The sequence below is a fragment of the Taudactylus pleione genome, unplaced genomic scaffold (genome assembly GCF_031769625.1).
Source record: "Taudactylus pleione unplaced genomic scaffold, aTauple2 ptg000201l, whole genome shotgun sequence".
NCBI lineage: Eukaryota > Metazoa > Chordata > Amphibia > Anura > Myobatrachidae > Taudactylus > Taudactylus pleione.
The window spans coordinates 13950675-14094853 of record NW_028284603.1 but is presented as its reverse complement, the minus strand read 5'-3'; the positions used below and the strand labels follow the sequence as shown (position 1 = coordinate 14094853).

General features: G+C 43.8%; 1 protein-coding gene across 1 annotated transcript; it reads left to right on the top strand.

Annotated features, from left to right (window-relative positions):
• Nucleotides 1–24381: 24381 nt before the first annotated feature.
• On the top strand, nt 24382–75199 carry SOCS5 (suppressor of cytokine signaling 5). Its single transcript, XM_088477511.1, has 3 exons — nt 24382–24672; nt 44870–45108; nt 73078–75199. Exon 3 carries the CDS (start codon nt 73090–73092, stop codon nt 74695–74697), a length of 1608 nt encoding a protein of 535 aa, XP_088333637.1. The 5' UTR covers nt 24382–24672; nt 44870–45108; nt 73078–73089; the 3' UTR covers nt 74698–75199.
• Nucleotides 75200–144179: the final 68980 nt, after the last annotated feature.

Below are 144179 nucleotides of genomic sequence, written 5' to 3'. Positions count from 1 at the left end.
TGTAAATGGTAAATATCTCCTGTCATTTGTTCTTAAATATTAACAAATAATAAAATTGCGTTGCACCTTCCCTCCTGACTGGTCATTGTGTCTGCAAAAGGCGAATTCAGGCTTGCCTCTCTGTCACGGTGTGTCCTATCTGAACATGGGGAAATCGGCCTCCGAAGCAATCCGAATACACCTGAACCTGGTGCTAGTGGTGCAGCACTGTACAAACCAGTCAGTACATCACACATGCATACACACACATATTATGAGTGAGAGAAGAACTTGTTACTATCATTTGCAAGCATTTCAATGGGGTATCTTATGGGAGATCCTTACCAACTGAAATGTTAGAGACCCAAATCATCTCATCTCAAAAACTGGAAAGTATCCAGCAGACTGCAAGAATTATAGACCTACAGCTTTACTGATTGCTGATAGTAAAATGCATGTCAAACTGATCGCTAATCGCATTAGCCTTTTCATTGCCCAGCTTATATATTCTAATCGGATGGCTTTGTGTCATATAGACAGGCTAATGACACCAATACAATTTTTCAACAATTTGCAAACAAAATTACAGCTAAAGATCTAGGATAGTGTCACATGCTATGCATTGCAATGATTGAACTAAAGAGGATATTCAGATGGTAGCACTACCTGTGTTTCGTAATCTTTCAAAGAGCAGATACAAAGCTTCATAAAGCTTCAAATAATGTGGACAAAACACAAACAATTCATACTCATACTATAGTCTAATCAACAAATTAAATGGTTTGCACTTTGCACACATTTGTGACCGTACTTAACCAGTCATGTGGAGCTTTGTATCAATATTCCAATTTTAACCTTAAACTGAAGTAATGATCTCATGGGGCCAAATGTAATAGGGTAAGAGTTTAGAAAATGTGATAGTTGTATCTTCAAAATGGAAAAAAACCCATCTGGATGAGAGTTTAAATCTTGAGAGTTTTTTGAGTCTGAAAAACATGCGAGTTTGCCTGTTCTCGGACTCTATTACATTGGCCCGAGTTTAAAAGTGCGAGAAAACTCTCACATTTTCTAAACTCTCACCCTATTACATTTGGCCCATGACATCTGGATTACGTACTTTCCTGATCACAAGTCAAATGCTTATGTTAAAACCAGTTCTTCAGGTGTACTGTAGCTTCCTGGGATATGGATTAGGTTCAAGAAAGCCTCAGAGCTTGTTTTCCTGATGCCAGGAATCCTTACACCAATGCATTTTAATATGTCTTTTTCAAGGTGGCTTGCAAATGTGAATTATATAAAATCATATCTGGAATAATTTTATTGCGATTCTCTAACAACCTTTTTTAGTACCCAAACCCCCTGACCTCTTTCCATCTGTCCTCTCCCAGGTGTCCAGCGATGATCTGAGCCTGCGAATAATCCCTGGCATAGTTATTGCTTGCTTGGAAAAGGTGTGTGTCCTCGCCTCACCTGTTGCTAGTCATGTGAGTGCGGCCTTATGGCCCTGTCTGCCTGCATGCCGGCCGAGCAGCTAGGCTTTCAGGCAGCCTGCCTGGCCCATCTGGCCATCGGCCCTTCTGGCATTTGCCAGGAGAGCCAGATGGCTAGCCTGGCCTTGCAGGTATCTAACTGCTTTTCAGCTGTATCCTACCACTACTTTCTCAAGCTCAGTATGTCTAAAACCAATCTCATTGTATTCCCCTCTTCCAGGATCTTCTTACCTCCCCACTTCTCTCTATCTATTGACAGTACCACCCTCTCCTCTGTCCCTCAAGTCCACTGTCTGGGTGTAATACTTGACTCCTCCCTCTCCATAACTTCCCAGATTCAGTCTCACAATCTTGCTGCTTCCACCTTAGCAATATCTCTAGAATCAGACCCTTTCTCATCATGGATACCACTAAAACTGTCATATATGCACATATCATTGCCCACCAAGGCTACTGCCACCTCCTTCTCTTTAGCCTGCCTTTCACTAAACTATCCCCACTGTAATCTATTCTTAATGCTGTTGCTAATCTCACTAAACTCTCCAGCCGCTCTACCTTGGGATCTCTCCTATAAACACTTCCTCCCATCCTCTCTGCTCCTCTACAGAACACCACATCCTCTCACACCAGCATCCAAGACCTCCTGTGCTTCTCCTCTACTCTGGAACTCACTCTTACCCCTATCAGACTTTCTACCAGCCTAAGACTCATGTCTTCATAAAAACTTATCTGCCCTCCTCATGGCTCACTACTTATTTTATCTAGCCACCCAATTCACTGTAAGTCCTTTCCAGCAGTGCCTTATTCCATCATTTTCTTCTCCTAGCACTATTTATGTTCCCAGTGATCCATTTTTTCTCCTACCATTGTCTACCCTTTCCCCACTGGTGCCTTGATCCTGTCTAACCACCCACTTGTGGGTATAGGCTTATTGTGTGTTGTTTTCTTTCTTACTCCTCCCAGTGACCCATCAGTGCTTGCATCTACCAGCCATAGTGAATCACTACACCTCACCCTCTATCTCCCCTCCCCTATCCCTTCATCTTGCCTTTGGTTGTATCCTTTTGTTTATAGTTATCCTATGTATTTATGTAAACTGTATTTCTTCTTATTATACAACAATGCAAAATACTTTTTTGATGGTGACGCTGTTTTAATCTTCTATACCCCCGAGTTCCAAGGTGCAAATATATCCATATGAATCTAATAAAGACAAGAAAGAACCACAATATAGTGTTGTTGAAGGACAATATGTAATCTTATCTGAATGTCTTTGTGATATCCCAGAGTTCTGAGCCATGCTGAATTACAATCAATGATATCCATGAAATGTAAACAAATGACATCTAAAAATATCTCAATTAAAATAGAGCCAGAGTCATACTACGGAAATTCTTCCTACGTGTTCTGTCTTATACAAATACTAACTTCCTTAGGGGGATACATTTGTATTTATGTTTAAATACATACATTTTATAAAAGTTTTAGAAAACATTTTGAATTGTCACCAAAGCTAATAAAAGTAACAAAGTTAAGGTCACAAAAGATGGTAAGATGGTAGAAGTCTCAAGGGCTTATTTATGAAGGCTTGAAAAATGTCTGCTTTCAATTCTGTTCACTTCTTAACACACCTACCTCATTTTGTCTATTTAATAAATGTTAAAAAAAAATTCAGCATCCTCAATGAAATCATAAAAATTTCTCAGCCAAATTCTACATTGAGAAATTTTTTTGACTCCTCCAAGCATGAGAGCGTAAATCATGGGAAAAGGGAAAAGCAGCAGACAACAAAAATAAGGAAGCAGCCATTTTCAATAAAAACAAATGAAAAATAAAAAAATATATACTTATACAAGAACAAATATAACAAAAGTATATTATAAAAAATTTTTACAAAAAATGAATGGCACCTTAATGGATATTATTTTTTCATTTTACTCTGAAAATTTCCTCATTGGCTTTACTTATACCTCTTACCCCAATGCGCCAATGATAGCAATTTTCTTATTCCCATATAAAAAGCTAGCTGAGAAAATCTATTGAGGACCATAAACTTTATATCCAATGATTGGTGCATGAAGCCGGACAAGCAAATGTAGTCAAACAAAGCTGTTGGCATGACAACCTTTTTGCATTTCTTGTGGCAAGCTCTCAAACTTTGTATACCAAACTTTGTTTGGTTTGCTGATGAGCCAACACCACAAACTCCAGTACTGGAAAGTTTACATTCCAAACATTCTGTATAGGTCTCAATTATAGGATAAGTATACTGTTCAGTTTAATTCTAAACACAACTGGCTGAATGAGGAAATTATTCATACAGTCAGACAAAGGGCAAGCAAAAGCCTGTTACATCTGTCTCAGACCAGTCATAATGTCAGCACAGAAGTGAGAAGGAATCTTGTTAAAGATCATTGTCTGGACTAGTACTGGTTGGTAAAGGAATTTTTCTCCAGTTTTCGGAAGCTAATCTAGGTTGTGTGTGACTAATTTATTAAGGCTGGTATTTTATTTCCTATAAATTTGATTATTTTCCCCACATATTGCTGCAATAAGAAATTAATTATTGGTGATATACAGTATATCAATATTTTAATGCAAGGACATAGGCTCTGATAGGAGTCAAAAAAGTAAAGTTATTGCTTACGTCATTACTGTACTGCCAGGCTCGGTCTTGGCAGAGCTACTGCGCATGTGCAGCCAAACACGTCACGAGCGTGCAGCACCTATAGGCTACAATGTCTAATGCCATCAAAAGATAGTGTTAGCTATGGGAGGCAAATTCCAAAAAGTTTTGCTTTCCGTAGCTTAATACATTTGCCCAAATCACAGTCCGCATATAATTCTATGGGGAGTGCTGTGGCGATAGAAAATAGAAGGACCGCAGCAAATATCTCTGTGAATCCTCAGAAAACTATAGTTTTCGGAGTATTTTCTACAATAATGGCTTGATAGATCAGACCCTTAAAGTATTAGCAACTGTATCACCACAAAACAGCAAGAAGAGCGGTTGGTCTATGTAAAAGGTACTTACAGTACAGTAAATATGTGCTGTAGTGTCTTCAACCATTGTCTACTCCAATTTAATGAATAGATCTTTATCATAAACAATGACTGAAACAGCAACAAAAGATAGGTGTGAAACGCCTCAGTATGACACAGCCTTTAGATGTCCAACTCGTTGAGCAGGTTTAGTAGATATGTATTCAAAATAAAATGAGTGGAAAAAGATAGTGAGCACTTCTGTAATCACATGCACTGCAGGACTGAGTAGTGAAAGCCAAATGCAGACGCACCTCCCTTTCCCCTCCCATCACAGCTCTCACTGGCACCACTCTAAAGCTGGGTACCACTATACAATGTATTGTACAATGTACCGCTCCAACGTGAATGGGAACAATATATCGTACACTTCGTATACTGTGTACGATCGATCTGTTGGCGGATGGGAAGATGCAATGACATGGGTCTCTGGGCATAACCTGCACCCATTTAGAATACTTATCTCTCCGTCAGGAGCGTATATATAACCGGGAACATGGTTGCAAAATCAAGCATGTTTACTATTACTTTATATTGCAGCTCAAACAACTGGATACATTTTTAATTATATATATGCTGTGTTACATTTTATCTACTGCCGATTTGTAGGCTTGTTGCAAAATGTTTTTTTTTTATACAAGCACCATATTAAACACTCTATATTCATTTAATAACACCTACCAACTTGCGCAGTCCAGTTGTTTTTCATGTTATGGTTTTCTCTCTTTATTTCCAGAGCAGATACTGGCTTTATTGGACTTGCTGCAGTATAAGTCTACTATATAAAGATTAACTTGTTGAAGCGCCAGGATTTTTCAGCTACCAAGAACTGAGTCGCTATTATCTCTTTTAGCTTGTTGTATAACCAGGTATATTTTTTTGTTCTGTCAGTATGTTTTATTATATGTTACCTTTATACATTTTAGGAAAAGTGTTCCAGCCCCACTGTGGTCTTTCCCTTTCTTTGTATGTATTGTTGTATTTCTGATTATTGCTGAGTATATTGGATCGTGCACAATACATTATTTGTCATATATGGCTTTCTTGGCTATATTAGTCTTGGGGGTAAATTTACTAAGAATCGAGAGAGGTCGGGATGACCATCTCGGGTGATTTAGTGATTTTTTTCCTGCTATCAAATTTACTAAAGGTAAAGTCGGGTAAGTTAGAGAGAGATTTCTCTCATCTCACTCGTAAAACTCGGGTGAGATAGCAATCTCAAATCAAATCATCATCGGGCCAAATCGGAAGTATTTTTCATCTAAAACATACATCTCTCAAATGTACCAAGAATCGGGATGACAAGCTCGGGTGAGATAGGAGCAAACTCTGTCAAAATCACTTTTCAAACTCTCAACCCCCTGAACTGTGAGATGGTCAGAAACATGCCCAAATCATTGTGATTTGTGCATGTTTCTTTCTGTAAATGGTTAAAATAGGGTTAATTTGTTAAAAAAAATTACGTGAGGTCCTCCCCCCCAAAAGACTAGCCTGTCCTGGTTCTTAATTTACAGGGAAAAAAATGTGTAGGGTTCCACAGTAAATTACGAACCAGCAATAGGCAACAGGGACAGAGCTGGTTTTAAATATACGGAGAAAAAAAATGACGTGAGGTTCCCCCGTATATTTAAAACCAGCCCTGGACCCTTTCTAACGGGGGACTTATGCCACAGCCAGGGGTGCCCTTTCACCGGGCCCCCCAGCCGCAGCATCAGCCCTGACCATTAGTCAGCCCAGGCCAGGGTTCCCTGGGGAGTTGGGGACCCCCCCAATAAAGGGGTCACCCTCTCCAGGGCACCCCTGGCCTAGATTGATAGCCGGGGGCTATCCCCGCCACCCCTGGGTGGTGGGTGGCAGGTTGATAGTGTTAGGTGTAGTGTAAAAATTAGAATTTTCATCATTGTCTTTACAGTGGAACTACAGGTCCCAGCAAGCCTCCCCCGCATGTTGGTACTTAAGGGCCCACTGGTACCTATAGTTCACCTGTAAAAAATGGTTAATAAAACACACAACACACCGTGAAAATAAAGCTTTATTGCATCCATAAACACACTTACACATACTCACCTGTTTCCAGATGTTCATATCCCATTATCAACGTAAAGTATCCCAACGAATTACCTGTAAAAAAAGATCCAATGCTCACCTTTATGTCCCCCGATGTTCTCCGCAGAAATCCAATATGGGCTTCGGATACAGTGTAACGACATGCTTCTGCATGCTGTTACACTGCGCTAATGTCAGCTCATGGGAAAGAGTTGACTTCAGTCCCAGGCCGCCAGCCAATCAGCAGCGGCTGACATTAGCGGCTGCTCATTGGCTGGGACCCACGTGTAGGAGCCACTCATTGGCTAAGCCCATTGGCTAAGCGAGATAAATCACTTTGAAAATCGAGACCATCTCGAATCTTAGAAAATTTACCCTTTGGTGTAAGTATGTTTGTGTGCCTCTGACAAGTAAATTAGATTCACTGGCGCAGAGACGGGATGTAGTCATATTACCGGCGGCCGGGATGCCGACTTTGGAAGCCCGACCCGGGACTAAAGATAGGCATCGCAATCTTCATGTATCAGGATGTCGCTGATGGGATTTGAAACGTCGGCTAGTCAGCCGCCGGTATTTCATACACAACATGCAGAGACTGGCGTGTTGGAAACATGTTCTATGTAAAACCCTGCAGAGTATGCTACTGTTTTATAAATAAAGTATGTGGCGTAATGAAGGAGAAATACTTTGTATATAGTATCTATCAATCAAATGGAAAGAAGTAACAAATGCAATGGGAAGCAGTTGAATTACTGGAGTGCAGGATGCCGGCGTTCAGAATGGCGCCACCGGAATCCCAACACCAGTCAGAAACCCGGCGCCAGCTTCCTGATCGCTGGCATCACGAAGGTAAGTAGTGGGTTTAGGGGGAGGGCTAGGGTTAGGCATTAGGGGGAGAGTTAGAGTTAGGCACTAGGGGGGAGGGTTATGGATAAACACTATGGGGGAGGGTTAGGTTTAGGCACTAGGGTGGGAGGTTAGGTTTAGGGTGCAGGGAGGGAGGGTTAGGATACTTACCCAACAGGTGTTGGTATCTTAACCCTGTTAGGATACCGGCGTCGGGAATCTGACCGCCGGGAATCCGAGCGCTGGCATCCTGTACCCAACCCAAATGCAACAAGCACAAGAATCCCAATATGGGTGATGCCTCACAATTGGGTACATCTTCCAAATAGAAAAACATACAAGTGGAAAGAGTGCAGTAGGGCTGGGGTATGGCTATGTATGGCTATAAATCACATAACACTATTTTGTAAAATGTGTAAATTTACTACTGTTTATAATAAACAAAATCACAAACCAAAAACACACACAGACAAAAAAAAATGAAATAAATATAATTAACAGTCATTTGTATAGTGCACTCATATTCTGCAGCGCTTTACAGAGAAATTATATCACAAGTATTAATAATCTCCAAGTGGATAAATAGATATCCATTATGTTAATTTTCCATAAAGAAAATGGCTTCTTCATTGGTTGGTGTATAGAGGTTAAAAGTAACGAAGGTTCATATATACAGTAGATATCTGTCTTTTAAGAGCAGAGTCCTTTTTATTTTACCTCAATCACTTGACCACAGCTTAATGTTGAATCGGGGGCATTATTTGCAGTCCCCAGGGCTATAATATCAATATTTTGCTACGTTGGCTTCAAATACTGTAATAAAATCAGATGGAAAGTCTCATTGAATCCAGTCAATTGTAGTAATTACAATTCAGCAGATTTTGCCCACCTGCTCCCATCCAAGCAGTGATAACACCTCTGGCTGCAGTGTTGATATTATGTAGCGCTGGTTACAGGAGGTAATATTGTGCCATATGAGGGGGAAGTTTCACCAGCTTTACTTGGTATCTGCACCTATACAGCGTGTTCCCGGCTATCACCCATAGGTACACGCTGCCTCCATGAGGTGCTTGGCTGGGAAATGGTATTAATATTTCTTGTTTAGGCGGTTATTTTTTGGGGTGCAGCCGATGGAGCAATTCAATTGTTGTTTCTTTTGGGCGTGATAGCCGCTGGCACTGGCATTTCTGCTCCTCAGGAGGGTGCGAGCAAAAATGTGTGATAAAGCCATTGTTATGGCGCCCAAACAGCAGCTTGGGCACCCTAACCAGCACATTAGACGGGTTTAACCATGTAACACAGCTAAAATCACTCTAATTGGGCGTGAAGATCGCAATAATTAATGAGCAACCAAAACAATTGAATTGCAACACTGGACATCCATTAATTAGCGCCGCCTTCAAAAGAATTGATTCACCCCCACTGACTCCAACCAGTACTGGGCTGGGAAATGGTAATAACACTTTACTGTCTGTACTCCTGTCTATCACCCGCACACTCACACTGACTCCAACCAGTACTGGGCTGGGAAATGGTAATAACACTTTACTGTCTGTACTCCTGTCTATCACCCGCACACTCACACTGACTCCAACCAGTACTGGGCTGGGAAATGGTAATAACACTTTACTGTCTGTACTCCTGTCTATCACCCGCACACTCACACTGACTCCAACCAGTACTGGGCTGGGAAATGGTAATAACACTTTACTGTCTGTACTCCTGTCTATCACCCGCACACTCACACTGACTCCAACCAGAACTGGGCTGGGAAATGGTAATAACACTTTACTGTCTGTACTCCTGTCTATCACCCGCACACTCACACTGACTCCAACCAGTACTGGGCTGGGAAATGGTAATAACACTTTACTGTCTGTACTCCTGTCTATCACCCGCACACTCACACTGACTCCAACCAGTACTGGGCTGGGAAATGGTAATAACACTTTACTGTCTGTACTCCTGTCTATCACCCGAACACTCACACTGACTCCAACCAGTACTGGGCTGGGAAATGGTAATAACACTTTACTGTCTGTACTCCTGTCTATCACCCGCACACTCACACTGACTCCAACCAGTACTGGGCTGGGAAATGGTAATAACACTTTACTGTCTGTACTCCTGTCTATCACCCGCACATTCACACTGACTCCAACCAGTACTGGGCTGGGAAATGGTAATAACACTTTACTGTCTGTACTCCTGTCTATCACCCGCACACTCACACTGACTCCAACCAGTACTGGGCTGGGAAATGGTAATAACACTTTACTGTCTGTACTCCTGTCTATCACCCGCACACTCACACTGACTCCAACCAGTACTGGGCTGGGAAATGGTAATAACACTTTACTGTCTGTACTCCTGTCTATCACCCGCACACTCACACTGACTCCAACCAGTACTGGGCTGGGAAATGGTAATAACACTTTACTGTCTGTACTCCTGTCTATCACCCGCACACTCACACTGACTCCAACCAGTACTGGGCTGGGAAATGGTAATAACACTTTACTGTCTGTACTCCTGTCTATCACCCGCACACTCACACTGACTCCAACCAGTACTGGGCTGGGAAATGGTAATAACACTTTACTGTCTGTACTCCTGTCTATCACCCGCACACTCACACTGACTCCAACCAGTACTGGGCTGGGAAATGGTAATAACACTTTACTGTCTGTACTCCTGTCTATCACCCGCACACTCACACTGACTCCAACCAGTACTGGGCTGGGAAATGGTAATAACACTTTACTGTCTGTACTCCTGTCTATCACCCGCACATTCACACTGACTCCAACCAGTACTGGGCTGGGAAATGGTAATAACACTTTACTGTCTGTACTCCTGTCTATCACCCGCACACTCACACTGACTCCAACCAGTACTGGGCTGGGAAATGGTAATAACACTTTACTGTCTGTACTCCTGTCTATCACCCGCACACTCACACTGACTCCAACCAGTACTGGGCTGGGAAATGGTAATAACACTTTACTGTCTGTACTCCTGTCTATCACCCGCACACTCACACTGACTCCAACCAGTACTGGGCTGGGAAATGGTAATAACACTTTACTGTCTGTACTCCTGTCTATCACCCGCACATTCACACTGACTCCAACCAGTACTGGGCTGGGAAATGGTAATAACACTTTACTGTCTGTACTCCTGTCTATCACCCGCACACTCACACTGACTCCAACCGTACTGGGCTGGGAAATGGTAATAACACTTTACTGTCTGTACTCCTGTCTATCACCCGCACACTCACACTGACTCCAACCAGTACTGGGCTGGGAAATGGTAATAACACTTTACTGTCTGTACTCCTGTCTATCACCCGCACACTCACACTGACTCCAACCAGTACTGGGCTGGGAAATGGTAATAACACTTTACTGTCTGTACTCCTGTCTATCACCCGCACATTCACACTGACTCCAACCAGTACTGGGCTGGGAAATGGTAATAACACTTTACTGTCTGTACTCCTGTCTATCACCCGCACACTCACACTGACTCCAACCAGTACTGGGCTGGGAAATGGTAATAACACTTTACTGTCTGTACTCCTATCACTCGCACACTCACACTGACTCCAACCAGTGCTGGGCTGGGAAATGGTAATAACACTTTAGTGTCTGTACTCCTGTCTATCACCCGCACACTCACACTGACTCCAACCAGTACTGGGCTGGGAAATGGTAATAACACTTTACTGTCTGTACTCCTATCACTCGCACACTCCCACTGACTCCAACCAGTACTGGGCTGGGAAATGGTAATAACACTTTACTGTCTGTACACCTGTCTATCACCCGCCCACTCACACTGACTCCAATCAGTGCTGGGCTGGGAAATGGTAGTAACACTTTACTGTCTGTACTCCTGTCTATCACCCGCACACTCACACTGACTCCAACCAGTGCTGGGCTGGGAAATGGTAATAACACTTTACTGTCTGTACTCCTGTCTATCACCCGCACACTCACACTGACTCCAACCAGTACTGGGCTGGGAAATGGTAATCACACTTTACTGTCTGTACTCCTATCACCCGCACACTCACACTGACTCCAACCAGTACTGGGCTGGGAAATGGTAATAACACTTTACTGTCTGTACTCCTGTCTATCACTCGCACACTCACACTGACTCCAACCAGTGCTGGGCTGGGAAATGGTAATAACACTTTACTGTCTGTACTCCTGTCTATCACCCGCACACTCACACTGACTCCAACCAGTACTGGGCTGGGAAATGGTAATAACACTTTACTGTCTGTACTCCTATCACTCACACACTCACACTGACTCCAACCAGTGCTGGGCTGGGAAATGGTAATAACACTTTACTGTCTGTACTCCTGTCTATCACCCGCACACTCACACTGACTCCAACCAGTACTGGGCTGGGAAATGGTAATAACACTTTACTGTCTGTACACCTGTCTATCACCCGCCCACTCACACTGACTCCAATCAGTGCTGGGCTGGGAAATGGTAATAACACTTTACTGTCTGTACTCCTGTCTATCACCCGCACACTCACACTGACTCCAACCAGTGCTGGGCTGGGAAATGGTAATAACACTTTACTGTCTGTACTCCTATCACTCGCACACTCACACTGACTCCAACCAGTGCAGGGCTGGGAAATGGTAATAACACTTTACTGTCTGTACTCTTGTCTATCACCCGCACACTCACACTGACTCCAACCAGTACTGGGCTGGGAAATGGTGATCACACTTTACTGTCTGTACTCCTGTCTATCACCTGCACACTCATACTGACTCCAACCAGTACTGGGCTGGGAAATGGTAATAACACTTTACTGTCTGTACTCCTCTCTATCACTCGCACACTCACACTGACTCCAACCAGTACTGGGCTGGGAAATGTTAATAACACTTTACTGTCTGTACTCTTGTCTATCACCCGCACACTCACACTGACTCCAACCAGTACTGGGCTGGGAAATGGTAATAACACTTTACTGTCTGTACTCCTATCTATCACCCGCACACTCACACTGACTCCAACCAGCACTGGGCTGGGAAATGGTAATCACACTTTACTGTCTGTACTTCTATCACTCGCACACTCACACTGACTCCAACCAGTACTGGTCTGGGAAATGGTAATAACACTTTACTGTCTGTACTCCTGCCTATCACCCGCACACTCACACTGACTCCAACCAGCACTGGGCTGGGAAATGGTAATAACACTTTACTGTCTGTACTCCTGTCTATCACCCGCACACTCACACTGACTCCAACCAGTGCTGGGCTGGGAAATGGTAATAACACTTTACTGTCTGTACTCCTGTCTATCACCCGCACACTCACACTGACTCCAACCAGCACTGGGCTGGGAAATGGTAATAATACTTTGCTGTCTGTACTCCTGTCTATCACCCGCCCACTCACACGGACTCCAATCAGTGCTGGGCTGGGAAATGGTAATAACACTTTACTGTCTGTACACCTGTCTATCACTCGCACACTCACACTGACTCCAACCAGTACTGGACTGGGAAAAGGTAATAACACTTTACTGTCTGTACTGCTGTCTATCACCCGCACACTCCCACTGACTCCAACCAGTGCTGGGCTGGGAAATGGTAATAACACTTTACTGTCTGTACTCCTATCAATCGCACACTCACACTGACTCCAACCAGTACTGGGCTGGGAAATGGTAATAACACTTTACTGTCTGTACTCCTGTCTATCACCCGCACACTCACACTGACTCCAACCAGTACTGGGCTGGGAAATGGTAATAGCACTTTACTGTCTGAACTCCTATCAATCGCACACTCACACTGACTCCAACCAGTACTGGGCTGGGAAATGGTAATAACACCTTACTGTCTGTACTCCTGCCTATCACCCGCACACTCACACTGACTCCAACCAGCACTGGGATGGGAAATGGTAATAACACTTTACTGTCTGTACTCCTGTCTATCACCCGCACACTCACACTGACTCCAACCAGTGCTGGGCTGGGAAATGGTAATAACACTTTACTGTCTATCACCCGCACACTCACACTGACTCCAACCAGCACTGGGCTGGGAAATGGTAATAATACTTTACTGTCTGTACTCCTGTCTATCACCCGCCCACTCACACGGACTCCAATCAGTGCTGGGCTGGGAAATGGTAATAACACTTTACTGTCTGTACACCTGTCTATCACTCGCACACTCACACTGACTCCAACCAGTACTGCACTGGGAAATGGTAATAACACTTTACTGTCTGTACTTTTGTCTATCACTCGCACACTCACACTGACTCTAACCAGTACTGGGCTGTGAAATGGTAATAACACTTTACTGTCTGTACTCCTGTCTATCACTCACACACTCACACTGACTCCAACCAGTACTGGGCTGGGAAATGGTAATAACACTGTACTGTCTGTACTCCTGTCACTCACACACTCACACTGACTCCAACCAGTACTGGGATGGGAAATGGTAATAACACTTTACTGTCTGTACTCCTGTCTATCACCCGCACACTCACACTGACTCCAACCAGTACTGGGCTGGGAAATGGTAATAACACTTTACTGTCTGTACTCCTATCAATCGCACACTCACACTGACTCCAACCAGTACTGGGCTGGGAAATGGTAATAACACTTTACTGTCTGTACTGCTGTCTATCACCCGCACACTCCCACTGACTCCAACCAGTGCTGGGCTGGGAAATGGTAATAACACTTTACTGTCTGTACTCCTATCAATCGCACACTCACACTGACTCCAACCAGTACTGGGCTGGGAAATGGTAATAACACTTTACTGTCTGTACTCCTGTCTATCACCCGCACACTCACACTGACTCCAACCAGTACTGGGCTGGGAAATGGTAATAACACTTTACTGTCTGTACTCCTATCAATCGCACACTCACACTGACTCCAACCAGTACTGGGCTGGGAAATGGTAATAACACTTTACTGTCTGTACTCCTGCCTATCACCCGCACACTCACACTGACTCCAACCAGCACTGGGCTGGGAAATGGTAATAACACTTTACTGTCTGTACTCCTGTCTATCACCCGCACACTCACACTGACTCCAACCAGTGCTGGGCTGGGAAATGGAAATAACACTTTACTGTCTGTACTCCTGTCTATCACCCGCACACTCACACTGACTCCAACCAGCACTGGGCTGGGAAATGGTAATAATACTTTACTGTCTGTACTCCTGTCTATCACCCGCCCACTCACACGGACTCCAATCAGTGCTGGGCTGGGAAATGGTAATAACACTTTACTGTCTGTACACCTGTCTATCACTCGCACACTCACACGGACTCCAACCAGTACTGGACTGGGAAATGGTAATAACACTTTACTGTCTGAACTCTTGTCTATCACTCGCACACTCACACTGACTCTAACCAGTACTGGGCTGGGAAATGGTAATAACACTGTACTGTCTGTACTCCTGTCACTCACACACTCACACTGACTCCAACCAGTACTGGGCTGGGAAATGGTAATATCACTTTACTGTCTGTACTCCTGTCTATCACCCGCACACTCACACTGACTCCAACCAGTGCTGGGCTGGGAAATGTAAATAACACTTTACTGTCTGTACTCCTGTCTATCACCCGCACACTCACACTGACTCCAACCAGCACTGGGCTGGGAAATGGTAATAACACTTTACTGTCTGTACTCCTGTCTATCACCTGCACACTCACACTGGCTCCAACCAGCACTGGGCTGGGAAATGGTAATAACACTTTACTGTCTGTACTCCAGTCTATCACCTGCACACTCACACTGACTCCAACCAGTGCTGGGGTGGGAAATGGTAATAACACTTTACTGTCTGTACTCCTGTCTATCACCTGCACACTCACACTGACTCCAACCAGCGCTGGGCTGGGAAATGGTAATAACACTTTACTGTCTGTACTCCTGTCTATCACCTGCACACTCACACTGACTCCAACCAGTGCTGGGGTGGGAAATAGTAATAACACTTTACTGTCTGTACTCCTGTCTATCACCTGCACACTCACACTGACTCCAACCAGTGCTGGGCTGGGAAATGGTAATAACACTTTACTGTCTGTACTCCTGTCTATCACCCGCACACTCACACTGACTCCAACCAGCACTGGGCTGGGAAATGGTAATAACACTTTACTGTCTGTACTCCTGTCTATCACCCGCACACTCACACTGACTCCAACCAGCACTGGGCTGGGAAATGGTAATAACACTTTACTGTCTGTACTCCTGTCTATCACCCGCACACTCACACTGACTCCAACCAGCACTGAGCTGGGAAATGGTAATAACACTTTACTGTCTGTACTCCTGTCTATCACCTGCACACTCACACTGACTCCAACCAGCACTGGGCTGGGAAATGGTAATAACACTTTACTGTCTGTACTCCTGTCTATCACCCGCACACTCACTCCAACCAGCACTGGGCTGGGAAATGGTAATAACACTTTACTGTCTGTACTCCTGTCTATCACCTGCACACTCACTCTGACTCCAACCAGCACTGGGCTGGGAAATGGTAATAACACTTTACTGTCTGTACTCCTGTCTATCACCTGCACACTCACACTGACTCCAACCAGCACTGGGCTGGGAAATGGTAATAACACTTTACTGTCTGTACTCCTGTCTATCACCCGCACACTCACACTGACTCCAACCAGTGCTGGGCTGGGAAATGGTAATAACACTTTACTGTCTGTACTCCTGTCTATCACCCGCACACTCACACTGACTCCAACCAGCACTGGGCTGGGAAATGGTAATAACACTTTACTGTCTGTACTCCTGTCTATCACCCGCCCATTCACACGGCCCAGCCCGCCACTGCATTATGGATCGCAGTTACGATTACGCACGCAGTTCTGCTGCAAAAATATGCTAATGTTTGCAACCGCTCAGTTAGCAAGGAGACGCCCACTACCGCTTTCTCACATCCGTAAGACCTCGCAGTCCTGCGTATACAGTGGTAACATCGTGTAACATCAGCCCCTCACGCACAATTACAGCAGATCTAATCTGTCTCAGAAATTGCAAGTCTCGTCGCACACAGCAGGGAGTACTCAAGCTTTGTATGCGGTCGCAGTGGCTAATTTATGCATGCCCATGTAACAGTGTTCAAATGGACAGATGTTTCTCCGACCACTCCCACGTCACCACCCCAAAACGCTGACGTCCCTTCACTCAATGTGCGATGGCTTTCTATCTGCATGCATGATCGCAAGGCAATCGCAATGCTAAACTGCTCACGCGGCACTGCGATGCATACACAGTACGCACTATTTGACCCGGAAGTAATTACCTTCCATGGTATAAAAGGGAGCTCTCTGTCACTTCTGTCACACTGCCTTGAGGAAGAGACTGGGTCTCAAAGCGCGTAGGTGGCGTGTGACAGAAGCCTAGGACTGGGGATGTGGAGAGGACACATGGGATTTGCAGAGTAATGTATTACACTGTTCTTTATATTGTTTTCTCTTCCCATGTGGTATGAAAATTATCTTTCATTATATACCTGATTGGGAGAAATTGCAAGTCCAATGTTCTATATTTAAGGAAAGTATATCTCCTCTATGACATATGTTCTGTTTTGTGTGTTATAGTGCACCTGTGTGGTCTATTCCTTATTTGTACTTGATTGAATTTAGGTTATTGGGTGTAACCTTAAGAACACTTGGGTGCTGCTGTTGTCTATAGTTGCACACGTATTTTCCAGAGTCGCCATGTTATTTGTCACCTAGGGGTACATTTACTAAAGTGAGAGTTTTTAGAAGTGGGGATGTTGCCCATAGCAACCAATCAGATTCCAGCTATTATCTTCTAGAAGGTGCTGGTTAAATATTAAGTAGAATCTGATTGGTTGCCATGGGCAACATCTCCACTTCTAAAAATGATCACCTTAGTAAATGTACCCCCAACTCTCTTAAAACGCCCCTGCCAATAACTATAATTATTAACTACCTGTGTTTGTACATACATTTTTTTCAGGGCCTTATTCAGAATAACCTAGTGAAGATATGTTTTGTTTGCCAAACAAATAAAAGCAGAAGCATCATTACACAATAATGAATAGAATCAATGCAATCTATTTTATTCTCTTATATTTTGTTCACCACGTTGATTGTCACGTGTCCTTCAAGTGCCTAGGTAACTCTTCTTCTAGCATCTAAACAAAGGGTTGAATTTGTAGCTGATGACTGGTAGAATGACATTCCCATACAGTATGTCTTGAAAAGGTTTTCTGCATTATGCAGCAGATCTAATTGTATGATAACTCATGTATCTTGTTAAAGTCTGTAGTCAGATTTCAGCCACACACCAATTAGCCTGATGTGTCATAATCACCTGCTCAGCAAATGCTATCAGTCAATGAGCAGCACATATACTGAAAAATATACTTTTAGATGGCACATTCTAATATGAATGGTGAAAGAAATGCACAACAATGTTTAAAGTGTGCATGTATTAAATCATTTCTCAGCCAATGGGGTCAATCCTATTAGCTGCGATGATCTCGCCAGTGCGAGTCATCGCGGCAGTGGGCGCACTTTACAGCAGCCCGGTCTCGCCTGATATTGCTTGCAGCCCCATAGGGCTCCGAGCAAAATGATGCGAATCCGAGCTTGGGTTGGGTAGTGAAGGGTGCGAGATGCAGTGCCATTGCCGGCATTTAAATGCCATTGCAACGGCACATCGCACCCAGGCTCGCCAAGAGCCTATTCACCGGATGCGTGGCCATGGTCCTTAGGTTAAAAAAATGTTTTGCAGCGCTGCGTACTGGCGAGGGGGGCGCAGTGAGCCCCCTCAGCCTGGCGCATAACCAATGGGGGGCGCGATCAGCTTGATCACTCCCCCCACAGGCATAGGAGACTGCTGTGGCTGCTTCTTAGCAGCTGCGAGCAGTCTCCAGGGCAGCCCAGCACACAGCAGTGTGTGCTGGGCTGCTGTGATGTAAGGGGGGGAGAGCGGTGCCGGGCCCCTCCAGCAAGCCTGTTCCCGGTTAATTAGTACAGGTTGAGTCTCCGATATCCATCCAAATGCTTGGGACCAGGGGTATTTTGGATAATGGAATATTCCGTATTTTGGAATACTTGCACATCATAATGAAATATCTTGGGAATGGGACTCCAATATACACACATAATTCATTTATGTGTTATATACACCTTATACACACAGCCTGCAGGTAGTTTTATACAATATTTTCAATAATTTTGTGACTCAAGTTTGTGTACAGAAATGAAATTCAGTTATGTTTCATATACACCTTATACACACAGCCTGAAGGTAATTTTATACAATATTTGTGATCATTTGTGCCTTAGACAAAGTTTGTGTACATTGAACCAATAAAAATCAAAGGTTTCATTATCTCAGTCAAGCCAAAAAAATTCCATATTTCAGAATATTTCGTATTTTGGAATATTTGGATATGGGAGACTCAACCTGTACCCGCTCCCCCCCTCTCAGCGCCCCTGATCACACCCTTAGCATCTAATACACAATAACGGGAGTTTGAGGCTGAGATTTTCTGTCTTGGCTAACTGATCGGATAATCAATCACCCGATTATTGGCAAATCGGCTCAAAAATTGTATAGTGTGTACCCAGCTTATCAGTCCAGGTTTAAAGAATATCCAAGCTTAAGCACAGGTGGCTTAGTTAGTATCTCAATTAATTTGATTTAATCATCTGCGCCCAAGTATGGATACCCTTAAAACCTGGACTGTTAGGGTGCCTTCAGGACCGAGTTTAAGAACCACTGATATAGACCTATCTGTAATACAACATAAGTAATAAGGGGCGTGTGACCGCTTCCCCAATGGCAGCCTTGAGAGTGGGTCACCCCATTCCACCTTGCGGGTATCCTGGAGAGGCACTTTGCTCTGCACTGCCAACATGCCATTACTGTATTCTTATTAATGCAGAGTAAATAATATTGCTGTTTTATCCAGATAGTGTTCTATATAGCCTATAGAAAAATACATATTTTAAATTAAATTATCTGAAATACATTGTGCAAGTATTATTATTTGGTAAAGCTGAAGAAATATCCCATTGGTGTTAATGATCATTTTATTACTAGGTGGCGCTGTTCTGTAGCCAGATATTATCATGTTTTGCAGACGTTATATAATTTTGTACTAGTATTAATAAAGGAAAATACACAATGGAAAACTTCATATATTGAAATAAATAATTTTTTCTTTTGAAAACTATAAATAAAACAGTAAGAATTTTCTGGGACCAAAAATAGAGAAGCAAATGAACGTTCCATTACTAATAATACTTTTTTTACGCCATATAAAAATACATTACATCAACAGAGCACATTTGACTGTTTCATGGTTTTCAAATCATAAAACTGAGAGCAGGAACCAAGTACAGGACCAGATTTGCTACCTCAACTGTTATCTGAAAGTATCTCTCTTCTATTCTGGATTGTAAAGATCTCTCCATTTGTGTCAGTCCTTTGATTAAGTTCTGTTTTGTCTTAGTGTTGCACATACTTTCCTGCTTGTTCATTGCACGGGTTTATGCAGTGGCTATGCAATGAAGGTGAGAAAGGGTTGGGAGAGTGATAGATGTGTGTGTGTGTATATATATATATATATATATATATATATATATATAGCGCAATAGAACAGGTGCGGCATTCAGGGCTATGCACAGTAATGAAACTACAACACTGCAAGTGGTTGCTTACAACATTTTATTCACTTTATGCCGAAAATAATAAAGTGATTGAAACTTGCGGTGTTGTAGTTTCATTACTGTGCACAGCGCTGAGTGCCGTACCTGTTCTATTGCTATTACCCTTTCTGTGAAAGCACCGGGCGCAGCTATTTACGTACATGAGTACCGGACCAGTTGGATTCTTTATTTATATATATATATATATATATATATATATATATAGGTATATATATATATTATAGACAAACAATACTTGGAGGGCACAATACTGTCTGAATATTTTTGCTCAGTTTTTTTAGTATAACTGTCCAATATTGTCCTTTTAGATAGAACTCTTCTCTTTAATAGAAACTTCAATACAGTTGATAGTAGATTCCATAGGTTCCAAAATTAGCTTTTTAAAAAAAAAACACTCACCAAAAAAGAACACCCAAGAAATGGCCCAATGGCCTACTATTAGGTATGGTAGATAATAAATTTATTAAAACAATTTTCTGTCAAATTGACATAAAAAGATTTATACATAAAATTGCTTACACAGTTAGTTTTCCATTGGTTATATCAGTGGAAGATGACATTAATTGTCCTGCTGTTTCCCCTTATAGGGTGAAATTTCAAGGCAGATTTCTCCCTTCTGACCAATGAATTTAAGAATCTCAACCCAACACATCCGTTAGGACTTCATCAGGGGTGTACACATCAAAATTGTATGTGATCCAATAGAAAGCTGCCGAAATCTTGTCCCTAAGGAGGACCAAAATTGTATATGATCCAACAGACAGCTGGCGAAATGTTATCCCTAAGAAGGACTATTCAACTGAGGACAATTCTCAAACTGTGATGCACTCTAATCCCAGGATCACGTTGTATATGTAGATACTCGCTGGACCGGCACTCTGCTGTACAAAAACAATGATGCTCCTGTGCCATCTGCAACTGGTGTATAGAAAAGCGGAGAATCAGCGGCACTCGGAGACTAGTAAGCAAGTTTTAATGTGATCCTTCACATAGCACCAACGTTTCGGGGCTCGCACGCCCCTTTGTCAAGATATCTACCTTGACAAAAGGGCGTGCGAGCCCCGAAACGTTGGTGCTATGTGAAGGATCACATTAAAACTTGCTTACTAGTCTCCAAGTGCCGCTGATTCTCCGCTTTTTTATATATATATATATATATATATACATATATATATATATATATATATATACATATACTAGTATGCCTGTGGCAAACATTTCACCAATTTGAGCCCAGACCATACATACAGAAAATGCTTTGCTAGATAATGGCTACAGCATATGTTAATATGACGGAATCGGGTAATAAAGGGTGTGTGATACATAACCGGCTAAGCCATGCCCTTTTATGTTTTTTTTGGGATTTTTATATTGTAACATTTCGCCAATTTGTAAGTGCGATGATATATTTGGCCACAAACTCTGAAGCTAAATGAACCGTTTCCAGGGGGTATTGCAAGCTGAGCCCCTATAGATGAAAATGATAATGCACGGTTACTCCGCCTTACCGTCTCCCAGCCTCCTGCCAATCAGCAGCTGCCAGCAGCTCTCGTGGAAAGCAAAGAGGCATTGCTTTTGAGGCGCAAACCCGGTGCTGATTGGCTGGGAGTTGCAAGCTTAGAATTGACTTGTTGATATTTTTGGCCATGGACTAGATGCAAATGATAATACACTGTTACTCCGCCTCACCGTCTGCCAGCATCCTGCCAATCAGCAGTTCTGTTGATACTTATTCACCGATTCGTCCAAGAGACGTGAAAATGTCTTTAAAGATGCCCCCAACCCCTCTGTCTCGTGGGCTTCCTGGTTTTGCTCTTGTAATTCTACCTAAAGGGGTAGCTTTGGTAGTAGAGTTGTCATCTGAGTTCACAACATAGAAGTCGCTGTTCGATAAAGTGTTATCCCTCCGTGCTCTAGTTTGTTTCCTATCTCTCACCTATTGTATTGTCTGTTCTTTTGATAATTAGGTTCCGAGCCATTAACCCAACGATACACCCAAAATTCTTCATAGTCCACTTGAACCGTAGATAATTTTCTCTTTTTGAAGTTTTGTAGTTCTTGGCGGTACTGGTTACACGGCATTTCCAACTTTTTTGATCGTTCTTATCATCCACCACTGTTTTACATTGGATCATGTTAATATTAATCTTATCTCTGGTGTTTTGCCTGCCTCCTCAATCAAAAGGAGCGTATGGTCCAGACTGCATTTATTGAGCTCTGAAACCCATGTTTTACAGAATTGCGCATTATTGCGGCCTATGGTGAGACTATTTCGAATTCGAAATCCACGCGGTATTAATTTAGTCCGATAGTAATCGGATAATGATGAGCCATGTAGTAAAAAGTCTATTTCTTTCTTTTTTAATCGCAATAATAGATGGTACAATTCTTCTGCCGATTGTTATATATATATATATATATATATATATATATATATATGGTTGTGTATATATAATTATCGGTATAGCTTAACAATCATCCTTTCAACTGATTGAGATTGTAATTTCGTCTTTAGTGAGGGTATTTACAAATTACTGGCAGTCTGTTGGGGTTGTCTTCAACTCCATCAACCCGACAAGGTTATGGGAATTGAAAAGTAAAAGTGGCATGTACATAAAAATAAAGAAAAAAATACAAACAAAAAGACTACTTTTTGCAAACTGTAATATTAAAGGGTATTTAATGCCTGTGTTAGGATTTTTTGCCCTACATCCAGCAATGGTACGTTGGGCCTGATTCAGAGATGGACGATATTACACAGCCGCAGGGAAGCTGCTGTGCAATACCGTCCAACTATGCAGCAGGTGTCTGTAGGAAATAGACATCTCCTCCAAGCATCTGAGATCCGAGTGCAGCCCGTAGAGCAGGGGTGGGGAACCTTTTTGCTGCCGAGGGACATTTTGATATATATAACATTATTCGCGGGCCCGATGCAGGCGACTCCTCCTCTGTGTGATGTCACACGTGGCGGGGCCATAATCTCCGGTGATTACAGCAATGTCCGGAGCATCCTGAGGATGCTCTGGGGAGCTGTAAGGGCAGAGGTGACCATCTGAAGTGTCCTAAGGACACTCCAGGTGGCACTGCTGCATAGATTCTGCCTGCAGGGTCCCATTCTAGGCATCCTGCTAGCCAGATGAGGCTAGCAGAAAAAAGATCAGAGGGCCAGGCCAAATGATTCCACAGGCCTTATACGGCCCCCGGGCCTGAGGTCCCCCATCCCTGTCATAGAGACATTGCCTGAGATCATCGCGACCTATTGACCAGGTTGGTCTACACATGAAGAGGTTCTTCTTCATATGAGGTTCTTTGGAATCCATAAGAAGACTTCTACAGTACAAGATACGTTCTGACTACACTGTGGGGATCTTGTAAAGGCCGACACAACCTTAGACTTGCATTTAATTTGTCTATTTTGTATCTAGCCCTCAACCTTGTGGCCCTCCTCATTTAGATAGTTAACTTCAGCAAAATGTTATCTCCTGTAATAATACCCCGTAAGGTCAAGGATGCAGATCTCATTTGGGGTTGAGCTTACACGAATAAGGGTAATCATGGTGTTTTTCCCAAAATTGGCAGCTTTGGGCAGACCAGCTTCTTATATTGTCCTGATTTGATATGTCTAGGTGTTGGTAGATTATATGCTGTAACATTATTATTAACAATAATAAAAAAATACTATTATTATCATCAAAAGTAACTTGTAGTAACGCAGCAGGGATGTCATGGCCCATGTTTATTAAAGTATGGTTAGCATAGTATCATTATGATTGTTCCTGTCATTTGTCCTGTCTCTAATCTAGTTTATATCCCTACAGGAATACTGACACTGTATGGGGATCAAGAACTGGGATATGTATCTGTATGGCACCCAGTGTGACATGTTGCCCGGGTGCCAGGCTGGCTACAGGGACACTATATCCACCATGGAGGTCTCACACACATGACGGTCACGGGCCCACACGAATGCTACCGGGTTATTATAACTTCATCCTCTCTACCAAACTTAGCGCTGGTCCTGCCCTTATTGCGCGTAGTTGGCAGCCAACAGCGCTTCCATTGGGTAATATCCGCAACCCGAGCCACGCTGTCTTGCTCACCTAGTGACGTGATTGGCTGAAGCGCCCGTGCTGGCTTGTGATTGGCGGGGAGCTGCTGTCTGTCAGAGCTTTCTACTCTCGTCCCCTTCGTTATTCTACGTCGCGGTCAGGCAGGGGGATGCTCTGCCGCTGCCGCCTCTCTAGTGACCGCGGAGGAGCTGCCGCCGCCAGCCGTGACTACTCCGGTAGTCAGATCGCGAATTGGTGTGAGGTTGCTGGATGCGTCCAGGCCTCAGACTAACCTCGAGGTAGTGGTGAATCAGGAGCCTCATTTCACTGCCGAGGGCGGAGGAGGAGTGTAACTGGAGGCCGGGGTCCGGGCCGAGCAGAGTTCCGGGGATATGTGTGTCTCGGCTGGGAGAGTGACAGGATCTATTACACCCAGGGTGAGTAAGGACTGTAGCACGCCACCATTGTCCTGTATTACATATAGTGTTGCATTCTAACTTGTCTCCACCTCCGCACGGGGCATCCTCACATCCCTGTGTGCCACTCACCACTGGGCAGCCCTGTGTGCCACACTCCTTCGGGCAGCCCTGTGTGCCACACTCCGGCTTCCTCATATCCGTGAATGCATACACAGCATGGGGCATCCCCTCGTCCCTGTGTGCTACTCGCCATCAGGCTTTCCCAAATTCCGGTGCAGTGCCAAATAGCATCGGGCATCCCCGTGTGAAATGACTTGTCTCCAGCTCTGCACGGGGCATCCTCACATCCCTGTGTGCCAGGCGCCACCGGGCAGCCCTGTGTGCCAGGCGCCACCGGGCAGCCCTGTGTGCCAGGCGCCACCGGGCAGCCCTGTGTGCATCCTCATATCCATGAGTGCACACACAGCATGGGGGATCCCCTCGTCCCTGTGTGCTACTCTCCATCGGGCTTTCCCAAATTCCGGTGCAGTGCCAAATGGCACTGGGCATCCCTGTGTGAAATGAAGCCGGCAATCGCTGTGTGCCAAATGGCACCTGGCATCCCCGTGTGCCAGACACCTCTGAGCATCCTGATTCCCCAGGATACCCGTGTGCCTCACGCCACTGGGCATGTTTATAACTCGGCAAGTATATAGTGCAGATCCATCCTTGGATACATGTACAGTGCACCTAGTGTACAGTCCTGACACTGGGCATATGTACCATGAACTTACTGTGCAGTCACTATGCTGGAAACATGTATCTTTTTGTCCCAATTCCCATATTACTAGATAATTCTGTATTGAATGCAATCTCCCACAGTACATAATGTCTTGCATACAGAAGTCACCATGCACAGATCACTCAAATCGCTCAATATATTTTTTATTACACCTAACCTTACTATAGTATGGAGCTCTCTACTAGATCTCTCCGTGTACTGAGTCCCTACATCACTGGATACATATGTAGTGTGCTAGTCCTCTTCCTGTACAGAGCCTCCTCATCACTGTATACATATGTAGTGTACTAGTCCTCTCCCTGTACTGAGCCTCCTCATCACTGTATACTGCATTGTACTAATCCCCTCTTCACTAGTCCTCATCCTGTACTGAGCCTCCTCATCACTGTATACTGTAGTGTACTAGTCCTCTCCCTGTACTGAGCCTCCTCATCACTGGATACATATGTAGTGTACTACTCCTCTGCCTGTACTGAGCCCCCTCATCACTGGATACATATGTAGTGTACTAATCCTCTCCCTGTACCGAGCCCCCTCATCACTGGATACATATGTAGTGTACTACTCCTCTGCCTGTACTGAGCCCCCTCATCACTGGATACATATGTAGTGTACTAGTCCTCTTCCTGTACTGAGCCTCCTCATCACTGGATACATATGTAGTGTACAGAGCCTCTTCATCACTGTGCATCCGGAAAGTATTCACAGCGCTTCACTTTTTCCACAGTTTGTTACGTTACAGCCTTATTCCAAAATGGAATAAATTCATTTTTGTCCTCAAAATTCTACACACAATACCCCATAATGACAACGTGTTCAAAGTTTTTTTTGAGATTTTTGCAAATTTCGTAGAAAGAAACAACTAAGAAATCACATGTACATAAGAATTCACAGCCTTTGCTCAATACTTTGTTGATGCACCTTTGGCAGCAATTACAGCCTCAAATCTTTTTGAATATGATGCCACAAGCTTGGCACACCTATCTTGGGGCAGTTTCGCCCCTACCTCTTTGCAGCACTTCTCAAGCTCCATCAGGTTGGATGGGAAGCGTCGGTGCACAGCCATTTTCAGATCTCTCCAGAGATGGTCAATCGGATTCAAGTCTGGGCTCTGGCAGGGCCACTCAAGGACATTCACAGAGTTGTCCTGAAGCCACTCCTTTGATATCTTTTCTGTGTGCTTAGGGTCGTTGTCCTGCTAAAAGATGAACAGTCGCCCCAGTCTTAGGTCAAGAGCGCTCTGGAGCAGGTTTTCATCCAGGATGTCTCTGTACTGTACATTGCTGCATTCATCCTTCCCTCTATCCTGACTAGTCTCCCAGTTCCTGCTGCTGAAAAACATCCCCACAGCATGATGCTGCCACCACCATGCTTCACTGTAAGGATAGTATTGGCCTGGTGATGAGCGGTGCCTGGTTTCCTCTAAACATAACGCCTGGCATTCAAGCCAAAGAGTTAAATTTTTGTCTCATCATACCAGAGAATTTTGTTTCTCATGATCTGAGTGTCCTTCAGGTGCCAGAGAATTTTGTTTCTCATGGTCTGAGAGCCCTTGAGGTGCATTTTGGCAAACTCCGTATGGGCTGCCATGTGCTTTTACTAAGGAGTGGCTTCTGTCTGCCCACTCCTACCATACAGGCCTGATTGGTGGATTGCTGCAGAGATGGTTGTCCTTCTTGAAGGTTCTCCTCTCTTCACAGAGGAATACTGTAGCTCTTACAGCGTGACCAATTGGGTTCTTGGTCACCTTCCTGACTAGGGCCCTTCTCCCACGATCGCTCAGTTTAGGCGGCTGGCCAACTCTAGGAAGAGTCCTGGTGGTTCCGAACTTTTTCCATTAACGAATGATGGAGGCCACTGTGCTCATTGGGACATTCAAAGCAGCAGATATTTTTCTGTACCCTTCCCCGGATTTGTGACTCGAGACAATCCTGTCTCGGAGGTCTACAGACAATTCCTTGGACTTCATGCTTGGTTTGTGCTCTGACATGCACTGTCAAGTGTGGAACCTTATATAGACAGGTGTATGCCTTTCATAATCATGTCAAAACAACTGAATTTACCACAGGTGGATTCCATTTAAGCTGTAGGAACATCTCAAGGATGATCAGTGGAAACAGTATGCGCCTGAGCTCAATTTTCAGCTTCATGGCAAAGGCCGTGAATACTTATGTACATGTGATTTCTTAGTTGTTTTCTTTAATTAAATTTGCAAAAATCTGAAAAACTTTTTACACGTTGTCATTATTGGATATTGTGTGTAGAATTTTGAGGACAAAAATGAATTTATTCCATTTTGGAATCAGGCTGTAACATAACAAAATGTGGAAAAAGTGAAGCGCTGTGAATACTTTCCGATTGCACTGTATGTAGTGTACAGAGCCTCTACATCACTGTGTACATATGTAGTGTACTAGTCCTCTCCCTGTATTGCGTTCCCTCATCACTGGATACTTGGGTATTATTCTACTCCTGACGACATCTGATTGCGCCGATAATTTAAATGCATTGTCATGAACGATCAGTAATTATCAGTCGGTCAGAGATGCTGAAATCATCCTGCATGTTCGATAGATTCAATAATTGGTCAACTACATCTGGCAGTGTATGTGCTGTTACCGCCGACATTTCCCCTGTTCCTTCACAGAGGAGGAGTGCAGATTTAGTGGCCGTACACTGAAATATCTTGAGTTAAGCCATGATATCTGATGGGTTCAGGTAGTCAGGTAATATGTCTGTCGGTTAGAATGTTTGTCAATCTGACAGTGTATGCCCAGCTTTTAGGTATCCTCACATGACTAAACACATAGGTATTGTACTAGTCCTCTCCCTGCTCTGAGCCCTTTCATTACTATATACATTTATTTTGCACACATTTATTTATGCAGGTCATTCTTGTGTTTATTATATTGTTATGATGTGTATTAGACTGAAGTGGATATTCTTTCTGTTTGTCAATAAACCATGCAACAAAATTGCCTTTTATATGTAAATATAATGTACATAAAATGAGTTTGAGTTGTAATCATGTATTATAAAGGTTCTGTGTGTGTATGTATATATATATATCTATATATATATATATATATATATATATATATATATATATATATATATTATAGTCGGGTGCATAAATATTGGGACATTGACAGAATTGTCATATTTTGGCCTCTATTCACCTTAATGGCTTTGAAATGAAACAAACAAGATGTGCTTTAACTGCAGACTTTCAGATTTAATTTGAGGGTAATTACATCCAAATGAGGTGAACGGTGTAGTAATTACAATGGTTTCTATATGTGCCTCCCACTTTTTAAGGGGCCAAAAGTAATGGGACTATCAACTCAAAAGCCATTTTATGGACAAGTGTGGGCTATTCCCTCGTTATTTCATTATCAATTAAGCAGGTAAAAGGTCTGGAGTTGATTCTAGGTGTGACATTTGCATTTGGAATCAGTTGCTGTCGACTCTCAATATGAGATCCAAAGAGCTGTCACTATCAGTGAAGCAAGCCATCATTAGGCTGAAAAATAAACAAACCCATCAGAGAGATAGCAAAAACATTAGGTGTGGCCAAATCAACTGTTTGGAACATTCTTAAAAAGAAAGAACGTACCGGAGAGCTCAGCAACACCAAAAGACCCGGAAGACCACGGAAATCAACTGTGGTGGATGACAGAAGAATTATTTCCCTGGTGAAGAAAAACCCCTTCACAACAGTGTGGCTAAATCAAGAATACTTTCCAGGAGGTAGGTGTGTATGTGTCAAAGTCGACAAGACAAGAGAAGACTTCACAAGAGTGAATATAGAGGGTTCACCACAAGATGTAAACCATTGGTGAGCCACAAAAACAGGAAGACCAGATTAGAGTTTGCCAAACAACATCTAAAAAAGCCATTACAGTTCTGGAACAACATCCTCTGGACAGATGAGACAAAGATCAACTTGTACCAGAGTGATGGGAAGAGAAGAGTATGGAGAAGGAAAGAAACTGCTCATGATCCAAAACATACCACCTCATCAGTGAAGCATGGTGGTGGTAGTGTTATGGCGTGGGCATGTATGGCTGCCAATGGAACTGGTTCCCTTGTATTTATTGATGATGTGACTGCTGACAAAAGCAGCACAATGAATTCTGAAGTGTTTCGGGCAATATTTTTATGCTCATATTCTGTTAAATGCTTCAGGACTCATTGGACGGCGTTTCACAATGCAGATGGACAATGCCCCGAAGCATACTGCAAAAGCAACCAAAGAGTTTTTTAAGGCTAAAAAGTGCAATGTTATGCAATGGCCAAGTCAATCCCCTGACCTGAATCCGATTGAGCATGCATTTCACTTGATGAAGACAAAACTGAAGGGAAAATGCCCCAAGAACAAGCAGGAACTGAAGACATTTGCAGTAGTGGCCTGGCAGAGCATCACCAGGGATGAAACCCAGCGTCTGGTGATGTCTATGCGTTCCAGACTTCTTCAGGCTGTAATTGCCTGCAAAGGATTTGCAACAAAGTATTAAAAAGTAAAAGGTAGATTTAGGATTGTTTAGTTTGTCCCATTACTTTTGGCCCCTTAAAAAGTGGGAGGCACATATAGAAACCGCTGTAATTCCTACACCGTTCACCTGATTTGGATGTAATTACCCTCAAATTAAATCTGAAAGTCTGCAGTTAAAGCACATCTTGTCTTTAATTTCAAAGCCATTGTGGTGGTGAATAGAGGCCAAAATATGAAAATTTGGTCAATGTCCCAATATTTATGCACCTGACGCTGTGTGTATATGTATGTGTGTATATATATGTATATATATATATATATATACATACACACACTGCCCCCCCCCCCCCCCTGTCAATAGTTTGGACTCGCATTCAATGATTTTTGTTTATTTAAATTCTTCTCAACATAGTAGATTCATAATAATTATGTTGTAAACAAAAAAAGTTAAGCAAATCAAAATGTTTTATATTTTAGAGTCCTCAAAGTAGCCCCCTTTTGCTTGGATGACAGCTTTGCACACTCTTGGCATTCTCTCAATCAGCTTCATGAGGTGTCTCCTGGAATGGTTTTCCAACAGTTTTGAAGGAGTTCCCAGAGGTGCCAAGCACTTGTTGGCTGCTTTTTCTTCATTCTGCTGTCCAACTCCTCCCAAACCAGTTCAATTGGGTTTAGGTTGGGTGATTGTGGAGGCCAGGTCATCTAATGCAGCACTCCATCACTTTCCTTCTTGATCAAGTAGCCCTTACATAGCCTGGAGGTGTGTTTTGTGGTCATTGTCTTGTTGAAAACAAAATGATGGTCCCAGTAAGCGCAAACCAGATGGGATGGCATGGCACTGCAGAATGCTGTATTACCCATGCTGGTTAAGTGTGCCTTGAATTTTGAAAAAAATCACTAACAGTGTCACCAGAAAAGTACCATCACACGTCCTCCTCCATGCTTCTCAGTGGGAACCATACATGCAGAAACTATCCGCTCACCTTCTCTGCATCTCACAAAGACATGGCGGTTGGAACTCAAATTTGGACTCATCAGACCAAAGTACAGATTTCCACTGGTCTAAAGTCCATTCCTTGTGTTTCTTGGCCCAAATAATTCTCCTCTTCTTGTTGTTCATCCTCAGTAGTCGCTTCTTCACAGCAATATGACCATGAAGGCCTGATTCACACAGTCTCCTCTGAACAGTTGATGTTGAGATTTGTCTGCTACTTGAACTCTGTGAGGACTGTATGTGGTCTTTAATCTGAGGTGCTGTTAAGTAGCGGTTTCTGAGGCTGGTAACTCTAATGAACTTATCCTCAGCAGCAGAGGTAACTCTTTGTCTTCCTTTCCTGAGGCGGTCCTCATGAGAGCCAGTTTCATCATGGCGTTTGATGGCTTTTACAACTGCACTTGAGGATACATTCAAAGTTCTTGATATTTTCCGTATCAGCTGACCTTCATGTCTTAAAGTAATGATGGACTGTCATTTCTCTTTACTGAGTTGAGTGGTTGGTGCCATAATATGGATTACAACAATAGTCAAATAGTGGTGTCCACTGTGTACTAACCCTACCTCTGCAAGACACAACTGATGGTCTCAAACACATTAAGAAGGCAAGTAATGCCACAGATTGACTGTCGACAAGGCCCACCTGTTGTTGTTATCCTTTATTTAAATGGCACCACCAGTGTTCCGCAGCGCCTTACATAGAACTAATAGGTTAATTCAAAACCATTCCAGGAGACTTCCTCATGAAGCTGATTGAGGGAATGCCAAGAATGTGCAAGGCTGTCATCAAAGCAAAAAGGGGCTACTTTGAGGAATCTAAAATATAAAACATATTTTGATTTGTTTAACACTTTTTTTGTTTACAACATAATTCCATATGTGTTCTTTCATTGTTTTGATGTCTTCAGTATTAATCTACTATGTTGAAAATAATTTAAATAAACAAAAACCATTGAATGAGAAGGTGTGTCCAAACTTTTGACTGGTACTGTATATATAATGTAGTTATGAGACCGGTGGCCGCGATGTAGCCGGTCTCAATCCCGACAGAGGAAGCCCTACAAGGGACTTAAGATAGGTTTCGAAATACCGACTCCTATCTTAATCTCGACGCCAGAACACAGAAGGACGGCAGCCTGAACGAGGTAAGTCCGGAGCGCCCTTAGTGTTGGCCTCGGGGAAGGGGTGTGGTTTAGGTAGCGTAGCGGGGTTAGCGTTTAGCTTTTGGGAAGGGTAGGGTTAGGAATCTCCCCGGGGGGGTTAGGGTTGGGCACTAAGAGGGGAGGGTTAGGTTTAGGTACGAAGGGGGGAGACTTAGGTTTAGGCACTAACGGTGAGGGTCAGGCTACAAAAAGGGAGGGTCAGGGTTGGGGGGTAGAAGGGGGAAGGTAAGTATACTTACCCGACCCCTGTCAGTGTACCAACCATCGGGATGCCGCTGACGGTATTCTAACAGGAGGCATCCCGACAGCAAGCATTACATACTGATTCACATATAAATTTTATATTTTTTTACTGGCTCCTGTTCTTAAAATGGAACCATTCAAAATGATATCTTTTTTTTCTACTTCAGGGTCCATAGGGTATCCACAGGATACCTTGGGGTATAGGTGTGACGTCAGTCGCAGGGCACCAAAGAGTTAAGCTTTCAGCCTCCCAGGATGCACTAGGTCCCCCTCCTATACCCCGCCCCCGGGCCAAGGCACCTCAGTTTAGTTTGGTGCCCAGCCGGAGTCGGGTGCACCTGTTGGACAAGATCTCTGCTTTACAGTCAAGGGTGCGCAGTTGCCTGCACAGCCGCCGGGTGTCCTTACACTCGGCGATGAGGTTACTGGGCTCCATGGTGTCGGTGTTCGACATGGTGGAATACGCCCAGTTTCACTCCAGACCTCTGCAGCACCTGATCCTGTCCAAGTGGAACGGGCTGACTCAGTCTCTGAAGTCCCAGACGATTGTGCTCACCCAGGAGGTTCGCCTGTCCCTTGCGTGGTGGTTACAGACGACCCACCTCAACAAGGGACGTCCGTTCTGGGTTCCAAATTGGGTCCTGTTGACAACGGACGCCAGTCTTCGGGGCTGGGGAGCAGTTTCGGGTCCACACTTGTTCCAGGGCAGGTGGACGCCGACAGAAGCGGAGCTTCCAATAAATATCTTGGAACTCCGTGCGGTCTTCAATGCTCTCCAGCAGGCACAGCGGTTTCTCCAGGGTCGCCCGGTGCAGGTCCAGTCGGACAACGCTACCACCGTGGCCTACATAAACAGGCAAGGAGGAACTCGCAGTCGGGCGGCTCTCGTAGAGGTCTCTCGGATCCTGGTTTGGGCGGAGCGCAATCTTCCGGCCATATCAGCGGTCTTCATCCCGGGAGTGCTAAATTGGGAGGCGGACTTTCTAAGTCGCCAGGACGTTCATCCGGGGGAATGGTCCCTGCACCCGGACGTTTTTCAACTACTGGTGGACAGGTGGGGTCTTCCAGAAATCGACCTCATGGCGTCCCGGCACAACAACAAGTTGCCGGTGTACGGGTCTCGCACAAGAGACGAAGGGGCGTCTCTGGTGGATGCTCTGTCCGTCCGGTGGACGTTCCGGTTCGCATACCTGTTCCCTCCGGTCTCCCTTCTTCCACGGGTAATCCGGAAATTCAAACAGGAAGGAGGGACGCTCCTGTTGATAGCTCCCGCGTGGCCCAGACGGCACTGGTTCTCAGACCTTCAGGGTCTGTCCGTGGACAGTCCTCTGCGGTTGCCGCTACGACCGGACCTTCTGTCTCAGGGTCCTTGCTTTCACCCGGACCTGACTCGGCTGTCTTTGACGGCGTGGCTGTTGAGACGGCCATGCTGAGGTCCCGGGGGTTTTCCAGCTCTGTGGTGCGTACCATGTTACGAGCTCGGAAACCGTCTTCCGCGAGGATATACCATCGCGTGTGGCATACGTTCTTCCAGTGGTGTCGACCGAGAGGTTATGCACCGCGGGAGTTTCGTCTGTCTCGGATTCTCGCCTTCCTGCAAGCGGGACTAGATCATGGGCTTCGCCTTGCTTCTTTGAAGGTACAGGTTTCGGCCCTATCTGTCTGGTTTCACCGTAGGATTGCTACAATCCCGGATGTGAGCACCTTTATGCAGGGTGTTCTCCGCATTCAGCCGCCCTTTGTTCCACCTGTGGCGCCTTGGGATTTGGCTGTGGTCCTGAGGGCTCTCCAAGGACCGCCGTTTGAACCACTGGGCTCAGTGGATCTTAAATGGCTAACAGCTAAGACTGTTTTCCTTCTGGCCATTGCTTCGGCCAGACGTGTTTCTGAGTTAGGGGCTCTTTCTTGTAGACCCCCTTTCTTGGTTTTTTATGGGAACAGGGCAGTGCTCCGCACTCGGCCCGAGTTTCTTCCCAAAGTTGTTTCCCAGTTTCATGTTAACGAGGAAATAGTTGTTCCGGCCTTTAACTCACCGGGTCTTTCCGTGGGTGAGGCCTCTTTGGATGTTGTGCGGGCCTTAAGGACTTATGTTGACCGCACTTCTTCGTTTAGGAAGTCGGACGCTTTGTTTGTCCTCTATGGCTTCCGTAAAAAGGGTTGGCCTGCTTCAAAGCAAACTTTGGCAGCCTGGATCCGTATGGCTATTTCTGAAGCTTATCTTCATGAAGGCCTACCGGTCCCTCCTTCTCTGAAGGCTCATTCCACTAGGTCTGTGGGTCCTTCGTGGGCAGCTCGACGTGGTGCCTCGGCAGTTCAGATCTGCAAGGCTGCTACGTGGTCTTCTGTCCATACCTTCGTGAGGTATTACAGGTTTGACACCTTCGCCTCTCAGGATGCTTCCTTCGGGCAGTGGATTCTCCTTTCTGCACAGGAGCGTCCCCACCCTTAAAGGATACTGCTTTGGGACATCCCCAAGGTATCCTGTGGATACCCTATGGACCCTGAAGTAGAAAATATGAGATATGGTAAGAACTTACCCTTGTTATCTCTATTTCTACGAAGTCCATAGGGTTCCACAGGACTCCCGCCCTGTCGCACCTGTGCTGCAGATGGGCTTTGCTCTGGTCACCGGTTTTCCGTCTCCCTCTGGTGAGAATGTGATTCTTGTATGTGTCCAGATCTTTGTTCTCTCTCTTCCTTCTCCTCCTCCGGCCTAGGGCTTGGTAACTAACTGAGGTGCCTTGGCCCGGGGGCGGGGTATAGGAGGGGGACCTAGTGCATCCTGGGAGGCTGAAAGCTTAACTCTTTGGTGCCCTGCGACTGACGTCACACCTATACCCCAAGGTATCCTGTGGAACCCTATGGACTTCGTAGAAATAGAGATAACAAGGGTAAGTTCTTACCATATCTCATATTTTTTTTATTCTAATGGGAATTTAAGGATGTTTGTGTATTTTTGGACATATTTAGGGTTCTGAATATTCACATTACAATGATGCAGCTTGCCTGTGAAATATATGATCTCACCACCTTTTTAGGTTGACTATCAGATCATTAGTTGTAAATTTTGTCAGAAGGCATCTTGGGCATTACAGGATTGTTCTGTACAGTACAGTACTGGGGACAATGGATATTATGTTTATGTGCTTTTATCCATGTTCCCCTTTTGCGGCATTTATATAAAAGCATTTGTAGGCTCTCAAAGTGTTTTGCAAATTCTATGGTGAATTATTAGCGTAGTGGACTGTGGAATTCTTTTCAACATTGCACTCACATATTGATCAAAACCAGAATATCAAACACTAAAAATAAAGTTTTGCAGGGGATGAACTGTAAGGGACATTTTTCAACAGCATGGATTATGTTTTGAATGTGTTTTTTTTTTTTAAATATATGGTAGTGTCCTGTAATCAATGTTACATAAATGTCAGCTGAATATATTTGTATTTTACTGATTTGAAATACCTAGCGAAGACACCTATAAAACTTGTAAGTAAATTGATTTACTGTTAAGTTGCTTGTTACAATGACTTATTTATAGTTCAAGGTTTGCAGGGAATAACAGATGAGGAGGCAGGGCAATGATTTTGTGGCTTAACTCTGTGCTGACGTTTAAATTAGTTTTTCTTTCTACTGGAGGTATGATCTATTGTTATTGAAGTAGTACATACAACCACACTGATTTATTTTAAAAATGAATATATTTTTTTTTTCTTATTTCATCTTGTGGGCACAGATTCACTGTAGCAATCTGGACATATGCATGATGTAGATTCGAGAAACTGCAATGCAGTTCATTGTTTAACCTGGTTTCCACCATATTGTATTTCATTTGCTCCAGAATAAAGAAAAATATTTGCATTGGGATATACATATAATTTTGGACCAATAGAGGTGGCAGCCCCCTTAAAATAATATAGGGTGAATGTTTAAGGGGATGGTGTATGTAGAAGATCTAACATAAAAACTATTTTGAGACATGTCGTCATTACTACTATGCATACATTTAAAGTACATTTGTGGTTAAAGATTGAAGGAATAGTTAGAATTTTACAACCAAAAAACAGGAGAGGTGTAGAAGTTATCAGTGAATGAGTGCACAATGCTAGCAAAGGAACAGACAAGTCAAGTAATTGAATAATATGTAGTGTTCATTGTAGCACTATGCACCTGTCGCAAACCATGCAGTTCCTCTTTCCTGCCTGGGGTGTCACTTTCTGCTCTGGTGCTTCTAGCACACAGCTGATGCAACAAGTTTCTGATATACAGACCAGTGTGTGCTAGAAGCACCAGAACAGAGTGACACCCTAGGCAGGAAAGAGGAACTGCATGGTTTGTGACAGGTGCAGGGTGCTAGAATGAAGACTAATGACTTGCATGAATACAACATAGTAGATATAATCTAAGATTATATTAATTCAATTTAAGAATACTGTAGTATTAAACCTGAAAAGGTTCATTCACTAGTAGGGGCTATTCAATTGTTTTGCATGCCCCCTGCTGGGCGTCTATACGAGTAGGCGCCCAGACGAAACATTTGTTTCTCCATTCGGGCAACCATTAGTACTTAAAGCGCAAAAAAATATCGTGTTTAGCCACGCAAAGTAGCTAAGCCCAGCTAAAGAAGTGGTTAGAGCGCCCAAACAATGGGCTTTGCACACATTTTTTTCTTGCACCTCAGGAGGCTGCGAGAAGAAGTGTGTCCGAACGGAGCACCAATTGAAATGCTCTGTCGAGCGCCCAATCGTATAGACATCCAGCAGGAGGGGGGTGCCAAAACGATTGAAACGCCCCTCTAGGGTTAATTCACTGGCTGAGTTACCTTTCGTTTCGAGAGAGAGATGTGGGGGATAAAGATGAGACAGAGGAGCGGGATAGAGATAAAAGAGAGAGCGAGACACAGTCGGAGGGACAGAATTGGGGGAGGGGGACAGCGGAGAGGGACCATAGGAAGGGGCCAGAGGTGAGAGAAAGACGGGGTGGCAGGAAAGACAGATTGGGCAAGGGGGGATAGATGGGAATGTGAGGGAAGACAGTGGGAAAATGAACCCTGCCATCACGGTAATGAAAGCTAGCGAACCGGTAAATGACTGGTTCGAAATACTAGTACAGGTATGTATTCAATAATTTAATTAGCTCCTTGTCAATGCCTGAGGTGCTTACCTCTTTTGACCCTTAAAAAGGGTGGCTCTCTCCATCCCTGCAAAGAAACCTGTATCTATAGCTGGCACCTGTATCTCGGAACATAGTGATTGTTTGTCTATTCATGAAGCTGTTTAAGTCCCATTTGTTCTAAATTTTACAACCATGTGTCAGCAAAAAGTGGCTGAATAGAGAATGTGTACTCTACAGTAATGACAGGTTTAATTAATGACACCTTGAGAACATGCTAACCGATGTCTAATTACATCCTAACAAAAAGAACCCAATAATGAAGCCTTACTATTTCATCTGAAAACGTCTCTTGGTGGCCTAAAAATGGAAATCAACAAAGCTCCAAGTTCAACAAGTTCTCTCTAAACATGGAAAGCGCAGCTTTTCCTTTGGATGTATAGACCAGCTCTTCATTGAACGCTCACTAGTTATTGCACTCTTTTAATAATCTTGTGTTCTTTTGGCTTTCCTTTCCCTTCCAGTTAAGTGTTATACAGTATTGGTGCACTGGGCCATTGTACTGGTGTTTCTAATTAAAATGTGCAAATCTTTATTGCATTAAAATCCTATTAGGATCAGGTTACATAAGTGCTGTTTTTTAAATATATTTAAAAATGTTTTAAAGTTTTTTTGTATTTACATTGTCTTTATTTTCTCAAACTACGGAGACAAAATAACTTGATAGCACTCTTAATGAAGTTGGTTTTTTTTGTATTTACATTGTCTTTATTTTCTCAAACTACGGAGACAAAATAACTTGATAGCACTCTTAATGAAGTTGGTTTTAACATGGGGCACCACTGATTAATGACGTGAGCGCCATTTATAGTGCCATGAAATAGTAATTGTTGCTCCAATTATAAATGGTTATTGCAATGCATAATATAATAAAATAATACCCACTTAAATTTAATCATACATTAAATTGTCCTCACTAATAGATTCATAAAATGGTTTTGCTGCATAAGATAATTAACTGTTTTATCCCCTCTACCAGTAAAACAAAAAAAAAAAATTGCCCTTATTATGAGTAAGTGTATTGTGGCTACCTGTATGACTGACCAGATGGCTTTGACAGTGTGCACACTACTTTAGGTTCCAAAGTAATGCTGGGTACACATTGGCAGATATATTGGCCGATCAATAAATCAGCCAATATATCTTCTGTGCGTCGGTCAGTGTGAACCAGCGATATGCGTGTGAACAATGTCTTTCACAGACATACCACGATGGCTGTGTTGCACAGCGGATACCCAATATATCTGCAGCTATATTGGGGCAGCGTGCTGTGTACGTACACTTGCAGCTGCAGGGAGGGGGACGTGACCCCCAGGCTGTGAGATGCCAGATGACCGATGATGGTTAAGTGTGTATGAACAACCATCATCTGCAGATATATCTGTTAGGTGTGTACCCACCTTAATTTGCATGTGGTTTTGCTAATCCTCACTAAATTTCTGCAATAGCCCGGAGCTCATGTACTTAATTGTCTTTTTGTACGCGTCCTTGGAATTGCTATATAATTTTTAAATCAAAAAATATATGGAAATATTTTGAAATGAGCACCCATCCCCATCTTGCAGAACCCTGTCCTTTATAGATATTCACACTACTGCTGTCTGAGTTTTGAATGTGTACAGCGCACTGTAAGGTTATCGGTGGCATTACACTGCAACAGGTTCTCTGCATTTACTAAATACATTGCTTTATTGTTCTAAATTCCTTCTGTGCTTTTCAGCCTTGTGATTTATATAATAATTATTTTTTGTTATGCACTTTTATTTCTTTGGTGCCATAAGAGGGCCCATAATGCCAGACATAGGGATAGAGCATATGACAAGGTATAGGTGCAAGATGAACAATTTTAGACCATCACAAATTAACCTCTATACATAATAATTGTTACTCTGGGATAAAACACGGAGATGGTCTGTGGACACAATACTATATCCTTTGCAGAAGGCACATCAGAATTTAGTTTTCTCTCTGCATTGCAAAATAGGTATTCCTGGTAATATAAATACATGGCGAAAAGGCAACGTATTCAGGAAAAGATGGAGGGCAAGTTCCTCCAAAGTAAAGGGAACTTTTTATCTAAATATAAAATTATTTATTTTGATTTGCTGATTGATTGTACTTAGGTTATTTTGTTGTTGATATACAGTACTGTGTGGAAAAGCTTTAGGCAGGTGTGGAAAAAAAATGCTGCAAAGTAATGCTGCATACACACGTAAAGATTTTCCATCCAACTACTCAATTGGTTGGAATGAAAATCTGGTAAAGTATGGAAGTAAATGATGATCAGCAATTTGCTCCTAAATGCCAGAAAACACATGAAAAGGGCCTTCAGACAAGTTTGAACAAATTGCTTAGATCAGACATTTAACAAACAGTTTTGGTTCATTTTCCGGCGTTTGGGAGCAAATTGCTGATTGTCATTTGCTTTCATACGTTACCAGATTTTCATTCCAACCAATCAACTAGTTTGGTTGGACAGAAAATCTTTACGTGTGTACCCAGCTTAAGAATGCTTTCAAAAATAGAAGTGTTAATAGTTTGCATTTTGTCAATTGATAAAAATAAAGTGGATGAACAGAATTCAAATATTAATCAAATCAATATTTGATGTGACAACCCTTTGCCTTCAAAACAACATAAATTCTTCAATTCGAACTCTGTAGAGAGGTTGTTCCAAACATCTTGGAAAACTAACCACAGATCTTCTGTGGATGTAGGCTTGCTCAATCCTTCTTTCTCTTCATGTAATCCCAGACTCGATAATGTTGAGATCAGGGCTCTGTGGGGGCCATATCATCACATCCAGGACTCCTTGTTGTTCTTTACGCTCAAGATAGTTCTTAATGACATTGGCTGTATGTTTGGGTTCATTGCCCTACTCAGTGGCGTAACTATAAATTTTGCTCCCCCATGCCAGAAAAGTTTCAGGCAACCCCCCCCCCCCCCCAGCCCTCGGCCAAAGATCAAACACACCCAAAGACTATGTTTAAGGTGTGTGGTTACATGATACAGCAACGTGCCTTACACATTATGACACACTAAGTAATGCCACTTATAACACAGTGTGCCACACCGGAATGCCCCTTACAACACATTATGCCACAGAGCAATGCCCCTTACACATCCCACACAATAATGCCACATATAACACATAATGACATACAGTAAAGCTCTTATAACAGATTTATGCCATGCTGTAATGCCCCTGTTTCACATTATGCCACACTGTAATGCCACATAACACATTATGCCACACAGTAATGCCCCTTACACATTATGGCACACAGTAATGCCCCTAATAGCACATTGTGCACACAGCAATGCCAAATACACATTATGCCAAACAGTAATGCCCATTACATCCCACCCTGACAGATCTACTTCACCAACCCTCCTTTCTGCTCCTGCCAGTCCGTCACCTCAGCTCAAGACAGGTTGCACAGTTTTTATGTCCGTGTAGAACCAGATTATTGGGAACATAGGCCCTCATTCAGAGCCGTACGCTATTTGCGGTCGTTCGTTTAAAAACAAGGGGTGGCTATTCAAATGATCCGTACGCACATTGCAGTCTGTTCACGCCTCTAAGTCTGAACGAGCGAGCAAAACATACGCTCGTTTATTTGTTAAAAACGCCCCCTGGCCGCACGCATCCTACGTCATGTCCGCTATTTATTAGATTAATCGAGTACATCGACCAGCGTATGAACTGCTCGCTATTCTTGTGGTTGGTGTTTGCTACCACAAATTTGCGTGCAGTTCGGGCTATAAAATAACCCAGTGACGTGGTCAATGACGCTGCTGTTTTAAATATACACACCCATAAAACGCCCGTTTTGACCTTTAAGCACGCCTGCGTTCGGATCTCCACTCCCCATTTTCAAGCACCTTCCCCTGTTACCACCCACATACGCCTCATTCTGTCACTCAAAATAGCCGGCACTCGCTATATAGCGTACAAAGGATTTTCGGCCGCACTGACTGGTTCGCGCATGCGTACTAAAAAGCGTACGCATGCGCAGATGTGCAAACATCGCTCGGAACGAGCGTACTGTTGTTAACGTGCGGCTCTGAATGAGGGCCATAGTTTCTAACCTGTAAACTGTGTATCAAATTAGTGCCCCTTATACAGCGCCCCCTGTAGTAGTGCCCCTTATACAGCGCCCCCTGTAGTAGTGCCCCTTATGCAATGCCCCCTGTAGTAGTGCCCCTTATGCAGGGCCCCCTGTAGTAGTGCCCATTATGCAGGGCCCCCTGTAGTAGTGCCCCTTCTAGTAGTTAGCCGCCTGTAGTTGCTCCCCCCCCTGCGCGCGCGCGCGTACACACACACACACACACACACACACGAAAAAAACACAAACACTTACCTTTATCCCCGCTCCAGTGCTGCTGCCGTCCATACCCCGGCGTCCGCTCCTCGGCACTATGGGAGTGACGTCATTACGTCACTCCCATAGTGCTCTGCGGGACCCGGAAGACGGAGCTCACTCCTGAGCTCCGTCCCCGGCGTCCGCTCCTCGGTACTATGGGAGTGACGTCATTACGTCACTCCCATAGTGCCCTGTGTGACTCGGAAGACTGAGGGAGCTCCGTCCTCTGGCTGCCGCCGGGGGTTTGAATAGGAGCCGGGCGCCCGCTGGTAACACTCAGCGGGTGCCCGGCAGATGGAGGGTGCAGGGGGTGCGACCGCACCCCCTGTAGTTACTACTACTGCCCCCGTCGCCCCCAAGCTACCCAGCGCCTCCAAACCACCACGGGGACTGCAGGGGCAGTAGTTACGCCACTGGTCCTACTGCAGAATAAATTTGGAGCCAATCTGCCTCCCTGATGGTATTGCATGATGGATAAGTACCTGCCTTTATTTCTCTTTATTGAGGACACCATTAATCCTGACCAAATCCCCAACTCCATTTGCTGAAATGCAGCCCCGAACTTGCAAGAACCTCCACCATGCTTCACTGTTGCCTGCATACACTCATTATTGTACCTCTCTCCGGCAAACAAACTGCCTTCTGTTACAGCCAAATATTTTAAATTTTGATTCATCAGTCCAGAGCACCTGCTGCCATATTTCTGCACCCCAGTTGCCATGTTTTCGAGCATTTTTGAGTCGCTTGGCCTTGTTTCCACGTCGAAGGTATGGCTTTTGGCTGCAATTCTTCAATGAAAACCACCTTTAGCCACACTTCTCCAAACAGTAGATGGGTGTACCTGGGTCCCACTGGTTTCTGCCAATTCTGCGCTGATGGCATTGCTGGACATCTTCCAATTTGAAGGGAAGTAAGCATGATGTGTCTTTCGTCTGATGCACTAAGTTTCCTTGGCCGACCACGGCGTTTACGGTCCTCAACGTTGGCCATTTTTTTTATGCTTCTTGAAAAGAGCTTGAACAGCACATCTTGAAACCCCAGTCTGCTATGAAATCTTTGCTTGGTAGAGACCTTGCTGATGCAGTATAACTACCTTGTGTCTTGTTGCTTTGCTCAGTCTTGCCATAATGTAGGATAATGTGATCTGCAGCTGTCTTCCACAATCTCACCTTTGTAGCAGATATTGGCTGTTCTTCACCCAGTTTTAAGCCTCCTGCACAGCTGTTTCCGTTAATGACTGCGTTTCAACTTGCATATGAAAATGATCATTATCACCTGTTTGGTATGATTGGTTAATCATACACCTGACTATAATCCTACAAAATCCCTGACTATGTGCAAGTGTACCTAGAAGAATTGATGCTGTTTCGAAGGCAAAGGGTGGTCACACCAAATATTGATTTGATTTAGATTTCTCTTCTGTCCTTTGTCTTTGCATTTTGTTAATTGATCAAAATAAGCTAACACTTCTATTTTTGAAACCATTCTTACTATGCAGCATTTTTCCACTCCTGCAAAAAAAGACCAGAAAACATTTTTCAATGCTAACGTGACATCCAACGGCAGCTCTGTTTCATCTCCCTGTTCTATTAATTTAAGCTAAAGATCCTCCCACATCTTCAGCCCAACGCAGCCCAAAATGCAAAGACCTCAATAATCTTTTTACTACAACCATCCACATGGTGCATTTGTCCAGGGTGAGCCTGGAAGCCACTAGCACTCCCTTATTAGCATAGCATTTAGTTGCAAAATTACTATACCACAGTGACCATTCTGATACTTGCTTATATTGTCTAACTTGCCTTAGACACACAAAAGCTGCTGACTGGTTACTATGGGCACTGATATGCAAAGTTTATCAATCTAGCTCTACTGCCTCCATGCTTTATTCTAGAAATGCATTAACCAAACCTAACATGCATCATACTGAAGAAAGGTGAGAAAAAGGTGGAGGTGTTAAGTGTAAATGGACAACACGGTTGCACGGTGGTTAGTAGTGTTGTCACGAGTTGATTCCTGACCAGGGCCCTCTGTGGATTCTCTGCCTCTGCTTGCATGGGTTTCCTACCACAGTCCAAAAAACATACTGGTAGGCTGCTTTGTCTATGTGTGAGTTAGTGAATTTTGACTGTAAGCTCTAATGGAGCAAGGACTGATGCAAATAACAAATATTCCCTGTACAAATTCTGCAGAACATGATGGTGCTTTATAAATAAATGAGAACAATAATATCTTTCTGCTCAGTGATACACAAATGTTTGATTTGTTAAGCTGGGTACACACGTAACGATTTTCTGTTCAACCATCGAGCTAGTTGATTGGTTGGAATGAAAATCTGGTAATGTATGGGAGTAAATCATCAGTAATTTGCTCCTAAATGCCAGAAAACAGATGAAAATGGTCGTCAGACAAATTTGTTAAATGTTTGATCTAAACAATTTGTTCAAACAACAGTTTTTGTCCATTTTCCGGCGTTTGGGAGCAAATTGCTGATTGTCATTTGCTTTCATACCTTACCAGATTTTCATTCCAACCAATCAACTAGTTGGATGGTTGGACAGAAAATCTTTACGTGTGTACCCAGCTTTAGTGTATAATACTGGATTGACTTGCAGGATTGTTGTGGCCAGAGATATTGCTAGGGATCTGAAGTTACTGTTGTATCTTCTGTTACGTGATCATGCAATATGTTTAATTCCCCATCTGATGCAACCTGCATTAACAATTAATCAGATTACAATAAAAAAATTAAGAGTGAGCTGACGATTCTCCTACAGTTCTTCTGAAAGCTGTGGGCAGATGCTGTAGCATTTGGTCATCTTGCCCATGCTTGAAAGTGATGTTGGTTATATTTAAAAGTTTGACCAAAAGTGAAAGAAAGGTAAATGAAATAAGTGAATGTAATCTACTAGTCCAATATTTATAAACTGGTGTTCTCCTATTACTCAGAGTTTAAATGGATTTCATATTAGATGACCATAAAATTGTGCTTGTGTGCAGGGCTTGTCGGAGCGCTGAGGGTGGATTTGCACTAGAAGAGAAGATCTTTTCTGTTCCTGACTTGCACTTGTCATCTCGTTGCCTTGGAGCCATAAAACCCTCATCGCACTCCAGCACAGAAACATTTCAGCACTTGGGAATGAGCGGACAAACAAAAAAGTGTTAACGGTCACATTTCTTTCCAGTGGATAACTTCATAAATATTCCGCAATGGATAATGTAATGAAGAAATAATTACGGTAAGCACATACAAAGAGCCTGCGGGTATCAGGTTGGTTTTATTCTTTCCTCACATTTGATATTTTGCTGGACAGCTATACTTCTATTTAGGTAATGTTGTTTTCTGTGGACATATATAGAGATCTAGTTGTGTTTTTTGTAATTCCAATAAAACAGCCTATTTGCGTGTTTGTTTGGTTGCTTATGTGCTTAGCTCTGGTTGCTATGGGGAACAGTCTACTGCAAACCTAAACGTGTAAAATATGCTTTTGTATAAATGCTAATGGAGTATTTTGCTGTGACAGATTCCTTGTAGATTATTAAATAGCTGCATCTCTGTAAACTTTCAAGTTACCATCATCTTTTATTAACTTAAGGAGGGTCCTTGTCTACTAAGGGGTTTCTTAAAGGGAATTTACATCTACTTTGCATAGTAATGAAGTTATCTAGCTAAGGGGGGGGGGGGGGGGATGCAGTCAGGAAGCCGTCGGTCAAAATGCCAACCGCCAGGTTCCCGGCTGTCTAATCCCGGCAGGGGTCTAATGACGGGCGTCAAAATCCAGACGCCTGTCATTTTACCTACGCCGGGAGCCCGACGCCCAGCATACCGATCGAAGGTAAGCCAGGCGCGGACAGCCACGGGGCTCCCGGGGGGGACTTTGGGGTAGGGATGGTTAGGTTTAGGCTGCCGGGAAAGGGGGGTTAGGTTTAGGCACTTATGGGGGGGGGGGGTTAGAGTAGTAATAGTTTAAATACTTACCTGTCAGGATCTTCACTGCCGGTCTTCCGGCGTTGGGATTTGAACCGCCGGACATGCGTCTAGCGGTATTACCGATCCCCTAGCTGGTAGGCAACTGGTGGTACTCCAGCTGCTGTGGGACTACATATGCCAGCATGCTCTGGCACTGTTTTGCTGTTAGGGCATGCTAAAATGGTGGCAGGGCATTGTGGCATGTGGAGTGCCACAGGTTTCCTACTCGTAGTCTAGCTGGTAAGGCTGATACATTTTAGCTCAAGTAGCCTAAGTCACTTACTTGAGTGATATGTATTGAAAGGGCTTCTATCCCTAATTACTTATGACTTGTGAGAAGGACAGTGCAAAATATTTCAATAACAAGACTGCAGGTAAGCTTTTAGGAACTTGCATCTTTTCTTACACTATTCTTCTAGTTGCCAAAAATGTACTAGCGGACAGCAGGTCATAAAGTGCATCTCTTTAGGGTTCATTGGAATTGAGGCCTTTTTATTTTGATTTATGGTTTCCTTCATGGTGTGATCAGTTTTGGTGCAAGCAGGTATAAAAGCCATCAAATTAGAGCTTTATCATAACCGGTCAAAAATGTAGTCAGTTGCCGCAACAAATCGGAAGTCTTAACTAATGGGTGCCAAACGGAGCATTTTTTTTCTCCATTCGGGCGCCCGTGCCGCAGGTACACACATTTCTGCTGGTCCAACTCCTGAGGTAGCGAGTAGAAATGTGCGAGAGGTCTGCACTTTGGGCACCCAAAAGAGTACTTTAGACGGGCACTCCGTCAGGCCCCCATTTAGTTAAGGTGCCCAATAAAACCATTGAATCACTCCAAAATGTCTCAATTGTACTACATTTTCCTGAATCCAACTTGCTTCAATTGCAGTAGATTGTCAGGAAGCACCATTTGTGTAATCCATGTGCAAGTTTTTTTTTTTTTTTTTTTTTGTAAAACCCTTTTCAAATGTGGATGTGATAACATTTTCACGTTGCAAATTTAGGTGTAAAATACTTAATTTGCACATTTAGTAATAAGCTCCTGCCGGGAGACGAGCTTCAATAAGAGCCCATCCTGGTGAAGAGCTGGGAGCATCGTGATGGCCTACTTGAGAGACTTGCCTACACCCGCCTCACACACTTTCTTCAATTGCACAATCTATTGGACCCACTACAGTCAGTCTTACGTTCCCAACACTCCAGAAACAACACAGCCTAAGGTAGCGAATGTTTTCATCATCACTTAGTATAAAGGCCATTACTCCCTTATACTTGTGGATCTCTCTGTTGCATTTGACACTTGACCACTCTTTTCTCATACAAATACGACAATCCCTAGGTCTTCAGGAGACAGCCCTATCCTGGTTCTCATCCTACTTATCAAATCTCTCTTTCAGTGTTCGTTCCTCTTACTCTACCTCCTCTTGCTATTTCTATCAGTTGGAGTACCGCAAGGCTCAGTGTTAGTTCCTCTGCTTTTCTCAAGCTATACTACATCTCTAGGCAAACTTATCAGCTCTTTCGGTTTTCTGTACCATCTGTATGCGGATGATACTCAAATCTACCTATTCTCTCCAGGTTTGTCACCTTCTGTATTGTCCCATGTTACTGAATGTCTTTCTGCCATTTCATCTTGGATGTCCTCTTGCCATCTCAAACTTAATATTTCCTAAACAGAGTAAATAACATTTCCACCGGCCAATAATAGTTTCCAACCTGGTATATTAATCATTGTTGATAACTCAACAATCAACCCTATCCCACATGCTTGCTGCCTAAAGGTGCGTATCCACATACCGCTTAAAATGAGCGATTGAAAGATAACGACATCGTTATCGTTCAATTGCTCATTAGTCATTCAGAAATCGTCCAGTAAAATGTCAAACGACCAGCGATGCGCACTCCCCGCTGGTCGGTTTCGACATCGCTCATTGCCCGAACATGACTGTCAACCGGACGATATCGTCAGGTTGACCATGTTCAGGGATGATGGAGGGTGCCTGCACTGAACAACATATCGTTCAGTGTGGGCACTGCACAGTACAATGAACGGCTTAACGATACCGTTATCGTGCAGTCCTTCATTGTCGGCAAGTGGATACACGGCATAAGTGTCATATGCAGAATGCCCATATCTTACACTGCAGAAACTCTAATTCATGAAGTCTTTATCTCCTACATTGATTATTGCAATCAATACACCACTACAATCCATATTGAATGAAGCTGTGAGACTGATGTTCCTCGGTAAATGTTCATATTCTGCTGCTCTGTCAGTCCCTCCATTGGTTACCTGTATTCTACTGAATTCAATATCTTACAGATAGGGCTATTAACCAAACTACATCAACATATCTAGTGTTCCTACTAGGCTGCGGACAGGGCAGGGTGCTGAGGGTGCGGGTACAGAGTATCTGCGGTTGTCAAAGGGGGCATAGCCGACCGAGGGATGGATGTGTCCTTATGACACGTCCCCAATTCGTCACACTTGGGAGCGTGCCCAGCACTTATGGAGGTGCTGGGCTTCCCCCAAGCTCTCCCCTCACAGTGAATGTGTGCATGGCATCTATTCACCCGGCGGAAATCGGTCACCACAACTTTTGTCATCCGTGGTACACTGTGGCCCGCAGGTTGAAAAGGCACAGGGCAGACTTTTTAACCAAAACAGCCTAGCGGGAACACTACATCTCTTTGTTTATCTCGAAATATATCCCTGTATGGCCGCTCCAATCAGAACAAGATCTGAGTCTCTCATCCACACTCATTACCTGCTCCCATTCACTGTTGCAGGACTTTTTTTTTTCTTTTTCTGCACCTACTTTGTGGAATGCCCTCCCATGCTCAATGAGACTAGTCTCCAAACCTTCAAGCGTTCTCTGCAAACTCACCTCTTCAGGCAGCTTTTCAAATTCCAGATCCACCCACATAACCTCCACAAGCTGCCCTATCTGATAACATCCCTTCTTACAGTCCTCGCATAACAGCACATATTTCTCTTTCACATCCTGGAGACAAAAGGCCAGCATTGCGGGATGTGATCGTGATCCAAACTGTCACAATACCGAAAGCGGCATCTCAACGGTCAGAATCCCGCCACATTCTGGTGGGGTTCATCGCGCTGAATTGAATCGTGCCCAATGAATAATCATGTACCAATCTAAATATGAGTGTCACTCCGCTCCAGTAATTTGGAATTGTCAGGGCTTCATGATATTTCATTGTTACTGGAATCCACATTGTGGTCATGGAGTGTTGATTGCCATATTGTACTTACTACATTATTGTCCTGATTATGAATTGTGAGAAAAGCAAATAAAAAAAAAAAAAAAAAAGGAGTAACTTTGCACCTGGGCAAACCATGTTGCAATGCAAAGGGTGCAAATACATTTATTTATGTTTGCATGAAGGGTAAATACTGGCTGCCTTTGCATGTAGCCCACAAACTTTGGACAACTTTATTTTTACCCTGTAATTTACATTTGAGTTTGGACATTCCTCTCTCAAATCTAAAGGTGCGTACACACTGGGCGTTTTTTTAACGACAAATCGTTCAGTATATGCCCCAAAACGATGAACGAAAACTACAAATGTGCGCTGCCGTTTGTAGTTTTCGTTCATCGCCCGAACCTCCTATCCAACCCCTGCTCCTGCTCCTCCATGGGCCGCTGACATGGTAGGTGTTATGTCAGAGTTAGCTGAGGCACGTAAGTCTCAACCTCCCTGGGTGGCGGGGCTAACCAAGTCTCTAGACACCTTGGTACAGGTTATGGGTACAGCGGCATCTGCACTCTCCACTTCCTACCAGAGACCGACACAAAAGCGTACTCTGACGACTGTTCTCCAGTCAGAGGAGTCGGACGAAGAATTTCTCGCTATGGAGGATACCGAAGAAGGGGAATTGGAGGAAGCTTTACAGGACGATACCCCTCAGGAGTTAGAGTCCACCTCTCCCGGGGTGGAATCTCTAATTTAGGCGGTCAGAAGGACCCTGAATTTACCTGAGGATATTATTCCTGCACCACATGAGGTTGAATTATTTCAAGAACAATCTAAGAGCTCTGCGGTTTTTCCATTCTCACAGCAACTTCAGCAACAGCTCTCTGTGGCCTGGAAACAGCCGGATAAGCGGTTCCAAATTCCACGACTGTTTTCGTCTAGCTACCTTTTTCCATCATCCATGATGGAGAAGTGGAAACACCTCCTCCAGTAGATGAATCTGTCTCCCGTCTCTCAAAGAAAACGGCACTCCCAGTACCGGGAGCTACAGTACTAAAAGATCCGTCTGATCGTAAATTGGAGACAACGCTAAGATCTATTTATACTACAGCTGGTGCTCAACTTAGGCCCACACTTGTTACCGCTTGGGTTAAGGACGCGTCTGGTAAGAGTTCAGTCCGACAACGCGACGGCCGTCGCGTACATCAACCGCCAAGGAGGGACTCGGAGTCGCATGGCCATGCGAGAAGTAACTCAGATCCTCAGGTGGGCCGAGAGCCAGTCAGTAATCCTGTCGGTGGTATTCATCCCGGGTGTGGACAACTGGGAAGCAGATTACCTAAACCGCCAGGATATCCATCCCGGGGAATAGAAGCTTCATCCATACGTGTTCAATGCGCTGATACGTCCATGGGGATGTCCTCAGGTGGACCTCATGGCGTCACGATTGAATCGTCGGCTCCCGGTATAAGTGTCAAGAACTCGAAATCCGCAGGCGGTGGCAGTAGACGCTCTGACAGTTCCGTGGAACTACGACTTAGTTTACCTCTTTCCTCCGATTCCACTTCTTCCTCGACTACTAAAAAGAATAAAACACGAGTCAGCCTCTGTCATTCTCGTGGCTCCGAACTGGCCTCGGAGAAGTTGGTTCGCGGACCTTCGGTCCCTATTGGCAGAGGATCAGTGGCCCCTTCCTCTGTGCTCGGATCTGCTACAGCAGGGTCCTTTTGTACACCCCAACCTAGTGCAACTGCGTTTAACAGGCTGGCTCTTGAAACCGATATCCTACGACGCAGAGGATTCCCAGACTCTGTCATTCCCACCATGCTACGCGCCAGAAAGCCAGTTTCGGCTGCGCATTATCATCGCATCTGGCGTTCTTATATCTCGTGGTGTTCCAGTCGGGATCTTCCATCTAGGACTTTTCGGTTGTCCCGGTCTCTGCTTTTTCTTCAGACGGCTCTGGATTCTGGCATTCGTCTTGGAACTTTAAAGGTGCAGGTTTCTGCCCTTTCCATTTTCTTTCAACGGAAATTGGCCCTCATTCCTGAGGTGCAGACGTTTCTTCAGGGGGTCTTGCGTGTGCAGCCTCCTTTTTGCACCTCCGACAGCTCCCTGGGACTTGAACTTAGTGCTTTTGTTTCTTCAGTCGTCCATGTTTGAACCTTTGGAAGAGGTTGATATTAAGTATTTGTCTTGGAAAACGGTCCTCCTCCTGGCTCTAGCTTCGGCTCGTAGAGTTTCGGAAATTGAGTGCTCTGTCCTATAAGCCACCTTACCTTGCGTTTCATGCTGATAGGGCGGAACTCCGGATGGTAGCAGCCTTCCTTCCCAAGGTAGTGTCTGCTTTTCATATTAATCAGCCTATTGTAGTACAGTCTTTGGTGGAGGACTCTGGTGGTTGTTCTACCTTTTTGGATCTGGTTAGAGCTCTCCGCATCTATGTTGACAGGACTGCTTCCCTCCGTAAGTCTGAGTCGTCTTTTTCTTCTCTATGATGCGGTTCGGAGGGGTTGGCCAGTGTCTAAGCAGACTCTGGCACGTTGGATCCAGCTGACTATTCATCAGGCTTATGTTGGTGCCGACCGCCGTCCTCCTTCGTCCATTTCGGCTCATTCTACACGTTTGTCATGTGCGACTGGTAGAGTTCACACGTTTTGTCAAGTTTTACAAATTTGATGCGTTTGCTACTTCGGCATCCCGTTTCTGCCGTCTTGTTCTGCAGGTGCCGCAGAGCTCTCCCGCCCGTGGGGAAAACTTTGGGACGTCCCCAGCGTAAGCACCTCCAGTGTCCCCTAGTGGATGAAAGAGAAAATGGGATTTTGGTACCTACCGGTAAATCCTTTTCTCTGATTCCACAGGGGACTCTGGACGCCCACCTTGGGTTTGTTACATATGTTTGTATGTTTTGATTGTGTGTTCTCTAACTTTTACTCTAAACAGGGGGCTGATGGGGCATAGAGAAGCTTCACACTTTAAATTATTTAAAGTGCTGGCTCCAGGTATCCATTCCTCTATACCCCAGCGTAAGCACCTCCCAGTGTCCCCTGTGGAATCAGAGAAAAGGATTTACCGGTAGGTACCAAAATCCCATTTTCTGAAGTTTTGGATCAAGTTTCATGGGACCATTACTGAAGTAGTTAAATAGTCCTTGTTTAAATTCCTCCTTCAGTCACATTTTCAGTTCCAAAAATGTTCACTGACAGATGTGTCTACAGGTATTTAAATTATATTTGTAGAACCAGGTGCATAGGTAACTTCAGTGCAGTTACTGTAACTTCCAGCATCCAATCACAGGTTTACTTTCATTTTTTTTAAACTAATACAAATGAGTGGAAGCTTGCAGCACCTGTTTCACTATTGTGTGCATTCCGGGTTGTCTGTTTATATAATGGAAGCTGGCATTTGGTCGGGGAGGTATGGTCAAATTACATTGTCTATAATATTAATCCTATCATATACACAGCTTGTAACTGATCAGTATTACCAGGTAAACCACAGCATATTGTATTTGCTAAGAACAAGGTTCTACAGGATATTTGTGACATTAATACATTTTACATTTTCCTGAAGCAATAGATGGAAATTCTGACTATTATATAGGCAAGTAAAAATGATCGTGGGCTTATATTGTGGGTGTATAAAGTACATGTAAGTGTTTGTCATGTGTTTCAACAAACTGTCAGTGCTCCTTTTAGGTTACAGGTAATCTGTTAAGACTTTTGCTATCGGTGCTTACAATACTGTAAATCTGCGTGTATCTAGCAATTAAAAGCATGGGGATCTTGTTCATATTTTGATCAAAACATTTACATTTCAAAATATGAACAAAATCCCCATGCTTTTATTTGCTAGATGTACACAGATTTGCAGTATATTATTATTAGCACTGATAGCAAAAGTCTTTCTGTTTTGTATACATATATGGCATTAATTCCGTCACGCAGCTGGTACCATGTAAAATATGGGTAAAGCTGAGTGTGGGCATATTTCTTTTCCATTATTGTCTTAAGTCGCTGTGTTTTCTCTATATGTATTGTATTGTAAGCTTCTCTATAGGGTTAAACAATCTGTGGCTTTAGGGTCAGCTACACGAGTTGCAGCAACCATAGGTTTGTCACAAAGTTTTTGAATATTTTTAGCCTATAACTGTGTATTCATATAGGAAATTAACCCCTTGCTTGTGACAAGTCTGAGACAATTTTTGCTCTAGGCGCGGTATTCAATTGTTTTAGCGTGCCCGATCTCCCCTCTAAAGTGACGGGAGATTGAGGGGCACTATTCAATTGATGCCGATTATCGCACTGATTGCACCCATAGTGGTCGGGTTTGGCCTCGTAAAATAACTACACCCGACGAAAGTGCTGGGCGCAATCTCAAAGTGCCGTTTGGGCGCCCAAACTTGTCACACTTTGTGCATTTCAGCTTGAAACCCCCATGCCCGACAGGGGCAACAATTGAATAACTCTGGGCGCGAAGGGGGGCTCAAACAATTGAATTCTGCCCTAGATGTCCCCACTATTTTTTGCATTTAACTTTTCCATTTGGTACAATAGTTTTGTAAAATATTATTTTCATTCATGGGTTTAATCTAGGAAAGAGAATGCTTCGTTTCAGTTTATCCCACAAAATATACCACTTACACCATCTTTTCTGCAAGCGAATATGTGTAACATTAAGGGGGTGTTTCACTTCTTTTATTGGGTGCCTTAACTAATGAGTACCCGACGGAGCAATTCAATTGTTCAGGTGCCCGACAGCACCAGGTTTGGCCGTACAAAGCTGCTAAACCTGTCTAAATTACTTCTGGGTGCCCAAAGTTCTGACTTATTGTACATTTTCTGCTAGCCGCCTTAGTAGATGGTGAGCTGAAAAGTGTCTACTCGCGGCTATGTGCGACTGAATGGCGCTATAATTGAATTGCTCCGTAGTGCTCATACTAGGTCTGGCGTGGGGCAGGGTACCGGACCGTAGAAAGGGCACTCTAGCGCGTGCCTCAAAATAGGGTGTGGCCACAAGAAAAGGGGGCCATGTCTTTAAGACGTGCCCCCTATTCATCCTTTTTGGGGTCGTGCCAGGCACTTACGGACATGACTGGCTGCCCCCAAGCACGGCATCTATTCACCGGCAGTGAGCTCTGCAATGCAATTTTTCCCACCCGCGGGACACTGCGACCCCCGGTAAGGTGACTGCAACCGGCAACGCCAAAAGAGCAGAGCACATTCTGCCCTTAAATTCGGTGCCCTGCTAAAACAGCCTAGCGGGAATGCTAGCTCCGTCGGGCTCCCATTACTTAAGGCGACCCAATAAAAGATTTGAATCCTTCCCTAAAATTGTTATTCAGTCCTGTATTAAATTTCCTCTCTTTAATACTGTGGTATGGTTGTAGACTTTACACACATTTGGTGGTCATGCCTAATTGTTGCATATTTCTGGTCTAAAGTTAAACACTTAACTTCTGCCGGTCTTATTTATAACAATGCAGTGTTCCAATACTGACCCAGTGCGGATGGTTTGGGAGTAATAGTAATGGCAATTTAACATTATTAATCATGTACTGAGAGCTAGAGGCACACTTCTTACATGTCTGTGTTCTCACCTGTCTGTAAATATGGGAAGAGTTTAAGACCCCTAACATGAGTAGATGTAGCATAACCAAATAAAGGTTTACTTTTACTAAATTTCATTTACAATGAAGGCAGGATTCAGCCTCGCCCCTCAGTACACACATGCGCCTGTTTGGAATATGATGTGGGGTGAGAATTCCGAGAAACCCTTCTCCACTTTACATATTTGATTTGATTCTGGCTTTCGGTGAAACAGTTTAGAAGTTCTATTTTTACAAGGTTATGTGAAATCTTTCATTTAACCATGTGCACTTTGTATTATTTCCTTGTTCTTCGCGGGAAAGCACGCATGTTTGTTTTGGTTATAAGCTCTGATTTGCTATGTCACTATACAACAACAGGGAGAAGTATTACAAGGTGCGCTCTCCTATATGTCACTGACATGAAGCCCAAATTGCTGATCTAACATGCTACAATTTCTCTGCAAGGATGCAGGCTACTAGCAAGTAATTCACAATGTCTGTCTTGTCATTAGCCAATAATAATTTATTTCAAATAATGGACTTATATTCAAGCCTATTTTGCCATCTGTCCAGCTAAATTCACTACCTGGTCAAAAGCGTGGTTATAATAAGTGCGCTTGGAAATTTTATTCCATTCAGCCACACTCATTGCTAAAAAATGCATAAAATCACACATGCAGCTATGTAACTTCCCGAATTAAAAATTTAGCAGTAGAACGGTCATCGCAACAAGCTCGGTGACTTTCTACATGGCACTGTCACCGGGTTCCACCAGTACAATAATTCAGTGTGTCAAACTTCTGCTTTCTATAGCTGCCCGGTAAACTGAAACCACTGTTACTGTGAAATGAAAACGTCTAAGACAGAGGTTTTCAAACGCAGTCCTCAAGGCTCCCTAACAGTCCAGGTTTTGGAGATATCCATGGTTGAGCACAGGTGACTTAATTAGTACCTCAGTTAATTTGATTTAACCACCTTTTGCTCATTCATGGATATCTCTAAAAACTGTGCTGTTAGGGAGCTGTGAGGACCACATTTGGGAACCTCTGATCTGAGAGCAACAGGAGCTTAGCCGTGAATGCAATAGTTCATTGGTTCTCAAACTCTGTCCTCAGGACCCCAGACAGTTCACATTTTGTAGGTCTCCTAGCAGGTGCAAAGGTGTAGTCATTACTCAGACACATTTTAAAAGATCCCCAGGTGGAGCTAATTATTTCACTTGTGATTCTGTGAGGAGACCTGCAAAACATACACTGTGTGGGGGCCTGAGCACCGAGTATGAGAACCTGTGCGATAGTCCACACACACACACGGGACTGAAGCGCAACGCGTACTAATAGTTTGTCAGTCACTGTCTAGTTCCAAACTCACTGGGCACGGTGTCAACAGAGAACTGTTTGCCTGGAGTTCGAGCTTTGGGTTTCCAAGGCTGAGCAGCCGCACATCAGTGTTAGATCACCATGTGCGCTGACAGTCCCAAAGTGCGCTGTCTTGGAGTTATCCTGGAGTCCTCCCTCTCCTTCAAACCACATATCCAGAATCTCTCACAGTCCTGTCGTTTTCATCTTAAAAATATTTCCAAGATTAGACCCTTTCTCACCCAGGATGCCACTAAAACACTCATTGGTCATCTCCAGATTGGACTACTGTAACCTCCTCCTATCTGGCCTCCCCAACTCCCTTCTCTCCCCTCTCCAGTCTGTCCTCAATGCTGCTGCTCGGCTCATCTTCCTCTCAAAACGCTCTGCATCTGCCTCCCCTTTCCTACAAGCCCTCCGCTGGCTCCACTTCCCTTTTAGAACCCAATTTAAGGTTCTCACACTCACTTACAAAGCCCTCAGCCATCTCTTATCCCATCTCCCTTCACTCTCCTGTCTGCCCTCTTCGTTCAACAAATTCACGCCGCCTCTCATGCCAACTGATTACTTCATCCCAATAATGGTCTGGGGCTGTTTTTTTGCCAGTTTGGCCTGGTCTTTTTAATTCCAGCAAAGGAAAATCTTATGCTACAGGCAATAACATTCTAGAGTATTGTGTGCATCCAAATTTGTGGCATCCATTTCAGAGTGGTAATGCTCCCATGTACAACCCGGAGACTATCACAAAAGGGCCTGCACAGAGCTCAACCCATTCGAACACCTTTTGACCTCTTATCAAGATGGTCAGGCCTATATTATGTGCTTCCATTCCCAGAGATTGCTTATGCACAGCCTCCTGGAGTTTAGTGCCAATGTCAGCTGAGATATATCTGCATTCTTCAAAGGAGGGTAATATGGTGGCTTCCACTTCGTTTATCATTTTTGTCTTTGAAACCTAATTGTGGCTTTTATCCCATTTTGTTTAATGCATATTTTGCGGTTCTCCAATGTCTATTTTTATTACTATGGGTTTTGTTTGCTGTAGTAATGATATAACAAAGTATAGAGAATGTGTTCTATGTAAGATATGTTCATTGTGGGGAGTGGATAGATTAATATTTGGTAACCTGTGTGAATAGATGCTTTTTATGTGCATTGTATAGTAGAAAAAAAAAGAGGACTTTACCACGATTCGGCATAATGGTTATATTCACTTGTCAGTCCCCTTTTGCCCTAATGCATTTATCTGGCCCAGTACCAATAATATATATTTCTTTCTCCTTCTGCTCGCTGCTGGGCTAAGAACCCCTTCGGCGTGCTGTTGTCACTGTAAACTTTCTGGATCATGTCGCCAGTGTGCAATCCCACACACTCCAATGCACTGGACATTTTAGGATCCATCTTGTTGTCACCCAAGGTTTCTGAGAATTACTTGAATAATAACAAAATGGGCGACTGCTTCAATTTTCTGTTTGGTAACTGACTAACCTGCCTTTACAGCGAAAAATAGTATTTTAATGTGTTATGTAACCTCGGTGTCTATTTTCCAGTTATGTTTTTAGTATGTTGAGGCTTCCATAAATATTACTGCTCATGGAAAAATAAAGATTCTTGCATGAAATACAGGAATTCAGTCCAACATCAGCTTGTTATAACCTACAATTTTTTTTATTTTTTTTATTATATAGTTGACTTTTTTTTATTTATTTTATTTTTTTACTTGTAAAGCAAAGGACCAAGTAGGATCTTTGAGTGTACAAAGGGCGGAATTCAATTGTTGCAGCACCTGACGGAGCTATTCAATTGTTACTCCTGTCGGGCTCAATCAGCTGCCCAGGGGGTGCGAGCTGAAATGTGCGAAAAGTGACCCATTTAGGCGCCCAAACGGCACTTTTCGCGATCCTGTCCAGCACTTTGGCCAATAGAGGTCAGGTTTAGCCGTGTAAAATGGCTACAGCCGACCTCTATGGGCACGATGATCTGCATCAATTGAATAGCGCCCCGCAATCTCCCGTGAATTCCGCCAAAAGGGTTCAATACAAATGTATTAATATTGCACCTACTTGTGCTCAGGTTTGACCACTTACTAGAGAAGTAGGGGTGAGTGGGTTTTTCTTTTTTGCGCATTGATAGGTTCATCAAATTATGGTTCCTTTCTGAAAATTGGAGGATGTTGGGTAGAGACTGGTCAATTTATTATATAAGGAGTTATCAACTGTAATACCCCCAACAGGATTTCTTTAATCGGGATGTAGTCTGCATCCTGGCGTGTGGGATGCCAACTGTATAAATACCAGCGCCGGAATCCCGACCGCATCGGGATCCCGGCTCCAGTACTCCAACCACCGGCATCCTGATAGTAGTTATCGGGGGCTATGGTTGGGCACTCGAGGGAGGGTTAGGGTTAGCCACTAAGGTGGGAGGGTTAGGTTTAGGGTGTGGGGAGGTTAGGTTTAGGCACTATAATTGGAGGTTAGGTTTTGGCACTGGGGAGGGATAGGGTAGGAGTTAGTGGTAGTACACTTGCCTACCGCTGTCTGCATCCCGACCATCGGGAACTCATACCCAACCCCTTTAATCATGCACTGGTGATTTAATCTATTTTGCTGGGTCTGTAATTGTTCCTGAAAACATGACATGCTACTTAAGGTCTGGAGTTGAAAACCCCAGTATTCTATAAATGGAGCACTTTCTCTTGTGGGTTGGTGACCACTACGCACATGTCATTTTCATTTTGTACACCTATTTATAGTGAAACTCAAATGCGAATAAACCTCCTGTACAAAGATGTCCTCAGGCTGCGGGAGAATACAATACAGTGGTACGAATTTTGACTTGTATGTAATATCTTTAAATAGCACAAATCAAACAATATATTAGTAAAAATTTAGAAAATAAGCAAAGTAAAATAATAATTTTTATGAGACTAAAGTAATTTAGTGTGTTAGTGATAGCACCACAAATAGGCTCCCGGCACACAGGAAGATGTTTAGTGCTACCCCACTAATAAAATACAAATGCATAAAGTGGTTTTCAACATGTAAATACGGCAGCTACAGATTAAAGCCCATTAACATTGATAAGGTCATAACATACTAGCTGTTACCCGTGGCTTTGCCCGCAATAAAATTTCTTCTGTCAACACTGTTCTAGTTGTATTGCTGTGCATTGGGGCCCTGTTGCAGGAGTGGCCACGTGTTCAGCAGCACTATACAGACTAGTGGCAGCCGTAGCGCCATCACCCACCTCTCACACCAATGTCACTGTGTCCTGTGCACAGATTGCTATGTAGCCTATCCTATTCACCCACCACTCACACCAATGTCACTGTGTGTCCTGTGCACAGATTGCTATGTAGCCTATCCTATTCACCCACCACTCACACCAATGTCCCTGTGTCCTGTGCACAGATTGCTATGTAACCTCTCCTCTTCACCCACCACTCACACCAATGTCACTGTGTGCCCTGTGCACAGACTGCTATGTAGCCTATCCTATTCACCCACCACTCACACCAATGTCACTGTGTGTCCTGTGCACAGATTGCTATGTAACCTCTCCTATTCACCCACCACTCACACCAATGTCACTGTGTGTCCTGTGCACAGATTGCTATGTAACCTCTCCTATTCACCCACCACTCACACCAATGTCACTGTGTGCCCTGTGCACAGACTGCTATGTAGCCTATCCTCTTCACCCACCACTCACACCAATGTCACTGTGTGCCCTGTGCACAGATTGCTATGTAACCTCTCCTATTCACCCACCACTCACACCAATGTCACTGTGTGCCCTGTGCACAGACTGCTATGTAGCCTCTCCTATTCACCCACCACTCACACCAATGTCACTGTGTGCCCTGTGCACAGACTGCTATGTAACCTCTCCTCTTCACCCACCACTCACACCAATGTCACTGTGTCCTGTGCACAGACTGCTATGCAGCCTATCTTATTCAATTGAACGCTGGCCCACAGCACCTCTACCCCCACCCCTTACCGGCCATGTATGGGGCCACACCCATCTCTTGCCTTGATGATGTCAATAAATGTTGTTATTGCTCAGCTTTAACTTGACCAATAGAGATGAAACAAAGTGCAGGTTTTTTCTAGGAGTTCCCACTACAAAATGACGGTTCAGTAGTTTTTGAGCCACCTTGGAACAGACAGATAGACACAATGTTCTTATTATAATATTAGCATAGATAAACCAATATTGTGCTGTATGCAGCCTCAGGTAATTGGCACAGGATAGGGGATTTTCTCTGACCTAAAACTTGTGAACTAGTATATAAAGAAAAACAAACAAATCTACAAATATACAGTGATATTCTAAAGAGAGATTATCAAAAGGTATCTATTAAAGTCCTTGACATGCAAACTTTATCTATTCTTCTGGTGTAATGAAAAGTGCAAAAGTAAAATTAAAATTCCGGGGATTCCCCCAGGTGATATACTTACACCTAAGAAGCTAAGGGCTCCATACATGCAGGTAGTTAAAAATGTGAGTCATTGCTTAAGATACTTTTTCCCCTTCCACCTCCCATGGATGTATATGTAATAATAAAAGTCTACTATAGTGTAATATCTTTGAGTAATGCCGGGTGCACATTAGGCGATTATATCGTTCATATTGCCGGCGAACAATATATCTGAGTCCATCTGGCAGTGTGTACACACATAGCTATGAAAGATAGATGTGTCCTCACACATCTAGCCTCCATACACCATGTGGCACACGAGAGCTGCCAGGCCATGTGCAACTCTGCTAACACTAGGGGTCTCTTTCGCCTGAAAATGTGTCTTTCACAATGTAATGTGTTTAGGACGCGCCAGGAGACTGTGCTGATTAAGTTTGATATGCAACACTGCTATATCTGTGTGCGACTGAGTCTTTATACGAACTTGGGGTGGAAAAAAGCGCGGCCGCTACATCATAGCACAGATTCATGCACACAGATATACAAGTGTTGTATATCAACTTAATCAGCACAGTCTGCTGGTGCATCTTAGTCACATAACATTGTAAGGTGGACGCATTTTCAGGCAAAAAAGACGCCCGCACTAGCAGTTGAATGGGACCTGGCGCGCCAAGAGGGGCTGTTTGGCGCGACTGCAGCAATAGTGTATGAGGGCACATCTGTATATTGCATCAGATGTGCTGCAGGGCAGATGCGATATAACTGAATGATACTGTATCTTTCACGTCTGCTTGTGTGTATGGCCGACCAACTGACTGACTCATATGCTGGTCACAGGAACAAGCGATGTCTGGTCAGACATATCGGGTGGCCGATTGATTATTGTGTATGCACATGGTCGTTTGTGCATAACCTTGCCAAATCGTTAGACTGGTCGGGTCAGCAGATCTAACGATTTGTCATTGAAGTGTGTACCCCACAAAAATTAGCAGTGATGAGGACAAGAGTTTTTTTTTTAAGAGGATATGCAGATTAGGAAACTCTGTGATTGAGTTCTCTTTCGGGTTTTTGCTTACAGGACAGTCTCGTGTAAGTGCATCAAACAGAGGATCAATGGCGGATGTCCACATGTAAATCACGGCCCGGTTCAATCATAGGAAAGCATGTACTCTGTACTCCTGATCTGGTTTGACTGACAACTCGGCTCATTCCTTACCGCTTTTTGCTGACGTTAGGAGGATGTTAGGACTTCTGACCTAGACTCCCAGAAGTCAATGTATTCATAATTATCCTCCAAATCTCCACTAAAAAGTTAGCATACAGCAGACCAGAAGCATAGCAAGGGTATATGGCACCCTAGGGCAATGCAATATATTAATACCTTTCAGTTAGGGTAGGGTCAAACTGGCATGCAGTTGCTGATGTGTAAGGGCAGCCCACCACCAGTTTAGTTTACGATGTAAAGAAGAAACCAATGGGCACTGCGTTAAATTAAATGCAGTACCAGTCAAAAGTTTGGAGACACCTTCTCATTCAATGGTTGTTTTATTTAAATTATTTTCAACATAGTAGTTTAATACCGAAGACATCAAAACTATGAAAGAACACATATGGAATTATGTTGTAAACAAAAAAGTGTTAAGCAAATCAAATTTGTTCTATATTTTAGATTCCTCAAAGTAGCCCCCTTTTGCTTGGATGACAGCTTTGCACACTCTTGGCATTCTCTCAATCAGCTTCATGAGGTAGTCTCCTGGAATGGTTTTGGATTAACATGTGTGCCTTGTCAAGAGTCAATCTGTGGAATTACTTGCCTTCTTAATGTGTTTGAGACCATCAGTTGTGTTGTGCAGAGGTAGGGTTAGTACACAGTGGACACCACTATTTGACTACTGTTGTAATCCATATTATGGCATCAACCACTCAACTCAGTAAAGAGAAACGACAGTCCATTATTACTTTTAAGACATGAAGGTCAGTCTATACGGAAAATTTCAAGAACTTTGATGGTTTTTGCAACTGCACTCGAGCATACATTCAAACGCTATGATGAAACTGGCTCTCATGAGGACCGCCCCAGGAAAGGAAGACCAAGAGTTACCTCTGCTGCAGAGTGTAAGTTCATTAGAGTTACCAGCCTCAGAAACCGCTACTTAACAGCACCTCAGATTAGAGACCACATAAAGTCTTCACAGAGTTCAAGTAGTAGACAGATCTCAACATCAACTGTTCAGAGGAGACTGCGTGAATCAGGCCTTCATGGTCGTATTGCTGTGAAGAAGCCACTACTGTGGATGAACAAGAAGAAGAGAATTGTTTGGGCCAAAAAACACAAGGAATGGACATTAGAGCAATGGATATCTGTACTTTGGTCTGATGAGTCCAAATTTGAGATTTTTGGTTCCGATCGCCATGTCTTTGTGAGACGCAGAGAAGGTGAGTGGATGGTTTCTGCATGTGTGGTTCCCACTGTGAATCATGGAGGACGTGTGATGGTATGGGGGTTCTTTGCTGGTGACACTGTTGGTGATTTATTAAAAATTCAAGGCGCACTTAACCAGCATGGCTACCAAAGCATTCTGCAGCGCCATGCCATCCCATCTGGTTTGTGCTTACTGAGACCATCATTTGTTTTTCAACAAGACAATGACCCCCAAATACACCTCCAGGCTATGTAAGGGCTACTTGACCAAGAAGGAAAGTGATGGAGTGCTGCGTCAGATGACCTGGCCTCCACAATCACCCGACCTAAACACAATTGAGCTGGTTTGGGATGAGTTGGACCGCAGAGTGAAGGAAAAGCAGCCAACAAGTGCCCTCTGGGAACTCCTTCAAGACTGTTGGAAAACCATTCCAGGAGACTACCTCATGAAGCTGATTGAGAGAATGCCAAGAGTGTGCAAAGCTGTCATCCAAAATGGGGCTACTTTAAGGAATCAAACAAATCAAAATATGTCTTATATTTTAAACACTTTTCTGTTTACAACATAATTCCATATGTGTTCTTTCATAGTTTTGATGTCTTCAGTATTAATCCACTATTTTGAAATTAATTTAAATAAACATTAACCATTGAATGAGAAGGTGTGTCCGAACTTTTGACTGGTAGTGTGTGTATAGATAGATATATATATATAGATATATCTATCTATCTATCTATATGTGTGTTCGCAAATATGTGCTATAGCGCGCATTTTACCTGGTATTGAGGACCGGGGACTCACTTTTCTAGAATGGGCGGGTACCCAGGGACGTGCTGTACTACAACCAATCCCACGGATCCTCATTAAGGGATTGAAGAGACTGGCACGGCTGTAGGCTGTAGAAAAAGTAGAGGGTGGAGTCAGGCCAGCCAGCGGCACTACTCATGTGTCTCGGTGAAGCTGGCCCTGCACCCAGAGTGAAGATGGCGTCAGGTAAGTGTAGTGGGTGCTGTGGGGCCGGCGCCGGGACCCGCACTCAGGGCTATCAGGGTGGTACAACATGTGTAAGGGGCCTTAGTGGGAGCTCCCCTGGTGTCTGTAACAGGGGAGGAGGCGCTACCTGACGCCTGCCAGATGCACCGCCCACCACATATACAGCACAGAACCCGCTCAAAAGGGTACCTGGTATACTGCTCGGTACACAGCAGCACGGACACCGGATGGCGGCCCCCGCGGTGAGCTCCGTACACTGGGCCTGATTCAGACCCGGTCGCAAGCGCTGAGCTCTCGCAACTAGGTCGATGGTGACGCATGTGCACGACTGAACTGGCTCCGTCGTTTGCATGTGCGAGACCCGGCTAGTGACGGGCAATACATCGCTCCGGGTCTCGCACCAAAGGGGGCGAGCTGTCGATGTTGAGTGACAGCTCGCCCCCTTTGGTGGGCGGACCAGGGGGTTGGCTGCCCAAATGGAGGCGTTCCCGAGGGAACGCTTGCCGTTTGGGGGCGGCTCCACTGACATCACTCGTTTAGAGCCGAAAGCTCTCTGGGGCTTGCGATGAACGAGACCCTACCACAAGGGTCTCGTCGCAAGCGCGATGGTCTTGACCATCGCGACCATCATCATGGCCGCTTGCTATAGCTGTGGGTGGTCACCCACAGCTATGCGAGCAGCCAAGAGGCCACTCCAAAAAAAAAAAAAAAAAGCCCGGCCCTGATTCAGAGCGAGCGCTCTGTCAGAGCGAGCGGCTCTGAATCAGGCCCACTGTTTCCGGAAAGGGTCACGGCTGCATGATAACCCGGCTTTGCATGCCGCCATGCGCGGGGTGCGCTGTGTATATCCTGGAACCCCGGTTCGCGGTTTCCTCACCTGGAGGAGTCAATAGGTAGAGGTTAGAGCCGGGGCCAGAGCACATATACAGCCCGGTACAGGTGGGAGGGGGTGAGCGTGCACTCACCCCTGTGTGTGTCCTGTATGTTGGTGCCCTCACCCCTGTGTGTTCCCTGTATGTGAGAGCCCTCACCCCTGTGTGTTCCCAGTATGTGGGAGCCCTCAATTTTTTTTTATATACAGTATTTACTTGTAACTCTCTATCTACCCCCTACCATATGTGTGCCTCTGCCCATCCCCCATGTGTGTGTCCACCCACCCACTGTGTGCTTCTGCCTGCCCCCTCCTGTCCCTCTACCCACCGTTCCCTTATATGCCTCTGCCCACCCAGCCTTTGTGAGCATCTGCCTGCTTTCCCCTACCTGTGTGCCTCTGATTGAGGAGCTCTACTTGATTAATTTCTACTAGACCCCACAATTTCTGTCTTCACCCACCGTGCTTCATCATTGTAGTCTGGATACTGGAATTTTCTAGGTGGCTGACGCAGTCCGAACCCAGAGATGGTGATGCAGTGACATGACATCATGTAGCTATGTGTGGTGTTTTTTCTTCCTGTCAGGGGCAATTTTTGTTTATTTTTTCCTGTGGGAGCCAAATTGCCTTTTTTATTTTTATCATCCTATCTGGATCAATGTATGTATGTTTCTTCATGTGGGGGCCAGTGTGTTTGTTTCTTTTCCTATCTGGGCCAATGTCATCTGCTTCATGAATCTGTAGCTGCGAAGTTGTTAGATTTACAGAAAACCATCATTTAGATGAGACTTAGAAATTGTCAGGTAGGACCCACATTTTTTTTTTTTAGCTCAGCACGATCACTGATAGATATATATATAGATATATATATATATATATATATATATATACATACATACATACATACATACATACATACATACATACATACATACATACATACATACAGCACTCCAGGAAGGACGGCACTCCAATAATAATGTCACAATGGCTCCGGTGCCTCCCGATAGGTGATCCCCAAAAGGACTCCAAAATACATACAGCAATGGTGGTGGCACTCGGATCAGTAATCAGCACTCAACAGCAGGTAAGTATAAAACTGGAGTTTTATACTTACCTGCTGTTGAGTGCTGATTACTGATCCGAGTGCCACCGCCATTGCTGTGTGTGTGTGTATATATGTGTGTATATATAATATATTCCAGAATGTCCTGCACTCTCAACTATACAGAGAACATCATTGGGGTGCTTCCGAGAATCAAAAATGATCCAAAAATAATCTTGAAATTCCACCAGAGGAAGGAGGCACTCGCCACTTGAATTCTTTAAACAATTTTATTCATAATTTGATTTCACACTTGCATGGATGCATCTAATTCTGTTCAACGTTTCGGTTCTAATTTGAACCTTTTTCAAGACCTCATCCAACGAATTATAAATTCACGTAATACAAAGACATCTCAATGGTCAATCACGCTGTGAAAAAAGCGCCTGGTTCAACACAACCCCTCAAGGTATTAAACCTCATGGCTTAGGGCTGGTGCGTAGTCATATGTAATGCAGCCGTCCAGTCGTTGGATGAGGTCTTGAAAAAGGTTCAAATTATAACCGAAACGTTCACAAGAATTAGATGCATCCATGCAAGTGTGAAGTCAAATTATGAATAAAATTGTTTAAAGAATTCAAGTGGCGAGTGCCTCCTTCCTCTGGTGGAAATTCAAGAATACACACCCGTTCAAAAGTTTGGTCACCCAGACAATTTAGTGTTTTACAAGAAAACTGACTTTTATTTATCAAATGAGTTGCAAAATGATTAGAACATATAGTCAAGACATTGGCAAGGTTAGAAATAGTGAATTTTATTTGAAATAATTTTGTCCTTCAAACTTTGCTTTTGTCAAAGAATGCTCCTTTTGCAGCAATTACAGCATTGCAGACCTTTGGCATTCTAGCTGTTAATTTGTTGAGGTAATCTGAAGGAATTTCACCCCACGCTTCCTGAAGCACCTCCCACAAGTTGGATTGGCTTGATGGGAACTTCTTGCGTACCATACGGTCAAGCTGCTCCTACAACAGCTCAATGGGGTTTAGATCTGGTGACTGCGCTGGCCACTCCATTACAGACAGAATACCAGCTGCCTGCTTCTTCCCTAAATAGTTCTTGCACAATTTGGAGGTGTGTTTTGGGTCATTGTCCTGTTGGAGGTGGAAATTGGCTCCAATCAAGCGCTGTCCACAGGGTATGGCATTGCAAAATGGATTGATAGCCTTCCTTATTCAAATTCCCTTTTACCTTGTACATATTTCCCACTTTACCAGTACCAAAGCAGCCCCAGACCACATTACCTCCACCATACTTGACAGATGGCATCAGGCACTCTTACAGCATCTTTTCACTTGTTCTGCATCTCACAAATGTTCTTCTGTGTGATCCAAACACCTCTGTCCAATGTCTGTTTTTTTTTCCCATATTAATCTTTTCCTTTTATTGGCCAATCTCAGATATTGCTTTTTCTTTGCCACTCTGCCTAGAAGGCCAGCATCCCAGAGTTGCCTCTTCACTGTAGACGTTGACACTGGCGTTTTGTGGGTACCATTTAATGAAGCTGCCAGTTGAGGACTTGTGAGGCGTCTATTTCTCAAACTAGAGACTCTAATGTACTTGTCTACTTGCACAGTTGTGCATCGGGGCCTCCCACTTCTCTTTCTACTCTGGTTAGAGCCTGTTTGTGCTGTTCTCTAAAGGTAGTAGTACACACCGTTGTAGGAAATGTTCAGTTTTTTGGCAATTTCTCGCATGGAATAGCCTTCATTTCTAAGAACAAGAATAGACTGTCGAGTTTCACATGAAAGTTCTCTTTTCTGGCCATTTGGAGAGTATAATCAAACCCACAAATGTGGTGCTCCAGATACTCAACTAGCTCAAATGAAGGCTAGTTTTATAGCTTCTCTAACGAGCAAACCCATTTACAGCTGTGCTAACATAATTGCACAACAGTTTGCAAGGGTTTTATAATTATCCATTAGTCGTCTAATGCGCTTAGCAAACACAATGTACCATTAGAACACACGAGTGATGGTTGCTGGAAATTGGACTCTATACAGCTATGTAGACATTACTTTAAAAACCAGTTGTTTGAAGCTAGTATAGTTATTTACCATATGAACAATGTATAGAGTGTATTTCTGATTAATTTAATGTTATCTTCATTGAAAAAAACAGTGCTTTTCTTTCAAAAATAAGGACATTTCTAATATATTTTATTTATATTCGATAATACTTAGAAATTTGCGGCCTATTTTGTTTGTAAAAACAAAGCCACATTTCCATTTGTATGTTACTAAGCAGTCTTCTACATAACCCGATGTGATGTACTTGTAAGATTGGAAAATAAAACCGGTTGCTGCCAACAGCCACAAGTAGAATGTTTGAGCGGGGTATGGAGATACCTCTGATTCCCATCTGCTCCCAGCCAAAATAATCCAGAAAGTCAAATGGAAAACTATTCACTTTAGCATTTTCCTGTTGCCTTTGGAGAGTGCAAAAGGCAAAATAGTATTTTCCGACATAAGTGAAAATCTCATATGTCTTTGACACCTTCTATGTATATATTTATAATTTAAAAAAAAAGTCTTCAGGAAGTAAATCCTTTAAGACTGACAATTTCCAGTTTAATTTTTGTTTGGGAATTGGAAGCATTTTTTAATTCCAGTAAATTAGCGAACGCTCTTCCATCTACACTTAGTTTTGCATGTTACATCTTTTTTGGGGGGCTCGCCAACATAGCCTTATAGGCTATAAGTAGGCAGTGCAACTTTATTATTAACATTTACTTGTATATCGCCAGCATATTCTGTTGCTCTTTACAATTGCACTTTACGAAACTGTAATAAAAAAAGATTGGGTAATAACAGAAGAGGTAAGAGTGCCCTCCCTGCAGGGACTTTGCCATTCAATTACATTTCGCTGATTATTTTGATGCTAGAAGAAATGTGTGGTTCGCCCTCCTCCTTGTATATAGTATCAGATGTAACAGACTACGGGATGATCAACTTGGTGTATATTGCAACATACATTAAAAAAAAATATATATATATATTATTAACTGGAACATTCATATGCAGTAAATTTTGGAAGGCCAGCTATAGGGTGCAATTATTTTCTAGCACAAATTATGCCAATGTTGAAGAGGCTTGCAGCAGCATGATTGATACCAGCTTGGCATCAAAGTCTGACAATGCTGCTGGCGTCTTATTCTCACAATTCACAAGATCCCCATCCCTTTAGGTAATGGGGAAAACATATAAAGACCCCATATTGGGATGTGAAATGCAAAAATATTTGAGGAGTGGTCTGTACCTTCTAGGGGGCCAAAGCTGCTCATATAGATGTTTTGCCACAACTTGCTTTTGAAGAGATTAAAAGCAAAATTAATACTTTAGAACTACCAGTAATTATTTTACAGATTGCTTTGGAGTTTGGGGTGTGTGCGTGGGACACATTCACAGGGGGGAATTCAATTGATATTTGTGGCGTCCAACTGAGCTATTTGATTGTTGTTCCGATCGCGTTTGAGTATCACTGCGCCCATAATTTTTGCTCTCCTGCCTCCTGAGGTGGTGAGCAGAAATGTGGGAAAAGTCCGGCTATTGGGTGCCCAAACTGCCTTTTCGGCAGTGAGCTCAATAATTTAGACTGGTTTAGTTGCTTCACGTGTCTAAACCTGGTACAGTTCAGCGCAACTTGCGCAAAAAATAATGCTCGCTCAAAACAATCTAGTATCGCCCCCCCCCCCCCCCAATCTCCTGTTAGATGGGAGATCGGGTGTGAAAAAACAATTGGACCTCACTCTGTGGGGGAGAATTCATATACATTTCATTGTGTTCCCGCTGTAAAACACCATTTAAGTCTTGGGGCCAAAGTATTGACTTGCGAAGCCTTTACATTGACTATCCGGTATCTTTGTTTATTTACGGAGATGCAGTTCAAATTTATAAATAAAAGATTGACAAATGCTTAAAAATTACAGCTCTTGTGTATGAGCCTTAGATTAATCATTAATATTCAAGAATTTTGGTTTCCATAAAGAACTTGTCCACACATTTCGTGTTCAGTTGTAGTGTGGTTATGTTCTACACTGTGGTGAGAGAAGGATCATTGAGGCCTATAGGAAAGCTTAAATGTTTGCTAGAGTTGAATGTCTACTGCAGTTTAATTACCTGGTTAAAGAGAATTGATGGGTTTTTAAAAAATAAAACTGCAAAGTAGCATTCAACAACTTTGTTAGCCATGTTATTCTCTGTCTTCCCCTGGCACCATTAAAGCGAGGGTGAAGATGGGATGATAGGTTGGACAGGGAGGTTGTAATATTTCAAATGCCCTTCTGCTCTATAGGAGGTTTCGTCCACCCTGAGCTATCTGCGACATGGCCTGATTGGTGCAACGCCCCATTCAAACTCTCCACTTGCCGCTGTACCCCGATACCCTGAGCAGGTCATCATTTGTCAGACCTGTTAATTTCTCGGATAATGTAAATGGTCATGAAAGATTTTTAGGACTCTGGATAGTAATCCTGGTGGGTGGTTATTTTGATTTGACGTTCCTTTTATTCAGGATTTCAGAAATGTAAAACATGTTAGTGCATAGAGGGTTAAGGGACACCTAAATGAGGCAATCTGTGGGCAGTCCTACAGCTCTTCCAACCCTGTCCTAACCCGTAGCGCTTGGTGTCTGCTTGTTGAACACCACGTGAAAAACGGTATGCTTTTATACAAAGGGTATATTCATTATCCATAGTGGTTTGTTTGCTGAGGGAGGAAGTTATAGCTTTTAGAACAGGTAAGACATTAGCGAATAAGAAAAATGTGCCTGTAGGCAAAATACATGGAGAGCTGATTGTGAATCGGTCTGGCTGGTGATTCTGTTCCTATTTATGTAAAACGATGTTAAATCGCAGGATTATTTTGATTAATGAACCTTAGCGCTAAAATTATTGCTGAGAAATGAGCCGACACTACAGCAGGTATTTGCATTCTGTGTTGATAATGAATAATACAAAGTTAATTTGATTTGTGAGATTGTGTAATCGGCATGATGTGTTTGCAGAGCTCACACGTTGGCAAACCGCAGCAGTGTTTTGTTAGAACTCCATACACTGTAACAAACCTCATGTGTAGAGAGTTGTGGGGGAGTTTGTTGCTTTAGCAAGTAGCCTAGTAGTCCCTGCATTTATTATAGGGTAGCAGCTCCTTTCCTCATAGAAATGTTTTTGTCTATTACATTTAAGCAATTTACGTCTAAGAAAAATAATCTTAATTTTCCAGGTGGCAGTGACTGGAGAATATGCAGATGGTGTGGTCATGCTGCAGGGGTCCTAGTAAGGGTCACACAAAGCAGTGTTGGGTGTTCTCTTGCCAATGGGCAGCGTGCCCTACATTATGCCATCTAGCTGCTAATGGAAGAGTTTGTAGGATGTTGGTGCCAGTTTATTACACTCTACAATATTTATGACTTTGTAATAGTGTTCTACATTTTACATAATGGTTAAAAGATATGTAATTTATTTTTTATCTTCATAAATTGATGCAATAGGGTCTATTTTGTACACTTTCACAGATGAATAGATACTCTCCTGGAGGGGTGAGGACTAGCACGTATACGCTTGTCTATACCAATGCAGGCCCCACGAGCAGAGAAGGTAGCTAATTCAGCTGCACATTATACTCTATAGCAGGGGTAGGCAACAGATACTGTGGAACTACACTTCCCAGCATGCCCTACTGCTGTGTTAGCAGGGTTGGGTATGAAATACCAACAGCAGCATCCCGATGCTCTGTATCACGACGGGTCCGTAAGTATGCTAACCCTGCCCCATGGTGCCTGAATCTAACCCCCCCCCCTTAATGCCTAACCCACCCCCAGTGGTGCCTAAACCTAACCCCCCCCCCCCCCCCCCCATTCCAGTTGTGCCTAGCCTAAACTTAACCCCCCCCTGCGGCTAACACGGCCTGCTATACTTGCGTTCGGGATGCCGGCTGTCTGTATTCCGGCGTTGGCATCTGAACTGGTGCCGGGATTTTGGTGCCGGTGTTCTGTCCCAGGTCGTGATTCCTATTTATCATAACTACATCCCATTTTAGCACAGTCTACTTGCAGTCTTGTTAATTAGACATTTAGCACTTTTCTACTCCTAAGTATTTACAGACAGAAGCCCTTGCAATACAGTACTTATAACTCAAATGACTGAACAGGCTACTTGAGATAAATGTGCCAGTCTAACCAGCAAGTCGATAACCTGTGACACTCCACATCTCCGCCCCTCCCCGTGCCCCAACAGCAAAACTCTGACTGGGCATGCAGAGATCTGTAGTTCCACAGCAACTGGAGTGCCTCGCATTGCTCCCCCACCCTTCCCCAGCTCTGTAGTACAGTGTATTTGACCGAGGGGTTTTATTTGCGAAATATTCTTTATGGGTCAAATACATCTGTTTAACAAAACATGTTCACACAGTTGGGAGTAGAAATCTAATCCCCACTCTATTGATACAATTTTCAGCTCATCTTTGTTAACTCTTCCAGCCATTGTGCCGGAATACCGAGCGAGTTTGAAAAGAGCGCAGTCTTTGATCTGGGACCCCCATCCAGTTTAATACAATAGAAGCTGGCAGCCTGCCACAAGCGCTATGTTCTTTACCTTGTTATAAGAGTTTATACTTGTTACCACCCCCCACCCTCCCATCCTGCATGGTCCCATTCGCCAAAAGCGATCCATCCCATGTACGTAGCCAGATCTGGAGATCAGGGTGTTCTGTGCTTGATCTTAATGTGTGTTTTCAGTGGGCACCACTAGCCTGGATGGTAATGTTTTCAACTTTTTCAACACATTTACTGTCTGTCCCAATCTACCAGTCTTTTTGTGTTTCTGTTTTTTCCCCAGACAGAATCACAAGGCTGTTATGAGTTTCTTTGTGGCATTAAAGAAATACCTAAGCTTAGGTTTATGGCTTTTCAACCACAAAGCTGCATAAATATCTATACTAAAACTGTTAGCAGATTAAGAGCAAGAAAAAAATCCCTCAAACCATTTGTTTTAGTGTTCATTCTAGCACCCTGCTCCTGTCTAGCACACTCAGCTAATGCAACGCAGACCGTAATGTGTGCTAGAAGCACCAGAGCGGAGAGCGATTCCACAGGCAGGAAAGCGAAACCTGCACGGGATGTGACCGGTGCAGGGTGCTAGAATGAACGCTATATATCCTGTGTTCTTTCATCCTATTGTTGTTTCAGGGCATTACAAACTTTTCTTCTTCCTTGTCTGAGTTCCTGTCATTTTATTATGATATTTTGTAATGTTTTTCTTTTATTTTCAGGTGAGCAGATCAATGGATAAAGTTGGGAAAATGTGGAATACGTTCAAATATCGGTGTCAGAATCTCTTTAGCCATGATGACGATGGGAACCAAGCCAACATGGTGGACGTTAATGCAAACAGGTGTTTGAGTGGTGGGGAGAAAGCAGAATCTTCTGCTGGTCAGGACCCCACGCAGTCTGCTAACCATTTGCAGGGAAACATTTCTTCTGAACGAAGCACGAGTCCCTGCAGTAACTCTAATAGGGGGAACCCAAACTGTGTATCTGAAATGCCACAACTAGTTGAAATTAGTATTGACAGTGATGTGGGTCTCGCCACTGGGGCCCGCCTGGCACGCAGGGATTCCTATACTCGCCATGCACCATGGGGAGGGAAAAAAAAACATTCTTGCTCTACCAAAACTCAAAATTCTCTTGATATGGAAAAAAAAATTGGTAGGCAAAGGAGTGGACTACAAAGGAGGGAAAGAAGACACCTAATAGGATCTGTTCATGATATGGACGCTGTGTCCAGCAGAGGTATAGGAAGTCACGGTTTACGACAGAGGCTGAATGAGACTGTGGGATTGTGCTTTCCAATTAGAGCATATAATAGGCCATCAAAGCCACTCTTCACTACAAAGAGGAAGATTCATCTCTCTGAGCTAATGCTTGAAAAATGCCCCTTCCCTGCTGGCTCAGACCTGGCCCAAAAATGGCACCTGATTAAACAGCATACTGCCCCAGTGAGCCCCCACTCGAGCATATTGGAAACATTTGAGCAATCCTTGCTTTCGACTGAAGATGAAGAAGATAGATTACGTGAGAGGCGTAGACTTAGCATAGAAGAAGGTGTAGATCCTCCCCCGAATGCCCAAATCCACACATTTGAAGCTACAGCACAGGTTAACCCGGTATATAAGCTCGGACCAAAACTTGCTCCTGGCATGGCTGACGTGGCGGGGGACTGTGGCGCAGCATCACAAATGGCGTGCGAGTCTGAAGAAGACGGCACAACTCTCTGTCTGCAGTCACGTCGCCAGAAGCAACGTCAGTTTTCAGGAGAGAGCCATATACAAACCAGTAGGCAGGGAGCCTGGAAAGTTCACACACAGATCGATTATATTCACTGCCTTGTGCCCGATCTGGTAGAGATTACAAGCAATCCCTGTTACTGGGGTGTCATGGATCGCTACGAGGCAGAAGCTTTGCTGGAGGGCCGGCCAGAGGGCACCTTTTTGCTCAGGGATTCTGCACAAGAGGACTACCTATTCTCTGTGAGCTTCCGTCGCTACAACCGGTCTCTGCACGCTCGCATTGAGCAGTGGAACCATAACTTCAGCTTTGACGCTCATGATCCCTGCGTGTTTCACTCCTCAACTGTCACAGGACTCTTAGAACACTATAAAGATCCTAGCTCTTGCATGTTTTTCGAACCCTTGCTTACCGTACCTTTAAACAGAACACTTCCTTTCAGCCTGCAGTACATCTGCCGGGCAGTCATTTGCAGGTCTACCACATACGATGGAATTGATTTACTTCCTCTGCCCTCAATGTTACAAGACTTCCTTAAGGAATATCATTATAAGCAAAAAGTTAGAGTCCGGTGGCTAGAGAGGGAACCAATTAAGTCTAAATAACAAAAAAAAAAAAAAAAAAGAAAACAAACGAAAACATTTCTGTTCTCCCATCTCTACCTTCCGTAATATCACCTCCATAGACTTAGGATATGCGCATTGTGTATCAGTTAACAAAGCACATGTACCTAGAATTAATATAGTATGGCACACCAAGCTTTAAGTGTATCCGTAAACTGTAATATGCCTGTTTATAAAAAAAAAGTTGTGCATTCTTTGGAACTATTGAGCAGCACCTTTCAAATGCATGTTCGTATGATTGCTGACCCTTATTGTACTAATGCTAGTATTTCCCTTATTTCATTCTAAAGTGGGGCGACTATGTGCTATGTTCTTTTTTTTTTTTTTCCTTTTTCAGCGAATATCTACAAATATGTTCAGTAGTTTTACTTTAAGAACCTGACAAATGAACGCTAAATATTTCCTACTCCCAAATTTCCTATAAAACGCTAGTTAGACGGGCATGTCTTTTTCAATCCTGTTGAGAATAAACTTAATGCTGTTTTTTTTTAAATTATTATTATGATGCTAAACTTAGTAAGATAATCGCTTCAATGTAGCCTGTATTATGAGTTTTGGTCAAATATCTTTCAATCCAGCTATGAAATTGGTGCATATTCTCAGTTAACTGAATTACTGAGGTTTAAATGGTGCCTAAACCAAAAACATAAGTTGCCTTATATAAAACGTCTACAAATAACATTCACAAATACATATACAAAGTTTTTGTATACAGATGTGTCTTTCTAGTCGCTCCATGCTGTGGCGTGACTTGGTAGCATCTACCGTCTTTTAGTGCGACTTTTAACGTCCAAATGCATCTTAGGTAGCACAAGCAGCTTCTGCCGATTTAAAATATGCGGCATGCCTATATTCTGCGGGTGTATCTGCATGTGTAATGCCACATTGGTATCACAGTAACGCAGCGTTTCGCATGCAGATACACCCGCAGTCGCACACAGAATATAGGCATGCCGTTTATCCTTGTGCAACTTAATTGCAAAGCTGTGCGAATAAGACTCATTTGAAGGTAAAAAGTTGCACGAAAAGACGCTCAGAGCTACTGAGTCACACGGACCTCCCGCGTTGTGTAGCTCACGGAGGATAGATGTATATGGACACATTTGTATGTGTTATGCACAACAGATTCCCTGTCCGCTAATGCCATTGCACTACATTGTATTCAGCCTTTCTCTGTGGTTTGAAACAGTCAATGACTTTCATCCTGCTGTACAGTAACTGTAACTTCACCGTCTCAAGGTATGGAGTTCTCTATCCATGTATTTGTGACTGGCTAGTAGCTCTTTTTATGTAAGGTAATACTTTAAGTAAAGAATTAAGTTGGAAGTTTTGACAGATAAAATCCTCCTTTAAATCGATCTACTGTTTTATGTAGATCATATGGTGCAATAAGGCAGTCCGTGTTGATCATTATGATTGGCTTTCAGTGGAATGTCCTTTACTTAAAATATGTGAAAAAATGTAACTGTAGGGGAGCGGTTATGTTTGAAACTGCTATACGGAAGGGAAAACAATTGTCTCTTGGGTGAAGCGGTGTAGTTTGTGATGTGCATCTGGAATTGCTGACTTGGCATCAGCTCTTGTTTCACTTACTTTTTTCGAATCTTGGGTAAGAGTGAAAACATAATCTTAAAAATGTGAAATAGTGCGAGAATCTGTCAGTGCTCAGATACACTTCACTTCAAAGGAGTCCAAATTGTTTGCCAGTTATTGCATTGCCATTGGATGCAGCAGGTTCTGTGTTGTACAAGCCTATAGCACTGGCCATGATTGGTTGTTTTTTGAAAAATAAATGCTGTATAATGTGTTAATGGGTAGTTAATAATAATCACTACTGTATTGTAGCCACAGTATCTCAGCTCCAGACTCTAAACTGGTAGGAGGCCGTTTTTGGGATATTCTACCCGAACTAGGGACCTGATTCAGACCCATTCGCTAGATGCGGCCGCTCGCGCCCAGCGTATGCAAATTCAGCTAAGTGACATCAAGGCAGGCGATCGCACGGCAAGTCATAATCACGCCCAGTATGTCTTGGCGAGCAATCACTTTGTGTTTATAGACGCCCACCAGCCTGTCTTTAGCCGCCCACTAGCGCACGTCATCTCCAGGAAGTACTGTTTATACAACCATCGGTACATCAAGTTCCATCGGATCTGACCGCAGCGCTTGCGGTTGCCTTTACCCTACCGCAAGCACTGCGAGCATTTCAGTGTAAAATCCAGTCAGGCGATGTGTACTCTGACGCTGCCTGTTAATTATGCATGCCTCTGAAACTGCGTTGAAACACTCAGGCACGCCTGCTTTCGCAACTCCACTCCCCCGTTACTACTGCCCTGCCCCTGTTACCACCCACAAACGGCCTTTTCTGTCACTCATTCCACTGGGCTGTCTTTGCTGGTTAAGCTAGCGCTTCCCAGTCGCTCAAACTAGTTTGCGCACTGCGATGCATGCGCAAATGCATTACAATGGCCGCGTACGAGCGAGCGGCCGCTTGCGAGAGGGTCTGAATCAGGCCCTAGGTCAGAAGCAGCTGGAGAGCTTCATGTTGCTAACGAAGGACCAGCCAACCTACACTGAGTGCCCATAGCCATTTAGTCAACAACTGCTTCATGCCTCAGTGATGTCACTAGCTACAAACGTATTGCTAGGATTAAGCTGCCCACACACTAGACCAACTTACATCCAACCAGCCAACTTGTTGATTGGTTGGAATGAAAATCTGGTAACGTATGGGAGTCAATGATGATCAGCAATTTGCTCCTAAATGCCAGAAAACAGATGAAAATGGTTGTCAGACAAGTTTGTTAAATGTTTGATCTAAACTATTTGTTCAAACAACAGTTTTTGTCCATTTTCTGGCGTTTGGGAGCAAATTGCTGATTGTCATTTACTCCCACTCCTTACCAGATTTTCATTCCAACCAATCAACTAGTTGGCTGGTTGGACAGATGATCTGTAGATGTGTGGCCAGCTTTAGTGTTGGTGCAGCCTACAAAGTGGCAGTCTGTGCACAGTGTAGGTGATAGTGTCTTTTAATTATGCTGTTTTTTAGGGGAAAATCCATCAAACCTTCTAAAGAGTGGAGAAGTTGCCTGTAGCAACCATTTAGAATGCAGACCCTCCAACATGACCCCTTCCATCAGGTACAAAATGCTCTACCCCCGGACTTCATTCTTAATTTATGATTCTATGGGTCATAAAATGAACATATAGTGAAAACCAAAATTGTTTCTAAACTTTATTTTTTCTTTTAAAATGCTTTTTCAGTTTTTTTTGTTTGTTTGTTTTTTTGGTTATTATTATTTGTATGCTCTGAATACAAAAACTTTTCATGCACACATTGTATGTTGTGCCTATTGGTGTTCCAGCCCTGCAAGCGCAGCACATTATAAGGGCCATTGCAAATCATGGCTATTGGTAACAATGTAGCGTCTTTTTTTTTTTGTTTTGTTTTGTTTTTTGGGGTGGGGGAGAGTTCTCTGAGCGTTAATGAACCTTATGCTAAGGTACATATGCAGCGATTGTCATTTGTTGGCACAGTGGCCCAATGCCTTATGAAAAGTACCTGTGTTTCTTATTTATATGTATGTATAAATATACGTGTGTGTGTTTGTTTCTGTATGTAAATAGTAGTTGTGAAATTCTATTTTGTGTGATTAGTGGAAGAATAATGGAATTTCTCCCATGGGGGGGGGGGCAATTCAATTCAATTCTTAAGCAGGAATTTAGCTATTCAATTCTTGCAATGGCCACTATTTTGCACGGGATAATCAGCATTAAGCAGCTTCTATTGTTCTAAGTGCAGAACGCTATGCAGTTACGGCGCGCCTGGCACTCACGGCCTGCCCTGAAGCCCTAATTGGCGTAGATTTTAGAAGGGTGCGAGCAGAAGTCTGTGACAATGCAGCCTTGGGGCTAGTCGCAGGAAGTAATAGTTCTGTGGATCTTCGCCTAGGAGCTGAGCTTCGCTGATTATTGAATCCCCCCATAGACTCCCAAGTGCACAGCACAACTACCGAGTAAATTGATTTAAGCAAACAAAGCAGAGTTTTGCCATGCATCTGCTATTATAGGTGAGGATCACTGAGGGCGGAGTCGCGATATATTTAGTTAGAAAACAAGCGTTCCATAATAAACATTTTGTAAGAAAGTACCTTGTTTTGTGTGTGTGTGCGTGAACAACGTCCCTTTAAAATGAATTAGCAAACAAACCTGAATGGAGTCGTTTCACAGTCCCTGTGGTTCAGTTATGTACTAATTTTGCCTCTGTGCATTGACGTAATTCAGTTTTCCAGCCATCCATAAAAAAAAAAAAAGGCATCAGATTTATTTTAATTACAGGAATAGGAATTCTTACCTGGATATCCATTATCTGGCCAGAAGCCGCATTCTAGGAAAAGCGTAATATTTTTTACTGCAAGTGTTTTGGTGATGGTTATCCAAATTACAAGGGGGGTAGCAGTCACTTATCTAGGAAAAACATAAGTGATATGAATTAAAGATCTCATGACTGTGTTAACTTGCGTTTCTAGTACGCTGAATTCTTTTCATTTGTATATCTTTTTATTTTATTTTTTTTGTTTCAATTTTATTTTTTATATTTGTATTTTGAGACTGCATTCGCACTTTAAAGTTTTAACCCCTTTAGCTGAAGAAGGGGTTAGTACTGTACTCGATCACTGTCTGGGACATACACAGCAGTGGCATTGGACAGTGTTGCAAATGCTCTGTTACCGAGCATCCTAAAACGTTAGTGTTTTCATTCTTGTATATGTCTGTTTTAGACTGAGCATCTGTGCTCACAGTTTCGTACAGTGTACGTTTTGCCCACACACAACACTCTCTTGGTGGGCTGAACCAACATGCTTCAGTGATATCACCAGTTCCTTTCACTAGAGAATTCTGGTTCTGCCTGCAGAATAGCTACCTTTTGCTGTGTGTTCCGTAACAAGTTTCTACACACTAATTTCAACTAGAACAGTCTGAGACGGCACCTCTCTATGCAACTGTAATGGGGCCCATACATCAGCAATCAATTAGGCCAATTCAGTATTTTGCTGATAATTTAGAAAAAATTTTTAAAAAATCAGCGATGTATGTGATTCACCGTCCACCAATTCCGCCCGAAAAATGATCATAATGGGCGAATCAGGATTTCCAACATGTTTTGATTTTGCTGACCAATTGTGACTCTAGATTGTCAGTGTTTGGTAACACCAATCCATGTGTAGTAATTAAACACTTTCAGGCAAATCAGATCTTTGGTGAAAATGATCGGCAAATCGCTGGAAAATATTGTGTATGTATATATATATATATATATATATATATATGTATGGATGGATGCATTTTGGTGTATCGGAGAATCGTTAAATCATGGGAAATAACGTGGGATCGGGGAACAGTCTTTTTTGATTGTTGTTGTATGCGTTCCTTAACCTTTACAAGAAGTATTATTGCTTCTGTGCCTTTGTATAGCTTTTATTTCAATCCTTTTAAAAGTATATTGTCTTGGCAAACGTGATTTGCTTTTAATTCCACATAATTGCTGTAACCGAATCCCCAGCATCTATTGATATATCAGTGTATTATATGATATGTTTATGTGTGTATATCTACAGGCGTTGCCAAAAGTTTTGAGAATTACATAATTATTGGTTTTCACAAAGTCTGCTGCTTCCGTTTTTATGATGGCAATTTGCATATACTCCAGAGAATGTCATGAAGAGTGATCAGATGAATTGCAATTAATTGCAAAGTCCCTCGACAATGAACTTAATCCCAAAAACATTTCCACTGCATTTCAGCCGTGCAACGAAAAGAACCAGCTGACATCATGTCAGTGATTCTCTCGGTAACACAGGTGAGCGTGTTGACGAGGACAAGGCTGGAGATCACTCTGTCATGCTGATTGAGTTAGAATTAGATACTGGAAGTTTTAAAAGGAGGGCGGAGCTTGAAATCATTGTTCTTCCTCTGTTAACCATGGTTACCTGCAAGGAAACACGTGCAGTCATCATTGCCTTGCACAAAAAGGGCTTCACAGGCAAGGATATTGCTGCTAGTAAGATTGCACCTAAAGCAATCATTTATCGGATCATCAAGAACTTCAAGGAGAGAGGTTCATTAGTTGTGAAGAAGGCTTCAGAGCGCCCAAGAACGTCCAGCAAGCGCCAGGATCGTCTCCTAAAGTTGATTCAGCTGCAGGATCGGGGGGACCACCAGTGCAGAGCTTGCTCAGGAATGACAGCAGGCAGATGTGAGTGCATCTTCACGCACAGTGAGGCGAAGATGTTTGGAGAATGGTCTGGTGTCAAGAAGGGCAGCAAAGAAGCCACTTCTCTCCAGGAAAAACATCAGGGACAGACTGATATTCTGCAAAAGGTACAGGGATTGGACTGCTGAGGACTGGGGTAAAGTTATTTTCTCTGATTAATCCATTTTCAGATTGTTTGGGGCATCTGGAAAAACGCTTGTCTGGAGAAGGAAAGATGAGTGCTACCATCAGTCCTGTGTCATGCAAACAGTAAAGCATCCTGAGACCAGTCATGTGTTGGGTTGCTTCTCAGCCAGGGGAGGGGGCTCACTCACAAGTTTGCCTAAGAACACAGTCATGAATAAAGAATGGGACCAAAACATCCTCCAAGAGCAACTTCTCCCCACCATCCAGGAACAGTTTGGTGCCGAACAATGCCTTTTCCAGCCTGATGAAGCACCTTGCCATAAGGCAAAATTAATATCTTAAGTGGCTCGAGGAACAAAACATCGATATTTTAGGTCCATAGCCAGGAAACTCCCCAGACCTTAATCCCATTGAGAATTTGTGGTCAATCCTCAAGAGGCGGGTGGACAAACAAAAACCCACAAATTCTGACAAACTCCAAGCATTGATTAGGCAAGAATGGGCGGCCATCAGTCAGTATGTGGCCCAGTAGTTGATTGACAGCATGCCAGGGCGAATTGCAGAGGTCTTGAAAAAGAAGGGTCAACACTGTTAATTTGGACTCTTTGCATAAACTTAATGTAATTGTCAATAAAAGCCCTGACACTTTTATGTTGTAATGCTTGTAATTCTACTTCAGTCTACCATAGTAACATCTGACAAAAAGGTCTAAAAACACAGAAGCAGCAAACTTTGTGAAAAACAATACTTGTGTCATTCTTAAAACTTTTGGCTGTGTGTGTATGTATGTATGTGTATATATATATTTTATAAATATATGTGTGTGTGTGTATATATGTGTATGTATATGTATATATATATATATATATATATATTTACACACAGTACCAGTCAAAAGTTTGGACACACCTTCTCCTTACATGGTTTTTGTTTGTTTAAATTATTTTCGACATAGTTGATTAATACTGAAGACATCAAAACTATGAAAGAACACACTTGGAATTACGTTGTAAGCAAAAAAGTGTTTAAACAATTCAAAATATGTTTTATATTTTAGATTCCTCAAAGTAGCCCCCTTTTGCTTTGATGACAACTTTGCACACTCTTGGCATTCTCTCAATCCGCTTCATGAGGTAGTCTACTGGAATGGTTTTCCAACAGTCTTGAAGGAGTTCCCAGAGGTGCTGAGCACTTGTTGGCTGCTTTTCCTTCACTCTGCGGTCCAACTCATCACAAACCAGTTCAATTGGGTTTAGGTCGGGTGATTGTGGAGGCCAGGTCATCTGATGCAGCACTCCATCACTTTCCTTCTTGGTCAAGTAGCCCTTACATATCCTGGAGGTGTGTTTGGGGTCATTGTCTTGTTGAAAAACAAATGATGGTCCCAGTAAGCGCAAACCAGATGGGATGGCATGGCGCTGCAGAATGCTGTGGTAGCCATGCTGGTTAAGTGCGCCTTGAATTTTTAATAAATCAAGTGTCACCAGCAAAGCACACCATCACACCTCTTCCTCCATGCTTCACAGTGGGAACCACACATGCAGAAACCATCCGCTCACCTTCTCTGTGTCTCACAAAGACATGGCGGTTGGAACCAAAAATCTCAAATTTGGACTCGTCAGACCAAAGTACAGATTTCCACTGGTCTAAAGTCCATTCCTTGTGTTTCTTGGCCCAAATAATTCTCCTCTTCTTGTTGTTCATCCTCAGTAGTCGCTTCTTCGCAGCAATACGACCATGAAGGCCTGATTCATGCAGTCTCCATTGAACAGTTGATGTTGAGATTTGTCTGCTACTTGAACTCTGTGAAGACTTTATGTGGTCTCTAATCTGAGGTGCTGTTAAGTAGCGGTTTCTGAGGCTGGTAACTCTAATGAACTTACACTCTGCAGCAGAGGTAACTCTTGGTCTTCCTTTCCTGGGGCGGTCCTCATGAGAGCCAGTTTCATCATAGCGTTTGATGGTTTTTTGCAACTGCACTTGAGGATACATCAAAGTTCTTGAAATTTTCGTATCGACTGACCTTCATGTCTCAAAGTAATGGTGGACTGTCGTTTCTCTTTACTGAATTGAGTGGTTGGTGCCATAATATGGATTACAACAGTAGTCAAAAAGTGGTGACCAGTGTGTACTAACCCTACCTCTGCACAACACAACTGATGGTCTCAAACACATTAAGAAGCCAAGTAATCCCACAGATTGACTCTTGACAAGGCCCACCTGTTAATTCAAAACCATTCCAGGAGTCTACATCATGAAGCTGATTGAGAGAATGCCAAGAGTGTGCAAAGCTGTCATCAAAGCAAAAGGGGGCTACTTTGAGGATTCTAAAACATAAAACATATTTTGATTGTGTAACACTTTTTTGTTTTTGTTTACAAAATAATTCCATATGTTTTTTCATAGTTTTGATGTCTTCAGTACTAATCCACTATGTTGAAAAAAAATTTAAATAAACAAAAACCATTGAATAACAAGGTGTCCAAAGTTTTGACTGGTACTGTGTATGTGTGTGTATGTATGTATATGTGTGTGTATATAGATAGATAGACTGGTACTGTGTATATGTGTGTGTGTATGTACCGTGTTTTCCCCGATAATAAGACACTGTCTTATTTTTTGGGGGGGGTCAAAAAAAACTCCATAGGGCTTATTTTCGGGGTAGGGCTTATTTTAATTAACATTGACAGCAATTTCAATAATTCAATACAATTCTTTACTTACCTTTATTTTTTTTTCTCTCCTCCGCGGCGCTGCTGTAAATGTCGCTGCCGCGCGCTCACTGTGAGAGAGTGAGACACTGCAGCTGTGATTGGATGCCTCTGTTAAATCTTTAATAGCGGCATCCATTTCATGCGGGGGGAGGAGCTGGGGGCATTTTAGTGTAGTGCAGGCAGGGACCGGACAAAATGGGGATTTTGTTAGGTCTTATTTTCGGAGTAGGGCTTATTCTGGACCAGTTTCCAAAAGTAAGGGTAGGGCTTATTTTCGGGGTAAGTCTTATTATCGGGGAAACACGGTACGTGTGTGTGTGTGTGTATGTATGTATGTTTGTATATGTGTGTGTGTATGTATGTATATATATATATATATATATAATTTCATTCTTTTTAAACCAGACACTTAGGGCCATATTCAATTAGTGGCAAAAACTGCCGTTTTTTTCGCCAAAAAACGCCCATATTTTCGCCAGAAAACAGGCAAAACGCAATTGGTGAAAAAAAACTGGAGAAAAGTTTTTTCCGTCCCAGACCAGGGGGGGGGGAAAAAAAATCCCTATTTTTGGCTAAAAATGTGGGGATTTCTTTCAGAACCCTTTGGACAACCCCACCCTAATGATAAATTACCCCCAAAAAAATTCGTAAGTTGCGCACTTTGGCGAAAAACAAACGTGCAATTTTTGGTGAAAAAAAAAACATTGAAAATGATATAAAGCTATTTTTTTTCCCCAGGAAATTACTGTTCCACGTAAATTGGGGGTACGTTAAAATGGGTGCAAGTATATTTTCGGGTCGTAAAAGCGCAATTTTAAAAAACTGCCTGCTGCGACCGTGTGCAATGGTTAAAACACTTCACACATCCATACCGCCTCCCGAAATATCAGACCCAATACATTAAAACCATTTTCAACGGGTTTTTCTTTTAAACAAAATTTGCGCAGTCATTTTTCGCAATTTTCAATTTTGTTCTTGAGTCATTTATCATTAGTGGGGGTGTCCAAAGGGTTCTGAAAGAAATCCCCACATTTTTAGCCAAAAATGGGGATTTTGCTTTTTTTTTCCGCCTGGTCTGGGATGGAGAACTTTTACTCCAGTTTTTTTTTTTCCGCCAATTGCTTTTTCACCTGTTTTTTTTTTTTGCGAAAAACAGGCGTTTTAGCCTATGGCGAAAAAAAGTCAGATATCGCCGCTAATTGGATACGGCCTTTAGGGGTATATTTACAAAAGTACGGGTGTATCGAAGTGGAGATGTTGTCCATAGCGTCCAATCAGATTCTGGCTATTATAGTATGCTCGTGATATCTTCTAGATGAATAAGTAGAATCTGGTTGCTATGGGTAACACGTCCACTGCTATAAACCTGCACTTTAGTAAATACACCCCTTAAAAACATACAATTGTTTTACCCAACTCTCCAAACCTGGTTTTGTTTTAAACTGTTACATGATGCTAAAGTGAGATTAAAACAAATGTGTATTCATTTGTAAAGTACTGGCTAATCCTGAAGATTAATTAAATTTTTTTTCCCCATCATGAATGGAAGAAAAACTTTTGAAACTCCTGTACTTACATTAACATGCAACAGAAAAATAGTCTTTGCGGATAACAGTTACCAGATCACCATGTTAATGGTGGAAATACAAGTGAAACTCTTGTAAATTAGTTACTGTACATAGGAGTCCATCAGTAATCCCTTGCACCTTTTCTGCTTCTCTTATGCCCGTAGACTTTATGGAGGAGGGATTCAATTCCGCGTGATATATTCTGTGCCCTTCGAATATCGGCAATTCGCCCTAACTGTACTGTGTGCGCGGCTGACCGATGCTAACATATTGATCGGTCAGGCTGCCAGATAATCCAGCATTACCGACCAATGCGATATCTTGTAAGTAAGAGGTCGGCCGCATCGGGCAGTGTATGTCCAGCCGCGCCCGGCTAAAAGACCTTTCCCCCGTTCCTCTCCTCCCCACGAGAGGAACGCAGATGTAGGGGTGAATACATTGAGAGATATCTCAGTGTATGCTCATGAAATCTGCAGGGTGTCAGGCTGCCAGATTAAATGCTTGTCGGTGTGACAGGCATTTTATCTGACAGTGTGTACCCACCATTACAAATTAATTCCTTCCTAACCCTCAAACCCTTTCCTCCAAGTGTCTTGCCAGATTTTGGTTGTGTTAAAAGATTTATAATCTGTAGTTCATACAGAGTCTGTTTTAACCTACATTACATTACCCATCAGATCTATAGAACAGGAATTATGTATACTCATCCCTAACACTAACCAACCTCTAACATGAAGTTGCCCCTATTGACCATACACTTGCTTATTGAAGAATGCCTTCTCCTGAGAGTTACCTGATAGTACCAAACTGGGCACAGGTTACCATATAGTAATAACCATCTGAGTGCATGATCTAAATTACATATGGTTAAACTTGATACAGGCTGCTGGATTTATTATAATCGGACCTTTTTAGAGTTGGAATACCATGCTTTGCCTGTGTAATGGATTATTCCCTGAGGGTTTTTGTTATATAAATAAGTATAATCTTGTGTGATTTTACTTTTTTTCTAAAAGAGAAGTATGGGCATAGCTTTTGTCTCTGTCCCATATATTCTGTTATCTACTGCCAAAGCCCCTATGGTCATTTTTATGTTTGTGTGATGATGATGCAGTACAGAGGCTTGGGGGTTTGCATAGTGGTAGGACATTGTGAACATCATGGGAGTCTGGGGTGGGCAGATTTGAGTGGTCCAAATAATGCTTCTGTGCAGACATAGGAAGCCTCAAATCTTCTTCTGAGGTATTATGAAGGAACTCCATCTAGCATATATGCAATTCACTGTATGAGACACCACTTTTTACTACACATTACTTTTTTGGAGTCTCTTAATCTTTTTCAGCTTGTGTCTGGATTGGAGCAGGTGCTGTGAGATCCTCCTCATGCAGTATGACACCGCATATATAAACTTGCCCTAACTTTATATTTTTATACTCTGATTATAGAGTATATACACCGGAGAACGTTATTGTTCTTTCTCAACACACGGAGTTCTTGATTTAGAGGACTATATTTCTGTAATTAAATGGCCAAAGCTTCCCAATTGTACCAAAGTGTTGAGTTTTATTTTCTTATTGATGCCTGAGGGTTTGTATTACTTCTGGCTTGTTGTCAGCACTAAGGGAGTATTTCTTTCTAGCATTCATGTATATACCAAAGTATTTGATTTACTAATGTGCTTATATGCAATTGTGCTGCAACAGTTCTCTTTAAGTGCGCACTTTAATTATGCTGTAAAAATGTGAGTTGCTGACATGAGGCATTTATAAAAGAAAACCCCTCTGGCTTATACAAATACAGAGCGTTTATGTTTAACCCCTCCACTACCCAGCTGCGGTGTAGAAGTATTTTAGAAGCATGACTAACTCTTCACTTGCTGGAGGGGCTGCCACAAAATAGCCCTGCCAGTAGTGCTAGGATAAACAAGGTACTCAGCTCCTCAGTAATTATAGAAATTCCAGTGCTTGTAAAACGTAGATGTGAATCTGTCCTGAAGTTTATAGAAAGCTATATGATCTAGTATAATTAGTATTTTTAGTCATTGGTGAGTATGTACGGTTATATAAACCTGTTTTAGTTCTAAGCATAAAACAGTAATCTTAGCAATTAGCTGCTTAAAAATAGATTCACCAGCATGAAATTGCACCAGAATCTGTATACTCACTGTGTCTCTGCATTATCTTTGGCTATCTCTGTAATTGCTATAGACTGACATACTAGTGCAGACCTGGCCAACCTGTGGCCCTCCAGCTGTTGTGAAACTACAAGTCCCAGCATGGTTTACCAGCTGATCGGTGTGAGGGTATGCTGGGACTTGTAGTTTCACACCCTCTTTAGTTGCTGGGTGGAGTGGCCACACCCTCTTTAGTTGCTGGGTGGAGTGGCCACACCCTCTTTAGTTGCTGGGTGGAGTGGCCACACCCTCTTTAGTTGCTGGGTGGAGTGGCCACACCCTCTTTAGTTGCTGGGTGGAGTGGCCACACCCTCTTTAGTTGCTGGGTGGAGTGGCCACACCCTCTTTGCTGGTTTTCTGAAATGTCCGGCAAAACATTGGTATTTTTATTTCTTTACTAAATGATGGGTTACAGGGGTGGTTGTGTGCTTTCTGAATTGCAGCGATTTTATGCTCGTGCTAATTTTCAAAAGTGATAAAACAATGCTGAGGGAGCTAATGACTAAAAATAAATAAATTAAAGCTATGATTTGAGCATTTGTTAGTAAACCTTTTATTTGCTAAAAAGGTGGGGGGGTATCTAACTCTGTCCACTGGGGGTGCCTAAATTTCCTGCGGCTAACCACTTAAGCGCTCCGGCTTATCTTCGTTTGGGATGCTGGCCATCAGGATTTCGGCATGGGGCTAAAGATAGGCGTCGGGATTTAGACGCCTATCTTTAGTCCCTTATCGAGCTTCCAGCGTCGGGATTCCGGGCAGCGGTATGTTGACCGCATCCCCATTCCTTCACCCAGCACCAGTGACATCACTGAGATTCTTTGTGGCCTATTATATGAGGTAGCACTGGTTCCTAGTGATCTGATGGGTGGTGGCAATTGATCCATCCCATGTACTCTGATGCACTTATCTCACACAATTGTTAGAACTAGTTACAGTCCTTTAGTAATTGCAGAGTCATTGCTGCCTAATAAATATCAATATGCAATAGTATTGAGGCTGACCTCAGAGACGCCTATCTTTTTCTGTGTCCTGTACCCCTATGCTACAGTCATATATAGGCTACTATCATACTTACACCATTATATGATATTAGAGCCTTTCAATGTATACTGAAATAGCTGCTTTCTAATAGAAAAGGAAACCATAAAAATGTCGTTTTCTGCGGGGCAGACTAAATGTAATTATTGGAGAGGAAGATTGCACAGATTACCTCTCCAGAATTATATGGAGCTTGTTCATCATCTATGCAGAACAGGGCTCATTTACTATTACATTGCATTTAGATGCAACATTTACACTGTACCACAGCAACCAATCGGAAGTTAGGTTTTTGTGTGTAATACAAGTTGGACAATGAAAAGAAGTGATTGGTTGCAATAGTTTAGTGTACAGTCCGCATGTAAAGCATTGTTGGTAAGCTCTACTTTATGCAGACCATTTGTCTGTGTGCATAAAGTGACTGGTACACTTTAATGATTATACCCCCCAAAAATGTTACCTCTTGAAGAATCATAAATGTTCTCTGCTAAGAAATTATTTTTAATGCCAGTTTGATTTTTTTTTAACTCATGGTTTGCAATAAGGCATCACGCTCTTTCAAGAGTAATTTGCTAATATATTTGTCTTTCACGCTGACATTTGTGTTTTAGTAAACTATGGAATTATTATATGGAGTTAGTGTTGCATTACAAATCAGGTGCAATATTGGTTTTATGGATGGAATGAATACGGATTAGTGGAAAGTCATTTCTTAAAAAAAAATGTAAAAAATGAGTGCTTGAAATACTTTGTACACGCAAAATTAGAATTTCACTGGAGGGAATTTATTTTGCACTGCTGGTCGACAGATCAGCCAAATTAGAAGTATAACAAAACTATTTTTATATTAAAGGCTCACAGTAAGACAGACGGGAGAGTATCTTATGTCGATATTTTTATAAATAGTCACTGAGACTATAATGGGTTTGATATTGCTTCTCCCCTCGCCCCCATGATTTGGGAAGAGTTTAAGACCTACAATCTATAGTGTATCATAATGAGTGATACCATAAACAACATCAAAGCAGCTTTATACATACCAGTCTATTTTCATTTTAAAATTGTATTAATGGCCATGTTTTAATTGCTTTGCTTTTTCTTGTTTTTTCTTAATGTATCTATCCAACATATTGGCACAGTGCTGCCCTCTGCTGTTACTGTGTTGGCAGATGGCTGTGCCTGCAATATTAGCATGTTCCAGAAATCAAATTTGTCATGTTTATGGCTTCATAGAACATGTATTGTGGTTCTCAATCACAACTTACCAGGCATGTCATAGACGGGAAAGCAACAGGGCGGTATTGTGACTATCGATAATGTGTCGCGGGTCACTATTGAAACTGAAACAGTTTGCGCGACACTACAGTAGAGAGAGAGAAGGGTAAATAAATCTCTTAACGACATGCCCGAAGAAATAAAATAGTCACCCATGTTGCATAGCGCTACTTAAATTGCAAACCTAATACATAGTTGCAGGGTAACTACAAAATCCCACTCCCAGGTGCTTAATCATAAGCAAAAACGCTACAAAAGACTAAACTTAATATATCTAGATATGGTTTTTTTTTGTTACATTTAAAAAAAAAAAAAAAAAAGAACCTACTTGAAAGCTCATCCTCCATAGCAGATGTTTAAAGATTTATCTAATGGCTTAGCCTCAATCTGATCCCTTTCTTAATGGAATCACGCCATGCTTTTTTCATATGTCACTATCTGAAAAAACATTAAGAGCTGGGATTGTCACGATTCCTGACCCCAATGCCTTATACAGTACCATGGTGCAAATTCTATCCTTTTCTCATTTTCTTCTTCCTTTTGCAAAACAAATTGTCATGTTTCTTCATAAGCCAAGTTTTCATGTTTCACTACTGTAAAAATCTTTACATTTTGTTTAAAGGTTTATATATTGTAAATGCTAATGTTTTAACATCCATACTTTTTTGTTCTTGTAGAACCATGGTAAGTAACCGGAGGCTCTTTTGCTGTTGGCACTGGGACTCCCCAGCTGGCATCGGAGCAGGCTGGTAGTCGTGCTTTATAAACACCTGTGAGCCCTCGATTGCCTACTCTTGTGGTAGAAGCACTCAGTTTTGCTAAAACCTGTCCTGTCCGTTCCTAGTGAATCTTTGGTGAATATCATATATCTGATAATGGTAACCTTTTAGAGGCCACAATTTTTATTTTACTGAAAGGCTGACATTCTTGGAGCTTGACTTCTATAATCCTGTCTTAAATCTAAATAAAGTAATTCTGTATCTGTTTATGGCTGTCTCGTGTCTTTCTTTGCTGGACTATTGGTCAGAAACATTCAGCACTGCTTATATTTTGCATCCACTAAAACACAGAGATGTGACTCCACACTGGGTCTGCAGTGTAATGAATTAAAGAACTAAGAAGGTAAGCTGCACATAACAGGTAACCAACGATAATAGGTGATGGTACCTTAATTGGTATGAAATTGGTGCTCTCGGGAGACCGTATTAATCCTAGAAGATGGAAAGAAGTTGCCATCGCTTGAATAGAGTGGGCTTTTTATAGTTGAGGAACTTTGTCCACATTTCATGTATGCCTGTATGATTACTTCTCTTATCCATCTAGGAAAGTCTTTTTTGCAAGGAGTCTTAACTTTCCAGGGACCTGTTGGTATATTCCTAATGCAACATCCTGGTAGCATTGTATGAATATTGATAGAACCCAATGATCCACGCGTGGTGTAATGATTTGCAGGCATCGCCCTGTTGTGTGGTACATGCGGCATTATGTAATGACGTGAACCCGAGATGTTCATATAAACCACTAAGCTGCACTTGAGTCCATATTGTCCTTGCTAGTGTCAGGGGCCTGTACAGTACTCCATGGAGCTGGCCAGAAGGGCTATACAAGTATCTGATTTTAACTCCTTTTTATATAATTTGACTGAACAAGCAGTACTCCCTCGGAGCGTTTGCTATCCACTCTGTTTTTCTGGATATACCCTGAAATCACCCCTATCTAGATTTACATCTAGCGAGCTTCAGTGGTTTGGGATCTTGAAAATGTATTGGGAGGTGGCTATGCAGAGGCATGGAGATTGCCGGTCTTATAGGCGTGTTATGGGAGTGTCGTATTTGTGGCCATACTCTCAAGGACAATCTGCACCTAGCATGGTGCAACTAATGGTAGCATCTAAAGACACTTTGGGGTCTATTTACTAAGCTGTGTTAGGCGATAAAGTGAACGGTGATGAGGTACCAGCCAATCAGCTCCTAACTGCCATTTTTCAAACAGCCTGTGACATGGCAGTTAGGAGCTGATTGGCTGGTACCTTATCACCATTCACTTTTATCGCCTAACACAGCTTAGTAAATAGACCCCTTTACAGTGGGCATCTCAGTCCTTGCACAGGCAGACTCACGAATGTACACTAGGGAAGGGCTTGTAGCTGTATTTGCATTAGTCACAAAAGCAATACCGTCAAGATGCAGACACGGGATCTGCAGTGTCCGACTCAGAATCAGGCGCAACAGGTGGTTTTGTACAGGCGGGCAGTGTTCGCCCGGTAATGTGCGCATATGTCTGTATAAACTCTTATGGACATGTATCTTACTCCTGGAGAAGCAGAACAGGGCGGGCAACTATAGGCAGCGTTACTGGGTGTGTTTATGTGATTGCATCATCATTAGATGTGGATTCATGCCTTTTAGGAGTTGTGCATCTTGTAGGGGCAGATATATACAATGAGGATGACTATCGGCAGCACTGATCAGCTACTTCTGACTGGCTGTGTACTGAATCCTGCAAGAGCTAGTATGTATTAGCATTGTGGCTATATTGTATCATGGCATGACTGTGACTTCACATAATTTAATTGATCTTTCCATTTAGGCTGCTGCAGGAAAAGATTGTTTCTCCTTCATCCACTAGGAGACACTGGAGTCTCAATACAATGGGTATAGGAGTGGGTTAACCGGGAGCTGGCACCTTAAAAAAAAACTAACAGTAGCTAGCTCCTCCCCCTCTATATCCCCCGAAGCCACTCTAAAAAAGTGTGATCTGGGAGCTGGACGTTGATCTCCTGTTTAGGACTTATTTTAACAGAAAGAATTACCTCCAATCAGCAGGAGGATGGACAGGCAGCCCACTGCCCCTGCCTGTCTACACCGATGGATGCTGCTGTCCCCCAGCACCGCTGCTGCACAAGGGTTTGCACTGAGGTCTCCTGCTACAGAGATCTCAGTCTCTGGGGAACCCAGATACGCGCTGGTTGCAGTGCTCGTAGCGGGTTCCCACAGCACATGCCCGCCGCCGGCAGCATAGGCAGGGTCAAGGTTAGTGTCCCCTGGCTCCCTGGTTAGCAGAGGAGCCAGGACTTTATAATAGGCGGACATTTCACAGTTGCCGCTCGCGCGGAGGGCGCCATAGTGGGGGGGGGGGGCGGAGCCTAAGTTTTCTTCTGCTTCTGCCTCCCATCACCCTCAGCGCTTCTAAAGAACGCTGAGGGGCCATTTTGGAGCACTACTAAGTGAAGGCAGGCTGTGTCTGGAGTCAGGCTAGTACAGGCGTTATTCAACTAGCGCTGTTCAGTGCATTGCTTATCCCCCTCTGTGCCCCTTCTCAGTCAGTCATACTGTAGATGTGATTGTGATTAGTTTACTGCTGTTGTTTTTTTTCTGTGTGTGTGGTAACAGTAATGTCTACCAAGGGGTCTAAGGCAGCCCAAAAGGCCTTTTCCTGCAAGACTTGTGGGGAAAAATTCACACAGGGACAGCCTAATGCTTCCTTACTGTGTGATAATTGCATGTCTCAGCCTCAGGACTCTGTTAATGTGAGCTAGCCTATGTGGTCGGATCAATTAACATCAGTTATATCCAACCTGTTATCTGAGTTGGAAGCAGCTCGCAGAGACAGGGAGAGGCTGAATCAGACAGCAGCTGAACCAGATTGGGCCTGATCTCTAGGAAGATCGGTCTTACAAAGGCAATGTCCCAGACTCCTTCTGCATCTACTCAGGTCCTTAATAAAAGGCTGATTCATAATCCCCTACATTGGGATGAATCAGATGAAGAGGATGTTCAGGACCAAGAGGAGGGGGAAGTGCAGGAGGAGGAGGTTCAGATTACTGAGGAAATTGAATCTGCATCACAAGGGGTAGAGGCCTTGATTACAGCAGTACGACAGGTGTTACATGTGGAGGAGGTAGAGGTAACTGCAAGACCGTCTATTTTTGGTAAGTGTTAAGCAGTCCGTTACCTTTCCAGCATTGGAGGAGGTGGATGATATTCTCTCTATTGCATGGAAACACCCAGATAAGAGATTTCAAATGAACAAGAAGTATCTCTCTTATTACCTCTTTCCGCAGGACAGTAGGAGATTGTGTGAAACTCCTCCTGCGGTAGACCCATCAGTAGCCCGTCTTTCTAAAAAGACAGTACTTCCAGTGCCGGGTGCTGTTGCTTTAAAAGAGACCTCGGACAGGAAGCTGGAACAGAAATTAAAATCTCTATACACTGTAGCAGGGGTTTTGATGCGTCCGGCTCAAGTCTGCTGTTGGGTGAACAAAGCCATTGAGAATTGGGCTTTGCTGCTAGCGGAAGGGATTCGGTCCGGTGCACAACCCGATGACCTCATTCAGTTAGCTGAGCAGATTGCAGAATCAGCTGCATTCCTGGGCAAAGGACATTTGCAGTCTATCCGCCAGGTCTTCAGCATTGGCTGTGTCTGCTAGAAGGGCTCTATGGTTGCGTCAGTGGCAAGCAGAGTCTAAGAGAGCAGTTGAGGCACTTTTACGGGGGAGGTTCTTTTCGGCTCGGAATTAGATAAGTGGATCTCACAAGCTACAGTTGGGAAGTCCACTTATTTACCATCTGCTACACCTACCAAAAGACCCTTGGCAGGTCCGTCCTTTCTTGCCCCTGGAAGATTTAGAGGGCGTGCCAGAGGAGGCCCAGCATTCTCCAGGGGTACCAGAGGCCGGGGTAGAGCATTGTCTTCAGCTGCTTCCAGCTCACTGCAGGATAAAGCAGCTGCAAAGCCTACCGCATGACGTTCTCCCTTCTCATTTGGGGGACCCCAGAGTAGGGGCTCGACTCCTACGTTTCAAGGACATTTGGAACCAGTCTTGTCAAGACGCCTGGGTTCGGGATGTCATTGTTCAGGGACTAAAGCTGGATTTCAGAATACAGCCTCCCTCTCGGTTTTTCAAGACAGGTTTACCTCAGGTTACGGAAAAACGTGTGGCTATTCAGGAGGCAATAGAGAAACTGTTATTGTCTCAGGTAATAGTCAGGGTTCCATCCCACCAGAAATGTAAAGGGTTTTATTCCAGTTTGTTCGTTGTGCCCAAGCCGGACGGCTCCATGAGGCCCATACTCAATCTTAAGGAATTAAACCCTTATCTGCGAATCTTCAGATTCAAAATGGAATCTCTCCAATCTGTGATTGCGAGTCTGGAGAAAGACGAGTTTTTAGTGTCCCTCGACATAAAGGATGCTTATCTACATATACCGATATTGCCCACTCATCAGGTTTTTCTTCGTTTTGCAATACTAGACTCACATTTTCAATTTCAGGCCCTGCCTTTCGGTCTTCCGTCAGCACCAAGGGTATTTACAAAGATTATGGCAGAAATGATGGCCCTGCTGCATCGTCAGGGTATTGTCATTGTTCCGTATCTGGATGATCTCTTGATAAAGGCCTCGTCACGGCATCGCCTGTTAAAGGACATTCATCTAACGCAGAGTGTTCTCTTACAGCACGGATTGATCCTAAATTTCAAGAAATCCTCCCTGATCCCCACGCAACGCCTACTTTTTCTGGGAATTATACTAGACACAAGGAAACAAAAAGTATTTTTGCCCCAGAACAAGGTTGCCCCCATTCAGCACCTGGTGCGCGTGGTTTTACAGCATCGCTGGGTGCCAGTACATCTCTGTATCAGTCTTCTCGGGAAAATGGTAGCAGCTTTCGAGGCGATACAATACGCAAGATTTCACACCCGAACTTTTCAGTTAGATCTTTCCCAGTGGTCAGGGTCCCACCTGTTTCCACATCAGAGGGTTCTTTTGGCGCCGAAAACACTAACATCCCTCATATGGTGGATGAATCCCTCTCACCTGTTGGCGGGAAGAAGATTTGCCATGTGGGACGCAAGCCTAAGAGGGTGGGGAGCAGTGACCCTGGGAAGGCATTTTCAGGGGCTCTGGACTCAACTGGAAGCAAGTCTATCCATAAATGTGCTGGAGTTGAGAGCAGTGTTTTATGCCCTTCAGAAGGCGCAGCCCATATTGAGGGGTCAGGCGATCCGAGTTCAGTCAGACAATGCCACGGCGGTGGCCTATGTAAACAAACAAGGCGGTACAAAAAGCAGAGCCGCTATGAGGGAGGTAAGCAAGATTTTGATATGGGCAGAGGAATTTGCAGTAGCAATTTCTGCGATATTCATTCCGGGAGTAGAGAACTGGGAAGCCGACTATCTCAGTCGGCAGAACATCCATCCGGGGTAATGGTCCCTCAATCCTCAGGTGTTCAATCAACTGACTCTGAGGTGGGGCTGTCCGCAAGCCGATCTCATGGCGTCAAGAGTAAATCACCAGTTACCAGTCTTCTACTCCAGGACAAAGGATCCTCAAGCTGCAGCGGTGGACGCACTGTCAGCTCCGTGGCCCTTCCATTACATCTACGTCTTCCCTCCGTTTCCTCTCATTCCTCTCTTGCTACAGAGAATCAGGCGAGATGGAGTCAAGGTACTACTAGTAGCACCAGATTGGCCCAGGCGAGCGTGGTACTCGCAAATACAAAATCTGTTAATAGACGAACCTTGGCCCCTACCCCTTCAGGAGGATCTTCTTCTGCAGGGGCCGTTCGTTTATCAGAACTTACGGCGGCTTCGTTTAACGGCTTGGCTACTGAAAGGGCCGTCCTCCGAAGCAAGGGGATCCCGTCCAGCGTGATTCCCACTATGCTGCGGGCCAGGAAGGATGTCGCCTCTCAGCATTACTATCGCATATGGAAGGCTTATGTTATTTGGTGCGAGAGACATAATTGCCCTCAGTTTTTAGGACATCACGTCTCCTCCTTTTTCTTCAGGCCGGTCTAACAGCGGGCCTTCGAGGAAATTGGCCTTTCTTCCAGATGTTCAGACCTTTTTACAAGGAGTCATCAGAATTCAACCTCCTTTCTTACCGCCCACTGCACCTTGGGATTTGGATTTAGTTTTAACGTTCCTTCAGTCTGAGACCTTTGAACCTTTACACAGGGTAGAAATGAAGTATTTAACTTGGAAGGTGGTTCTGCTGTTGGCGCTCGCCTCAGCAAGGCGAGTGTCGGAGCTCAGTGCCTTACCCTGTCGTCCCCCCTTCCTCATTTTTCATGAGGATAGGGCGTAGTTACGCATGCAGAAATCTTTTCTTCCCAAGGTAGTGACTGCTTTTCATATAAATCAGCCGATAGTGGTTCTGTTTTTTCAAAGACGATTCTCCAAATTCGAAGTTATTGGATGTAGTCAGGGCTCTTAAGATTTACGTGGTCCGGACGGCTTCCCTCCGTAAATCTGACGCATTATTTATTAGGTTTGATTTGGCCTGTCCAGGTTGGCCGGCGTCCAAACAAACCATTTCAAGATGGATTCGCCTGGCTATCAGACATGCGTATGTGGTGGCTTCCAGACAACCACCTAGTAGCATTACCGCTCATTCAACACGCTCGGTAGGTCCTTCATGGGCGGCTGCTCGGGGGGTTTCATTAAACCAACTTTGCAGAGCAGCTACTTGGTAAGGAAAGTATGCTTTCCTTAAGTTTTACCGATTTGATACTTTTGCGGCCTCCGCTTCTGAGTTCGGTCGTGCAGTACTGCAGGGTTCTCAGCGCTCTCCCACCCGGGATGTAAGCTCTGGGACGTCCCCATTGTATTGAGACTCCAGTGTCCCCTAGTGGATGAAGGAGAAAATAGGATTTTGGTACTTACCGATAAATCCCTTTCTCCGATTCCACAGGGGAAACTGGACGCCCTCCCTGCGCTGTTCTTTTCTGCTAAATGCTACAGTTGTTGCCTTAGATTGTTTGATTGGTCTGTTACCGTTTTTCTTTCTGTGTATGATGTGTTAGTACATGAATGTAGTTATTGTAGCTTTTCTGTCTCCTTCTCCTTACTTCCAGCTCTCCTCGGGCACAGTTATTTTTAGACTGGCTTGGGGGGGTATAGAGGGGGGAAGAGCTAGCTACTGTTAGGTTTTTTTTTTTTAAGGTGCCAGCTCCCGGTTAACCCACTCCTATACCCATTGTATTGAGACTCCAGTGTCCCCTGTGGAATCGGAGAAAGGGATTTATCGGTAAGTACCAAAATCCTATTTTTATTTTAAAGGGGGCGAATAACAGATGTGGCGGGGTTTGAATTATTAAATATTTTAAAAAATATATTAATATGTCAAAACAATACTGTCATGCCGCATCTCTGGACTATCACGTTTGTATGGCTGGCGCATACAATGCGGTTTCTTGAGTGGGAACACAATATGAGAGTTGCCTGATTCAAAAGTAAAGGGAAGTACTTGCTTTATTATTGTTGTTACCTCTAAGCATTTGGTGTGTAAATGCAGACGACTCTAAATCGGGCAATTAGGATCTCGTCTACAGTTTACACTATTCCGTTTGTTATAGAGTTGAGCGATTGTCCGTAAACCGCACGTGTCGTAAGTCTTACTGCCCATGCATCGTGCACTATTGCCGCAGTGACTATTTACTTGCAGTGTGACTTATACGCAATCAGCGTTTCTGGGAGGTAACGGAAAGTGGCGGCACACAACGCAGGTGTGTTGCAACAGTTTCGGGGGCATGTCTCATCCTGCTACTGCGGTCCCGTACACAACTATGACCCTGGCGTCTCAGTGCCCATGGTCATTCTATGAGACCATAGACCCACTCAGGACTGCAACAATCTAATGATCTGTGACCAATGCTGCGCCTTTGTACGCTGATTATTTTACGTAATCCCCTGGATTTGCAAAGCCGCAGGTGGATGTCTCAATAGATCTCCCAGCGCGGGTGACATTTCCATATTTTTGCATAGAAGCTGCGTACAATTTGCAGCTGCGACAGCATTAAACTCTGTATGATGAGCTTAGTGCACTAATGGCCTGCAAATCGCTCTAACTCTACTGTCTTCAGAAAGAAAAATGTAAGTTAAGATTAAAACTTGTTTATTAATTAAAGGTAATCAGAACCAGTTACTTTCTATGTGGTGTTCCGTATGTAGTAGGTGTGTTTCTAATATAACAGAAACAAGTGATTCCGCACAGGACTAATAAATCGTATAGATATATAATAGAACCAACGTATAACTATACATTTGAGTGGTAATTCTCTGTTAATTGCTGTTGGCGCTCCAATGGAGTAATGCAATGAAAACACATAAGAAGAATCTATCCTGCAAAGGGGCAGAATAGAAGGAAGAAATAACTCCTTTCAGGGGTACTGTTATTGCACGAATCTAAAACCATAGCTTATAATAATATGTATATAAAAATAAGAAAGCAAAATACTTCTACATCAACCTAGCTGTTGCCTGTGGCTTCGCCCACGATAAAATCACTTCTGCCAAGATTTTTTTTTTTTTAATTTGAGGTGTGCTAGTTGTATAGGGCCCTGTCGCGGGAGTGGACCACGTGACCAGCAGCGCTATACAGACCGGGGGGCAGCAGCACCTTCACCCACCAATGTCACTGTGTGCCCTGTGCGCCAACTGCTATGTAGCCTGTCCTATTCAAGTGAACACAAGCCCAAAGCATCTCTCCCCCCCCAACCCCTACTGGCCGCACGCATGGTGCCAAGCCTATCTCATACATTAATGTTGTCAATACATTTTGTTATTGCTCAGCTTTAACTTGACTGATCGAGATGAAACAAAGTGCAGGTTATTTGAATTAAAATCTGTTCAGTAGTTTTTGTGCCAACTTGGAACAGACAGACAGACACAACATTCTTATAATATTAGCATAGATAATAGGTAGTAATGTTGCTTATTACCTTCTATTATGTTACGCTGCAGTTACTGCTTAATGTTGTTTTCGTCTATGTGTAAAACAGGGTGTATATTGCATTTTTTACCCCTATTGCTTCCTTTAAACATATGTATATGGTATTTGACCTACAGATGTGTCCTCATACATCTAGCCTCCTTGCACGTTAATCAGCGTGACTCGGCAGCGCCGAGCATCTTTTTGTGCAACTTTTTACCTTAGGATACACAAGCAGCTTCTGCTGATAAAATGATATGCAGCATGCCTATGTTCTCTGTGCGTCTGTGGGTGTATCTGCAGGCAAAACGCTATGTTAGAGTTACAGCCACTGGCACTGTAACGTAGCATTTCACATGCAGATGCAGAGAACATAGGCATGCTGCATATCATTTTAATCAGCAGAAGCTGCTTGTGCTAACTATTTGCATTGTGTGAATAAGATGCATTTGAAGGTAAACAGTCGTATGAAAGACGCTCTGTGCTACCAAGGCACACGGAGCTCCCGTGTTGTGGCGCGACTTGTAGTGCGTGGAGGATAGATGTATGTGGACACATCTGTATTAGTTCACACAAGGCCTGATTTGGCAAGGATTGCAATTGCAAAGCTGCACGCAGGCAATCCTTTCAATCATGCAATGACACCCCCTGCTGCATTTGCGATCTAAGCACTGTGACGGAAGTTGCCGCGCTGGGATCACCATCGCGACCATCGGTGGCCGATGGTGGACAGTGCCAGGTGGCTGGCCAGCTGAGTAAGCCTCAGTCTACTCAGGCTGGCCGGCTTGAGAGCCCAGCAGACGGCGTACGTCAGCGCAGTCTCTGGGCTGGCCACTCCCGGAAACTGGGGAGGACACGCCCCGTTTCTGCGAACGCTGGCCGCCTCCGCCCCACCTCTTAAATACCTCTGCCTGTCAATCAGGCAGAAGCATTCAAGGGCTTGCGTGCATGTTAGTAGGACACATTCTGCACACTCGCAGAACGGGTCCTGTGCATGTGCAGATTCCCAATAATTGGGAATCTGAGTTCAGCAGTGCACTGCTGAATTAGCTCCACAGTTTGTTATGCTGCTGATGTGACTTAATAACAATTTATAGGAGTTTGGGATTGACCCATTATGATACATGATTTATTACCGCACAAGCATAATCAATATTTCGCCATTTCTTCCAGGCATTAGCATAAACTGAGATAGCTTACTGACATACAAATATTTAATACTCGTTTTAAGTAGTGATGTTTGGACACCACGTGCGACTAAATCACTACCTATTATTTGACATAAGCCTTTTGCATTCTTATTTTTATATACATATTTAAAGCTATGTCTTAGATTTGAGTAATAAGAGTGTCCCTTAAAGGAGGTTTTTCTTGCATCTCTCCTGCCCCTTTTCAGGACAGATTCGTGTTGTGTTCCTAATATAGTAGGTGCATTTTGCTATCAGACTGTTATGCTTTCCATCACGGAATACTTTCAAAAGGCGTTACGTGACACACTTGGGTAGGGCATGTTTATGGATTACATAGAGAAAACAGATTGGGCGTCTGCATATAAAAACAAAACAAAAACAAACGTGCTCTTTGATTCTGTCAAAACACCCACAAATTTTCCATTTCCAAATGCTTAAGCCCTATTCCGTCATAGATCCTCTTGCAATCAGAATATCTATTCCATTAACACCAGCCGAATCCTATTTATCCATTTGTAGTGCTATACTTCTCAGATTCTTACACAGAGTTGTGTTTCTTTAATTTATATAGGCTGTTGTAATGGGAGTGGTGTAATTCATTGCACATCCGACCAGGGAAAGCCCCTTAGCTATTTTTTTTTATTTTTTTTCTTCATTGAATTCCTATTGCAAATAAATAAGACAAGCAAGACCATAACATGGGTGCATGGGCGCCAACATGGGCACTAAGGGTAATTATTTTGTTTTTCAAATTAGGGATTAATTGCACAGTGCATGGCAGGCAAGAAATTAATAAATCGCAGAAGTTATTCCTCTGTACATTGAAGAACACCCACATTTAGAGTGCACAGGCTGTATGTTGCATAAAGACAACAAACAAACTCGCTACATGGGCCAAAACTCTACCCATGCTGTTCCCCCTGGCCTCTGGTTTCTTATCTGGGAGGGGGGGGGGCTGGCTGGCTGCACTAACTGACCCTCATGAAAGGAATTTGGCTCCACAGACCTGACAGGCCGGGCTGCCCGATTCCCCGCTGCCTCCTAGTTAGAGACACCACTGGACGATCTCAGCCACTCTTCTAGAGATCCCTGCCAGGGTCCCCATCTGTTACAGACCATCAGTGCTGTCTGGTTTTGGGCCAAGAGATTGTGGATCAGAAGGCTCACTGCTGCCTCAGTTCAGCTCTCAACATTGGGCTGCCTCCCTTCTGCTAAAGGTCTGAACTGAACAGGATTGAACGTCCCTGTAATCCGTATCGCACTGAGAAATGTAGGACCCACCAGGGAAAGGCATTGGTAGGGGCCATTACTTAAAAAATGTGGCTAACCACCACAGAGAATTGAGCAACCATTATAGATCACATCACCTACAGACAACATGGAAACAACAGTGCATGGCCTGTTCATCCATGTTCTTGCTCTGCTAGGAGTCTGACTCTGTAATAGAGTAACTGTATAATTCAAATGTACTGTCTGAAACCTGACAGAAGAAGAGGTGGGGCCCACTGGGGATTTCCCCTGTGGGCCAGTCCAACCCTGCTTGTAATAAATACCTAGCTCCCCAGAGCAGAGTATTTCTCTGGCCTCAGGATCTCTATATGCCTCAAGAATATCTGATCGGACTACCATACTTAACAATTATTTTACAAGATCCATCTATTTTCTTGGGATGAGTCTCCCCATAGCTTCACCTAGATACTCTACTCTAAATCCAAATAATTTTTGAAAGGTAAGAGGGACAATGGTTCACGTATTGAGATGCATCAATTTCTAAAGATATCAAACACTTCCTCCATTCCCTCTCCTGTGCCAACCTTCTCTCAAGACAAAATGTCTTCAGTGGTAGGTCAACCTAATCTCCTTTCTCCTACTCTGTTGCAGGAGATTAGCAACACTCTCTCCCATATTAAGTCACTTCCAACAAAACAGGGTTTCAGACTCTGGAGAGTATACTTCAATCTATCTGGCTACTATTCAGTTGGACATGGTGTAAATTGCGCATCATATTGTTACTCTGGAGGAACATAGTGCATGCGGAAAGTATTCACAGCGCTTCACTTTTTCCACATTTTGTTTTGTTATGGCCTTATTCCAAAATGAAATAAATTTGTTTTTGTCCTCAAAATTCTACAGACAATACCCCATAATAACAACGTGTTAAAAGTTTTTGTTTTTTTAGATTTTTGCAAATTTAATTCAAATTCACAGTCTTTGCCATGAAGCTCAAAATTGAGCTCAGGTGCATCCTGTTTCCACTGATTATCCTTGATCTTCCTACAGCTTAATTGGAGTCCACCTGTGGTAAAATCAGTTGATCGAACATGATTTTGAAAGGTATACACCTGTCTATATCTATATAAGGTCCCACACTTGACAGTGCATGTCAGAGCACAAACCAAGCATGAAGTCCAAGGAATTGTCTGTAGACCTCCGAGACAGGATTGTCTCGAGGCACAAATCTGGAGAAGGGTACAGAAAAATTTCTGCTGCTTTGAAGGTCCCAATGAGCACAGTGGCCTCCATCATCCGTAAATGGAAGATGTTCGGAACCACCAGGACTCTTCCTAGAGTTGGCCGGTCAACTAGAATGAACGATCGGGGGAAAAGGGCCAATCAGGCCTGTATGGTAGAGTGGCTAGACGGAAGCCACTCCTTAGTAAAAAGCACATGGCAGCCCGTCTGGAGTTTTCCAAAAATGCACCTGAAGGACTCTCAGACCATGAGAAACAATATCCTCTGGTCTGATGAAACAAAGATTGAACTTTTTTTTTTTTTTTTATTAAATTTGCAAAGATCTCAAACTTTTTACACATTGTCATTATGGGGTATTATGTGTAGAATTTTGGGGACAAAAATTCCATTTTGGAATAAGGCTGTAACATAACAAAATGTGGAAAAAGTGAAGCGCTGTGAATACTTTACGGATGCACTGTAAGGAGGCCTCTGACAATGTTCTCACTCAATTTAGGGAGGTGGTGTCCCATCAATTGATGGAAATCTGTTTTTTTAAGTCTCGCATGGATGATCTGATAAACATGGCCACCACAATAATATTCGTGTCTGGTGTGTCCCTGAAGACATCTCTTAATCTAGTCTGATAAACGTTCTCAAGAAGATTTTTGCCAAAATTCTAGTCTTGAACCTAATAATGAAATCTTGTTTGATAGGGCACACAAAGCACTCCGACCTAGAGGTCTTCTAATGGACAAACCTTGAATTGTTATCGGCCATCCTGAGAAAGACACGTCAACTTGATGGCATAGACTTTTAACGGTGACAAGATAAAAATATTTCCGAGTTTTCATCGTGCAACGGAGGCCCCTGAAGCCCCTCACAGATGATCTCTGATTTGAAGTATTGCTGTGGTTTGCAAGTTCCTCCATAATGACAGTTATTTCGTTGCGGACCTCTACACCTTTTTTTTTTTTCCCTCCCTAGGTATTTTTGCGCTCCAAAACTGAAGTCTTGATATCTGTCTGGTTCTAACTCATCTGACATAACCTGAACTTTTCCTACGATGTTCATCTTTGGCAAGATTGTTCCTGTTTTTCATTATCAGCTTCAAAATGGATTTCTTTTGTACTATTTTTATCGGCCATGTTTTCATTTTCCTTGCACAGCCCCAGTTCATTTCATTTGCAGTGTTTTAAAATATTTTTTTCTAGTTATAGACAAGGTTGCTTATTGTATTTTATGTGTTAGCCATCTTCTTTTTTTGCAATTGGTTGTATTCAGTATTTTTTTATATTATTACTACTATGCTGAAAATTATTTTTGGGTGGTTATTGGCACTGTCCCCATGCCCCAACACTGCATTTTTTTTTTTATTTTATTTATTTATTTTTTTACCTAGGACACAGAGGTGGCTTGTCTTTCCCTGTCTTTAAGGTGCAGTTATATAAGATTGTGTATTTTGTTTAATTTTTGTTTTTTTCAGTATTTTGCCTTTGTGATATTGCTCTTTATTCTTATGTCCCTCTTTCCTGATCCCCCTTATCCCCTTTTCTCCTCCTCTTCCCATCCCAAACCTCCCTCTTCTACCCCCTTCCTCTCCCCCACTTGTAAGGTTTTGCTAACTTTTGGTTCCTCTGGAATTTTGTAGGGTTAGCCTCCATGTACTTCTTCTATTCCTTGCATAGCAAGGTTGCAGGGTCATAATGAGAAAGAGCTCACCTATAAGACTACTCATCCCTCCTTTTAGAAATATCACAATAATGCGGCAAAGGCCATTATTCTAGCTCCCTGGAGGTAGACCTTCTTTCCCTTTACCAGGAGCAGGATCTCAAGGACCGTTTATTATATGGACATAAATGATGTAAATAACATTCTCTCCATTCATGTATTCTGATATTTCTGTCTCCAGACTAAAAAAAAAAAAATTGTGCTATGGCCCTTATATTGTGCCACAGCTGCACCATATTCCCCTTTTCTTACTGGGCCTTACTGTCCTAGCCCTCTTTTCCAACCTTTGGTCTCTCCTTACTCTCTTATTTCCCCTCTCCACCTGCTTCATTTTGGTATACTTTGTTGTTCCTTATTTTTTGTTTCTTTTATTGATGATATGCATTTTTGTATTTTTAAACATTCCTGGGGCATGACACATACTTTGTAATTTGGAGCTATTTGCATTTTGTGTTTTTTGTCTGTTACCATTTTTGGTATGTTAAATGTCATGGAAACCCTCCATATCTCTTTCTATATTGTGCCTTGTATACCATATTCTATCAATTAAAAACAGTTTCACTCAAAAGAAAAAAAAAAGTTGTCGGGATGAGAGATAGATATTATATATATATATATATATATATATATATATATATATATAATTTTTATTTTTTTTATTAGAGAAAATGAAACCATATATATTTCAGTCTTGGTGGCCTTCCCTGTCTACTAGTAGTATAGGCTCATTGGCTTTCTCATCCCCATTTGGGCAGGATACACAGGGTACAGCCTGTCCTGACTTCAGAGTCTTCCACACTGACTCTCCAATACAGCAGCCATTTAGGTGTGCTCACACCTGGCTTTTCTTTCTTGTGTGGGTGTATTCCTCCAGCCCTAGGCTAAAACAGCTGCTCATCAGCGCCATTTTGGGGGATACTGCCACAAAATATATATATATATATATATATATAATGATTGTATTATCTTGGTGCTGGAAATGTGGAATGATCAATAAACATTACTACAAAGTCCAACATTCTACCACTTTAGGACCTCTCAATTTATCTACTTCAGGTTTTAATTATGACATATACCTCCTCTGTGTGTCTGCATCAGGAGGAGTCCAGACGTGCTTACTCTCTATGTACTGTTAAATGTTTTTATTACGTATACTGTATTTTCATGCACATTTCTGTTTCTGTTCTGCATCTAAAGTGCTGTTGTGGTGAGATTAATGCCCCTTATGGATAGGAAATGATACTACAGGTGTAGAACAGAGGTAGAGCCACTCTAATACCTTCTTGCCCATACTGTATTACATGCTGAGAAATAAGAGAAAAAACACTCCATAAAGAACATTGTGGAACAGCTGGATCATCTCTGTTACTAGCCGGTGTTTTTACTCTAGACGTTTCCACTGATGAATTACTCACTAAGGTTTGGCTATGTTCAAGTGGTCATGAGTCATGAAAAACATCTTTTACCTCCCAATCCACAAATCACACATAGTGAAGGATTGTACAGTTTACCACAGTGACATGGCTGCATCAAGATCCTGTCTTTTGGTTACATAAACACAGGTGTTCATATGCCTATGAACATCTGGAATTCATACACTAATGCATGTGTGTAAATGTGATCCATTCACATCTGCTGCATATAAATGCATCTTACACACAGGGAAGTGTTTTGCAGATTGAAAAAGAAAAACATTTGTGGGTACATGCTTGTGATAAAAATTGTTATAATGTATAGTAATGGTTATTTTAAATATAAAATTGTTTTTATTATCAGAGATGTCCCTCACCAAATCAAGACAAACAAAAGAAAACACACAAATAGTCAAGGTCGGTTCACACAAGACTATGTCTAGCGTGTTCCGACCTCGTAAGCGCCAGCACCCGGTGGCTTGCTGGCATCGGCAAGTGCATACACACTTGCCGATGCCAGGAGAAACTGCGAGGACCATGCTGCATTCGGCAGCATGGGCCTCGATAACTATGTTGCCCATCGGACCTGCATGCAGGTCTGATGGGCAGTGTCGCTGGTCATGCATGTGAGCGTGCATGGTCGGTGACATTGAGGGTACACACTAGACGTTGTGCCCGATATGTCATCCGATCCAGCCGTATCGAACGACATATAGTCTAGTATGTTCCCGGCTTAAGATTGTGTGGACCAGAAGGAAAAGTCTTACATGCAATTTTGTAAGGTTTTTATTAAGAAAAAACATTAAAGTTTAATGTTTTCTTCTTGATACTAGACATCTCTTTTCTTTCACCAATTTTTTCCACACAGTAATGCCCCTTACAACACATTATGCCACACAGTAATGCCCCTTACAACACATGTTACCATACAGTAATGCCCCTTACAACACATGCCACACAGTAATGCCCCTTACACATTACTGTGTGGCATAATGTGTTGTAAGGGGCATTACTGTGTGGCATAATGTCACCAAGTATGACAGGGGTAGCAACATGTTATGGAATGTTTTCCAGTGGTGCTGACTGGCAATCTAGTCAGGATCATGTCGGGTTGATGGGAAGATGAAAGATGCCTGTTACTGTACAAATCCTGATTCCCCCCCCCCATATCAATATTCTCCACAAAGGGATTATGATCCAAATCATTCTGCAAGAGCAACACTCTGGTGGCTTACGGTAAAATGAAGAAAATATATGTACCTGCCTGGCACTATGAGAGTTCTGCTGCCTCATTGCTGCCGACTGGCCCTGTACAGTAGGCTTTTCCAGTCAGTCACACATTCAGGGCCAGCCATGCTGCCTCTTCTCCTGACACCTGTCACTATGCAGCGTGCACTGCCCTTCCCAACGCAGCTGCCGCCCTAAGGGCTCCTTGGAGCAGAGCACTGTGGTAATGGACTGGGATGGTGAACAAATATGCGTTTGGGCCACATGCGGCCCACGTGTTTCACACGTCTGGATTAGAGAAAAGGGGATTTGCAGGACTGACCATGATTAGGCTAACATTGGAGACACCCCTTTATACTGGTCAACAACACGTTTACCCAGGTGAAATTGATCGATATCTATTAAATGTTGATTTTTTTTTTCTTCTTTAGTCCATAAGTATATACAGAAATTAGTCAGTCATAGTGTATATGCACTTTTATCCCCCCCAAAAAAATATTGACATTAACTGCCCAGTCAATTGTATCAGTCACCTACAGTAATTGAGTTTTGTAAACCTGTTCAGGGCATGCTGCCATCTAAAGCTCTACCATTCTTCTTAGGCGGTGTCTTGCATTTTTAATCAACAGCAGAGCATATACTGTATGCATGTCCTTGTTCAGTACTGAAACCTTTCCTTTTCCACATTCCCCTTTAACATGCAGAGCTGGGTACACACGTAAAGATTTTCTGTCCAACTATCCAACTAGCTGGTTGGAATGAAAATCTGGTAATGTATGGGAGTAAATGATGATCAGCAATTTGCTCCTAAATGCCAGAAAACAGATGAAAATGGTTGTTCAGACAAGTTTGTTAAATGTTTGATCTAAACAATTTGTCCATTTTCCGGCGTTTGGGAGCAAATTGCTGATTGTCATTTGCTTTCATACCTTAACAGATTTTCATTCCAACCAATCAACACGTTGGATGGTTGGACAGAGAATCTTTACGTGTGTATGCACTAAAGTGTCTGTGTGAGGCAGCAGCAGGGAGAACTACATCTCGCAGTAGCCCCCTCCCCAGTGCAAAATTGGAGGGGAGATTACCGGATTGGTAAGTATTTTTTTTTTTCTTTTCTCGCACCGCAGGGTTTTCGGTGGTGAAAACCCTGAATGCATCTTCTTTTATTGAATACTGCAAGTATCGGGAGTGGGCATACAAGCATTGACCCTGGATTGGCCGCAAATTCTGCGTGATTTACTTGCGGTGCAGACCTCGCTCCCTATGGAATATGCCCCTAACAGTCCAGGTTTTAAGGCTATCCCTGCTTGAGTACAGATGGTTAAATCAAATAAACTAAAGGCGCGTATCCACTAAACGATAAAGTGGACGATTTGAACGATAGCGTTATCGTTCTTCGTCCGCAATATAGTTCAGTGTGTATGCCGTCAATGACCACTGATGCGTGCTTCCGCTGGTTGTTGACAATATCTTTCATCGCCCGTACTTGCAGGGCAACCTGACGATATAGTCAGGTTCTGCAAGTATGTGTGTTTTTTAGTTCAATAAATTTTGTACCCCCCTTTTTATACTGAATATTCGTTTCCTATATAATTATTTTTGATTTCGTTGATATATGGAGATCTAATAAGCACTTTTATTACTGCACAGTCAATTTTCACTAACATGTTTTAAAGGATCATTATTGGGTGTGTTATTAACTATATTTGATCCTTGAATGGAATATTCACTTTTAAACTAAGTTTAGGAGTTATTTTTAAGATAACTAATTTTGCACAGACATTTTATACACATTATTTATTCTATTTTATTCATTTACACTGACACTTTATAGACCTAGCTCATATTTATTTAACTAGCACTATTGTCGCTGTGTATCAAGTTCACTGAATAACATATATATACACATAAACACATACATACACATAAACACACACATAAACACATACATACACATAAACACACACATATATACACATATACATACACATATATAAACAATAAAACAGTACACATACACTTACATTTTATACAGCTGCGGTTCCCTTCATTAGGCTCAGCCCCCTCGCGCCGAAGTCCCACGATTCACGGGTCATATATGGGTGGGGCTTATCATTGGCTCTGCCCCCACATCGACCACGCTAGCAGGGGAAATTGTTCTGTCACGGTCAGCGTGCCGTGCTCTAGTGGTGGGGGCCCCTCTGTGTGTGGGGGCCCCGGGACGACCGCCCCTGTGGCCCCCTACCTTAATCCAGCCCTAATTGCAGGGTTAACCCGGGTAGCTCCTTGGTGTGAAAGGGGAAAGGGTTGGATTGCCGGGTCGAGTGACCCGGCAATCCAACCCAGGTAACTTGCAGGGTTTAACACTGGAATAACCCGTGAAACCCTGCAGTGTAAATGGCGCGATCCGGGTGACCTGGATCGTGCCACATGCCTGCGGATTGGCCGGATTCAGTGGCGCTTGTAGATTATGTAATCTCCAAGCGTCCACTTCAACACCGGAAAAGCCGGGTCTCTGCAGACTTGGCTCCGGTGTGAATGGCGCCAACTCGGGAATATCCTGGGTCGTGCCGGGGAAATTCCGTGTCTGATCCGGATTGGAACTGTGGGCCTGATTCAGAGGCGCTCGCAAAAAGAGAGCGCTCGCTCTGAATCAGGGCGGGCGCTGTTTTTTTTTAGTTGCGGCTTCCTGGCCGCTCGCATAGCTGTGGGTGACCACCCACAGCTATTGCGAGCGGCCAGGATGATGGTCGCGATGGTCAAGACCATCGCGACCATCGGGCTTGCGACGAGACCGTGGTGGTAGGGTCTAGTGGCCGCAAGCCCCAGAGAGTTTCTGGCTCTAATAGAGCCGGAAGCTCTCTCACTGACATCACTGGTGTTGTCAGTGGGGCCGCCCACAAATGGCAGGCGTTTGCTTGGGAACGCCTCCGTTTGTGAAGCCACGCCTACAAAACGGAGCGAGCTGTCGATCAACATCGACAGCCTCCCCTTTTGTACTGAGCCATGGAGCGAGTGCTTTTTGCACTCGCTCCGGGGCTTGCGCACGCCGCGTGTGCGCTCTGGACCATCATCGACCCGCTTGCGAGTGGGTCTGAATCAGGCCCAGTGTTCCAACCTCTGGGTCAGACCTGGAATTTCGGTATAAAAGCGGTATTAGCTGCACGTTAGCCTAAATCTACCAATGGCTGGCAGCAGTGGAGGCCTGAGATAGGCTCACACTGGTTAATGAATACAACATTAACAATTTGACAGTAACTTAATTAAAAAATTGATACAATAAAATCTATTTAAAAATTAAAACTTTTTTCTCTGTATAAAATATTAAAATATTTATTTCACAATACCACTAATATATATATATAACTGTAACAGTAAAACTTACAACCTTTTACCAAGAAGAAACAGCACTGAAAAAACTTCTACTTCCCAATAACTTATTTAATTGTTGCAGTAAAAGATATGAAACTGATGTAATGAAGGAAGACGTCTCAAGTATGTGCCACTAAAAATGTGCATTCATTGTTTTTCAAGTTGCTTTATGACCTGTGTCTTCACCCTGGCCATTAGCTTTCTGTTCTGCAACCAACAATAACAGTGGCTGTAATGTCTGAGCTATGAGAAACGCAGGCAGAAGGTTTTCCACTGTGTGGTTAATCCAACATTACTCATTGAGCCTCATTCTGCCTCTGAAAATCACTGTGCTACAGAAATAAGGCTGTGGTTACACACAGTAAGTTGGACAGATCATACAAAACCTCAACCTCACCACTTGCATCTAATCTCTTCTGACCGTGTGTAAATTATTATTATTAACATTTATTTATATAGCTCCAGCAGAGTCTATCATTTAACAATTAGACACAAACACAGTAGTAGAAAAAAAAAGCCAGTTTTAAATAAATATACAAAGTGGGACCTACTCACAAGCTTATAATTTTGGATATAAAGTGCTGCAATATGACTTTTAGGGGGTGATGTATCAAGGCTCCTAAAGAGTAGATCGGTGGAGAAGATGCCCATAGCAGCCAATCAGCTTCGACCTATAATTTTATAGAATGTACTTGGTAAATGCTAGCTAGCAGCTGATTGGTTCCTATAGCAAATTCTCCACTTGCCCAACTCTTAAGGTGCGTATCCACTAGACGATATGCTCCATGAGCGAAATCATCTAGTGTTTGCCCTGCAGTGCCGGGCTCAATGTCGTCAACGACATTGAGCATCCACACTGAACGATATCATTAACGATATTGTTCAGTGCCGACACCCTCCCTCATTTCCATACTTGCAGAATCTGACAATGTCATTAGGTTGTCCTGCAAGTACGGCCGATGAAAGATATCGTCAACGACCAGCGGGAGAGCGCATCACTGGTCGTTGACGGCATATACACTGAACGATTTGCGGACGATGAATGATATCGTTATCGTTCAAATCGTCGACTTTAGGGGTGCAAGACTTAAGTTTGTAAATGTCCTTCACATAGATGAGCTTTGCCAGTGCTAGTCACATTCCTGTCAGCTTTCTGTGAGTTGCGTGCTACACCCAGTTCACATTCTAATTCATTATAATAACTGCAAACAGTATGGGGGATTTTTCAGTAGTCATATAATCTCGATTGCTAAACCATACAAACTCTGTGCTGTCAGTGTTGGCATAGTTTAGAACTAGTTAGTTTTACCAGGGCCGGCCTTGGGCATATGCGACCTAAGCACATGCCTTGGGTGACCTAGCTCCAGAGGGGGCATCTAGGGTTACCACCCATCCGGGATTACTCCGGACACTCTGGAAATCTGCCAGGCTGCCTGTAGTCCGGACGTTGGTAGAGAAGTGTCCAGCTGAAGACCCATCTGTGGCCAGTGCTGGGACTGGGCATCAGATACCTGCGCTGATTGAGGACCCGCTTGGGGTTGACCGGGAGCCAATTGCGGCTTCTGGTCCAGCAGCCAATCCGAAATGTTCACTGCACCATCACTTCGCCCCTTTGCTCCGGCTTTTATTAGCAGGCTCGAGTTGCACAAAGTCAGTACTATGGTAGAAGGTGAGCATAGAACTTCTCCCAAATTGGAATAGATATACAGAAGACCTGAAGAGGTGGCAGAAGGAAGATGCAAGGTCAAGCCAGAAGACTCCAGGAAGCCTTAGCAGCAAAGGGGCTCTTATGGTGCATACACACGGTACGATAAAAATGAACGATATCGATCATATCGTTATTGTTCATATCATGCATTTTTTGGTGCCTTCCAACACACAAACGCCCAGCGATGTGCGGGGTCATATGGACGATAACGATGTGGACCATCACCCGTGCATGCAGGCCAACCTGGTTGATATTGACCAGGTTACATAGGGACCCACGATCGTTGATTGCGGGTCACTGGCCCGTTTGTGGTGTGCTGGATGATCGATATCGATCATGCAACACTCCGGGAAGGTGCAGGGAGATTGTACAACGATATTGTTATCGCTGACGATTGTCCCGTGTGTATGCACCATTACAATGGAGCTTATACTGTTCCCCTTGCTGATAAGGTGAAGTCTAGAATGATTCAAGTAGCTTGCGGAGTCAAGCCAGTGCCAAGAGGCAAGAGAGGATCTGGTGATTGGCAAGAGGAGAAGCGGTACTGACTACTGCGGAGAAGGGCCATCGCAGAGAGTACTCCTCTCTCCCCACTAAGGTTGGCAGAGCGGGTAAGGTCCCAGTGGGTCACCCTTTACTCATTATCACTCTAGACCACCAGTGTGGCGGGCGGTAGGCTTGTGGGCATGGCAGAGGGGGCCCCTTAAAAATTTTTGGCTAGGGCACCAAACTAGGCAGGGTCGGACCCTACTTTTTTACTTTTTGTAGTTAAGCTCTTATTAGGGGGGATATTCAAGGGATTAGTTTGAGTTTTGATCGTGTCTTGTACTTTTATATGTGGAATGTAGGCAGTGGAGTAGCTGTACATATCAGGCTCACCTTGAGCTGCCACCCCCTGGAAGGCAATGAAATGTAGCTCTGAGAAATTCACTTTACTTATCTCCACACTATATATAGAATTCCAATTGGTTATCTCTCAGCAATGTATTTCCTCCCATTCTTATCATCGTGGTAGGGCGATGTCCATGTCTTTTGTAATGAGCATCTGTCCCAATATTCTTGGGTTATAGTTTATACTTCACCTTAAATTAGTTATTAATATAGGCCTGGTAAATATTGAAGTCAGTAACGTCCAGCTTGGATGGTGTTTGATGTGGTTTGGTCCTCAAAAGGTAACCTATACAAATAAGCATTCTATGACCAATGTTAAGGCATGGGATTGCAATGTATGCACTGATAAGTTACTTTCACTCTGAGCCAGACTTTCTGACATGGTACCATGAGATGCAGCCATGCCAGGCAAGTGATTAATGGCTAGTCCTGTCTATGGTAAAACATAGTTCATGAGCTAATGAGCAGACTTATTTGACCACGTGTGCAGGCTCTTTCTGTGACCTTTGCAGGTTTTATTGTAACTATGATTACTGCACATGGTTTGCAAAACTTAAATACATAGTTCAGAGCACTGTCACAGAGCAGTAATGCTAATGTCATCATGGGATTTTTAGGGTAGTAATTGCTGAATTGATTCCCTTAAATGGATAATTGTGAAAATAAATAGTTTCCTTGTATCTTAATTGGTTCCATTACTGGATGATAAAGTAAATGAATGGTTTAATCACAGACTTATTATTGCAGTAAAGCCTTCTCTGTCATATCATTATAGGAAATGTGAATATTTTGATTGTATACAATATGGATGGATATAAGAAGAACCAATGAACTTCGGAATCATGAACTCAATTAGTAGGATCTTTTGGCTAAGATTAGGTGTAGATGCTCATGTACGCTGTGGGGCTTAAAGGTGCCTTCAGTAGGCTATAGGTCTTCACCTGGTCCTCGGGCCAAGAGGTGATATATGCCTCTGGTGCTATCGGACCTAGCGGTGCCCGAAAAGGCACTGGCTATGGCCTACACCTTTCACTTAGGGCCTTATTCAGCTAGTGCAGTGCTGAACGCAGATTCCCGATGATCGGGAATCCTGCACAGGCGCATGACCCGTTCTGCACATGTGCAGAACGGGTCTGCGATCCCACAGAGAGACTGGCAGCAGATTGTCAGTGATTGACAGTCTGCTGCCATTTGTGGGGAAATGAGAGCCTCAGTTTCCCGAAACGGAGGCGTGACGTCGCCGTTGGGGGGGAGGGAAGAAGCCAGGATCTCTGTCGGCTGATGGAGATTTCATGGCTTCTTCCTCTCATCTGCGGCAGTCCGCTGTGTGACCCCCATGGATCACCTTAGGTGGCCGATGTTCCGCAGAGTATCCAATGCTGTTCTCATACGTAATGCAGCAGGAGGCGTGTTGCCTCCTGCTGTATTACTATAATTGCACAGACGGAATTGCAAAGCTGCTTGCGAGAAGCAGGTTTGCAATTCTGTCCGTAGCTGAATCAGGCCCTTAGGAGCTCATTCAGAGCAGCTCACAAAGCTGTGGGTGACCACCCACAGCTTGTGCGAGCGGGCTGAAGTCCGTCGCGATAATCGTGACCATCGGCCTTGCGACAAGACCCTAGGGCAGAGTCTAGCTGCCGCAAGGCCAAGTGGCCTTCCTGCTCTAATAGAGCAGGAAGTCCACTACTGACATCAATAGTGATGTTAGTTGGACCGCCCAACAAACGCCAGGCGTTCCTAAGGGAACGCCTGCGTTTGTGCAGCTGCCCCCCCTACCCACCCACAAAAGGGGGCGAGCTGTCAATCAACATCGACAGCCGCCCCGTCTTGTTGCAAGCCCCATAGCAACTGAACTTCAGTCGCTCAGCGGGGCACGCGCACGCCAATCCCGGATTAAGCTCCTTAGTACGCCACTTTGCACTGAGAACTTCATTTTTCAGGTGGCACCATTTTTCCTTTGCCGTAGCCTTCTGCCCGCAGGATAAGGATAAGTTTTACATTCCTGGATGAAATGGCACTATCTATTTAATTTTTGCACTGGAACTTTTTTGCACTTCGCCATATCTTTTTATGTTTTTGTTTTATGTGGCTGTTGTAATATAATTATATATGTATTAAGGATGTGCACCAGACCATTTTTGCCGGATTTGGTTCTAATTCGTTGTCCGGATTTGGATTTACCAAACTGCGGTGACTGGATTTGGATTTTTTACAAAACTTGACAAAATAAGCTAAAATCACATAAATTGGGCTTTTTTTTCTTCCTAGAGTGTTATTAACCTCAATAACATTAATTTACAGTCACTTACAATCAATTTAGACCACCTCACAGCTTAAATGATAGTTTTCACCATGATTGGCCAAAGCTTGCAGTGAGCTGACTGGTTACTAAGTGACGGTGCTTGTATACATAGTGGGCTTATGCCCAGTAAAGTCACAGAGCTTGTATACACAGTGGGCTTATGCCCAGTAAAGTCACAGAGCTTGTATACACAGTGGGCTTATGCCCAGTAAAGTCACGGAGCTTGTATACACAGTGGGCTAATGCCCAGTCATGGAGCCTGTATACACACAGTGGTCTAATGCCCAGTCACGGTGCTTGTATTTTTATACACACATGGCTATGGCCCACAAAGTCATGGTGCTAGTATTTTTGTACACAGGGGGCTATGGCCCACAAAGTCACGGTGCTTATATTTTTATACACAGAGGGCTATGGCCCACAAAGTCACAGTGCTTGTATTTTTATACACAGAGTGCTATGGCCCACAAAGTCACGGTGCTTGTATTTTTATACACAGAGGGCTATGGCCCACAAAGTCACGGTGCTTATATTTTTATACACAGAGGGCTATGGCCCACAAAGTCACGGTGCTTATATATTTATACACAGAGGGCTATTGCCCACAAAGTCACGGTGCTTATATTTTTATACATAGAGGGCTATGGACAAAGTCATGGTGCTAGTATTTTTGTACACAGAGGGCTATGGCCCACAAAGTCATGGTGCTTATATTTTTATACATAGAGGGCTATGGACAAAGTCATGGTGCTAGTATTTTTGTACACAGGGGGCTATGGCCCACAAAGTCACGGTGCTTATATTTTTATACACAGAGGGATATCGCGCACAAAGTCACGGTGCTTGTATTTTTATACACAGAGGGCTAACAGCTTTGCAATTCAATCCTTGCAAATATACAAATGTAGCAGGAGGCATCTGACATCCCCTGCTGAATTTGCGATCCCAGCACTGCGACTGAGGTCACAGGCTGGGATAACCATCGTGACCATCGGTCCCGATGGTGGACGGCGCCGGCCAGCTGAGTAAGCCTCAGCTTACGAAGGCTGGCTGGCTTGTGAGGCAAGGATACTGCATCCGTGGATGCAGCCTCTGGCCTTGCAACTTACTGAAAATGGGGCCGGGAAAGCAGGTCCTCACCGCCCCTTATATGCCTCTGCCTGTCAATCAGGAAGAGCATAGCAGAGGTTGCGTGCAATCACGCCGGACCTGTTCTGCGCATGCACAGAACATGTCCCGAGCAGATTCCCAATAATGCTAAATTAGCCTCTGAGCCTATAGAATATTTATTTTAAGGAATATTTATATAAGAAAATATATGGAATAAAAAAAACTTTTTCAAAAATAAAATAAGGACATAAAAAAAAAGAATAAATACATGGTTCAAAAGGAATCGGTATGTAATGCCGGCGGCTGGTTAGCTGCAGATCAAATACCGACAGCGGCAGCCCGGCGGGTCGAAATCCTGACAGCTGAAGGTAAGTACCCTAACCCTTTCTTCAATTGAAATAATAAAAAAAAAATAACTTTCCCAACCTGACCTCCTTACTTTAGATTTGCCTTACAAGGTCTAAACTAGCTTTGTTAAACTTTCTGATGTCATCATTCTCCTGTATGCTTTATATAGTACAGTATGTATATGTTTACAGTGTTAATACTATTGTTATTAATGATGCGTGGTCCAGTGATTTAACCTATTATGCAGTAGAAAGTGCCTAGTAATATCTTTATTCACATGTAATAATGTGTGAGTCTTTTTATAGCTCTATGAAAGCAACAATTAAAACTGAGCCATGTGTGAAGGATTTGCTCACATGCCAGGGGTGGAATATTTCTGCAATATCCTCTGGGTGTAAACAGATCTCCCAAATTGCTGCTGCTTGCTTTAGATTGCTTACTATAAATAAAATAAAAAATAATCTTTATGCAACAAAGTAACAATTATTTTTTTGGGGGGGTCAGGTAAAACAATGGAGCTTGGTTTGTCCTAATATATTTTGCCCTGTAGATGTTCTTATGTAACTAAAATGGCAGGTCACACAATATATGTGGTCATAAAAATCTGCTTACCCTCAAGACGACTTGCTGAATGCACACAAGACATGCAAGTAGCAGCTAGCCCAAGAGTCCCTGGCTTTAGGATAGACTTAAAATTTTGATGGTTTAATACCATTGATGCTATTGTTGGGTATGCAGTCGGGAAGCCGGCGGACCTAATCCCGACAGCCGGCTTCCCAACTGCTTAATCCCAGCGAGGGTTAAATGACAGGCGTCTAAGTCTAGTAAGTCTAGACGCCTGTCATTTTACCGACGCCGGGAGACCGGCGCCCGGCATCCCGATCGAAGGGATGCCGGGCGCGGACAGCCACAGGGGGGGTTTAGGGCTCCCGGGGGGGTCTTAGGGTTAGACACCCCCCTCAGGAGGTTAGGGTTAGGCTAGGGGGAGGGTTAGGGTTAGGCATCTCCAGGGGCAACTTAGGTTTAGGCGGCGGGGAAGGGGGGTTAGGTTTAGGCACTTAGAGGGGGGATTAGGGTTAGGCACTGGGGGGAAGGTTAGGGTAAGGCACCCCTAAGGAGGGTTAGGGGAGGGAATTAGGTTAGTCTATACTTACCTTAGGGACGATCGGGATTTTCACCCATGTCGGGCAGCCGCTGTTGGGATTGCGTCCGGCGGTAAATCATACTGATTCCTATTGTTGGGATGGTGGTGTTTTTACCATTTGATGGTGGCTTTCTGATGGCAGCCGCCATCAAATGGTGTGGAAACGATGGCCATTCAATGTTAAAATACAGCTGAATTCAGTTGTTTAACACTGGAAAAGGGCCACAGGTCCCTATTGCGCATGTGCAAACATGTTTTCTTTGCACATAAGCGAACCATCAAAATGTTTTTATCCATATAATAATTTTGATGCAATTCTTAGTAACCATTGCATCAAAAGTTTCGATGGTGGAAGCCTAGCCCAACTTGATGACTGGCTTCCAACGTCCAACGCTACTGTGATTGGCTAGGAACTTCAGTGTCCTGAACTGTCTGCCAATCATAGAAGAGCTTATCTTCTGAAATGTGCAAGTTCAGTGAGTCGTCTGAGTGCGAGACTCACTGCACCAGCATCAGATAGACTGACAAGCAAGAAAAATGGGACTATTAGATCTATTTGTGTATGTATTTTCTATGATGAAGGTGAAGATGGCAAGACCCTGAAATATTCTTTGGCACCTGGGCTCCCCATTCCATTGTTCTGCCTCTGCCCTGAATGTTTGTATTCAACTTGAGGTTGTGTGAATCAATATAAATAGGCTTTAACGTTTAAAGGCACTGTATGGTGTTTGCTTTACAGTTATTAAATAAGCATCTAGGAAGAAATGAATAACGAAAAAGATGCATATATTGGGCTGTCTTTAACACATTGCTGTCACGCGTCTTTGATTTCTGTACAGTGATCTGCTTTCTAGCAGTGTGTGCAGCACATCTTGATCCCGATGTGGCTTGTGATCATGTGACCGCTGATGCCAGTGGCGGGAGTTTTGAGAACACTTTTTAACCCCATCTCTGGGCACAGTTTAGTTTAGGCCTATTCATCACTTAAGTATCCAACTCGCAGCGGGGAAACGTGACACCGGAGCAATTCATCATTGCTCTGGTGAGGGGACAACTGCTCCGAAAAGCAGTTGTCCGCGTGGTTAGTATCGCAGCTACTTCTGTAGCTGCATTACTTACCTGCTCCCTGTTGTCCTGGCTACACATGTGTAACCTCGGGTCATGCATGCGCAAAGCCGCCGTGGAGGTAGTGAGGAGGTGGCAGAGGGATCCGCTTGGATCCCTCTTCGCATCCCCGGAACTCCTTCCCATAGGAAGGAGCGGGGATCCGAGAACAAGCGCCGTCTGAAGATGGTGCTTGTTCTCGGCAGAAAACTTTCACTTTTCAGAGTTTGCTGAATACCAAGGAGGTCCTGTCGGACCCCTGATGATGAATGTCCCCATAATTTAAATATGCAGGAACTAGCATTTACGCATGGTTACTGGGCCATTTACCATTTGATGAATAGGCCCCAGAGTGTTAGAATGTCCTGCCTCTCATGTCCTTTGTGCTGCTACAGCTTTTCCTTGTTAATTCCAGTATTTTCTGACTCCAGCTTGTTCCTGACTCTGCCTCCTTCATCTGATACAGTACTTCGCTCCCTGATTTTCTGGGTACAACCTTGTCTTGATTCAAACTCATCTTGTGCTGGCTATACACCTACGCGATTTCTGTCCGATTGCACGATTTTCGATGCGTCGTACGATCACTCCTGTAGAAATCGTGCATTTTTTTTCCCGGATACGATACAATCGGCGCTCCCGCAGCTCCTAAATTGGATCGTATGGTCAGATGTGCAGCACATCTTGTCCGTCGTAATCGTATGATGATCGTGCCGTGTTTTTCAGCATGCGATGCTATTGTGCGTCCGAGCTACGTCACTTGAGTGACAAGGTCCTGTTTACGCCAACTGCAGACAGCGCCCGAACGGAGAGGATCAGCAACATGAGCAGCAGATTTGATTGTGCAGGTATTTGTAGTATTTGCAGGCCATTTGCTTCCCATATACAAAGCTCATGCATAGTGGGCATTGGTTTGAGACCTGCACACACTGACTTACCCTCTGTTTACCCAGCAATGCCCACCCCTGTTTGCCCAGCAATGTCCATCTATTCCTCAGCAATGCCCACCGTCTAGCTATTATTTACCCAGCAATGCCCACCCCTGTTTGTCCAGCAATGCCCACCATCTAGCTATTGTTTACTCAGCAATGCCCACCCCTTTTTGCCCAGCAATGCCCATCTATTCCCCAGCAATGCCCACACCTGTTGGCCCAGCAATGGCCATCTATTCCCCAGCAATGGCCACCGTCTAGTTATTGTTTACACAACAATGCCCACCCCTGTTTGCCCAGCAATGCCCATCTATTCCCCTGCAATGCCCACCATCTAGCTATTGCTTACCCAGCAATGCCCACCCATTTGCCCAGCAAGGGCCATCTATTCCCCAGCAATGCCCACCCCTGTTTGCCCAGCAATGCCCACCCCTGTTTGCCCAGCAATGTCCACCCCTGTTTGCCCAGCAATGCCCATTGACCACTGTCCACCTATGTTTTTGAACCAAAGCCCATCGGCCACCCCACCCTCCATGCTCCATGTTTTATCAATGTAATCATGGAAAGCACATTGTGATACTGAATTGGATTTATCCCCCTCCCCATAGACAATTATATGTATCTCCAAGAAATTACACTCCAACTTTATTAATAACAAAACAACAATTTCAACAAAAGTGTTCAATACACCATTTTGGGGGCCCCACTTACACATTTCAATGGCCACCCCCACTGTTGGAGGTGGCCAGAATATAAGTCCACTTGGGGGCCCCATATACACAGGTCAATGGCCACCCCCACTGTTGGAGGTGGCCAGAATATAAGTTCACTTGGGGGCCCCATTTACACAGGTCAATGGCCACCCCATCAAATGAATATGTCCTTTTTACTTTATATATTTTTTCCCCACAGGAATGTCTCTGGATCGTGAACCAGAATTCATAACTGGCTTTCTCGAGCTATACAGGCACCATGACTGTCTTTGGCGTACCAAGTCCAAATTGTACAGCAAAAGACAGAAGCGTGACCATGCCTTAAAGGAGTTGTCAGAGTATAGTAAGCCATATTACGAAGATGCAAAGTCCCTAGTGTGGGTGCGCAATAAGATATAGAATCTGCGTACAACCTTCGTCAAACAGCACAAGAAGGTGGAGGATTCTAAACGTTCTGGAGCCAGAGACGACAGCATATTCAAACCCAAGCTATGGTATTATGACCTGATGTTGATCCTGGTGCAGGATCCCATGAGATCTTCTGTACAGGTGATGGATGAGTCAGAGGAGTGCAGCCTGCTGGAAGAGGATTTCCTGGAATCTGCAGAGACATCAGCGGTGAATTCCAAATTTTTCAGATCCTATCCTCTTGCCACGACACTGCACTGTCCCCATTAAAATAGGCCATATATTCCTCTCTGACCTTTTTGGCCAGAGAAGTCCCAGGCTCCCTAACCGCAGGTGTCGCCACTGAGGGGAACAGATTTTCGGGGTCTTCAGCTGCAGGTGTTCCCAATAACCTTTGCTGGGTGGCTTTCTTGCGCAGGAAGTTGTGCAGGATACACCAAGCCGTGACCACCCAGTCAATCTTCTCGACCTTTAAATTTATAGGGTTATGCAAAATCCGGAATCGGTTGCTCAAAATCCCAAAGGCGTTCTCCACAATACGGCTTGCACGAGATAGGCGGTAATTGAACATCCGCTTTTCATGAGTCAAGGCCCTCTGAGGGAACGGCTTCATGAAATTTTCATAAAGGGCGAAAGCCTCGTCAGCCACGAAAACTAAATTCAGCCCATGTTTCGTTGACTCTCTGGATGGAAAATGAAGGGTGTTAGTGGTGAGCCTCACGTAGAATGCTGGCTTCTTAAAAGGAGCCACCGTCGGAAGAATGTCCGTTCTTCCCCACATCTACAAACAGGAACTCATAGTTTGCGTTAACCCTTATAGTTATAGTAGTAGGACCCGCTGTTGGCAGGTGGGTTAATCCTAATATGCTTGCTGTTGATAGCTCCTCCGCAGTTAGGGAACTGCCAACGGCTCTCAAACTCATCCCCAATGGCTATCCACTCTTCCGTGCTTGTAGGGAACTGTGAAAGAAATTGAAAACTTAATTAAAAAATTTTATTTAAAAAAATGTTCTCTATTTACAGACTTCAGATATCCCCAGCAACCCGGACCTACACAGTGGAGAAGAGAGTGTTGCGACTCCAAACCCCATCCCACCAATTTCTAAAAACCAAGGCGGAAAAATAAAAATAAATAAAATGAAATAGACCCACTTTGCCAGAGAGGCCTTATTGAAACCACCGGATGTTTGACAACTTTGCGACCTATGTCAGTGCAGCGGTGTGAGGAATGGTCCGGGACCATATAATACAATTTAAAAGACTGACGTCTGACCTCATATTTAAAGCAAGACAATGTCTACTGACATCGGACACTACCATTATGATCCCGCCAGTAGTTCCAACCCCCCCTACACTCAACACGGCAACACCCACCTACTATTCATCCCAAACATACCATCCACCAACTGCAAACTACCCACACTACCCTCCTGATACCCCACCCACCTCTACTTTCCAAACTCAGCCCCCCCTCACCTCCTCCTGTCAAGCTCATCCCCCACCCACCTCCTCCTACCAACCTCATCCCCCACCTACCATCCTGTTCCCCCAGCCACATCCTCCAGCCAAACAACTCACCCAACCGCCTCCTCCTGCCAACCTCTTCCTCCACCTACCATCAGACTCTTCCAACCACCTCCTCCTTCCAAACAACTGGCCCCCCCACCTCCTCCTACCAACCTCTTCCCCCATTCACCTCCACCTACCATCCTGCTCCCCCAGCCACTTCCTCCTACAAAAATATAACTCCATCTGCTGTGTCCTACCAAACTACTTCTACACCCTATACAAAACAAACAATCTAAAAACAACCTGCGCCCAAAGGGACTGCAGCTCAGTCCACACTCAGGAGCACCACTCCTTCAAATATAACAGAAAAAAGACAATATGAGTGGTCCAAAGAGCGCTGCGCCTCACAGATCTCGATCTTCTATTCGTTCATGGATAGTTTAATGATCTCAAATGAGGAGAAAAAATGATACGCAATTATATTCCAATGATAAATCAGTTTTTCCAATGGTCAGTGATGAGTCTAGAAACCACTCACCTAATCTAGGTGAGATGCATTCATATAGCTTTTGGATCCTCTAATCTGGTCACAAATGAATAGACACTTTCCAGCGTTTATTCCCCTCTGGGAATGGACACACCTGGGATCAGGTATGGACTTTCCCCAAAAGGTATCTTTTCCAACCAGGACTGGTTAGACCTCCATCCCTAAAGATAGTGACCTTATGGAAACTTCAGGAAAAAAGTATAATCCAACTCCAAGGAGATAAAATTTCACTTTTTAATCAAAAAATAAAAGATATACAAGTTGAGTCTCCCATATCCAAAATGCTTGGGACCAGGGGCATTTTGGATATTGGAATATTACATATTTTGGAATATTTGCATAAAATAACTAAATATCTTGGGAATGGGCTCCAAATCTAATCACAGGATGCATTTATGTTTTTGCATTTTTATTTCCGTATAGATTGTAAGCTTGCGAGCAGGGCCCTCTTACCCTTATGTATTTTATGTATGTATGTCTTTTACAACCCAGTATAATGTTAATTCAAATTGTAAAGCGCAACGGAATTTGCTGCGCTATATAAGAAACTGTTAATAAATAAATGTTTTATATACACCTTATACACACAGCCTGCAGGTCATTTTATACAATATTTCAATAATTTTGTGGCTCAAACAAAATTTGTGTACATACATGAAAATGATTTATGTTACATATACACCTTATACACACAGGGCCTGATTCAGACCCGGCCGCAAGCGCTGAGCACTCGCAACCGGGTCGATGGTGGCCCAGAGCGCATGCGCACGACGGAGACGGCTCCGTCGTGCACATGCGCGAGACCCGGATAGCGACGGGTCTCACACCAAAGGGGGCGTGCTGTCAATGTTGAGTGGGTGGCTGCCCAAACGGAGGTGTTCCTATGAGAACGCCTACCGTTTGGGGGCGGCCCCACCGATATCACGAGTGATGTCAGTGGAGAGATTCCGGCTCTGTTAGAGCCGAAATCTCTCTGGGGCTTGCGGCCACGAGACCCTACCACAAGGGTCTCGTCGCAAGCACGATGGTCGCGATGGTCTTGACCATCGCGACCATCATCATGGCCGCTCGCTGTAGCTGTGGGTGGTTACACACAACCCAATATATGTCACAAAAACCAGGACATGCACAATAACCATATAAATATAATATATAAAAATTACAGTCCCAAATGGGTATCCAGGTGAATGAGGAAATATGTTACCAACAAAGCGGAAACCACTCCATCCGGAATGGTGTGAAATCCTGGATTGGGTGCACAAGAGTGTGGAAAGTGCAGAGGTAAGTTCCAATAAAAACCCTATTACCATGAACTAACACCAAATACATATATCCATACATGTTAAACAATGATGAGACCAAACATGACCACAATAATAAAACATCCGTAATATATATATATATATATATATAGTCTGCTTTTTAGAAAGAGTCCCCTTGACACTCAAGTCAGCAGTACAGAATGGCGCCATCCTTTCCGGGCATCAGCCGCCACGTGCATCAGGAAACGCAATGACTACCGGTCCGCGGCTCTTAGTGATGTATAGTACTTTTTGTGTTTGGAGCGCAGCCCTCAAGACTTAGGACCTCATTCAGAGTCTCTCGCTAGCGCTGTGTGCTCGCAAGCGGCCCGATGGTTTGTGTACCCGCATGCGCACGCTTCGTTCTGCACGTGCGCGAACTACTCTGTGCGATCACAGGCCACTCACTCGCCCAGCAAAGACAGCCCAGTGAAATGAATGACAGGAGAGGCCGTTTGTGGGTGGTAACAGGGGCAGGACACTAATAACGGGCGAGTGGAGGTGCGAACGCAGGCATGTCTGAGTGTTTCAACGCCGTTTTAGAGGCGTGCATAATTAACACATGGCGTCTTAGTACACGTCACATGCCTGTTTTTTACACTGAAGTCCTCGCAGTGCTTGCTGTAGGGTAAGGCAACCACAGGCGCCACGATCGCTTCCGATTGTCCTCGATGTACCAGTGTTTTAATACACTTCCTGGAGATGACGAGTGCTGGTGGGCGGCTCTGCCTGTGTGATTGGGCGTATGCTGGCCACTCGCTAAGACAACATGGTGGGCGTGCTTATGCCTTGGTGAGCGATTGCTTCCCATGGCCTCAGCTGACAGATCCGGCGATGCGTCCTCTAGTGTTCTTATGTGCGCCATGATATAGAAGACGAAAAGGCCTCCATGGTGTAATATAGAACCCATCATAATCGTAAGAGGATGCCAAAATTCAGTGGACATGAAATATAACTATTAATAAATAAATATGAATAAAACACCATGTGTGCCAGGGAGGAGCATCAAACTGGGGCATATTCCAACCCACTAAGTAATTCCACTAATAAAATTCAGTTTTGTGTGTACTCAATAAAAATACACCATCCCTGGGCAGACAGTGGGCCTGATTCAGAGCCGGACGCTCTGACCAGAGCGCTCGCTCTGAATCAGGGCCCTCCTACCTAAAAATGGAGCGACCTCCTGGCCGCTCGCATAGCTGTGGGTGACCACCCACAGCTATAGCGAGAGTTCAAAATGATGGTCGCGATGGTCAAGACCATCGCGACCATCGGGCTTATGACGAGACCCTGCGGTAGGGTCTCGCTGCCGCAAGCCCAGGAGTGCTTTTGGTTCTATCTACAATATTACACTTGACCGTATATACAGTCAGGTCCATAAATATTGGGACATTGACAGAATTTTCATATTTTGTCCTCTATTCACCACCACAATGGCTTTGAAATGAAACAAACAAGATGTGATTTAACTGCAGACTTTCAGATTTAATTTATGGGTAATTACATCCAAATCAGGTGAACGGTGTAGGAATTACAACGGTTTCTATATGTGCCTCCCACTTTTTAAGGGGCCAAAAGTAATGGGACAAACTAAACAATCCTAAATCTAGCTTTCACTTTTTAATACTTTGTTGCAAATCCTTTGCAGGCAATTACAGCCTGAAGTCTGGAACGCGTAGACATCACCAGACGCTGGGTTTCATCCCTGGTGATGCTCTGCCAGGCCTCTACTGCAAATGTCTTCAATTCCTGCTTGTTCTTGGGGCATTTTCCCTTCAGTTTTGTCTTCATCAAGTGAAATGCATGCTCAATCGGATTCAGGTCAGGAGATTGACTTGGCCATTGCATAACATTCCACTTTTTAGCCTTGAAAAACTCTTTGGTTGCTTTTGCAGTATGCTTCGGGTCATTGTCCATCTGCACTGTGAAGCGCTGTCCAATGAGTTCTGAAGCATTTGTCTGAATATGAGCATATAATATTGCCCGAAACACTTCAGAATTCATTCTGCTGCTTTTGTCAGCAGTCACATCATCAATAAATACAAGGGAACCAGTTCCATTGGCAGCCATACATGCCCACGCCATGACACTACCACCACCATGCTTCACTGATGAGGTGGTATGTTTTGGATCATGAGTAGTTTCTTTCCTTCTCTTCCCATCACTCTGGTACAAGTTGATCTTTGTCTCATCTGTCCATAGGATGTTGTTCCAGAACTGTAATGGCTTTTTTTAGATGTTGTTTGGCAAACTCTAATCTGGTCTTCCTGTTTTTGTGGCTCACCAATGGTTTGCATCTTGTGGTGAATCCTCTATATTCACTCTTGTGAAGTCTTCTCTTGTCTTGTTGACTTTGACACATTTACATCTACCTCCTGGAGAGTGTTCTTGATTTGGCCAACTGTTGTGAAGGGGTTTTTCTTCACCAGGGAAATCATTATTTTGTCATCCACCACAGTTGTTTTCCGTGGTCTTCCGGGTCTTTTGGTGTTGCTGAGCTCTCTGGTGCGTTCTTTCTTTTTAAGAATGTTCCAAACAGTTGATTTGGCCACACCTAATGTTTTTGCTATCTCTCTGATGGGTTTGTTTTGATTTTTCAGCCTAATGATGGCTTGCTTCACTGCTAGTGACAGCTCTTTGGATCTCATATTGAGAGTTGACAGCAACTGATTCCAAATGCAAATGTCACACCTAGAATCAACTCCAGACCTTTTACCTGCTTAATTGATAATTAAATAAAGAGGGAATAGCCCACACCTGTCCATGAAATAGCTTTTGAGTTGATAGTCCCATTACTTTTGGCCCCTTAAAAAGTGGGAGGCACATATTGAAACTGTTGTAATTCCTACACCGTTCACCCGATTTGGATGTAATTACCCTCAAATTAAATCTGAAAGTCTGCAGTTAAAGCACATCTTGTTTGTTTCATTTCAAAACCATTGTGGTGGTGAATAGAGGCCAAAATCTGAAAATTCTGTCAATGTCCCAATATTTATGGACCTGACTGTATATATTTCTCCCAAGACCAGCCACCTTACCATGAGGAGCCTGAGAATGGGGTACCGAGTAGCCCGTGTCACAGACATTCCAGTCTAGCAGCCTTCCTTGTGGGTCTAGTGCTAGTTGCTATGTAGGTGGATCCCCACGTTTCCTTATTGAATTTTTTTTTTAACAAGACCAGGGGCCAAATGTAATAGGGTGAGAGTTAAGAAAATGTGAGAGTTTAGCAGTAAACTCTCACATTGATTGAGTTTTATTTTCAAAATGGAAAAACATCTGAATAAGATTTTAAATCGTGAGAGTTTTTTAAGTCTAACAAAACATACAAGTTCGCTCTGTTACTTTGCTTTTGGACTCTATTACATTGGCAAAGTTTAAAAAGTGTCAGAAACTCTCACTTTTCTAAACACTCACCCTATTACATTTGGCCCCAGATGTTTACATGTATCTGTCCACAAAGGTGATGTTTCATCAGGAGCCTATCACAAACCATCATGAATTACCATACACTTGTGCAATTTGAAAGACGGACCGGCAGACAAAACATGCTGGAAAGTAATCAATAGATCATAACTGTTTATTAGTGTTTGCCAATTATTAGTCACATACATACACCATACTTGCCGACCTTTTTGCTACCTCCTCCAGGAACACCATCTTCTCCATGAGGAGGCAGCCAGCTGGACATTGCGAGGGGTGGTGCTTGGCGGAGGTGGGCAGGTCTGTGGTGGGTGGAGCTCAGCAGAAGTGCACAGGTCTGGGGGCGTGATGACACAATCGCGCTATTGTAGCCCCACCCCTGCTATGCAATGCTGAGATTACCGGCAGCGTGGAGCAGGGAGCGGGGCGCAGAGCTACGATGACTCGATGCAACACAAATTTCACCATCACTGGGGAAGTGGGCACCTGTCCGGGAGCGCCACCTGATTTTCAGGATCGTTAGTGGTCTGTTTCTGGCTACATGCCAATATTCAGAATAAATGGTGTTTTTCTACCATAGGGCAGCACAATAATGAACAAATACTACGCCGCTGTTGCAAATGTGCATGCAGCTGCAATGAGAAATTATACAAATGTTGCAGCTACAGGGAGATGTATTGAGACGCCCACATGCGGCTTTGCAAATCCAAGCATCTGCGTACGATGTTGCAGCATCTCCTTACAAAGACTCAGCATCAGTCACAGAGCCATATTTCTTGCGTACGGGATCGCAGTCATGCGCTGTGACAAGCCCCCAAAACGGTTGTGACACGCCTGTGTGTTTAGCCACTACTCCCTGTAAACTCCCCCAAGTGCTCCCTGACAATCGCACTGCCAGTAAATAATCGCTGCAAGCGACTATGGTAATGTATCTTGACGCATGCACCGTGCAATGTGCTAGCATACGCAGATTGCCGATTATCACTTAATTGCAAGAGCATCGGCATAGCGTACAACCATCAGGTCCAATGTTTCCAAATCTTATTGTCATGTAATTGTGATGAGGAAATATCGCTCCTACTTGCATTGCAAACATGAAAATTATTGGAAGAATTGATCAAAGTGCAGGTGATGGGGCAGAGCTTGCGACAAAGTCCTGTCCCAGCGTATAAGTAACTTGCGGAAAACTCAGCCTTCATCATATTCTGCTGCGCTTTCCATTGTATATGTTACAGTACCTTCATCAAAGTTGTAATCTATACTGTACCCTCTCTCACTAGCTTTCACATTCTCCTCTTCTAAAGGGGGGTACACATTAGGCAATATATTGGACGATTTGTCGTTTTGTGTCAAATTGTAACGACATATTGGTCCTCATTCAGACCCGCTCGCAAGCGCTATGCACTTGCAAGCGGGTCGATGGTGGGGCACTGCGCACGCCCTGGAGTGAGTGAGAAAATCACTCGTTGCGGGGCTCGCTACAAACGGGGCGGCAGTCGATGTTGATCGACAGCTCGACCCGTTTTGTAGGCGGGGAGGGGGGGTGGATGGACAAACGGAGGCGTTCCTGAAGGAACGCCTGCCATTTGTGGGCGGCCCTACTGACATCACCAGTGATGTCAGTAGTGAGTTTCCTGCTCCATTAGAGCAGGAAACTCACTGGGGCTTGCGGCAGATGAGCCCCTACCCATACTTGCCGACTATCTGGCTGCTCCTTCCGGGAGGGAGCAGCCAGATCGGCAGAACAGGGGGTGTGGTCGGCAAAAGGGGGCATGGCCGGGCAGGCTGGAGGCCGTTTCCGGGTGTGACAGGGGGCGGGGCCACGCAATCGCATCATTTTGGCCCTGCCCCCACTACACAATGCCGAAATACAGGCATTGTGAAGCAGGGGGCGGGGCCAAAATGACGCGAAACGCGTCAGCGGCCCCCGCTGAAGGGGGTTTATCAGGTACTGACGGGGGGGGGGAGACGGGATCGGCGGCATGCGGGAGGCTTGCCTGCCTTTCCGGGGGGGCGGGAGCTGCACCCGTTTATCGGGAGGCTCCCGCCCGAATCGGGAGGGTAGGCAACCCTGCCCCTACCACAAGGGTCTCGTCGCAAGCCCGATGGTCGCGACCATCACCTGGCCGCTCGCAAAAGCTGTGGGTGTTCATCCACAGCTTTGCGAGCGGCTCTGAATGAGGTCCTTTGTCCACATAGCTCCGCTCCCCCACCCCTTGTTATGGCCCTGCATCTCAGCATCACATCAGCCATCTAAATCTGGACACATATGAAATACCACAAATTGGATGATCTCATTGTAGTAGTTCATATACATGCTATTAATAGTTTCCGGCTATATGGCTGCCCCTCTACAGTACTTATCAGTCATGCAACAGCAGACATGAATGTTCTTACAATGTATTGGCAAAAAATTCTAAGAACAGACTTTTGCATGGCAGCCCTTTCAGTCAATGCTGTACACTCTGAGATTGCAGAGCATGGTATGGGCCAAGGCCGAGTCAGAATTCCCATGGAAAGACAATGTTTTGTACTTGTTATTAGAGTGCACTCCTGTACTGCCTTTTAGCATCCTGCAGGTGAGCCTGAGAAAGCGGTCACTAGGACCCAGTTCAGCTCAGTCAGGAGGAGTTCGACCTGTACTGCACTTGCGTAACATCTACGCACGTCTTTATTCCCCAGCGTCCATGAGTATAGGCAGGGCCGACAACAGGAATCTTGGGGCCCAATACATTTTAACTCTGGGGCCCCCAATCCCCCCTCCCCTCCTTAACCCCTTCTCCAAACAAACATGCCAGGTCCACACACACACAATTATTACAAATAGAGAAATGTACACACACAGTTATTACAGATAGAGAAATTTTACACAGATATACATACATATATATTGTATTTATATTATATATATATATATATATATATATATATATATATAAGCTGGTATCTCCTACGGAACTGTGTGGGTCCCAATAGAAAGAAGGTTGGCGGCACTCCGATGGTGAAAAAATAATCAATGTGTATTAAATAAGAAACCTCTTTACACAAACGGTGTCAACGTTTCAAGGTCAACAGTGGACCTTTTTATCAGGACTTGTGTTTCTCCAACCACTCCCTCGTCCCCACCCCCAAATATTTACAGCCTGTCACTCACTCTGTAATGGATTCTTATCTGCGTAGGTGATCACAGTGAGATCGCAATACGTATACGCATCATTGGCCGATCTGCGTATGCTGTTGGCAGTTGCGATCCGTAATGAGTCATGCCCCAAGTACAATCCACTACGCATATTTGTGACAGTACACTGCTATTACTACCTACACTCTGGGTTTCATTCAGATATGTACGGTTACTGTATTGTACAGCCGCAGGGAAACCGCTATGAAATACTGTACAACAAATATGCTAATGCCTGCAGAAGGCATCCGAGGGAAAAAGACGCCTCCAGCTGGCATCGCAGATCCGAGTGCTGAGAGCCTGATTCAGCATGGATTGCAATTGCAACTGCGTACACAGATCGGCCGATTGTTACGTACTGCACATGCATATACACCACACTGCACATGTGGGGCGATCACACTGTGATTATGGACGCACTTAGAAATCCATATTAGAGTGAGTGACAGGCCGTGAGCATTTGGGGGTGGAGACAGGGAGTGGTCGGAGAAACGCAGGCGTGTCTGTCTGTTTGAACGCTGTTGCATGGGCGTGCATAGATTAGCCACTGCAATTGCCTACGCAGCTTGTGTACTCACTGCATGCGACGAGACTTACAATTTCTGAGACAGGTCAGACCTGCTGTAATTGTGCGTGAGGGGCCGATGTTCTCTGATGTTACCGATGAATACGCAGGACTGCGAGGTATTACGGATGTGAGAAGGCAGCAGTAGGCGTCTCTATGCTGGCTGAGCGGCGGTAGACATTAACATATTTTCGCAGCTTTACTGAGTGCCATTATGCAGCTGCGATCTGTGCTAAATTAGTCCCTGAGGGCCTAATTCAGACCCGCTCGCGAGTGCTCAGCGCTCGCAAGCGGGTCGATGGTGCTCTAATGCGCATACGCACGACGGAGGGAGCTCCGTCGTGCGCATGCGCGAGACCCGCATAGCGAAAGCCAAGCTGTCGCTATGGGTCTCGCACCAAAGGGGGCATGCTGTTGATGGTGACTGACAGCACGCCCCCTTTGGTGGGCGTGCCGGGGTCGTTGCTGCCCAGACGGAGGCGTTCCCATGGGAACGCCTTCCGTCTGGAGCCGGCCCCACTGACATCACTAGTGCTTTTGGCTCTGATAGAGCCAAAGCACTCCTGGGCTTGCGGCAGTGAGACCCTACCGCAGTGTCTCGTCACAAGCCCGATGGTCGCGATGGTCTTGACCATCGCGACCATCTTTTTGGCCGCTCGCATAAGCTGTGGGTGGTCACCCACAGCTATGCGAGCGGCCAGGAGGCCGCTCCATTTTTAGGTAGGAGGGCCCTGATTCAGAGCGAGCGCTCTGGTCAGTGCGTCCGGCTCTGAATCAGGCCCTGAGTTCACAATGTTTGTAGCATCGGCTATCTGTGTAAGCCAAAGCTTACTCATACTGGCCGCCTCCTGCTGCTTGCGAGGCCAGGAAGTCTGCATTCTCCCATGCAGACCCTGTCCTTGGCACTCCCGTAAAACGGGGGTGGGGGGTTGTCACCACCGTTTCCGGGAATGCAGGCCTGTGACACCCTTTCCCCACCCCCAAATGGCTGCATTATGTCAATCAAAAGGTTGGTTAAGGCTACTATATACCTTTTTTTTTCGTTTTGTGTAATAGACAGTCAGTGCCAAAATTAATGTTATCAATATTTTATTGGCATGTTGTGACGTCTTATCCATGCAGTAGGTTCCCAGAAGTAAATTCCCCCAGTAATAGAGGACACTATTTAATAAGGAATAGAGACAGACCTTCACCTCCGGGCATCATCACAATGCTATATTAGCCAAATCACAGTAAATGTCCGTTTGTTATTTATGCTTTTTTTCTTGTTGGGATAAAGACAAGTATTATCCTCACAAGGATAGAAATTAATGTCTGTTCTCATTCCTTGTCACAAAGCTGATCTTTGTGCCATCGCTTTCAGTATAAATTGAGTCAGACAAGTGTCATGAATTGTCTGCTTTCACTAATGTCTCAGTACCTGCTCATGCAGAATCTATATATGTGCTTTTTCCCCAAACTTTTATTGGAATGTAGGTATGGTTGAAGGCAATAAAAAAGATATAATAAGTTGTACAAGATTATTCCTGTTGACTGGCAAGCAGAGGCATTTAAGGGGTGGTGCAGGGCGGGGGCGGCCGGCGGAGTGGCCAGCCCAGGGGCTGCATGGATGTACGCAGTCTTTTGGGCTCGCAAACCTTACTCGGGCTTACTCAGCTGGCTGGCTGCCTGGCGCGTCCACCATCGCGGCCATCGATGGTCGCGATGGTGATCCCAGCCTGTGACCTCCTTCACAGTGCTGGGATCGCAAATGCAAGAGGGGGTGTCAGACACCTCCTGCTGCATTTGCATTATTGCAAGTCTCAAAATAGCAAAGCTGCCTGCGTGCGATCCTTGCTGAATCAGGTCATAGGGCCTGATTCAGAGCCGGACGCAATTAGCGCTCGCTCGTTCAGAAAAAGGGGGTGGCTATTCCAATGAACCGTTCGCTCCTTGCGGTCTGTTGCCGCCTCCATGTCTGAACGAAGCGAACAAAACATGCGGACGTTTATTTGAAAAATACGCCCCCTGGCCGCTCGCATCATACGTCATGTCCGCTATTATGCGTATTACAAACCGTACGCATGCGCAGATGGGCGAACATCGCTCGGAACGAGCGTACTGCCGCTTACGAGCGGCTCTGAATCAGGCCCATAGTTCCACGTTCAAATGACTTGAAATGATGTAGTTGTATAGGGAGATACTCGTATTTATCAATTATGGGGTTTCCTGATAATTGTAATTTCTTAGCCACTATTCATGGCAATAAGAAATTCTAGACTGCCTGAATGCATTAAAAAGAGCCCGTCCCTGCGATGTGTCAGGAGTGAAGTCACCGCATCTCTCCTCTTTCAAGACTCCTGTGCGGTCTAATGAACACGCATATGTGGCGGCCATTGCCAGGAAAGGTTCCTCCAGAACCCTCTCCCGGGAATTTTTGGAGAAGTGTATCCCATAGGCTACATCGGGCTTACGTCATCTTTAGCTGGTGTTAGCGGCGCTGGGGCCAAACTGATAAATATGACAGCTTTGCTGCAGCTGTTGTTGGAAATAGAGGGACTGCGACAGGTATGGAGATATTTGCTGCGATCCCTCTATTGTATTCAGGGGATACTTAATATTTGCGAGGATTCACCAAAAACACCTTATTTTGGGGGAATATCCCACAAATATTATTTGATAAATAGGCTCCGTAGGCCCTAATGGGATATTAACTAGTCACATTGCTTTATCTTTATCCTCTTGTGTTTTTCAGCCATGTGGTTATAACTTCATGCAAATTTCTTTCTGGGGTACAACACAGTTCTGCTTTGATCCATTATTTAGATTCAGCTGTATAGGGAGGGAGATTTGTGCTGTATTCAAAGGCAACAAAAACACTCTACTTTAGTTATACAGTACCTCCCAAGTGTCCCGATTCACGGCCCATGAGAGGGGTTCATCTTACTATAATATAAAGTACCCACTCTCCCCATTTATTACAACTTTTGCCCTTTCCTCTAATATACTGCTAGTTCCAAAATCATTTATTTATTTCTTCTGTTTTTGTGCTTTTCTTGTTTCCATTATTGGTTTGCTGAGCTCTCCCCTTTGTAAGCAGCTGTTTTTCCCATTATTCCTCCATAGCAACTTATAGAGGTTATCTAGCGCTGCAGGCAGCTCTTTCCTGTTTTGTTTATAGCTTATAAAGAGTTTGGTGAAAAAATATAGCGAGCAGCATTATCTACATTCTGTGAGACGATTCTTAATATACTGCTCCAATTGTGTCTAAGCTTTTTCTGGCTGCTCACAATCTCTTCTGACACGGCAGGTATAGATGCTGACGTTATTTACTGCAAACTTCCCAACTACCCTGGTTTAGGCTGAGCAGTCCCTATTTAGATGCCTTATCCAGGGACACCAATTGGGGGGGAGCGGAGGGTAATAATCACATAAGTCTGGGCCTCTTGGAGGGGCTTGTAGGGCCCTAAGCCAGCTGCTGAAGTCGGAGGACAAATGCTTGGTACTACATCCTGGCGCCGCACATATTATTTTCCATATTTTTTTATGAGGGGGTATGGCCACCCCTCCCAGATTTGGCTATGCCCCTTTCAGCACCTGTTCCCTGTGGCTGGCTCGCCGCTCAATGGCCCTGGCTCTATCCGAAGTGAGCCAGAAGGTACATCACAATGAGGTGCGCAGCATTTAAAAGACGGTTTTAAGGAGGGAAATGTACTGTGGTGGTTGCTCCCTGTGGCAGGTGACACATTTGGCGGAATTCCCCATCTTAAAAAGCTAGGAGTTATGTTGAAGACATTAATGCATGCTTTTATCTCTCCCAGAATATCTATTGTCATTATGCCTACATACAGTATATCCATACTTGCCTACTTTTGAAAAAGCATTTCAGGGAGATTGTGAAAGCAGCACCTATGAGCGCGGTGGTACAGTGGGCGTGTCCTGCTACATCTGAGGGGCGCGTCATAAAATTGATTTACATCCAAATGTATATGAGCCCCAAAGCAGTTACTAAGATCTATTTGGTGATGAAAACACACTGATACTTGTCAGATAATGCATGTAACTATAGGGATCATTGTGTCTTATAAGTTATAACCAATGCAGGGAAATTATACTAATGATCCCATTTTATTGTATACATCTCTGTTTTTTTTTGTATATAACAGCTTCATAATGGGGGTAATGTGCAATCAAGGAGATTGCTGGACTCTTCAGGGATACAGGGAGATTGCTGCTATTTCAGGGAGTCTCCCTGACAATCAGGGAGAGTTGGCACGTATGAGTATATCTGGAGAAAGGTATAAATAAAATCATATACCACTAGCACAAGATTCCATTTTTCGGTCCGAGGGGACTTTGTCTGTCTCACACCTTCCATTACTGCAAAGCTTTATGACCCCAACTAAAACAATATTATATAAGCAAAATAAAGTACCCTGTCGGCAATTAAGGCTGATTACCATGCTGGTGGCCTTATTACATTATTATGATGAACTAAGAGTCAGAGGTGCGATTATCATGTGACAAACTGAGACAGCACTTCCAGGCAAGTGGGAAGCAAAATATATGGACAGATTAACAAATAATCATTTTCTAACTGTATAAGACTAAATACTGATTTTTATATCACTATTAGATCTAATAATGGTGAAATTGGCCCTGTTAATCTTGTAACAAGGTGTATATCAGAGCCGTAACTAGACTTTTTGGTGCCCTGTGCCAGAAAGACCATGGGCGCCCCCCTCATTTTTCAAAGGGACATAATGTACACAAAAAAGGGCCATGGCCTCATGGGGAAGGGCCAAGGAAGAGTTAGGGGAGGCCAGGAGATGCTGGGGATGAAATAAGAGGAAGCTACAAGTTAGAATGATAATAAACAGAAATTTGACGGGCCCAATTAGCGCCCCCTGACCTGTGGTGCCCTGTGCGATGGCACCAGCCGCACTACCCTAGCCCTGGTGTGTATATCTATATATATATATATATATATATATATATATTAGGGGTGAGCGGGTTCGGATTTCTGAAATCCGAACCCCCCCGATCCGAGTCCGATCCGAGTCTGGCTCGACTTTTCCCGCCTGACTCGGATCTGAAATCGAGGCAAAACGTCATCATCCCGCCTTCCGAGTCTCGCGGGTTTTGGATCCTATATAAGGTACTCGTCGCCATTTTCTCACTCGGCTGTGGACAGTGAAGAGGGAGGGTGGGAGTTAGGGCTGTGTAGTGTAGTGTAGTGTAGTGCTGCTGTTGTCCACTACTTCAAAGTCCATAGGGGCTGGCTGTGTTGTGCTGTGCTGCTGTTGTTAATAGGGGCTATGTCCACTACTTCAAAGTCCATAGGGGCTGGCTGGACTGTGTTGTGCAGTCAGTTCTCCATAGGGGCTGTGTCCACTCCAAAGTCCTGTGCAGTGTCCCAGTCCTAAAGGGGTGCTGTAGTGTTGTCCAGGGGGTGCTCTGTCCATCAGGGGTGCTCCCCCCAAGTGCTAAAAAAATAATATATTTTCTGTGTTTGTGAATTGTGTGCGCAGTAGCCGCACGTGCATCAACAAAGTAGTGCCAAGCGTGCGCCTGTGTCATAAGTAAAGGGCCGGCTGGCTTGACCGTTAAAGGGTGCTGTATGTCCCTTCTTATACACATTCTTATGTTTTGTGCATAGTTCAAGAGGAATCTGTTTTGTACCAGGTCTGGTGAAGACTCGGGGGGTCTATTTACTAAGCCTTGGATGGAGATAAAGCGAACGGAGATAAAGTACCAACCAATCAGCTCCTGTCATTTTTCAAACACAGCCATGGCAGTTAGGAGCTGTTTGACTGGTACTTTATCGCCGTTCATTTTATCTCCATCCAAGGCTTAGTAAATAGAGTGAGGGCCTGATTCAGCATGGATCGCTATTCTGCTAATATGCACGCAACACAGTTGCTAATATCAGTGGTGATATGCAAATGATTGCATTCGCATTACGACCGCAGCCTGATATAAGGACGCCCACTTCCCCTTACTGACATCCATACACTTTAGCAACATAGCGAAATAATCGGTAACATCGGACCCATACGCACACTTGCACAAACCCAGGCCTTACTCAGAAATTTCTAATTTCCACGCACGCTATGAGACCTCACACTGCGTAAAGCATCGCAGTGGTTAATTTATGCAATAGTGTGCAAACGCACTGGCACACCTGCGTTTCCCCGACCACCCCCCCATCACCACCCACAAACAGTGCTTCTTGTCAATCAGTCTGCGAGGGGTCTGCGTAGCCTCTGCGATCGTAGTACCAATCGCAATAGCTAGTTCGTACACTGCAATGCATGCGCAGAACGCAACAATCAGCATATTAGCAACTGCGATCCTTGCTCAATCAGGTCCTCGGTCTTGTCCTATAATCTTCGGGCCTGATCCGGAGTTGCACAAAACTTGGACGCACCCGTGCCTAGAAATAAATGAGAATATCAGAGCTGGCCAAATGTACGTCAATGCACAATCCCCATCGATCTGTTTGTGAAAGTAGCCGTCATCACAATAAGTGCAAACATTCACCAGACCTATCCTTTGTGCAAGATGCGCGTACACTCACATCTGAATACCGCCCATCTCATCCCATCCTAATCTGTCGTTTGTGGTAGCCCCAGCAGGTGCCGCTATCTACAGTCAGGTCCATAAATATTGGGACATTGACAGTATTTTCATATTTTGTCCTCTATTCACCACCACAATGGCTTTGAAATGAAACAAACACGATGTGCTTTAACTGCAGACTTTCAGATTTAATTTGAGGGTACTTACATCCAAATCAGGTGAACGGTGTAGGAATTACAACGGTTTCTATATGTGCCTCACGCTTTTTAAGGGGCCAAAAGTAATGGGACAAACTAAACAATCCTAAATCTATCTTTCACTTTTTAATACTTTGTTGCAAATCTTTTGCAGGCAATTACAGCCTGAAGTCTGGAACGCATAGACATCACCAGACGCTGGGTTTCATCCCTGGTGATGCTCTGCCAGGCCTCTGCTGCAAATGTCTTCAGTTCCTGCTTGTTCTTGGGGCATTTTCCCTTCAGTTTTGTCTTCATCAAGTGAAATGCATGCTCAATCGGATTCAGGTCAGGGGATTGACTTGGCCATTGCATAACATTCCACTTTTTAGCCTTAAAAAAACCTCTTTGGTTGCTTTTGCAGTATGCTTCGGGTCATTGTCCATCTGCACTGTGAAGCGCTGTCCAATGAGTTCTGAAGCATTTGACTGAATATGAGCATATAATATTGCCCGAAACACTTCAGAATTCATTCTGCTGCTTTTGTCAGCAGTCACATCATCAATAAATACAAAGGAACCAGTTCCATTGGCAGCCATACATGCCCACACCATGACACTACCACCACCATGCTTCACTGATGAGGTGGTATGTTTTGGATCATGAGCAGTTCCTTTCCTTCTCTTCTCTTCCCATCACTCTGGTACAAGTTAATCTTTGTCTCATCTGTCCATAGGATGTTGTTCCAGAACTGTAATGGCTTTTTTAGATGTTGTTTGGCAAACTCTAATCTGGTCTTCCAGTTTTTGTGGCTCACCAATGGTTTGCATCTTGTGGTGAACCCTCTATATTCACTCTTGTGAAGTCTTCTCTTGATTGTTGACTTTGACACATATACATCTACCTCCTGGAGAGTGTTCTTGATTTTGCCAACTGTTGTGAAGGGGTTTTTCTTCACCAGGGAAATCATTCTTTTGTCATCCACCACAGTTGTTTTCTGTTGTGTTCCGGGTCTTTTAGTGTTGCTGAGCTCTCCGGTGTGTTCTTTCTTTTTAAGAATGTTCCAAACAGTTGATTTGACCACACTTAATGTTTTTACAATCTCTCTGATGGGTTTATTTTGATTTTTCAGCCTAATGATGGCTTGCTTCACTGATAGTGACAGCTCTTTGGATCATATTGAGAGTTGACAGCAACTGATTCCAAATGCAAATGTCACACCTAGAATCAACTCCAGACCTTTTACCTGCTTAATTGATAATGAAACAACGAGGGAATAGCCCACACCTGTCCATGAAATAGCTTTTGAGTTGATAGTCCCATTACTTTTGGCCCCTTAAAAAGTGTGAGGCACATGTTGAAACTGTTGTAATTCCTACACCGTTCACCCGATTTGGATGTAATTACTCTCAAATTAAATCTGAAAGTCTGCAGTTAAAGCACATCTTGTTTGTTTAATTTCAAAACCATTGTGGTGGTGAATAGAGGCCAAAATCTGAAAATTCTGTCAATGTCCCAATATTTATGGACCTGACTGTAGATGCACAGATCCAGGCACTTAAAACCAGGTGTTACGGCAAAAAATACAGGCAGATTACTTTAGAAATGGCATATGTGCTATAGGGGCACATTGTATACAGTATATGTAAAAAACCCGGTCATGAATTAGAAGATAAAAACTGAACCTAAACTTTAGAAACAAAGCTCATGCTATAGTCAGCATCAAATACAAATTGGGCTCACAGCATTGTCTTAATGAATACAAAGTTTAGCTCCACATCCAGTTATTGAAAATTCTGGGAAGTAGGCTGCTACCTGTGACAGAGAAGCCCTGAGGACAGATATTCTATGAAAGCTTGAAAACTGCATTATTACTAGAATCTCTCTCACTTGCTGAGTTGTCTTCGCCTCTGACCATGATATAGATCTTTGATTGGATTATATTATTATTGTTTCTGTACACTAACTTAATAACTGTTCATTGGGATGTTTTAAATTAGGTTTAGGGATATGGGAGAAATATAATTCAGCTCTTCAGATCTGGGCCTGATTTAGATCCGCATGCAAATGTCATTGCAGCTGCGATCTCTGAAGGATCATAAGGCCTGATTCAGAGCCGCTCACAAAAAGTGAGCGCTCGCTCTGAATCAGTGCAGCCTCTTTGTTTAAATAATCCCGGTTTCCTGGCCGCTCGCTAAGCTGTGGGTGACCACCCACAGCTTTTGCGAGCAGCCAGGTGATGGTCGCGACCATCGAGCTTGCGCCAAGACCCTTGTGGTAGGGTCTCATTCCCGCAAGCCCCAGTGAGCTTCTAATAGAGCCGGAAGCTCACTACTGACATCACTCGTGATGTCAGTAGGGCCGCCCCCAAATGGCAGGCATTCCTTCGGGAATGCCTCCCTGTTTGACCAGCCACCCCCCCTCCCCGCCTACAAAATGTGGCGAGCTGTCGATCAACATCGACAGCCACCCCGTTTGTAGCGAGCCCCGGAGCGAGAGAATTTCTCTCTCGCTCCGGGGCTTGCGCACGCGCACAGCCCGGCCATTGACCCGCTTGCGAGCGGGGCAGAATCAGGCCCATAGTTCTAAAAATATGCTAATGACCCACTCGTCGTTGATTGCTAAGAGATACCCACAACTCACATCTGCTGCTCACGCACAGAAACGGAAACATCGAACACCGATCAGGCGGCCATCATCCTTCTGAGTAAGGAGTAAGTCTAAGGTGTCGCAGACACAGAGGGTCTCCAGACACAGTGAAAACAGTTTTAATGGTCCGACAGGCCTGCATTTTTTCTACCCCCCCACCCCCGGTATCTCCCAGAAGCCGACTACCTGTCAATCACTTTGCAAGTGAATCATCTGTGTGTGCATGTTCGCAAAATAATCGCTATGCTTTCACGCATGCACAATGGGTAACAATTACCCAAAGTACATAAATATCGTCATTGCGTACAGATCTGTATCATGTCCACTGCTGCCGTCACTGCAGCCGGGAGAAGGGACGGGTTGTCAACAGTTCATCATGTTCATCCGTGTTATGTGGATGGTTCTAGAAGTTGATAAGCTTCCCTGAAGAGGTGTATTTTCAGGGAACTCTTGAAGGTTTTGAGACTAGAGCAAAGTCTTTTGTTTGTGGGAGGGCATTCCACAAAGAGGGTGCTGGCCAACAAAAGTTCTGTAACCGTGAATGTGAGCAAGTATTTAGCGTGGATGAGAGATGCAGATCTTGTGCTAATCGTAGCGGTCGTGCTGGGAGGTATTTTGAGATGAGCAAATAGATGTATGTTGGTGTCGTTTAATTAATAGCCTTATGTGTAAATAAAAGGTGGGACTGGCAAAGCAGTATGATGAATGTTTAGCAAGGAGGATCAGCCTCAAAGCTGCTTTCAAAATAAATTGTAGTGGTAAATGTCTGTTTTGTGGAAGACCAGTAAGTAGACTATTGCAGTAATTAATGTATTTGTTAGAATCTTTGCAGTGTATTGTGCAAGATACTGTATGGATGTATTCTGGATACGTTTTCTAACAGGATTTGGAAACCGATTGGGGAGTCCATTCATCATGTTAATTATTGGGGGCTAGACGACCCCCACAATTAAGTATCCAACTTGCAGCAAGTAGCAGTGGTAGATGCAATTTTACAGGAGCAATTCAACATTGCTCCAGTGCGGAGACAACTGGTACGAAAATCAGCTGTCTGCGCGATCCCATTCACTGCTCTTTTCAGAGTAGTGAAACGTAGCACTGCCAAGTCAGACTCTGCAGTTCTAGTGTGCCTGAGTAAACTAGGCATCACGCAGGCACACAAAGCCCCTGTGTCTGGCAGAAGGAACCGGACAGGGGTGGCACGAAAGGATCCCTTTCCATAGGGAAGGAGTGCGGGGGTGCGGGAGAAAATGCCATCTGAAGATGGTGAATGCTCCCACTGTTACGCTCAGAAAATATTATAATTTCAGAACATGATGATATTACTAGTGTATGGGGACTGCGGCTGAGATCGAGGCTGAAAGGAAAGCAGTGACCTCTCCTGCATTACCTTCATGAATAGCCCCGATCCTTAATATCTACAAAAGTAGGTAAAAATGTTCATTTTAACCTGCTTTTGTAGAAATTAAGTGATAATGAATGGACCCCTCAATGTTTGGAACAAAGGACAGTTCAGAGTCAAGGATGGCACCTAGGCAGCGAGCTTGTGGGGTAGGGTTGATTGTATGGTTATCAGCAGTGATAGAGATACCAGGTTGATGACTACTATTGGCAGGTGGAAATATTATTAACTCTGTTTTGGAGAGATTAGGGCCCAAATTTATCAATGAGTGATATTCTTATTAGCACTCGTTACTAATCTAAAGCCACCTACAAACTAGATGATAAAATGAACGATAACAATATCATTATCGTTCATAGCTTTCAATATCGTCCAGTGTGAATGCAAGATATCGTTAACGATTTGCACTTCCGCTGATTGTTAATGTCTTTCATCGCCCATATCGTCAGGTTCTGCAAGTTCGGGGATGAGGGAGGGAGGGTGCCATCACTGAACGACATAGTTAATGATATCGTTCAGTGTGTATGCTCAGTGTCGTTAACGCAGTGCAGGGGAAACACTTAACGATATCGCTCATGGGGCATATCATTAACTGTGTATGAGCCTTTAAATGGTGCTTCTAACAGTCATTTTTCAAACACATGACAGTTACCGGTAGGTCAGTTTGATAAATAAGACCAATACAGGTGGTGACAAAGCTGATAAGTTAGCCTAGAGACGTGGTATAGATTGACAAAAGCAGTGGACTGAGCCTTGCAGTACTTCAACTAAGAGGTGTACAAGGAAATGACACATCTGTAAAAGAATAGTCTCTCCCAGATTCTAGTAGTTACCAAAAAGAGATATACATCTAGTACTCATGAAGTTGGTTACAGTGAAATGACTAAAAGAAGAAAAAAAAACCCTAGATATTTTTGTGGAGCACATTTATACAGTGTTGCTGTTCAAATACAGATCTGTTTGCTGGGCTGCAACCTTCACCTGTACCTGCCCGTCATAGGGCCTGATTCAGACCCGCTCGCAAGCAGGTCGATGGTGGCCCAGTGTGCACGCGTGAGCCCCGGACCGAGCGCAAAAAGCACTCGCTCCAGGACTCACTACAAAAGGGGCGGCTGTCGGTGTTGATCGACAGCTCGCCCCGTTTTGTAGGCGTGGTCGGGGGGTGGCTGCACAAACGGAGGTGTTCCCAAGCGAACGCCTGCCGTTTGTGGGCGGCCCCACTGACATCACCA

What these genes read in the sequence shown, in the direction of transcription:
- SOCS5 (XM_088477511.1), top strand. Translation starts at nt 73,090, where the DNA reads ATGGATAAAGTTGGGAAAATGTGGAATACGTTCAAATATCGGTGTCAG.